The sequence below is a fragment of the Heterocephalus glaber genome, unplaced genomic scaffold (assembly GCF_053883595.1).
Source record: "Heterocephalus glaber isolate CG9 unplaced genomic scaffold, H.glaber_assembly_v1.0 deba00000470, whole genome shotgun sequence".
NCBI lineage: Eukaryota > Metazoa > Chordata > Mammalia > Rodentia > Bathyergidae > Heterocephalus > Heterocephalus glaber.
The window spans coordinates 81,706-203,601 of NW_028258145.1; the positions used below are offsets into that span (position 1 = coordinate 81,706).

A 121,896-nucleotide genomic window follows, 5' to 3' on the forward strand; every position below is an offset into this window, starting at 1 on the left:
TTAATTTCATTAATTTGTCTTCTAAGGTACTTTTTAGAAGTTGTCAAATTTATTTCAAAAAGAATTTTTGTAATATGCTTTCTATATCCTTTTAAATTCTGGAAATCTGTGTTAATGTCCTTTAAATTTTGATATTGTAATTTTCAAACTGTATCACCGATATTGTGTAATAGGAAGAAAAGGTCTAAAGGAGTAGGGGAAGTGGGAAGAATAGGGGAAAGGAAAGGAGGGAAAAGAAAAATTATGAGAAAAGGAAAAAAATGGAAACAAAGTCTTTGCAAATAGAGAAGGGTGGAGGGGATGAAGGGAGGGCAGAGGAAGGGGAAAAAATAAGAACATAAGAAGATACATCATGTAGAGGCACAAGATCCCAATGATGAATGTAACTGTATTTTATATCTAAAATGTATCAATAAGCTTAATGGAAAAAAACCCCATCTTATTACTCAAGGTCCAAGCAGAACCACTAGGAGAGAAGGACATAGATTGATTGATTTATAGAGATTTGGCCTTGTATAGTTATGGGGCTATTTAAGTCTCTGTAAAGCTCTTTTCTGATGCTGCAGCTATGTTCTACAAAGCATGATTTTATAAATGGACATAAAGTTGGGTAGATTGAGCTCAAAATAGAATCCCTCAGGACAAATTGGAACGTATATTAGTTTCTCACCCTGTCTGATTTTTTTTTTATGATTAGATGTTGTATAGGAAAATCTTACATTCTTTACCATGGAGCTAAGCACATACCAGAATATGAAGACTCTGAGGAAGGATCTGGGGTGGTTGACCCTCCTTAAACATACACCAAAGGACAGGAATACTGGAAAACATAGTTTAGCCTAGCCAAGATAACATATTTCAAAATCACCAAGTGTATACTTTTCAACTAGGCACCCATGTGTTCCTCTTTAATTTATACTGAGCTTCCAGATAAAGGTAACAAAATCATAGTTCTGCCTCCCATGATGCAACTATCCTGATTCAAAAAAGTACTAACCTTTTCCCCTAAAAAGAATAAAAGTCTCTTTTCTACCTTTGAATAATATTTATTCCTCTTTTAGTTCTTCTGTGAGGTTAGGCTCATGTCTCCTTTCATAGCATAAACCTTAAATAATAAGATATAAAGTTAGCTACTATAAACTCATCTTGTGCTAGATGGCAAAGGAATGAAAGAAAAGAAAATTTGAATGGATGGATAGGTAAACGCAATCATGCATCACTAATGACAGGATTACATTCTGAGAAGTATAGTATTAGGCAGTTTCATCTTTGGGTGAAGATCATATTATAAATTTCAGAAATTTAAAGAGAGTAACATGAGATGTATGAGGCTTGTATAACATAGTATACTGGTTTAGAGTATTTTTTTTACATAAGCAAGAGCATAAAAATTATAGCATAGTAAATACACAAACCTACTGGTCAGTCATTTGTTATAATTTTCCAGAATTGCCTATTGTATTGTTTCCAGAATTGCATAATTGTATGTGCTATATTTTTATGCAATTGGAAGCACAGTAGCTTTCTTTACATCAGTATTACCATGAACGGTAATAACATTGTGATATGATATTACAACAGCGACAATGTCATTAGGCAATAGGAATTTTTCAGCTTCTTCAATAATCTTATGGAACCACTATCAGTTATGCAACCCAACCCCAAGAAAAGCATTATTATGCAACACGATTCTACTTCCACACATGTATATGTGTATGCAGATTTATATCACATTAAACATGAAATAATCCTATTACAATCATTTTGCTACTGTTCATGTGATTATAATTGGTATTTGTATAATTACCTTCTGCCTTTTCCCATGTTTTCTTTGCCATCAATTGGTTTTGACTCCTTGTGTGGTGAGTAAACCATTTGGGCTACTAGTAGTAACGCCTGTGGTGGGAATGTTTTCTGTTGACTTTAATCATAGAACATGGGATTACTTAGCCCTGTCCTCCCCAAGAAATTTCCTGCTTTCTAGACATATTTTTTCCTTCACTTCATTGTGTAGTCAGGATAACTTATTCACCCCTGCCAGGAGAGTAGATCCTTTATCTACCTGTTGATTCACTGAACTGAGGAGCCCTAAGTGGCCAAATGACAGTCTCAACTTCAAGCTTCACGGAGAGATTGTCAGGCCCCCCGATGGAAGCACTTCTACTTTTGGAATTCAACGACTCCCCACCCCCACCCCCACCCCTAATTCAGCAACGTGTGAAGCCTGGGAAGCAGATGCTACTGACATCTAGTGGTAGAGGCCGGGGATGCTACTAAACGTCCTAACATCCCCTGATGCACGACTCTCCCACGACAGTTAACCGACCCCAAGTGAGACTATTGCTGAGGTTGAAAAAGCTTGCTTTAGGTCAGCAGAGTCCAACGTCCTGGAGATAGGAAGTGAATGTTTTTCTAAGGGGCCACTTGAGGTAATAAGGAGAGAATCTCGTTTCCTTTTGTATCTGGTTCGCATTGCTGTGTGCTGGTTTGTGTGTGTGTGTGTGTGTGTGTGTGTGTGTGTGTGTGTGTGTGTGTGTGTGTGTGTTTATGAAAAACTATGTAGGGCCGGGGATGTAGCTCAGCGGTTCCGGCGCCTGCTGCGCAAGCGCGAGGTCCCGAGTTCGATCCCCGGTACCAAAAAAAGAAAAAGAAAAAAAATATGTAATGATTCGAGTTACATAATACAGTTCTTCCACCTGAAGAGGAGATACTATTGGTTTTTATCACCTTAATTTTTCTTTTAATTTTTAGTAGCGATTCAAGTACAAAGAAAGTGATTGCCTACACTATAAACACAAAAAGTAGAATTTCCCTGGAGGAGACGTGTGGCTGCAAACAATTGCCTTGATTCTTTGGTAGAGTGGACACTGATTCGTGCTAGGACTCAATCTTTTTTTTTTTTTTTTTTGGTACTGGGGATCGAACTCGGGTCCTTGCGCTTGCGCAACAGGCGGCAAAACCACTGAGCTAAACCTCCAGCCCAAGGAATGAATCTTTTAAGCCACAGTAGCAAGTCAGGTTCTGTCTTTGGCACGATCAGCAGTTTCTGTTACGTATTCCCTTTTTCGGCTTCATACTAAGCAAAACTGAACGATTCTGTTTTCCAAACATGCTTTACTTTACTATCTTCTTTCAACTAATGCCTATTTACCTCCCAATTTCATCCATTCCTGTGGAAATTATATCAAGACTGAACTCAAATCCACCCCTTTCAAGTTTTCTCAACCGCATGTGCTCTCCCCCAAACTCTTCTCACTTGATGCTGTTAATTAAACAAATTTTCCTGCCTCAGTTATTTATTTTCTAATTGTAGAGACCCTACAAGTCACATTACTTGTCTACATTTCTGTTTATTCATCTGAAAAATGCGAAATTTTACAGAGCTGTTGCTAGGGTTAAATCAGCTAGATTTTGAAATAGTCCTAAAAAAATGGGGGTGGCGTGCTCAAATCAATGTGAGATGTTGCTACCATTCCTTAGAAATGCTCTGATCGCGATCGAAGAGTTTTCACCAGAAAGAGAAGAATCCTAAGGATTAGATTTAAAAGTTCTACTAAAGAAAAATAGACTACATTGCTGCCATAATAGATAAAAAGGTACGTGGAGAGCTACCCAGCGAAAACTGCGCCTGCGCAGTGCGTACGGTACGCGGAGTAGAGCGGGCGTGGGCGGAGTCGCGGGGCGCGGGGCGGTGCGTGCGCGTGCGCGGGCGGCGCGGGCGGTCCGGCATACTACGTGGATTCCTCTGCACGCGCGCGGCCTCACCCTGAAGCTCCGGACTGGTGAGGGGACGGCCACTCGCTTGGGGCATGGATTTTGAAAATCTTTTCTCAAAACCTCCCAACCCGGCCCTCGGCAAAAGACCGGCCTCGAACGCTGACAAAAGGTGACCATCCCTCATCTTTACTCTTTCAGTGTAGGTCCCCGGCGGGGCCCGCCCCTTCGTCCCGGCGGAAGCCCTGTCGGTCGCGCGGGGCCGGTGTCGCCGTGGTGAGGGCGCGCGAGGCCTGGGCAGAGGAGGCTGGAAGACAGGACCCAGGCTGGGGGCCGCCGCGGCGGGGATGCCGAGAGATCCCGGGGAGTTGGTGTTCGTTCCTGCGCACCTGCCCCTGCAAGCCCTTGGCCCCAAGCTTGCCGGCGTGTCCTACACCATCCCCGGCAGAGGTCGTTCGCGGCTTCTCTGACACGTGCGGGGACCAAACCACGTTTATTAATCGGTAAAGAATAAGGAATGAGAACCCGCAAGTGGTCCATTGATTCTCATGAAAAGATCCCAGAGACCAAAATAAAGTAGCAAATAACAGGGCGTGGTGGCGCCTGCCTGTAATCTAAGCACTCGGGAGGTTGAGGCTGGAGGATCGCCGTGAGTTCGAGGGCAGCCTGGCTACCTAGCGAGCCCCTGTTGTGAGGGGAGCAAAACTCAGCAATCACCATTTGGATTTAATATATCCTTTTATGTTGAAAAAGCAAGTTAAGATTCCTGGATAAATGGTTCTAATCTGTTAATCTCCTTTTTGAAGCCGGGGATTTGGAGATGTGTGTAGTTTACACACAGATGTTCATTCACTTTTTATTCTTTGAGCTCGAAGTGTTGAAGACCTTCTCTCTCAAACCTGTTTCCCTAGTTTTCCCTAAGTTGAAACCCTACAATACATCATTTATTCGTTAATTTCTCACATCCCAGACATACCGCCAATTCAGGTTTGTTTTACCTCTTGATATCACTCTTGTCTGTTCACTTCTTTCTCTGTAACACCTTAATTGAAATTATTACATTAATTCAGGCTGCTATTAAGAGCTTTGCTATGTACTTTATGTGAACTACATTACATAATCCTCACAATAACCTTAACGAGAATGTTGTTTTTACAAATGAAAAAATTGAGGCACAGAGAAGTTAAATAACCTGCAAGATTGTACAGTGTAAGTGGCAAAGAAAGGTTGAATTGCTCAGACAGTGTGATTTTAGGCCCCATGATTCCATCACCTAGCTTCCAAAGCCAAACTGTCGCAGTAAAATAAGACCTGTAAGGGTTTAGAAAGACACAGGTATTACTGTGTGTGGACGATATGAACATCTGAGAAAAACAAGAGAAACTGATAAAACATCAGAGAATTCAACAAAATGAATCTCAAGATAAAAAAAAAATTTTTTTAAAGCTACCAGTTTGAAAATGTATTGGATGAACAATTCCTTCACAAAAGCTTGACTGAAAGTAGCAAAAAGATAACTGGAGGTGGCTGTGATGGTGCATATCTGTAATCCTGGGCCCCTGGGAGGCTGAGATTGCACATTCCAGCCCAGCCTGAGCAGGTTAGCCACCTGGTGAGACTCTGTCTCAAAAAATAAAGAAACAACTGGGACTGTAGCTCGGTGTGAAGGTGCTGGGTTAAATCCTCAGTGCTGGTCAGGGAAATTGGGGGAGAGAACACTTCGAAGAGATAGGTGAAAGATGGTATGGAAATAGGATGAACTGTTTATTCATATCGTTTGCCCTTTTTTCTCTTTGACTGTTGATCTTACTCTTTCAAATTTTATGATCTCTGCAAATATTTTACTCACATTTTGTCTTTTGATTTTGCCTATGGCATTAATTTTCAGTGTGTTAAAAATAGGATTTTTTTTTGCTTTTATTCTGTGCCACTCAAAAGGGTCAATCTTTCATAGTTTCTGGGGCTTTTTTTTTTTTCTATTTTGTGATGAAAATATTAAACTTTTTTTTTCTCAGTTTTATTGAGCACATGCTGCATGGGCAATTCTAGGCCCAGGGGTTATAGCAATAAATGAATGAAAGATATTAAAACCTTGCTGTATAAAATGTATACTATAGGAGAGAGGAGGAGACAGACTATATAAATGTATGGTGTTTTAGATAATAAATGCCATGGAGAAAATGAAAGCAGAGTAGGGGGTTAAGAAGTACTAGTAGGAGGGAGGGAGGGTGTTGATATTTTAAAGAAGATGATTGAGGAAAAGCCTTAGGGATAACTTTAATAAGTAGTATCTTGAGTCAGAACCGAAAGGAAGTGAAGGATGTTAGTGCGTGGGAAGTAGAGTGTTCTGTGTGGGGATAAGGAGGTGGTGGGGTGTGGTGTAATTGAATGCAGTTAAGAGCCCCTGAGGTCTGCAAGATACTGGGGATGGTTTGGGGAGGCAGCTCAGGTAGGGACTTAAAGGTACCACAATGACTTTGGTGTTTACTCTGATTGAGATGAGTCCACTGGAGGGCTTTCAGCAAGGAGCGACACTATCTGATGTTTTAGCAGAGTCACTCTGGCTGTGGTTGAGGGTAGACTGTAGGGGAGCCAGAGCAGCTTGGATCATTTATTAACAAGAACTAGTTAAATATGGGTATATTTTAAAATTAGAACAAACTGAATTTCCTCGCAGATTTGGATGGGAGTTGTGAGAGAGTAGTCTAGATCTACTCAAGGTTTTGATTAGAATCATTAGAAGGATGGGGTTGCTGTTAAAGACACAGCAGGAGGGTTTGGTTTCAGAGAGATAGGGTTCAGTGTTGGGTATGTTAAAATTATGTCTGGTTGAGGTCGAAGAGGATATGTTGGGTAGGAAATGGATATGTTTGTTTTAAGGGGAAGAGTCTGAGTTGGAGACTTGAATGTTGAAATTAATTACGTTAGATTTGATTACAAGCCATGGAATAGAAGATCACTAGCAAGAGTACAAACAGTGACGAGAAGAGGTATGAAGACGTTTAGAGTTGTAAAGATGAGGAACCAACAAAGGAGACTGAGAATTAGCAGCCAGTGAGGGAAGAAGAAACCAGGAGAGCTCAGGAAGCCTGAAGATGGCTTAAAAATGTGTTTTAGGCTCAGTGAAGTACACCTATAACTCCAGGACTCTAGGAGGCTGAGGCAAGAGGATCACAAATTCAAGCCCCGTCTGGGCAATTTAACAGCTTGGTGAGACTGTTTGAAAAAAAGGCTGGGGAATGTAGCTCAGTGTAAAGGCCCTGGGTTAAAGTTCCCTAAAATTGTTTTATAAACAAGAAGGTGGTCAGCTCTGTCCTATCCTACTCATCAGTCAGTTCATATGAGAGCTGAGACTTGTGGCCCTTATTGTAGTGGTAAAAGTGGACACAGATTTGGAGTTGGCAGTGTCAGATAATAGTGTGGTTTCAGGACACACACTTGTTCACCATTATCTTATTTTTCCATCCCTTCGTTTATGTTAGGTTCATTTTTAATATTGTTCGCATGTTCTCAAGTAATTAGCTATACATTTCTATGCATGATAATCACATTCTTGTGAGTCTGAAAACAAATTTTTCACCTTTACACTTGAATATATTTCTCCTAACCTCAGAAGACACCCCATATTCTGCCTGAAATACCCTTCTCTCTCACATTCTTCTTTGCTAACTTCCGATCTTTTAGATTCAGAAACCCTCTGGCCCTCAACTGTAGGTTTATAATATGTACCTCTACTTACCACACTGTATTGAAATTGCTTTATATTTTTTTCCCAAGCAGAAAGCTCAGGAAGCAGAAATAGGTTTGTCTTTTTCATTGTTGTATCCCAGGATATAAAAGCCTAGAGCCTGGTATATGGTGACTATATTTGTATTTGTTGAAAGAATGGAATGCTGGATGGATGAACGATTTATAGCAGCTAATTCTTAGACATTAAGAATGTGTGTGGCTCATGTAATCCAAAATTTTTATTTTACAGGTTATTCGTAAATGTTGACATTTACTACTCATAACTGTATAAATTATATACCTGGAGAATTTCGAGTAGACTTGTAATTTTTAATTTCTTTGAGGGCACATATAAAGACAAACCAAAGCAGTAAATATAATGTAATATGAACCTCTTCTGTGCTGAAGAAATACTTTTGTGTTATTTGATATTTTTGCTGCAGATTCGATGATGAAGTAGATGATACAGAAGTTGAAGAGGCTCAAGAAGAAAAAATAAAATGGGAGGTTAAACTGGAGTACGAGCAAATTCCCAAAAAAGTAAGGTTAAGTTGAATTATTGCAAAGAGCTGGGAATGGATGTGAGAAATTAATGAGGGGTCCTATTTGTCTTAGCACAGTCAGCATTTGAAGCCAGATTAACTTCGATCAAGGAAATTTGGTTACACTTTTTAAAAAAGTTTTCATTCAGTAACTTTACTATCATTTAGCATGGACTTTTTTTTAATAATTGCTTTTATTTTGGTTTTCCCTAATTTTTTTTCCCATATCCCATATTATTATCCCAGATGGATAGTGTGTAAGTTTGATATTCCCTGTTTCTGAAATGGATTGTAAACTGTTAAAAAAAAAATTCCCTTTCAAATTACATTAAAAATTTTAAGTATTTTGGTATGCTGTCTTAACCAGTTTTAGTAATTTGTAGCTTAATTTGTAGGGTTGTCAGTAACAGAGTACCATCAACTGTGTGGCTTAAACAGAAATTCATAGTTGTGTAGGCTGAAAGTCTGAGAACAATACATGGACAGGGTTGGTTCCTTCTGAGGTCAGTGAGGAAGAATCTGTTCCAATCCTTTCCCGTAGATCCTGGTGGGTTGCTGGCAGTCTGCCGTATCCCTTAGTTCTTAAAAGCATTGCTCTGAACTCTGCTTTAATATTTATTTGACATTCTCCCCATGTGTCTGTATCTGACTATCCCTTTTTTGTAAGGACACCAGTCATTGTATTACAGCCTACCCTAGTGACCTCATCATGATTAATTACATGGGCATTGACCTGATTTCCAGATAAGGTCTCATTATGAGTTTGTTTTGTTTTTGTTTTGTTTTTTTGGTACTGGGGATTGAACTCGGGTCCTTGCGCTTGCGGGGCAGGCAGCGGAACCACTGAGCTAAATCCCCAGCCCCCGTTATGAGTTATTGAGTGTTAGGGCTTCCATGTAAGAATCTTAGGAGGACATAGTTCAGCCCATTACAAAGCCAATATCTGCCACTTTTGCTTTTTTCTTTTTGAATTTTTTGTTTTAATTGTGAATTTTAGCACACTACATAAGAATGGGTTTGGATTAGCAGTGAGACTCAATAAGGCACATGCAAGCTTTGACAGTACTTTCACTTAACCTTGTAAAAGGATATAGGACTGAAGGTAGCGCAAGCACAGCACCATCATCTCCTTGGGAAACCTCTCAGCTATCCAAGAAAACTTGTTTTGCCCTTTTAGAACATATATGGCTACCTTAGGCAAGAGCTGAGGTTGACACTGGGAAACTGCAAATTCAGCTTCCCCAGTACTCCCAAATTCATTCCTGGAAGCAAGCATCACCTTGATCCCCAAAGCAGAGAAAGACCCAACTGAAAAAGAGAACTATAGGCCAATCTCACTAATGAACATAGATGCAAAAATCCTTAATAAGATAGTGGCAAACAGAATGCAGAAGATCATCAAGAAGATCATACACCCTGATCAAGTGGGATTCATCCCAGGGATGCAGGGATGGTTCAATATATGAAAATCAATCAGTGTAATACACTATATCAATAGAGCCAAGGACAAAAACCATATGATTATCTCCATAGATGCAGAAAAAGCATTTGACAAAATCCAACATGCATTTATGATAAAAACCCTACAAAAAATTGGAATAGATGGTCTCTGTCTCAAACTGATAGAAGCCATCTATGAAAAACCAACAGCCAATATCATACTACATGGTCAAAACCTGAACTCCTTCACACTAAAATCAGGAACAAGACAAGGATGTCCGCTATCAATCACCACTCTTGTTCAATATAGTTCTGGAAACATTAGCCACGGCAATTAGACAAGAGAAAGAAATAAAAGGAATAGATATAGGTAATGAAGAAGTCAGATTGTCATTATTTGCAGATGACATGATACTCTATATAGAAGACCCCAAGAACTCCACCAAAAGTCTTCTAGACTTAAGAACCAAATTCAGTCAAGTAGCTGGTTACAAGGTCAACACACAAAAATCAGTAACTTACCTCTACACAAACAACAGACTCACTGAGAGAGAAATAGGGCAAATAATTCCTTTCACAGTAGCATCCAAAAAACGGAAATACCTAGGAATCATCCTAACGAAAGAAATCAAAGACCTCTTTGAAAACTATGGCACTCTGAAAACAGAGATTGAAGATGCTATCAGAAAATGGACAGACATCCCCTGCTCCTGGGTAGGAAGGATTAATACAGTGAAAATGGCCATACTTCCAAAACTGCTATATAGATTTAATGCAATTCCAATTGAGATCCCAGCAGCATACTTCATAGACCTTGAGAAAACAATCCAAAAATTCATTTGGAGCAAGAAGAGACCCAGAATAGCAAAAGCAATTCTAGGTTACAGAGACATGGCAGGGGGTATCACAATCCCCAACCTGCAACTCTACTACAAAGCTACTGTGATAAAAACAGCATGGTACTGGCACAGAAACAGACTTGAGGACCAGTGGAACAGAGTAGAAGATGCAGAAACCATGCCAGACACACTCAGCCATCTCATCTTCGATAAAGGAGCCAAACACCCTCACTGGAGGAAAGATAGCCTCTTTAATAAATGGTGCTGGAAAAATTGGGCTTCAACTTGCCAAAGATTAAAACTAGACCTATATCTCTCACCATGCACTAAACTAAAATCAAAATGGATTAAAGATCTGAATATTAAAATAGAAACTCTGAACCCGTTGGAACAGAGGTTAGGTAGAACCCTTGAAGACATTGGTGTAGGAAAAGATTTTATGAACAAAACCTCAGTTGCTCATGAACTAGCACAAATAATCAACAAATGGGATCTCTTCTTATTAAAAAGCTTCTGCACAGCAAGAGAAACCACCAGCAGTGTGAAGAGACAAGCGACAATGTGGGAAAAAATCTTCACCTGCTCTTCCTCAGACAAAGGTCTACTATCTCGAATCTATAAAGAACTTAAAAAGATCAGACCTCCCAAATTTAAAGACCCAATCCCAAAATGGGCATCTGAAATGAACAGACATTTCTCAGACAAAGAAGTAGAAATAGCAATAAATACATGAAAAAATGTTCAACATCACTGGTCATTTGAGAGATGCAAATGAAAGCAATGCTGAGATTCCACTTCACTCCAGAAAGAATGGCTGCTATCATGCAATCAACCAATAACAAATGCTGGCGGGGCTGTGGGGAAAGAGGAACTCTTCTCCACTGCTGGTGGGAGTCTAGACTGGTGCAACCACTGTGGAAATCAGTATAGAGATACCTCAAAGAACTAGGACTGGAAGTCCCATTTGGCTCTGCTATTCCACTGCTGGGGATCTTCCCCAAAGAATTAAAACAATCATACCACAGTGATATATGTGCACCCATGTTCAGAGCAGCACAGTTTGTAATAGCTAAAACTTGGAAACAGCCCAAATGCCCAACAACTGGAGACCGGATAAAGAAAATGTGGTTTTTTATAAAATGGAGTACTACTCAGCCATAAAAAATGAGAAATTAGAGACATTTATAGCTAAGTGGATGCACATTGAGGCAATACTCTTAAGTGAAATAAATAGGACACACGTGAATAAATACCGAATAGCTTGTCTGGTGTGAGAAATTGAAAGTGTAAATAAGGACTAAATGTATGATAGGTAATGTGAAATAGGAAGAAAAGGGGCAAAGGGGAAGGAAGTAGGAGGGCTAGGGGAAAGGATAGAAGCGAATGGGATTAATATGAGAAAATGGAAAAAGGAACAAAATCTTTGTAAATAGGGAGGAATGGAGGGTTTGAAGGGAGGGCTGGGCAAGGGTGAAAAATAAGAACCAAGATGCATTATATAAAGGTACAATTCCCAATGAGAAATGTAATTGTGTTGTATACCTACAATGTACCAATAAAAGAATTTAATACAAAAAAAAAAATTCAGCTTCCCACAGAAATTTTTCATTAGACCAAATTTTTTATTCACATAGGACCCAGTGCTTTAGGCCCTCTTAAGCTTTTCCAATCTGTATATCATAACCTAGAGTAGACCAGCCAATGGAGCATTCTGATATATTAAGTAGTTTCTAAGAAACCGTTCTGTAAGAAGATGATCTTCTAGTTACTCATTTGCACAGAGGCTTCCTTTAGCCCATACGCTTTACTCACAAGACTATAAAATACGCATGTACAGTATCCTCACTAATTTAAAAGACAGCACCCAGTAAGTACTCTTAAGTCAAGGAAGACTATTGCTTCCTCTTTTCTCAGTCTTATCCCATTTTTTCTCGTAGAACTAACTACAACCCTAACCTGTATATGAATCACTTCCTTGCTCTTTACATTTCACTACTTATGTAGTCATTCCTAAGAATACAATTTTTCTTGGCAGTTTTTGTGTTCTGTACAAAATAGTATTGTTTTTGTTCTTTTCTGTCTTGCTGCTTTTACTCAACATTATTTTAAAAACCATAAATATTGTGCTGTACATGATGTGATCAAAATATACTTTGAATGTCTAAATTTTAAAAATGTATTCTAGTAAAAGACACATTGCTGTTAATGCCCTTCAAAATACTCCCCCAGACCTCCAACACACTTATCCTATCATTCTTGGTACTTTCTAAAGCAGTTCTACAAGTCTTCATTTGTGAGTGTTTTTATAAGATGTAATCAGAAATACAGTGAGGGGCCAGGGATTTAGCTCAGTGGGACCATTCCTGCCTCGAAAGTGCAAGGTCCTGAGTTTGATCCCCAGTACAGAAAAAAGAAAAAAAATACAGTGAATGTTGGTGAGGCAGGCTTACAAAAACATGGTGTATCCTTGTGACCATTAGTCATGTTTTGTCACTTTGAATGGATGAAGAAACCCCTAGCAGATTAGTAAAGCACAGATCTAGGTGTTTCTGTGGTTTACTGATGTGTGGGCTAGCAAACTGAGGAGCAAAGATCCTCCCTGGATGGGGGTGGCACTAACCAATAGGCCTGTAGTCTGGATGGAATAAAAAAAAGAAAAAAAGGAAGTGTGCCACTTTCTGAAGAGTTCCAGTCTTCATTGTCACCTTTGGACATCAGTGTCCAGTTTCTAATATATGCTTGCACCAGTGACTCTCTGGTGAGTTTCCAAGCCTTTGGCCTTTGGACTGGTTCTACATCCTTGGTCTCTCTTGTTCTGCAGCTTCCAGCTTCTCGTGTTGAGCAGCTGTTGGATCCTCCATCTCTCCAGCGTATAGACACTCATCAGGTTCTTATGCTTCTGATCCCATAGGTAGGCATTATGGACTTAGCTCTCTCAGATCTTGGGGGTGGCCATTGTGGACTCTCTTGACACTAATCCTGTAGGCCTATTTAATAAATCCTCTTGGATAATTTTGTAGGAGACCACCCTATGAGTTTATTCTAACCAGGGGACCAAACAGGGATTAAAGACAAAAGACAGAATTTGGAAGAGGGAACCAGGGGACTCTTGTCTCTAGTGGACAAAAGAGCCCAACTGGCAGTACTCTTCACTTTTATTAGACTCACACAAAGAACCAAGCAAGCATGTGATCCAGGGTTCGGGGAAAGTTCATTAGGTTGTCATAATTTAGAAAGGGCACCCAAATGTGTATTTTCTTTAATCAGACCAGCTGCGGTTGACTCTGTCCTTGAAACTGGCTGACACTGGCATGCTAACAAACAGACCTGAGGGAGGGATGGCTTGCTATCTCCTCCCCCGTGTTTCAAGGAGAGTTCAACCCAGGCCTCAGCCTTTATACCTGGTTTCCCACATAATTTTACATATATTTTCTCTTGATTCTGTTTCTCTACAGAGCCCTAATGAATACAGTCCTCATCCACCTTATTCACCAGATCTCGCACTTGTGCAATTTCTGGCTCTTCCCAAAAGTCCATATGACTATAAAAGGTAAACATTTTTAATTGATTCAGGGTATTGGGGCAGCCATGACAGTGCAACTAAAGACATTCATGAAGGAAGACTTCCAGAACTGCTTCAGAAAGTGGCAAGAATGCTGGAATAAGTGTGTTCAAAGCAATGGGGAGTATTTGAGGGGGCAATTTGTCTTATTGTAATTTTTCAAAATTAAACATTCACTGTATTTTTTGATCATACTTCATAATTGTTCAACATAGTAGTATTCCATTATTTGAATATATGAAGTTATATTGTTGGTAGATACTGGGCCAGCTGTCATTTTTGGTGTTTATGAGCAATCCTGCTGCATTCTGTTACTTTAATTGTATCCTGCTGCAAATATGTGACAATTAAGCTTCATTGTCTACGTGATTGGCTAGGGAGCTGGCTAGGAGTTTAGTAACACACACTTGAGGGTGTGTCTGGGTGGGTTGAGGAGGTGTGGCCTTGGGTCTGAATCTGGACCCTAGCCCCCTTCCTTTCTGGTCTTTGTAACCTCTGCTTTCCTGCCACCATGAAGTGAGCAGTATTCATCCACCAACCCCTTGGACCATGATATTTCTGTCTTGGAGCCTCTGAAACCATGAGCCAAAGAAACATCTCCTCTAAGTTGTATGTGTCAGGTATTTTTGTCGCAGCAACGAAAAGCTAGCCAAACAGGGCCTGGAAGCTCCCTGAGAGTATAAGTCCACAATGAAAGGCCCTGAGTCTGATATCCACAAGTAATGCCAGTAGCAAAAGATGCACTTGGTTGAGGAGGATAGAGATTTTCAAATGAAACTAACTTCCTCCCTCTTTCATTCCATCCAGGCTACAAACTTTTTGGATGGTGGCACCCACAAGCAGGTCGTTCCCCCTCAGTTCACCAGCCTACATGCCAGTCAAACTCCCCCCAGACAAACCTGGAATCAGGCTTTACTAATCTAGTAGATGTTGCTTATTCCAGCCAAGTTGACAATCATGAGTAATGGTCACAGCAGATATCTGAGAGGGAAAGTGCACGAGTACTTCCCTAATTCCTAACTGTTCTGAAGTGGTTCACCAGATTTTATTCCCGGAAGCAATATATGAGAGGCTTTCTATTGCTCCATAGACTGGCCCCTGCTCAGTATTGTTATCCTTATTTTTGCCCTCTGATGAGAGTACAGTGGTATCTCATTTCTTGTTTAGTTTGCATTTTCTAGATTGCTGTTGATAAGGAGCATCTTTTGATAAGTTTGCCTACTTAGGTTTCCTCTTTTTTGTGCCTGTTCAAGCCTTCTTGTCCTTTCCCCACTCCCATTATATCATCTGTGATTTTTTTTGGGTGGGGGGGATGGATAGTTCTTTAATCTGGATATGATTGGTGTTTTGTTTTGTTTTGTTTTGGTACCAGGGATCGTATTTGGGACCTTGCACTTTTGAGGCAGCCAGCAGAACCACTGAGCTAAATCCCTGGCCCAGTTGGTTTTTATTTTCATTCTTGTGGGTTATGTGTTGTACATCTCTGCCCCTTCTGTGATTTTCTTTCCACCCATTGGCATTTCTTTAAATTTAAAAGTTCATAATTTTACTGTCACTTTAAATCTTTTATTCTTAGTGCTTTCTGTGTTTTATATAAATATCCTAAGGTAATAAAAATATTTTCCTGTATTGCCTTCTGCCTTTCACTTTGAAGTTAATAATCACCATGAAGCAGAGAAGCCTAATTTCATTTTACTTTTTTATTTTTATTATTATACCTAATCATTCTAGCACCATGCATTTGGGGGTCAGGGGCTGTCTTGTACCCCTGGAGGGTCTGCAGTGTCACCTCTTTCAAAGTCGAGTGTTCATGTTCAGTTGAAGCTGTCTCTGAACTCTGTTTTATCCTTTGTCTGTCCCTTCCCAAGACCTCACGAGTTAATTACTGAACCCTTTTAATGAGCTTAAGATTAGGTAAGCAAGTCTTCTCACCTTTATTTTCATCTTTTAAATGTCCTGACTATTCTTAGTCTTTGCATTTTAGAATCAGTCTGTCAAGTTTCACAGAAAATCCTGTTGGGATTTTTATTAAGTATATATTAAATCTATGAACTGTTAGGATTAAAATCTTTTATGTCTTCTTAAGCATTTCTCAAGAGTGTTTTACAATTTTATTTATAGATGTCTTATATCTTACATACTTTTTGTTAATTTATTGCTAGATGTTTCATGAAACTATTGTTAATTTACTTTTTTTCCTTTCTTTTCCTTCCACTGACTGGGATCAGCTCAGGGCCTCATGTGTGTTAGCCAAGTGCTCCACTGCTGAGCTGTGCTGCCAGCCCTGCATCATTATTTTTGAGACAGGGTCTCACTATACAGTTCAGGCTGGCCTTCAACTCACTGTGTAGTCTGGACTGGCCTCAGACTCATGGTGATCCTTGTGCCTTAGCCTCCTGGGTGCTGGGATTACAGGTGTGAGGCACTATGCCCAGCTTCCTACATGTTTTTTTAAAGTATCATTTTCTAAGTGTTGTTTTCTTGTTTGATTGGAAAACATCCATATATAAAAATGTGTGTAGGAAGCTGGGTATGGTGGTCCACACTTATAATCCCAGCACTTTGGGAAGCTGAAGCAGTAAGATCACAAGTTCAAGTCCAGTCTGTGCAAATTAGTGATTTAGTGAGACCTCTTCTCAAAATTAAAAAAAAGACAAGGAGCTGGGGATGTAGCTCAGTGCAAGGGCCAGGTTCAATCCCTAGTACAACAGAAATAAAAAAGATAAATCTTGAGTGTTCGTTAAAACATTTCTGAAAATGATAAAAATGATGTATCCTCATAGTGGATAGCTAGTTTGGCTGAAAGAGAATTGTTTGAGATTATCATCCCATGGGCTCTTACTATTCTATTCATCGCAAATTTGAGGTCTTACCAATTTGATTCTAGTTTCTTGCTAACTATTCTGTTCTCTCTGAAAGTCTTTACATTTTTCTCTTATTTCTTGGTGTTTTGAAACTAACTATAGCTTGTAACAAATTTTGAATATAATATCTTAAATATCTGTAAGTTTGTTTTAAACTTTGAGTTTTGTGAATCATATGTTCTGCTTCTGGAAAAATTTCCGTCTATCCTACTTTTGTTTTAGTCTCAGGTCAGCAGTCATTTTCTGTAGAATAAGACAGCAAATACTTCAGGTTTTTAAATCCATGAAGCAAAATTGAGGCTAATATGTGGGTACTTATATGATGAAAGATGTTTTAAAAACATACTGACAATTTCACATTAACCAGGCACAGTAGTACACACCTATAATGCCAGCACTTGAGAGGCTGAGGCAGTTTTCAAGCCTGTACAATTTGATGACTTCATGAGACCCTGTCTCAAAATAAAAAAATTAAAGGGCTGGGAATGTAGCTCAGCATAGAGGGCCTTAGTTTAACCCGGTACCATTAAAAAAAAAAAAAGCAAAACAACAACAATGAAAAAAAATAGTAATAACTTTTTGTAATTCAGGTCTGCTAACAAGAATAATAAGATTCTGTGGGATAATTATTGCTTAATTGGGGTTCAAAGTTACTGTTCCCTGTCACCAAAATTGATTGATAATATTTACCTGTTATAATGACGTAATTAAATTTTATTTCAACTCCCTGCCAAATGCTGATATGAGTTCACCAGCATATGGTTTTAATTAAGCATATTCATTGCCTGCAGAACTTTATGGAACTGTATTAGAGTCCTCTCTTGATTTGTCTTAGTAGAAGCTCCTCAATAGTACAGTTAAGTGGATTTTGAAATGGCAGCTTCCTTTGAACTTGCATTTAAGTCGGGAAAAACACTGTTGGGACTACAGTTTGAGTGTGGGAAATACATCTGCTGCAAATTTGTGTAGTAATGGAGATGTTGCTCCTGTTTTAACTTGGAGTAACACGACAACACTGGGCAGCATTAGTAACACCCTTCAGCTTATCAAGAACCAGGGAAAAACATTGAAATTCTTTGTCTTTTTAAAAAATTATCTGTTCCCCAGCATGGTGATGGACACCTGTAACCCCAGCAACTGGGGAAGGTAAGGAGAATTGCAAGTTTGAGGCCTGGGCAACTCAGCAAGACCCTGACTCAAAATTTAAGAAGTGCTGAGGATGTAGCTCAGTGGTGGAGCACTTGTCTAGCATCCAAGAGACCCTGGGTTCAATCCCAGTACCCCTTTAAAAAAAAAAAAAAATCTGTTCAAGTTTTTCCTAATTTCTTCATGTTTTTCATGAAGCCATTTGTCTTAAACATCTTAATTTTCTCTGAACACATTTATTCCACTACTGCAATTAAATACTATTTAATTAACTATCAGAGGCCCCCACAGTGGGTTCTGATCTCTTGCTCAGTGCTACAACACAAGGTATCATTTCAAAGAAAGAAATACAGTGTGAAAACTGTAGTCCTGTAATTACCTCTTGTCAATTAAGATTTGAGGGTGTAGACTTTTAATTCAGTAAAATGTGTACAGTTTACAAATTCAGGATCTTCTCTCAAGTTATCCTTAACCATGAGTATGTCATACTGGTCTGTTTGGTGTTAATTCTGGAAATTTTCAAATATATAAGAATGGAGAGAATAGTATATGAAACTCATGGGCCCATCACCCAACTTCAACAGTGATCAATTCATGGCCAATCTTGTTTCTTCTAAAAACCAGGCTGTCTTGAATCTAAGTTTTTTAAATCAGAATTTAATTTTTACTTAGGTTAGACACTTTGGAAACTCTACAACAACACCAAAGAGTTTGCCATATAGAAAATCAAGAAGTAAAGACTATGAGTCATATAGTGATAATGATACGTGCAGTCAGGAACCAGAAAATAATTTTGAGAAAGAACTTCAAAAGTACATACGAGCTAAAGAAATGGCAAATGCTGCTCAGCCCCTGCCATCTTCTAAAGAATCTGTGACGAAAGAGGGAGTAAAAGATACCAAACTGTGTAAGTACCAACCTGTTTTATCATATACAGTGTATTTGGAGAAGCAGTCACAGTTTTAACTCCTATACTTCATCTTCTGATAAGAACATGATTTTCATGATCTTTACACCAGACATGAGCTTGCAGGGGCTGAGACCCCAATGAGACCTGCTCAGTGTTTGTAGGAAGAGCCAGGGGTGTAGGTAGATTATCAAGAGCCCTGACTCCCATCTAGAGAGAATGCTGAATCCATGGCCTCTCCATGAATGAGGGATAGGGTATGTCTGTTTGTCCTGCTGTCATGTAAAGAATTCCCTGGAATGTTTGTATGTCAAACTGTAACTTAGAAATATATTTTAGATCAGTAAAGTGAGATTTAGCCATAGATAGGCCAAATGACAATTGTAAATGAAATGAAATTCTTGTGTGTGTGTGTGTGTGTGTGTGTGTGTATGTGTGTGGTTCTGGGGACTGAACCCAGGCATGCTATACCACTGAGGTACACCTCTACCCTTTTTAAAATTATGAGACACAATTTTACTAAGTTGCCCGATATAGCCTTGAACCTGGGATCCTGCTGCCTCAGCCGTTTATGGCTGGGATTTCAGGTGTACGCAACCGTGCCCAGCAGAAAATAAAATTCATAATGCTTTTACTGGTTTTTTTTTTTCCCCTCTCAAGAATTTCTTCTACTCATAATATACCTGTAGATAAACTTAATCTGTACCAAATATTTTAATTGAAAGGTTTGACCATAATATCATTTTAAACAATTAGGGGGTTTTCTTTTGTAAAGCTGTGGTGATTCCTAATTGGATCCATCATGCCCTAAACACTTAAAAGAGAATCTAGCTTGTAGCTTACAGGATTGATTTTATTCTCTTCCCTTTTTTTTTCCCCCTAACAATATCTTATATATTTTCAAAAACAGTGAATTGGTAATTTAGGATATGTAATAATTTTCTTTGGTCTCTTAAGGGCTTCTAGAAAAACAATTCAGTTACTAGTTTTTCCTCACTGGGCTATAGTACTTCTTAAGAAGGAGCTGATATTATGCTTTTATGTCATTTTAAAAATTCACTTTCTTATTTCTAGCTGCTAAACCAAAAAATAAAAATCTTAAACCTGGTCACAAGAATGGAAAACAAAAGAAAATGAAACAAAAACGGCCTGGCACTGGGAACGAAGGGCCAGATGCCTTATTGCAGAAGAGCAGTCGACAGGAAGAGGTATGGAGTCTACAGGAAGAGGTATGGGAACCTGGGCTTGTAGGCACTCAGGACAAGGCAGTAAATGCCTCTTCTGGACCTGCTTTTCTGCGGGTTTTTAACTGGATGGCAAGCTTTTTATTAGGCTTGATGAGAGGGGACAAGACTAGATGGGGTCAAAGAAATACAGATATTATAGACTGAAACACACAAAATCTGCCCCTATGTCCACATTTTACAAATGAAGAATCCAAAGCTTTGGGGTTCAGGTAATGGCCTCCAGTTACAGGGGACCAGGTAGGTGTGAAGTTTGATTCCTAGACCCTGGTGATTTTCCCTTTTGTTTGGTGGACATCGACTCAGATGACTATTCAACCAAAGCTAATGACTCTGTGATGTGAAGAACAAATTCTGGGGCCGGGGATTTAGCTCAGTGGTTTCGCCACCTGCTGCGCAAGCGCAAGGACCCAAGTTTGATCCCCGGTACAAAAAAAAAAAAAAGAACAAATTCTGTCATATGTTAGAATCTTTTTTTTTTTTTTTTAGTTTAACAGTAAATTATTATTATTTTTTTCCCCATTAACTTTATTGGTACATTTTAGGTATACAATACAGTTCCATTCATCATTGGGGTCTTGTACCATTACATGAGTCTCTTGGTTCTTTTTTTTTTTCCCCTTCCCTTGCCCTCCCTTCACTGCCCCCTTCCCTATTTGCAAAGACCTTGTTTCCATTTTTTTTCCTCTTATATTTTTTCCTTTCCCTTTTTTCCCTTCCCCTACCCCTCCCAATTCCCCTGCTCTTTTAGACCTTTTCTTCCTGTTATGCAATATCAGTTAATACATTTTTTTAAATTACAATATCAAGATCTAGGAGACATTACCACAGATTTTACAGAATTTAAAAGGATGTAGAAAGCATATTACAAAAATCTTTTTGGAAATAAATTTGACAACTTCTAAGAAGTAACTTGGAAGACAAATTAATGAAACTAACTCTGGAGGAAATATAAAATTTGAATAGAACCTGTTAAATAAAGTATATTCCTAGCTTGAAAACCTACCTATATGACAACATCAGGCTCATAAACATTTTAACTGATAAATTGTATCAAACAAAGCAGAAAAAAGAAGGAACACTTCTCCCCTCATTTTAGGAACTCAACATTGTGCTAATCGTAAAATTGGGTAAAGATAATAGAAGAAAAAAGTATGAACATAGATAGAAATTTGTTTAACAAAAACTATTAGAAGTCAGATCTGGCAGGATGTAGAAAGTGGTTTTGTTATAAGGATGGCAGTGTTGGTTCAGCATTGGAAGATCCACCCCCAAAAGTCATCATTTTAACAGAGGAAAGGAAAAAGCCATATGATCCTGTTACTAGTTGGAGAAAACGTATTGGACCAAATTCTGTAGCTGTTCATGGTAAAAGCTATCAGGAGACTAGAAGTAGAACAGAAACTTCTCAACAAATTAAAGACATGTACTCCATACTTCCAGCGAGAACGCCTTGTACGAATGGAGAAGATACAATGCTTTCTCCTTAAGGTGGGGAACAAGGGCAGATATGCTTACTCTTTATCTGTCCATTAAACTTTGAAACCTAGTCCCCACCAAAATAGTCTGGCAATAAAATGACACAACTAGGATAGGATTGGCACGGCAGAAGCAAAATCTTTATATGTAGATGAAATGATCATCTACAGAGAAAATACTAAGAAATCTCTAGGAGCCCCTAGAACTTGTACTTGAATTTAGCAGGATTAGAAAACACAAGGTATATATAAAAATTCAGGTCTGTGTATACTTGCTATAAATGAAGAACTGGATATTGAAATTTAAAAGTTATGTAGGAGTACAAAGGACCCAGAAAAGCCAAAAACAAAAACAAAAACAGTGTTGGAAGACGTTTAGCACCCAATTTTAAGTCTTCTTCTAAAGCTACAGTAATCAAGGCAGTGTTGGTATAAGGAAAGACATATAGATCATTGGAATAAAACAGAGACTCTAGAATAGAACCACACATATATGGTCCACTGAGTTTTGAAAGGTTGTTTAACATTAGCATTTTATAGAATATAAATTCAATTCAAGAGCCGAGGAAGAGATAGTGTCTTCAGCAAACGGCACTAGAACACCTGGTATCTGTATATAAGAAATTAACCTCAACCCTTTTTTTCCGTACATGAAAATAACTTGAAGGGATCTATGAACCTAAATAAGCCTAAAAGTATAAACTTTAAGAAGAAATTATAAGGGAAAATATTTATGAATACAGGGTAGGCAAGAACTACCTAGGATACAAAAAAACATGATGTATAAAAGAAAAAAATTGATAAATGAGATTCCATCAAAATTTAGAACTTTAAATGACATCATTAAAATGAAAAGTAGTCCTTAAACAGACCAAATTTACAATACATATAACCTATGAGCAGAATATATAAAGAATTCTTAGAGCTCATTAATAGACAACCCAATTAAAATGTAGACATAAGAAGATGATAAATAGCCAGTATAGCACAAGGAATAGTGTGCAACTCTAGAATCAGAAAAATACTAATTAGTACAATAATAAGATTGAATTATACACTCATTAGGGAGATGAAATTAAAAGTTTTAAAAGCCTTGTCATGACTTTCTTTTTGTTGGATTCTCCTTCTTTGCATTTAATTTGTCACACCCAATAGATTCATTCTGCTGGGCTTCCTGGGGTTGTGATCCTCATTGTCTTTTCCTAGGGTATTGTCTAAAATTTTTTGGAGTGCCAGTTTGGTATGCATGAAGTTCCTGAGTTGCTCTTTATCATGAAAGTATCTTATTTCTCCATCAATTTTGAAAGATAGTTTTGCAGGGTACATCAGTCTGGGTTGGAGGCTGTTTTCCTTTAGGGCTTGAAATACATCACTCCAAGCTCTTCTTGCCTTGAGGGTTTGCATTGAGAAGTCTGCTGAGATTCTGATGAGCTTTCCTTTGTATGTGATTTGTTTCTTTTCTCTCACTGCTTGTAGAATTTTGTTCTTCTGTTGGATTTCTGGAATCCTAGCTATTATATGCCTATGTGTAGATTTTTTTTGATCAAGGCTAGCTAGAGTCCTATATGCCTCACTTATCTGTATGTCAAGTTCTTTTCCCCTCCTTGGGAATTTTTCTGCCATCACTTCTGTGAAAAGTTTTTTTATGTCATCTGCACTCTCTCCTCTTTCTTCATTGACTCCAATCAGTCTTATGTTATTCTTCTTTGCATGTCTAGCAGCTGCTGGATTGATTTCTCATGTTCCCTTACAATTTTAAAGCAATTTTTCTTTTCCTCCGCACTAATTGCAATCTTATCGTCTGTATGTGAAATTCTATCCTCACATTGGTTCATTCTGCTGCACAGACTTTTGATGGAGTTTTTAATCTCTTGGAAATCTGTTTTTATCTGTTTTATGGATTCCATTTGTTTCTTATGTTGGGATTCCATCCTGCTCCTCAGATCCTCTATTTTTTGTCTGTGTCCTCTCTACATTTATTAATCCTGTCTTGCACCATGAGCAAAATCTTTGCTGTTATCTGAGTAATTATTTCTGATTTCATTTTTCCCAGATCCTCTTTTGTTGCCAGTTCAGAGAGTCCAGGTGGTTGAGTATTCAAGGGTCCAAGGGTTTGGGGATGGTGGAAGGGGAAGGGGAAAGGGAAGAAGGGAAAGAAAAAAATTATGAGAAAAAAATGGAGTCAAACTCTGTGTAAATGGGGAAAGGTGGAGGGGGTGAAGGGTGTACAGGTAATGGGAGAAAAAATAAAAACTAAGCTACATCATGTTCTGGTACAAACACACAATGATAAATGTAAATGTACTTTATGCCTATAATGTACTCATAAATATATATTTTTTTTAAAAAAAGAAAAAACAAGTGTAAATTGCAGCACCATTCAGAAGAGTATGATTGGCTTCTAACATCAAGTTCTTCTTAGCAAAAAGTTTAGGACATTCCAGGACCTGTCATTCACCAGAGTTTAATGGCAGTTTCAAGGCCAAAGTGCTATTCAAGGTACAGGCCTCAAAAAGATATGCTACAGAAATCAGAAATGCTGACAGCCAGATTGTGATGGGAATGATATTGGATGTTACTCCAAGACAGAAGTGTACTGCCACAGTGACAGAGATCTAGCTGTTTCTCTGAGAAGGAACTGCCCTTTATATCATAAGCTTCGATTTACTTGCATGCTAGAGCTGGCGCTAGAAATGTGCTTGACTGAAAACTGAATTGCAAACTGCAACACTAAAGTGTTTCGCTTCTAACACACTATTCTGTGTGTTTGGCTTCTAACATCAAGTTTTTCTTAGCACAATGTGGAGGAATTTCCAGGTCTTGTCTTTCAGCAGAACCTCACGGCATTTTCTAGGCCAAAGAGCTATACACATACAGGCCTCTTAGAGACATGCTACAGAAATCCACAATGCGTAGAGCCAGATTGTGATGTGAGTGGTATTGGATGTAACTCCAAGAATGGAGTGCACTGCCACCATTGCAGAGATCTAGCTGCTTTCTCTGTGAAGGAAAGGCCCTTTATATCATGACCTTCCATTGATTTCCACTGATCAGCTGGCACTAGAATACTTGAATGGAAACAGATGTGTAAACTGTCCCACAATTTTGAAGAGTGTGTTTGTCTTCTAACATCAAGTTCTTACCAAAAAGTTGAGGACTTTCTAGGAGCTGAATTTCAGTAGAACTTCACGGTCCTTTCTAGGCCAAAGTGAAATTCGTGGTACAGGCCTCATAGAGATGTGTTACAAAAATCAGCAATGCAGAGGGCCACATTGTGATGTGAACGGAATTGGATGTAACTCCATGTGTCGAGTGCATTGCCAATGTGACAGAGATCTAGCTGCTTCCTCTGAGAAGCAGCTGCAATTTATACCAACATGTTCCATTGACTTGCAGGGGAGAGCTGGATCTAGAAGTATGCTTGGATGAAAATTGAAGTGCGAACTGCTGAACCATTGTGAAGTGTGTGTTTTTCTTCCAATATCAAGTTTTTCTTAGCACAATTTTGAGGCATTTCCAGGACCTGTCTTTCAGCAGAACTTCATGGGACATTGTAGGCAAAAGTGCTATTCAGGGTACAGGCCTCATAGAGTTATGCTACAAAAATCAGCAGTCCAGAGAGACAAATTGTGATGTGTATGGTATTGGATGGTAACCCCAAGAGAGGAGTGCACTGCCACAGTGAAAGTGATCCAGCTACTTTATCTGAGAAGGAACCGCACTTTATATATAAACTTCTTCAGACATGCATGGGAGAGCTGACGCTGGAAGAATGTGTGAATGAAATCTGAAGTGCAAACTGTCACGTTTCTGAAGAGTTTGTTTAGCTTCTAACATCAAGTTCTTAGCACAAATTTGAGGACTTTCCAAGATATGTCTTTCAGCAGAACTTCATGGCACTTTCTAGGCCAAAGTTCTATTCACGGTAGAGGCCTCTTACAAATGCGCTACAGAATTCCGCAATGCAGAGAGCCAGATTGGGATGTGAAGGGTTTTGGATGTTACTCCAAGACTGGATTGCACTGCCACACCAACATAGATCTAGCTGCTTTCTCTGTGAAAGAACTACACTTCATGTCATAACCTTGAATTTACTTTCATGGCAGAGTTGGGCCTAGAAGAATACTTGAGTGAAAACTGAAGTGCAAACTCCCCTCCATCCTGAAGAGTGTATTTGGGTTCAAACATCATGTTCTCAGAAAAAAGTTTTAGAATTTCCAGAACCTGTCACTCAGCAGAAATTGATGGAGCTTCCTAGGCCAAAGTGCTATTCACGGTACAGGCCTCTTTGAGATAAGCTACAGAAATCCACAATGCAGAGAGCCAGATTGGGATGCAAAGGGTTTCGGATATCACAGAAAGAGTGGAGTCCACTGCCAGAGTGACAGAGACCCAGCTCCTTTCTCTGCGAAGGAACTGCACTTTATATCATAACCTTCCTTTGACTTGCATGGGAGAGCTTGCACTAGAACAATGGTTGAATGAAAACAGAAGTGCAAACTGCCTCACAATTCTGAAAAGTGTCTTTGGCTTCAAACACCAAGTTCTTCTCACAAAGTTGAAGACCTTCCAAGAAGTGTCTTTCAGCAGAACTTTCTTGGGCAATAGCTATTCACGGTACAGGCCTGTTAGAGATGTGCCACAGAGATCCACAATGAAGAGAGCCACATAGGGATGTGAAGGGTTTTGGATGTTACAAAAGGAGTGGCGTGCACTGTCACAGTGACAGAGATCTAGCTGCTTTCTCTGCGAAGGAACTGCACTTTTTATCATAACCTTCGACTTGCATGGGTGACCTGTCATTAGAATACTGCTAAATGAAAACTGAAGTGCCAACTTCTGCACCATTCTGAAGAGTGTTTTTGGCTTCTAACATCAAGTTCTTCTTAGCACAAAATTAAGGAATTTACACTACCTGTTTCTCAGCAGAACTTTATGGCGCTTTCTAGGCAAAAGTGCTATTCATGGTACAGGCCGCATAGAGATATGCTGCAGAAATCAGCAATATAGAGAGTCAGAATGTGATGTGAATGGTATTGGACATAACTAAAAGACTGAAGTGCACTGCCACAGTAACAAAGATCTAGCTTTTTTCTCCGAGAAAGAGCTGCACTTTATATCATAACATTCCATTGACTTTCATAGGAGATACGGTTCTAGAAGAATGCTTGAATGAAGACTGGAGACTGTATAAAGAAAATGTGGTTTTTTAAAATAAAATGGAGTACTACTCAGCCATAAAAAATGAGAAATTAGAGACATTTATAGCTAAGTGGAAGCACATTGAGGCGATACTCTTAAGTGAAATAAATAGGACACACATGAATACCGAATAGTTTCTCTGGTGTGAGAACCTGAAAGTGTAAATAAGGACTAAATATATAATAGGCAATGTGAAATAGAAAGAAAAGGGGCGAAGGGAAAGGAAGTAGGAGGGCTAGGGGAAAGGATAGAAGGAAATGGGATTAATATGAGAAAATGGAAAAATAGGAACAAAATCTTTGTAAATAAGGAGGACTGGAGGGGGTTGAAGGGAGGGCTGGGCAAGGGTGAAAAATAACCAAGAGAGACTATGTAAAGGTGCAAATTTCCAATGATGAATGTCATTATATTGTATACCTAAAATGTAGCAATGATTAGAATGATAATGCAAAATAGGATGAAAAGGTCCAAAGAGGTAAGGGTAGAGGGAGGGGCAGGGGAAAGGAAAGAAGGGAAAGGAAAAATGATGAGAAATGGAAAAAATGGAAATAAAATCTTTGTAAATAGGGAAAAGTGGAGGTTGTGAAGGGAGGGCTAGGAATGAGGAAAAAATAAGAACCAAAATGCATTATGTAAAGGTACAATTCCCAATGAGAAATGTAATTGTGTTGTATACCTACAATGGAATAAAAGAATTTTTTAAAAGAAAGAAAACTGAAGTGCAAACTGCCCCACCATTTTCAAGAATGTGTTTGTCTTCTAACATCAAGTTGTTCTTTTCATAAAGTTGTAGACTTTCCAAGAGCTGAATTTCAGCAGAACTTCATGATACTTTCTAGGCCAAAGTGCTATTCACATTGCAGGCCTCATAGAGATGTGCTACAGAAATCAGCAATGCAGGGAGCCAGATTGTGATGTGTATAGTATTGGATGTTACTCGAAGAGGGGAGTGAATTTCCACAGTGATTGTCATCCAGCTGCTTTCTCTAAGAAGGAACTGCACTTTATATCATAACCTTCCATCAACTTGCATGGGAGAGCTGACGCAAGAAGCATGCTTGAATGAAAAGTAAAGTGCGAACTGCCGCACCATTCAGAAGAGTGTGTTTCTCTTTTAACATCAACTTTTCTTAGCGCAACTTTGAGGAATACTCAAGTCCTTGTTCAGCAGACCGAAAAGGCACTTTCTAGGCCAAAGTGCTATTCAGGGTACAGGTCTCATAGAGTTATGTTACAGATATCAGAAATGCAGAGAGCCAGATAGTGATGTGCATGGTATTGAATGTAATTCCAAGAGTGGAGTTCGCTGTCACAGGGAATGTGATCCAGTTGCTTTCTCTGAGAAGTAACTGCACTTTATACCATAACCTTCCATTGACTTGCATGCTAGAGCTGGCACGAGACATATGCTTGAATGAAAACTGAATTGCAAACTACAGCACTATTCTGAAGAGTGTGTTTGGCTTCTAACATCATGTTTTTCTTTGCACAAAGTGGAGGAAATTCCAGGACCTGTTTTTCAGCAGAACTTCATGGCGTTATCTAGGCAGAGGTGCTATTCACGCTACAGGCCTCATAGAGATGAGAAATAAAAAATTCAGAGAGGCAGATTGTGATGTGAATGGTACTGGATGTAACAACAGGTGGAGTGCACTGCCACAGCAACAGAGATCAAGCTGCTTTCTCTAAGAACTGACCTTAATATCATAAACTTCCATTAACTTGCATGAAAGAGACGGTGCTAGAAGAATGCTGCATGAAAACTGAAGGGCAAATGGTTGCACTATTCTGAAGAGTGTGTTTGGCTTCTAATATCAAGTTCTAAGTACAAAGTTGAGGACTTTCCAGGTCCTGTCTTTCAACATAACTCCTTGGCAAATTCTAGGCCAAAGTGCTCTTCAAGGTACAGGCCTCATAGAGATGTGGTTACAGAAATCAGCAATGCGGAGGGCCAGATTGTGACGTGAACGGTATTGGATGTAACTCCAAGAGTGGAGTGCACTGCCACCGAGACAGAAATCTAGCTGCTTTCTCTGTGAAGCAACTGCAATTTATACCATAACTTTCCATTGACTTCATGGGATAGCAAGATCTAGAAGAATGCTTGAATGAAAACTGCATTGCAAGTTTCCACACCATTCTGAAGAGTTTGTTTGGATTCTAACATCAAGTTCTTCTTAGCACAAAGTTGAGGAATTTCCAGGACCTGCCTTTCAGCAGAATTTTGTGGCACTTTGTAGGCAAAATTCTATCCATGGTACAGGCCTCACATATGCTTCAGAAATCAACACTACAAAGAGCCAGAATGTGATGTGAATGGTATTGGATGTAACTCCAAGACTGGAGTGCATTGTTACAGTGACAGAAATCTAGCTGCTTTCTCTGAGAACCTTCACTTTAGATCATAACCTTCCATTGACTTGCATAGGAGAGCTGTCGCTGGAATGCTTGAATGAAAAGTGAAGTACAAACTGAAGCACCATTTTGAAGAGTTTGTCTTCTAACATCAAGTTCTTACCACAAAGTTGAGGAATTTCCAGGAACTGAATTTCACGACAGCACCATGGCACTTTCTCTGCCAAAGAGCTATTCACGGTACAGGCCTCATAGAGATGTGCTACAGAAATCAGCAATGCAGAGAGGCAGACTGTGATGTAAGTGCTTTTGGATGTAACTCCAAGAGTGGAGTGCACTGCAAAAGTGACAGAGATCTAGCTGCTTTCTCTGGGAAGGAAGTGCCCTTTATATCATAACCTTGGATGACTTGTATGGGAGAGCTTGCACTTGAAAAAATGGTTGCACAGAAGTGCAAACTGCCACACCATTCTGAAAAGTGTGTTTGGTTTCAAACACCGAGGTCTTAGCACAAAGTTGAGGACTTTCCAGGACCTGACTTTCAGCAGAAGTTCATCGCTCTTTCTAAAGTGCTAGTAAATGTACAGGCCTGTTAGAGATGTGCTACAGAAATCAACAAAGTAGATAACTAGATTGTGAAGTCAATGAGATTGGATGTAACTCCAAGAATGAAGAGTGCACTGCCACTGTTACAGAGATCTAGCTGCTTTCTCTGAGAAAGAACGGCCCTTTGTATCATAACCTTCCATTGATTTGCATGGGTGAGCTGGCACTAGAAGAATGCTGGAATGAAAACTGAAGTGCAAACTGCCCCACCATTTTTAAGTGTGTTGTCTGCCATCAAATTCTTCTTACCAAAAAGTTTGAGGACTTTCTTGGAGCCGTATTTCAGTAGAACTTCAGGGTACTTTCTAGGCCAAAATGCAATTCAAGGTACAGGACTCATAGAGATGTGCTACAGAAATCAGCAATGCAGATAGCCAGATTGTGATGTGAATGTTATTGGTTGTAACTTCACTTCTGGTGTGCACTGCAACGGAGACAAAGATCTAGCTGTTTTCTCTGAAAAGTAGCTGCACTTTATATCATAACCTTCCATTGACTTGCATGTGAGAGCTGGCTCTAGAAAAATGCTTAAATGAATACTGAAATGCAAACTGCCGCACCATTTTGAACTGTTTGTCTTCTAATATCAAGTTCTTCTTAGCACAAAGTTGTGGCCTTTCAGGATCTGACTTTCAGCAGAATTTCATGGCACTCTCTGGACCAAAGTGCTATTCATGTACAGGCCTCATAGAGCTGTGCCTCAGAAATCATCAATGCACACAGCCAGATTGTGATGTGAATGCTATTGAATATTACTCCTAGAGTGCACTGCCACTGTGACAGAGATCTAGATGCTTTCTCTGAGAAGGAACTGTCCTTTATATCATAACCTTCCATTAACTCATATGAGGGAGCTGCCTCTAGAAGCATGCTTGAATGAAAACTGAAGTGCGAACTGCTGCACCATTTTGAATAGTGTGTTTGGATTCCAACATCAATTTCTTCTTAGCACAAAGTTGAGGACTTTCCAGGAAATGTCGTTCAATAGAACTTAATGGCAATTTCAAGGCCAAAGTGCTATTCACGGTAAAGGCATCTGATAGTTATGCTACAGAAATCCACAACGCAGAGAGTCAGGTTGAGACCTGAAGGATTTGGATGTTACTTAAAGAGTGGAGTGCACAGCCACAGTGACAGAGATCTATCTGCTTTCTCTGAGGAGGAACTGCACTATATATCATAACTTTCCATTGACTTGCATGGGAGAGCTGGCGCTAGAACAGTGCTTGAATGAAAACTGAACTGCAAACTGCAGCATCATTCTGAAAACTGTGTTTTCTAACACCAAGTTATTAGTACAAAGTTGAGGACTTTCCAGGACTTGTCTTTCGACAGAACTTCATGGCAATTTCTAGGCCAAAGTTGTATTCACAGTACAGGCCTCATAGAGATGTGCCACAGAAATAAGCAAAGCAGAGAGCTAGATTGCGATGTGAACGGTATTGGATGTAACTCCAAGAGTAGAGTGTACTGCCACAGTGACAGAGATCTAGCTCATTTTTCAGAGAAGGAATTGCACTTAATATCATATCCCTCCTTTGACTTGCATGAGAGAGGTGGAGCTTGAATTCTTGAATGAAATCTGAAGTGCAAACAGCTCTAAGATTCTGAAGAGTGTGTTTGGCTTCTAACATCAACTTCTTCTAAGTACAAAGTTGAGGACTTTCCAGAACCTTTCAGCAGAACTACATGGCACTTTCTAGGCCAAAGTGCTTTTCACAGTATAGGCCTCATAGAGATGTACTACAGAAATTCTCAATACAGAGAGCCAGCTTGCAATGTGGATGGTATTGGATGTTACTCCCAGAATGGAGTGCACTACCACTCTGAAAGAGATCTAGCTGTTTTCTCTGAGAAGGACCTGCACTTTATATCATAACCTTCCTTTGACTTGCGTGGGATAGCTGACACTAGAATTATGCTTGAATGAAAACTAAAGTGGAGACTTTCGCACAGTTTTGAAGAGTGTGTTTGGGTTCTAACATCAAGTTCTTTGCAAAAAGTTACAAATTTTCGAGGACCTGTCTTTCAGTAGAATTTCTTGGCACTTTCCAGGCCAAAGTGCTATTCACAGAGATGTGCAACAGAAATCAGCAAAGCAGAGATCCAGATTGTGATGTGAATGGTATTGGATGTAACTCAGAGTAGAGTGCACTGCCAAAGTGACAGATATCCAGCTCCTTTCTCTGTGAAGGTACTGCATTTTATATCATAACCTTCCATTGACTTGCATGGGAGAGCTGGCGCTAGAAAGCTTGAAGGAATAGTGAAGTGCAAACTGCCGCACCATTCTAAAGTGTGTGTTTGGCTTATAACATCAAGTTCTTCTTAGGACAAAGTTGAGGATATTCCAGGACCCGTCTTTCAGCAATACTTCCAGGCACATTCTAGGCTAAAGTGCTATTCACAGTATAGGGCTCACAGGCTACAACAACTAGCAATGCAAAGATATAAATCGTGATGTGAATGGTATTGGATGTAAGTCCAAGAGTGGAGTGTGCTCCCGAACTGACAGAGCTCTAGCTTCTTTTGCTGAGAATGAACTGTGCTTTACATCCTTTCTTTCCAATGACTTTCATGGGAGAACTGGTGCTGGAATAATGCTTGAATGAAAACTGAAGTGTGGGGCACCATCCTTCCCGCAGTTCCCAGCCCAGAGGTAAGGGCTTCTGAGCTGCTGTCCCACTGCTTCTGGTCCAGAGGAAGGTGCTTCTGGACCACCATCCCGCCACCATTCCTGGCCCAGAGGAAAGGGCTTTTAGCCAGCCATCTGTCCTGCTGCTCCCAGCCCAGAGGAAGGGGCTTCTGGGCCAGCATCTCTACCGCTGCTCCCAGCCCGTGTCCGACCTCTCCCACTTCAGAGTAGGTGAGCCGCACAGGCACAAGCAGCACCCTCCCGCCTCCCCCAGTCGAAATGAGAAAACATGTAAATAAGTCTCAAAACCAGACTTCCAGATCACCTACAGCAATCCCAAAGGGAAATGAGATGGAACACTCTGATAACCACCTGGACCCACTGAAATGGCAACAAAAGGGGATCTGGGAAAAATGAAATCAGAAATACTCAGATAACAGCAAGGGTTTTGCTCATGGTGCAAGACATGATTAATAAATCTAGAGAGGACACGGATAAAAAAATAGAGGACCTGAGGAACAGGACGGAATCCCAACATAGGAAACAAATGGAATCCATAAAACAGATACAAACAGATTTCCAAGACATTAAAAACTCCATCGAAAGTCTGTGCAGCAGAATGAACCAACGTGAGGACAGAATTTCACACATAGAAGATAAGATTGCAATTAGGAGGAAAAGAAAAATTCCTTTAAAATTGTAAGGGAACACGAGAAATCAATCCAGCAGCTGCTAGATGATGCAAAGAAGAATAACATAAGACTGATTGGGCTCAATGAAGAAACAGGAGAGAGTGGAGATGACATAAAAAAACTCTTCACAGATATGATGGCAGAAAATTTCCAAGCAGGGGAAAAGAACTTGACATACAGATAAGTGAGGCATATAGAACTCCAAATAGCCTTGATCAAAAAAAAAAATCTACACATAGGCATATAATTGTTAAGATTCCAGAAAACAGAACAAAGTTCTCCAAGCAGTCAGAGAAAAGAAACAAATCACAAAGGAAAACTCATCAGAATCACAGCAGACTTCTCAACACAAATCATCAAGGCAAGAAGAGTTTGGAGTGACATATTCCAAGCCCTAAAAGAAAACAGCCTCCAACCCAGATTGATGTACCCTGCAAAACTATCTTTCAAAATCGATAAAGAAATAAGATACTTTCATGTCAAAGAGCACCTTAGGAACTTCGTGAATACCAAACCAGTACGCCAAAGAATTTTAGACAATATCCTAGGAACAGATATTGAGGATCACAACCCCAGGAAGCAAAGCACAATGAACCCATCTGGCATGACAAGAAATTAAATGTAAAGGGGGAGAACCCGACAAAAAGAAAAAGTCATGGCAATGAGAAGTCAATACGTTTCAGTTATAACTATCAATGTCAATGGTCTCAATTCACCAATCAACAGAAATAGACTGACAGAATGGGTCAAGAAGCAAAATCCAACAATATGCTGCATACAAGAAACACAATTCAAAATGAAATTCATAGACCAAAATTTAAAGGGTGAAAAACAATACTCCAACCGATGGGAACCCCCAAAAAAAAGCACGAGTAGCTATCTTCTTGGCAGATCAAGTAGATTGCAAACCGACACTGATTAAGAGAGATGAAGAAGGACATTGCATCCTTGAAAAGGGAAGAATACAAGAGGAAGAGATGACAATCATAAATATCTATGCACCAAACAGTGCATCCAACTATTTAAAACAAATACTAACGGACATGAAAAGTCATATATGCACTAATACAATTGCAGTGGGGGACCTCAACACCACAGTGTCACAAATAGATCAACTACACAAAAAAATAAATAATGAAATGCTAGAATTCAATCGAGCACTTGAACAAATGAACTTAACAGATTTTTACAGAGTCTTCCACCCATAAAATCAGAACACACATTCTTCTCAGCTACACATGGGTCATTCTCCAAAATAGACCACATACTCACACATAGAACATGTTTAAGTAAGTGGAAAGGAATTGAAGTTATCCCCTGTATATTATCAGACCATAGTGTGATGAAATTGGAGATCAATAGCAAAATAAACCACAAATTAAATGACAATACAACATATCGGAATCTATGGGACACAAAGCAGTCTTACGAGGGAAATTCAGAGCAGTGAATACCCACATTAGGAAAACAGAACGAGCCCAATTAAACAACCTCATGCTGAACCTCAAGCTTCTAGAAAAAGAAGAGCAGGACAACCCCAAAGCTCATACAAGGGAAGAAATTATAAAGATCAGAGGAGAAATCAATGCAATGGAGACTAAGACAATGATACATAAAAATCAATGAAGCCAAGAATTGGATTTTGGAAGAATAAAAAAAATTGACAAACCGTTAGCCAACCTTATCAGATAAAGGAAAGGCCCAAATCTATGCGATTAGTAATGAAAAGGGTGAAATTACAACAGACCCAGCAGAAATCTAGAGGATCATCAATATCTGCTTCCAGAACCTATACACCAATAAGATGGACAACACAGAAGAAATGGACAGATTCCTAGATACATATGAATTACCAAAGTTGAATGAAGACCTAAAAATTATAAACAACCTAATATCAACCAAGGAAATTAAAAATGTAATTAAAAACTTATCAACTAAGAAAAGCCCAGGCCCTGATGGCTTCACTGCTGAATTCTACAAGACATTTAGAGAGGAGCTACTGCCACTACTGTTTAAACTCCAGTGAAATTGAAAGGGAAGCAATACTCCCAAATTCCTTCCTGGAAGCAAGCATCACCTTGACCCCCAAAGCAGAGAAAGACCCAACCGAAAAGGAGAACTATAGGCCAATCTCACTAATGAACATAGATGCAAAAATCCTTAATAAGATACTGGCAAATAGAATGCAGAAGATCATCAAGAAGATGCAAATCAATCAATGTAAGACACTATATCAATAGAGCCAAGGACAAAAACCATATGATTATCTCCATTGATGCAGAAAAGGCATTTGACAAAATCCAACATGCATTTATGAAAAAAAAACCCTACAAAACATTGGAATAGATGGTCTCTACCTCAAACTAATAGAAGCCATCTATGAAAGACCAACAGCCAATATCATACTAAATGGTCAAAAACTGAAATCCTTCACACTAAAATCAGGAAGACAAGGATGTCCACTATCACCACTCTTGTTCAATATTGTTCTGGAAACAGCAACGGCAATTAGACAAGAGAAAGAAATAAAAGGAATAAAGACAGGTAAGAAGTCAGATTGTCATTATTTGCAGATGACATGATACTCTATATAGAAGACCCCAAGAACTCCACCAAAAGTCTTCTAGACTTAAGAACCAAATTCAAGTAGCTGTTTACAAGGTCAACACACAAAAATCAATTGCTTTCCTCCACACAAATGACAGACTCACTGACAGAGAATTAGGGCAAAAATTCCTTTCACAATAGCATCCAAAAACCTAAAATATCTAGGAATCAACCTTATGAAAGAAATCAAAGACCTCTTCTCTGAAAACTATAGCACTCTGAAAAGAGAGATTGAGGATGATATCAGAAAATGGACAGACATCCCCTGCTCCTGGGTAGGATGGATTAATATAGTGAAAATGGCCATACTTCCAAAACTGCTGTATAGAGTCACAACAATTCCAATTGAGATCCCAGCAGCATACTTTACAGACCATGAGAAAAAATCCAAAAATTCATTTGGAACAAGAAGAGACTCAGAATAACAAAAGCAATTCTAGGTAACAGAAACATGGCAGGGGATAGCAGAATCCCCAACTTGCAAAAATACTACAAAGCTACTGTGATAAAAACAGCATGGTACTGGAAAAGAAACAGACCTGAGGACCAGTGGAATGATTAGAAGCACAAACAATGCCACAGTCAGCCATCTATGTCATCTTCGATAAAGGAGCCAAACACCCTCACTGGAGGAAAGATAGCCTCTTTAATAAATGGTGCTGGAAAAATTGGGCTTCAACTGGCCAAAGATTAAAACTAGACCTATATCTCTCGCCATGCATTAAACTAAAATAGAAATGGATTAAAGATCTAAATATTAAAATAGAAACTCTGTACCAGTTGGAACAGAGGTTAGGTAGAACTCTTGAAGACATCTGTGTACGAAAATATTTTATGAACAAAACTTCAGTTGCCTGTGAACAAGCATGAACAATTGACAAGTGGGATCTCTTCTTATTAAAAAGCTTCTGCACAGCAAGAGAAATCACCAGCAGTGTGAAGAGACAACCCACAATGGAAAAAATCTTCACCTGCTCTTCCTCAAAGGGCTACTATCTCGAATCTATAAAGAATTTAAAAAGATCAAAGCTCCCAAATTTAAAGACCCAGTCCAAAAATGGGCATCTGAAATGAACAGACATTTCTCAGGCAAGGAAGTAGAAATAGCAAATAAATACATGAAAAAAATGTTCAACATCATTGGTCATTAGAGAGATGCAAATGAAAACAATGCTGAGATTTCACCTCACTCAAGAAAGAATGGCTGCTATCATGAAATCAACCAATAACAAATGCTGGTGGGGCTGTGGGGAAAGAGGAACCCTGCCCCACTGCTGGTGGGAGTGTAGACTGGTGCAACCACTGTGGAAATCAGTATGGAGATACCTCAAAGAATTAGAACTGGAAGTCCCATTTGACCCTGCTATTCCACTGCTGGGGATCTTCCCCAAAGAATTATAAGAATCATACCACAGTAATATATGTGCACCCGTGTTCATAGCAGCACAGTTTGTGATAGCTTAAACTTGGAAACAGCCCAAATGCCCATCAACTGGAGACTGGATCAAGAAAATGTGGTTTGTTCATAAAATGGAGTACTACTCCGCTATAAAAAATGAGAAATTAGAGACATTTATAGCTGAATGGATACACACTGAGGCCATGCTCTTAAGTGAAATAAATAAGACACACATGTATACATACGAAATAGTTTCTCTAGTGTGTGAAACTGAAAGTGTAAATAAGGACTAAAATGTATAATAGATAATGTGTAATAGGAAGAAAAGGGGCAAAGGGCAAGGGGAAGTGGGAGGGGTACGGGAAAGAAAAGAAAGGAATGGAATTAATATGAGAATATGAAAAAATGGAAACAAAGTCTTTGTAAATAGGGAAGGATAGAGGGGTTAAAGGGAGGACAGGGGAAGGGGGAAAAATAAGAACCAAGAGAGTATATAAAGGTGCATATCTCCAATGATGAATGTGGTTATATTGTACACCTAAAATGTACCAATAAAAGGATATACAAAAAAAATAACCAGGAGAGATTATGTAAAGGTGCAAATTTCCACTGATGAATTTCATTAGATTTTTATCCTAAAATGTACCAATGGTTAAAATGAACAATTATGTGAAATAGGAAGAAAAGGTACAAAGGGGTAGGAGAAGTGGGAGGGGTAGGGTAAAGGAAAGAAGGGAAAGAAAAAATTATGAGAAAGGAAAAAAATGGAAACAAAGTGTGTGTAAATAGGGAAGGGTGGAGGGATGAAGGGAGTGCAGGGAATGGAGAAAAAAGAACCAAGATACATCATGTAAAGGTACATGTTCCCAATGAGAAATGTAAACGTATTGTATACCTAAAATGTACCAATAAAAGGATTTTTTTAAAAAGAATGTGTATTTGGCTGTTGTTAGTTGCAGTACTCTATAGACATCAGATAAATAAAAGTGGATGATGCTGTTGCTCAAGTCTTCTATGTCCTTACTGATTTTCATTCTACTTTTCCTACCAATTACAATTAGAAGTGGGATTTGAAATTTGCGGCTATAATGTGAAATCTAAATTCTATTGTTTCATGTATTTTGAAGTGCTATTTTTAGGTGCATAATGTTTATGTACTCTTGATAAATTCATTCCTGTAACTCTAGGAAATTGCACTCTATTTCTGTTATTTACTCCAAAACCTGCTTTGATATTTGTCTATCCATTCATACGTCTTTTGATTTGTGTTTATACAGCATATCATTTCTATTCAATTGTGTCTTTCAAATTTGTGTGTATTTAAAGTGGATTATTTTAGGGAGCATAGAGTTGGATCTTGATTTTTAAAACCAATTTAACAATCTTTGCATATAAATGTGTTTAGACTGTTCGTATTTGGTGTGATTATGAGTACTACTGAGTTTAAGTCCATCATCTTGCTATGTGTTTCATCTATGTTTTTCCTATTTATCTCATCCCTTCATTTTCTCTTTTTTTCTGCTTAATTTTGATTATTCTAACATTTTAATTCACACTACAAAATCTACAGGTTTAAAGTGTAAAATTAAATGATTTTTGATGTATTCAGAGATTTATGCAACCCTCACAATTTTAGAAACTTCATCACCTCCCCAAAGAAACCTAGTACCCCTTCACTATAATCTCCACCCCTAATCCTAGGCATTATTTACTGTAAATTCTTTATAGATTTGACTATACTGGTCATTTCATATAAATGGAATAATATAATATGTGGTTCTTTGTGACTAGCTTATTTCACAACATAATTTTTTAAATGTTCATCTATATTGTGATGTTATTGTTACTTCATTGCTTTATATTGCCAGATACTCTAATTGTGTGGATGTGCCACATTTTCTTTATTCATTGATTGATAGACATTTGGACTGTTTCCAAATTTTGGCTATTCTGAATATGACTGCTATGAATGTTTGCTTAATTTCAACTTTATTGGCATAATGTTGTTCATAATATAGCTTTATTATTTTTGAATGTATAGACTATGCAATAATGCCACATTTCTCATAGATAATTTATATCTCTTTTTTTTCCTGATTAGTATGACTAGTGGTTCATTAATTTTATTAAACTCCACAAATAACTATATTTTTGTCTCATCAATTTTCTATATTGTTTTTGTATTTTCTATTTCACTGATTTCATATATTTTCCCATCTTCCAGGTGTCTAAGGCAGGAGGATAAGTCCAGTCTCTGTCACTATATGATGACCAGAAACAGAAGTCCTGTTCAGTGTTCTAGTGGAAAGACAAAGACTTGTGCCCAGGTGAAGTTGGTGTGGTACAGAGACTGAAAAGAAAAGTGGTTCCTGGAAAAGAAAATGCTTAGAGAAGGAGGAGGCAAATCAAAATAAGAAAGTGGGAAGTGGGATAGATACCTCTTTATCCGAAATAAAAACAAGAAAAGTAAAAATTGGTGTTAAAAACACAAAAATATGTAGTAAGTCTGAAGATCAGAGAAGACAAAATATCTGGGAGGGGGTTCTTAGAAGGAACAGGCAGGCAGGCAGGCAAGTCTTCCCCTTCTCTGTCCTGACTGTTAGAAGGGTCAGATGAGATAACATCTTGAAACTAGAGTACTCAGAAAACTTGCATGTTGAGAAGAAAAACAATTTTATTCTATATTAACATCATTTTGAGACTAGCAGCCCCCTGAGATGGTTTATACTTAATTTACAAAATGAATACTCTAACTTCCCACATGTAACCCTGAACTGAAATGATAGCTTCACCTTAGTTATCTAGATCCAGAAAGCAACTGGCATCAATACCAAAGCTAAACTAAGCCTTAGTTTATTATGTCCATACAACATGCATGTGCACTAATGTTGGGAGCAATGCTACATAATTCTGGGGAAAAATCATTTGGTTAGCCTAGTTCTCTTGCCTACAGCCCAGCTACAGAATAACTCCAGTGTGGCCTCCGGTCACAACTGAGACTTCAGTGATCCAGTGATGCTGTGATTCTCCAGGACAAGAAACATCCTGGAGAACAAACATCTGCTCAGTTCCTCGTTGTTCTTGGACTGTTAACATCTTGTTTACCCGAGATGTACTGAACTCTCTGCAAGCCTTTTGTTGCACCTTGTTTACCCCAATGTGAACTATTGAACTCTCTGCAAGTCATTTGTTACGAGGTACTGAATAAAAGGTGTGGTAACCTGGGGGCTTTTGTCTTTGCCGCCCAGAGCAGCACTGATCAGACCCAAAGCTCAGCTTCTTCTCAGTCTCATTTTTCTACCTTTCCTGTAATTTGCCATGTGCTGCCATGGCTCACAGGAGACCAGAACTAACTGCAGAGGTTCTGGTAACATCCCCTTCCCCTGTTCCCTACACACTAAAACAGTAAATACATACATGCATACATACATACAGAAACATACATATTTATAATTTTTAATTTGGAACAAGAAATGTCATACCTAAAACTAAAAGTGTTGCCTGGCATGGTGGTGCACACCTGTAATCCCAGCACTCTGAGAGGCTGAGGCAAAAGGATCATGAGTTTGAGCCCAGTCTGGGCAACTTAGTAACCTAGCAAGTACCTATTTCAAAATAAGGAAAGTAAAAAGGGATAGGGATATAGCTCTGTCCAAAAGCCTTTGGATTCAATCCCTAGTACCACAAAAAAACAAACCTCCGCAAAATCCTAAATGGGTTATTTGAGGAGACATTCAAATCCCACAGATGGGGCCTTGATATAATGACTTAAAATTTCCAAACCAGTCTTAGAGCAGTGATGAACCTGAATGCAACCCTTGTGAGGTCACCACACTCGATCAATGATGTCAGCTTCAGTTGTTGCTTGTATTCAGTTTATCAAATAAAATCACAGTTTAGCCTGTATATTTATTTTTCCTCTGGGACTCATTTTACTTAATTTTCTATCTGAACTATCTTACCAGGATGTTTGCTCAGCCCTGCCCCCATCACCCTCTCTTCCTTCTTATATACAGTGTATGGAAGACCCCCTTGAGCAATGCATTCCTGAACTGTTAGTGTCTACCTTTCTAGAAGTGGATGGCAGTGACTAAACTGTCAACATTGCCCCTGGACATCTAAAGGAGATGTTTTCTTAGAAACCCTTGGATTCTATGTAAGAACTGTATGTCCTTCGGGACATTTGATGGACCCTCTCTAGCCAGTGTTCAGTGAAAACAGACCTCAGAGAAATACTTTTGTTGCCCACTCTGATGTGGAACCCCTCAAACTCCAGGAAATAGAGACTCTTCATAAATGTCTATAGGGCTGCAAATTTTAGCCTACATACCTCAAACACAGAAAGAATTTTCCCTGTTCTCTCCCTGACACATGTGGCCTTCCTCCTGAGTTCATATCGAGTGATTAGCAAGAAAATACTAAATGCCCAAAGGTTTGAACTTAGTTGGATTCAATCTTTCATTAAGATGGCATCTGTAGCCAAGGAATGGTGGTACACATCTGTAATCCCAGCACTCAGGAGGCTGAGGCAGGAAGATCACTGTGAGTTTGAGGCCACTCTGGGCTACATAGTGAGTGCAAGGCCAGCCTGAGCTACATAGTGGGATTCTGTTTCAAAAAACAAAAACAAAACAAAACAAAAGATGACATCCTTGTATCGCATCAGGTAGGGGTAGGGAGACCTGTCACTCTGTGCCTGTCCTGAGGTGACCACTGGTTTATATTCTCTGTTAGCCACTAATCACAACACCTGTGGACCTCTCTTCCTGTGTCTACAGCAGAGGAAACTGATTCATTTTTTGGTTTGGAAAATTGGTTCCAGAGTACTGAACAACCTCCCTTACTACCTTGCTTGTCCTTAGTTCTTAATGGCTGAAGACCCTCGGGAGACCCTTCCCCTAGATTCTGCTATGGGGTCACCTCACATTTTCACAGAGGGCGCCCATGCCACAAAGGGACTGAAAGCACCCCAGGATAATCAGGAGATCTGAGCACATAATGTCATGTAAGCCTAGCTGCCTTTTCCCAGCCTGCTCCCAGAATCACAAACAGAACCAAAGCTCTCATTATTCACCATCCCCATTACACAATTCCAGATAAATATCTGATCGGTTCACTCTTACTCTTTTCTGTTCCTCTTTTACTTAGAACGCTCTAAGAAAGAAAATGTCTTTCTGACTCTGTTAGGGAAAACTATATTTTTTGTTATATTTAAGTGTAGATAGTGGAATTCAGACAATCATTTCAAGCTAGGCTATGATATTGTTGCAAAGTTCTATTTTTTAATATTATTGTCATTCTCTTTATATTCCTTATAACAGACTATAAGTCTCTTCCTCTCCTTCCTCCACCATCCAGCTGGATGGTTATAACAAGCCAATGAGGCAAGTTTGCAAGCTCAGAGAGAAAAAAGGTAACATTCATTAATAATTTTGCAAATACACTGAAGCTTACCTAATGTCTGTTTCTGATTCTACCTAGGGGCAAGCAGTGAATGTCACAGATGGAGAAAGGGTTGGCTCAATTTGGGAAAAGTGCTTCAAGGACAGAGACACTTAGGGGGGTCTTCAAGAGACCTGCTATATTTCATGCTTGTAAAATCAATGGAAACACTGCAGTCTTTAGCTACAGCTGATACATACTATGGTGGAATTTTGCTTTGCTTTGTGGGAACATTTTGGGTCTTTTCATTTTCTTGGATTCCTTCAATCTGACAGTGGTGCCCACATTCATTTCTCCAACTGCACCTTCAACAACTGAATGATTTAGTCTTAGAAACCTCAGAAAAAGGCCAATCAACATTCTTTCTTACTCATTAGTTGCTCCATGTAACAATATACAGTAGAAGATAATTGTAAGTTATCAAAAGCTTTTCTATATTGGAATAATGTTTTTCAGTTAATATTTATTGAGCACTTCCTTGATGGAATTTCCAATAATTTATGATAATAAACAAAAGCAATTTGCATGTACATCTCGTAGTGTTAAGTGAATATCTACTGCTGTGCTGTATTTTATTCTGGCTATTCCCCTATTTTAGCTTAAAGTAAAATGTAACATACTGGAAAACAGTATGTAATTGCAGTGAAGAACACTTGTTTGGGTCCCCAGGCAGAGGTGTGAAACTTCAGCTGTCATTCGTAGGGCCTTAGGCCAGCCACCCTCCCTCACTGCAGTTCTTCCTTGAAAGGAAAACAAGGGCCTTTCTCATGGGACTGTCCATGGTCATAGTAAATATGTCCTGAGTACTAGCTATGAATTCAATGAGATGATGCATACAAAATTCCAAACACAATTATCTAATTTTCATTATCAAGGTTTTACTGTAATTATCGACACTTTGGGGTTTAAAAATGCTGAGAAATCATTTTATACTTTCTAAAACATGTCCTCATTTGATACTAACCATGAAGCAGTGTCACTTCACTTTCTGCAGTCAATTGCATTATTTTTGGACTTTTTGCAGTCCATCTTATCTATCATCTCTGTGATCAACAACTAATACCATATGCTAAGTTCTCAAACAGTATTTCTTGAGTGAATGAATCTGCATTTTGTAGATGAGGAACATTATGCTCATTAAGCCCTGGCCTGTCCAGTATTACCACTGCCCAGAAGAAAAGGTATCAGGACTAGGTTATGATGCTCTTTCTCATGGAAGAAGCTTCTGACAATGAGAATGTTTAATTGCTCAACAATGAAATCCAGTAATCTAGTGGGCTTCTTTATGTAAGACAGTATGCTCTGACCACTGAATATACTAGACCAGAAGCCCAAAACCAGCTTTTAATGATGCTTCCTGACCTTGGAGGTAAGCATGACCAGTTAGTTGCCAAGCCTTTCCTGTGATAAGATCCCATTTTGATCCTAATGAGTTCCTGCCCTACTTGAAGTTCATTTACTAGCAATCTCTTAGGCTCAGATCATCCAATAGAAAATTAATTTAAGCTAATGGAAGAGATGCTCCCTGGAATGAAGGCAATGCCAGTAAACAGGCCTTAAATGCCATTAATGTGTGTAATTGTGAAGTATTATCTCTGTATACAAAGGACATACTGAAGCACAAACACTTTAATTCTGTCTCCCTCTTTCGGGACAGTCTTGGATGAATTCCATTTACAACCCCTTATATATGCACATGGCTCCCTCACATTCTCTTTAAATGCTGACGACTTATTAAAGCAAAGGAGCACACTGCTAGACAAATATTATTAGAAATATTTTAATTTAAATGCAGACAATAGAAAGGTTATCACAGAGAAATGTTACAGAAACTTGCAATGACAGAATGCAACTTAGAACTAATTAGTAAATGCAAAGAAAAAAGATAATCCTGATTTTACCAAGCAAATTGTTAGTCTATCGCTGGACAATTGATTAATTCAGCAAAGTATACCCCTTGCTGGTATTTTTTAATGGACAGGTCAACAATTTAGGTAATCTACTAAAATGGTATGAACTGAAATTTTCTGTAGTGAAATAGTTTCACATTAGAAAGTTAAAACAATCATACCAAATAGCTATAACCTAAATGTCAGCCTATAGATGGTGTTCATGGATCTGATAGAAAGCAAGTGATCATAAGTCTGGAAACCTCTCTCACAACACACACATACACACATACACATTCACACACACACACACACACACAAAATATCCTGGAGCACAAGCATCATCAATGCCCTTGCCTTATGCAGGCACACAAGCCCCAGCCTGAAACAAAATGACCTGGGCCCTGGATTGCTGCCCTTTCTGAATTGTAGGTGCAAGGGGCAGCAGGTGTAGCATAAGAAATGTAAAATTTTTAAACTTTGGCAAATAAGTGCACAAATGTCTATTTCTTGATTGTCACTTTTATAAGGAAATATTCTACCTCTTGAAAAAAAATATTCTTATTCGAATTCCTTTTCAAGCAACTGTAGGGCAAATTCATAAAATAAAGGCCGACTAAAATCTCTTACCTATAATAATGGCTAACATCATTTCTTATCTTCTACATTTAAAAAGCATATAAAATGTATAGTTTATCATTGACAAATAACCCCAGTATGTTGCTGTTGTGGAGGTCTGGAAACAAGTTTGTGAATTTATTTGGGCCTCTATAAACTTAATTCCTTAATATTGATCTATAATTTATAGATCAGACCACTAATAAGCAAATGCACTAACAAGCAAATTCACATTTCACTACTCCTCCCAACTTCAATACACTTATGAAGGTACCAACATCAATAGAGGAGGGCAAGGACTTGTAGCTCAGGGAGAGTGATTACCCACCATGCACAAGGCCTGGGCTTCAGTCCCTAGCACTGAAGAAAGATCTTTTATGTTGAAAAAGTATATTTTTAAAAATATTAATAAATAACATTTAAATGATTTTAAGATATTTTATGCCCATAGTGATTTTGCTAATTGTTTATGCCCATAGTGATTTTGCACATTGTTATATTCCAACATGTAATGAAGGATATTTTAAAGAGATATAAGACCTAAAAATTAGATTCCAATCATAATTTGAAAGGATAAATTTCAGTTCATGTCAGAATAAGAGGAATTTTAAATGGTGTTGATAATTTGGGTGATATTTTAGGGGAGTAGGAAGGGAAAAATTAAAGATTTATTTTAAAATAAAAATGTGGAACTCCAGTTATGCACTTTTCTGGTTACAGAAATAATGGATCCAAAAGAATAAATCATTGATCTATCCAAACTTCCACTCTGAGATAGAAAAAGCTATCTTCTAAGCTGGGAGGACTCTTTGAGCTATGAATCATTATAGAAACATTTAGCTCCTCAAACACCTTCACTGGAGGAAAGATAGCCTCTTTAATAAACGGTGCTGAAAAAATTGGGTTTCAACCTGCCAAAGATTAAAACTAGACCTATATCTCTCGCCATGCACTAAACTAAAATTGAAATGGATTAAAGATCTAAATATTAAAATAGAAACGCTGAACTGGCTAGAACAGAGGTTAGGTAGAACTCTTGAAGACATTGGTGTAGGAAAAGATTTTATGAACAAAACCGCAGTTGCACATGAACTAGCACAATCAACAAGTGGGATCTCTTCTTATTAAAAAGCTTCTGCGGGCTGGGGATTTAGTTCAGTGGCTTCGCCACCTGCCTTGCAAGCACAAGGACCCAAGTTCAATCCCCAGTACCAAAAACAAAAACAAAAAAAGCTTCTACACAGCAAGAGAAACCACCAACAGTGTGAAGAGGCAACTCACAATGTGGGAAAAAATTTGCACCTGCTGTTCCTCAGACAAGTCTGCTATCTAGAATCTATAAAGAACTTTAAAAAAATCAGACCTCCCAAATTTAAAGACCCAATCCAAAAGTAGGCATCTGAAATGAACAGACATTTCTCACATGAAGAAGTAGAAATAGCAAATAAACATGTGAAAAAATGTTCAACATCACTGGTCATTCGAGAGATGCAAATGAAAACAACACTGAGATTCCACCTCACTCCAGAAAGAATGGCTGCTATCATGAAATCAACCAGTAACAAATGCTGGAGGGGCTGTGGGGAAAGAGGAACCCTGCCCCACTGCTGGTGGGAGTGTAGACTGGTGCAAGCACTGTGAAAATCAGTAGGGACATATATCAAAGAATTAGGACTGGAAGTCCCATTTAACCCAGGTATTGCCCTGCTGGGTATCTTCCCAAAAGAATTAAAAGAATCATAGCACAGTGATATATGTGCACCCATATTCATAGCAGCACAATCCATGACAGCTAGAACTTGGAAGCAACCCAATTGCCCATCAACTGGAGACTGGATAAAGAAAATCTGTTCTTTTTTATTTTATAAAATGGAGTATTAGCCATAAAGAATGAGAAATTAGAGACATTTATAGCTAAATGGATCCACATTGAAGCAATACTCTTAAGTGAAATAAATAGGACACACGTGTAAATACTGAATAGTTTCTCTAGTGCGAGAAACAAAGTGTAAATAGGGACTAAAAGATATAACAGATAATGTGAAACAGGAAGAAAAGGGGCAAAGGGGAAGAGGAAGCGGGAGGGACAGAGGAAAAGAAAGAAGGGAATGGAATTAATATGAGAAAAAAAATGGAGACAAAGTCCTTGTAGATAGGGAGGGATAGAGGGGTTGAAGGGAGGGCAGGGAAATGGGAAAAAAATAAGAACCAAGATGGATTATGTAAAGGTGCAAATTTCCAATGATGAATGTCATTATATTGTATACCTAAAATGTACCAACAAAATTAATTTTTTTAAAAAGAAACATTTAGCTCCTAAGTAAAGTTGTCATAATCCTGTCTTTGCACTGCTTACAGGTGGGAAGAGGGACAATAAAAGGGTGCAGTTCCATCAACTACTGAAAGGGATATCATTAATAACTTGCATTCTTTCTAAAATGATCAAGGAAGCTCCTGCTACAACTCTTCTCATATTTGACAGCACCTGAAAACTTACACTTGGATGGACATCAGGAAGCAATAAACCAGCAGTTAACAAATCACCCACTGTGTGCCCAGAATTAGACTTGTTGCTATGGGGAAACAAAAATCAGGAGACATAGATGCCTTATTTCTTGCTTAAAAATGTAAAATTCTAAGTACTAAATTGATGTCAACCAAGGTTTTTTCTTAGGTCTGTATCCCTTCCAAAAGAAGCAGGTTAACTTGAGCTTTCTTATAACAGCAGATACTGTTGGTAAGTAATATACTCAAACAGAAAACCTCAGCAATATAGCAAGTGAGCCACTGAAACTGGTTCTACATTAAGCTGCTGGGAAGGTCGGGAGGGGGGCATTACATAAATGCTAAATCCTAACACATAAGTGAGGAAAAGAGCTCTAAACATTTAGACTCTGTTTGGTTACATTTGTCAAAACTTAAACTTTAAATTAAATCTAATTTAAACTATAGCTTTCTAATGCTTATACATTCTACTGTACTTAATTTTGAACATATTATCAAGTACTGCCAAAACCTTTCTGAAAACATACTCTTCATTCTATACATTCACAGAAAGTCCGATTATTTAAGGCTATAGAGTCCCTTTTAGTGTGGGCTGCCTGACTGACAAACAGTCCTCTGAGGTACAGCCTTCACCAAGACCAATCCTGTGAGGTGGAGCACTTGGCACAGAAGAATGAACTCAAGGAAAATATCTCCACCATAAGATTCATGTCATGCAAATGGAGAATTCTGAAAGCTCCTCCAAGACCTCAGATTTCAATCCCTAGGAACTTTCTAACTTCTAATTGCCATTAACTAAAGGAAAACAATACCTTTAACAAGTACGTGGTCACTGAGAAAGACCTTGGTGCCATATCCCTGCAGACATACCAAGGGGCAGGAGTTAATATACCTGTTGTTTCTGAGGACAAATGGCTCTTATATTTAGATGAGTTGGACACTTTGTCCACACAGGATATGATTTAAGCAAACACATCTTGCAACACGGACTTTCATAACATTTTAACCCTCTATCAATATCCAACCTATATAAAATAGGCAGAGAAGTCAGATCTGAAGAGACAAAATAAGTCTATATAACTACAGAGTAGGAAAATCTTGTGTATTTCAGACACACCATTATTTAATGATATTGCTAATTTGATGGGTTAATATTTTCTCAAACTTCTCAGGAAACTTTATTGTTGTGACTTCAGTGCACATCATCTGAAACTTCGTAAAACTGGTAGACCACACACACTTGTGTCATGTCATTTTGCAATTTGTACAATACGTTCCAATGAGAGCATAATAACAACATCTGTGAAAGTTATAATGCAACTTTATATTTACAAGTACTTTACAAATAATTTATTCCTCCCTACATAAAACCTATGATCAATCAAAATTATCCCATTTCACAGATAAACTAGAAACCAAGATAAACTGTGTAGAAATCAATTCAGAGTAAGAATGAGTTTACTGTCTTTAAACTTCCATCTTTTCGATTCAATCCTCAAGCCCCGCCCCTTTTTCCTAATTTAGTCTATAACAAGATCTCTTTACTAATCAACTATTCTTCCACTTTTAAAATAAGTATCACTATCAAGAAATACTACAATTTAAAATCTCATGGAAAATTAAAAAACAAACAGAAACCTAAGCAAACATCATTCCATAATTAGGCTGCTTTGACTTGCAGCCTAATTCTGGGATTTGGAGCATTTAGCTCAGAAAGACAAGAGTCCACTCAGAACTAGATCTACTTGCTTAGACCGAGAATGAAATCATTCCAACATCTGATTTGTCATGAAATCATTCCAACATCTGATGTGTCTTCAAGATTCAGAACGAAGTCCTAACTAAGAAAATGGAAAGCAGTTGCTAAATCTAAATTATTATGATCTTCAGGTATCCCAATTCAATACTATGATATATCCCACTCTATTCAACATCAAAGTAAACAAGTATAAAACCTGTGCTGCAAACAAGAATGAATAGTTAAGAGGTATGTTAACTGATGAGCCCACCCAGATTCTAAGACCCAAGTTATTACTATTATCTCTAAATGTGTAGCTTCCAAGAATAAGGACACTTTTCTGTCTGGTAATGCAAATTACATTCCATAAACATCAATCCACCTTTACAAAAAGCTTATACACTGGGGAAAATAGCTATTTGTTAATTTTCGTGAAAAAGTAGGGAAAAGGAAGAATATTAATCTACATCGACAGGTTCTGACAGGTTTCTAAGCTAATGCTATCTTAATTTAAAAAATGATAAAGAGCAATCATTTTAAACAAAAACTTTCACATAATATACATTATCATATTTGAAAATAAATTCAAACTTTCTCATAAGATAGCCACTATGACCTTAGTTGACACAATAGAGACCCAAGAATACTGAATAAATGAACATTACATAATTTTCCTTAGTGAGTTTTAAACCTTACTTTTTATCATATCGTTACATTTCTTTTAGTAATGAAAAATGAACTTCTGTTAAGAGTTTGGATTATATTTTGGTCTTTAACAAGCCAAATTATCTTCTTTGTATCATATTTGAAATGTAAACAGTATTACTAAAGACAATAGTAAAATACATGAATAAAGTAAATATTTGCTAACATTTTCAATTTACTAAAATTCAACAATTTCACTGATTTCTATCCTGATAAAAGAAATTATGCTACTTTGGAATACATTTTTATATCAGTTTATTCTATTTTGTTGACTTTTCACTTAACATTAAAATTCACTGGAGCAATAAATCAGAAAATACTTAATTTGGTGGCTTTAACTATATATTTTTTAACCCCAAAATGTTAGCCTTAGCCATTTTAAGCAACAAATAGAAACAAAATTATTTTGCTGTGTATTTTTAAAATCACTTCTCAAGGGTAAATGTTTTCATCCAAGGACTGATTTTTTTTTTTTTTTGGTACCGGCGATAAAACTCAGGACCTTGCACTTGGGAGGCAGGCACAGCGACACTGAAGCTAAATCCCCGGCCCACGAGGACTGATTTTATCACCTATTTTGTCTTTTACAATGAAGTGCTCCTTTCCAAATTACTTATTGGACTTGTTACTAGCAAATATTGTCATATACCTGCAGTTCAAGAAATCTGTATACTGTAATACATTCAATTATAAAAGAGTTGTCACTATGTTATACTGTAGTAAGTATACAAGGATGAATACAAGTTATGTTCCATAAAATGCAGGTTCTAATCAATTTAGGCTTCCAAAAGAGGACAGTAAATATTTAAAATACCAATAATTCCCTTTATTATACAACACCACTCAGGTGAGATCTGAAAGAGATTCTTTATTAGTAGCCATAAAATTGACTATATCTGCAATCTCTGTGTTTTCTTGCTAGTTAAGAAAAAATATAGAACCTAGACATTTAAAAATTATCAATGTAATAATCAGTACAGATTCACTGATCTCCTAAAAGTTTTTTAAAAATTGCCAAAGTTAGGATGAACACATCATTTGAAAAAGTAATATAAATTATGTTGCTAAAGACAAAAACACTGAAATACATAAACATCACAATGTAATACAGCAGGAACTCATAACTATTATGAAAAATTAAATTTAAAACAGTATGTTAGAGAAATTGGGAATTTTTCATTTTAGCAAAACATTCTATTTATATACCTCCAACTTCTATGATACAGTATACAATAAAATACTTTAAAAACATATAACATTCAAATGCTTCATTTACACAAATAATATTGCCAATACTAATAAAATTGATGCCCTTAAACATGAACTGCTCTGCTAATTGTGATTTCAAAATGTTTTCTGAACTTCATTTTATATTTTAGTTAGCAACTGGCATTACAGACTAATCAGCTCTGTGCTGACAAAAAGAGGGTCCTAGTCAAAATACTGTTTCTCAAAAGTAATGTGTATCATATTGCTTGAAACTAAACTATAGAAAAGTGATAACTGTTTATCTAAACACTGGTTATGAAAGACAACTGGGATGTATTCAGGCAGAGTGTTGAGTTCATGATGATTTATTTACAATAAAAGTACTTTTACTGAAGCTAACATGATATATAAGTTTCTATGTCAATTACTACAGTCTCAAAGTTATAAAAATATTATATAAAATACCACAGGCTTTACAGGATATAACTTCATGTGGTTCTGATACTAGCAGCTGAAAAGTGTTTATAATTTAAAAATAAATAAACTATAGAGGTAAACCAGTTACAAAACAGTAGAGGACTGCATATTCACAAGAGTGAAAAGAACTGCTTAATTACACAACAGCTAACAAAATGGTGAAGCAGTTGGATCAAAAGTTTTAAAAACCTCTTTCAGAGATTTGTCATCTGTTTCTCTACTGGAATCATTCTCAGGAGTTGGGCTCCCCTGTCCTGGCTGCCTGGCCTGCCTTGGATCACTGTATTGGGGTCTAATTAAGCCTGTTAAGGCCTGAATAGGAAGACTGTGCACTGCTGGGACCTGAACCTTACCAGAACTCCGGAGAATATCTGCCTGTGTGTCTGCTGGCACATCAGCAGTGACTTCCATGCTTGGAGTGGTTTTCTGTGGTAGGACTGCTTCTCCAGAAGGCTCATTTTTATCACTATTTTTTAAAGTACCACTTTTTTTCTGGCTCTCTGTATTTTCTCCTAAAGAAACTGGTGCTAACTCTGATGTAGATGATGAACGCTGCTCCCTGGGGTCATACAAACTAATACCACTAAGAACTGTACTTGGAGTTCCCAGTGGAAGGCCAGTTGAAGATGAGAGTTTAGGAGCGTAAGGAGGCAGAGTCCCAGAACCAGCATTGCTAGTTATTAGCCCTGGGGGCTGCGAAGCAGCAGTGCCTGATTTGGCCAAATGAGGGACACTCTTTGATGTATGTAACTCCTTCGTAACCACTTGATGAGACTCTACATTAGGCAGTCTGTGAAGCCTAGGATCAAAATTCTTTTGCAGCCTAGGATCTCCTAATTTACTTCCTGAACTATGTAAGTCTCCAAATTGATCTAAGTAGCCTTCTCTGTTTGTTGGATTAATTTTGGCTTTGGCTGCTAATTTTGAATCAATGGAAGCTATGTTTTGGTGAAGATCACTTTTCATATTCCATAACCTACTGAGCCTCTGGTCAGCTATAAGAGGGGGCAGAGGTAAATTGATTGAAGATACTGGATCAGGCTTAGGTAAAGGTACTGGAAGTAAGTCTTCTGGAGCCCACACAATGTGTTTTGCAAAGTTGGGTTTGGTTAGGATAATGTCCATTTTAATGTGACTAAACTGTCTCAACTGTGACCTTGGATCCTGGAGCATTATACCAGGTGGAGAATCCAAAGGTATTAAAAAAGCTTTTTCTCTCAGTTCTCTTTCTGTGTCTTCATCTTCATCATCTCCTCTTTTGTGTTTGATGTTAGGGCTAGTATTTGCATGATGTAAGTCAAACTTTCCTCCACCAACAGAAGAGCTTCCATGACTACCATTCCCTCTTACTTTTCTGGGATCCCACACAAGCCTAAGATCCACTGGGACAGACTCAGAAGGTTTTCTACTGACTTGCCTTGAGATAGTCCTAAGTCTAGGGTCAACAACTTGATTTCCTTTAATTTTCTCTTTAGCAAGTCTTGGATCAGTAGGAATGCCGAGTTCTGTAGAAGGTTGCTGCTGATTTCTTAAGGTTTCTGTTTGCTTCTGTAATGTTTTCAGTATTGACTTGACACTGCTTCCTTCTTCCTCTTCACTACTGGAATACCAGTTAACTGTATCATCTAAATGCAGACAAAAACTTATTGTAAAGAATGAAGCATTCATATTTGGCCTTAATTAAGATTTTTAAAAAACATACTGTTTCTGAAATAAGTATAGTCTAACTTCAAGAAAATCAATGATAGAAATGTCAGGTTTCAATATGGAATTAGATAATATGTGGTAAGATAATTATCAATTCAGTCATTATACTCTATATAAGAACTGGTGAGATACTGGAATATGTGTTAACATACTTCCAGTCAGAGAAAAATCAGGACCTTTCATTTCAAATGTCAAAAGGAAACTCAGAAGTGTATGTGTGGTATATACGGCATGGCTGAGGGCAAAAATACTCCTGGAAAGGTATTTTAAAATGTTTAGGTCTCTTAAATTCAAGCAATCATTTAGCTTCATAATTCTGAATTTATCAAGATAATATGCTAAAACATATACTTTTTGCCTTATTTCTATGCCTTATCCCTAAAGTCTATTTACCCCTAGCATGTTAGACACAATTTTAAGAACAACAGTGGTCAGAGATCTTCTCTCTAGTAGGGTTAATGAATTACAAACTGGTGCTTCATGAAGGTGATTTTATTTCTCCATTAAAGCATATACAGGATGGCTCTGAATTGGCCATGAGAATATCTAACCTTCACATTCCAGTGAAGATCACATTACAGTGATCTGTAATCACTCTCCCTTCCCTTTTCTCCCTCCACCTCTCAACTAAAATATCTTGGACCAGTGGCATATATAGTACTAGATATTTTCATTTTTAGCTCATTTTCACTGCTCACCAGTATGTTTCTACTACATGAAACTTTAGTGTCACAGGATTAGTTTTAATACAGCAGTGCTATGTGGTTTAAAACAAACAAAAAGTTTTACTCAGATCTCAGTGTCTGAAAAAACTACTAGATACTAGCTCTTTTTTCCTCTTTTGACATCCAGGAAACCTAGAGCTGGATGTGTAATTCACTTTTACCTCATATTATTTCTCACTTCTATCCTTGCTTTATTTTCATTTTCCTATTAATATATTTTATAAGAAGTCACATCTTTTTTTGAACAAGCAAATATAATAACACAAGCAGAAGAGTAGAGCTAGCTCAATTAAAAAAACATTAGATAGGAAATATAGTTAACAGCTTTTTATCAAAAAAGAAAAACTGCAAGAGCATTAAAATTTATAAAAAATATAAATAAACCTAGCTATTCAAGATTATTTCTGTATCAGAGAAAACAAACTTCATAGATCACTAATTATGTATTGTAGTATATAATTTACATCATCTAGAAGTTTTAAATTTTCTTGTTTATGAAAAAAATAAGATTTTACAGAGATTACCATTAAAATAGTTATTTTTTAAATTAAGTTTTTTATGACTTAAAGAAGTAAATTTAAATTGTATAAGAAATTGACTTAGGGCTGGGGATGTAGCTCAGTGGTGCCACACCTGCCTCACAAGCACAAGGTCCTAAGTTCAAGCACAAGGTACCAAAAAGAAAAAAATGACTAAAGAAATTGACTTATTAGAAATCCTTCAAGCCTGGTGTGGTGACACACACCTGTAATCCCAGCACTTAGGAGGCTGAAGCAGGAGGATCACAAGTTCAAGGCCAGCCTGGGCTACACAGTGAGTTCAGGGCCAGCCTGAACTACAAAGGGAGACCCTGCCTCAACAAAAATCCTTCATTTTTCTGTAATGTTTGGTAAGAGCTAATATTACCTTCTTTGAAAATGTCCACATATAATGTTCATATAATAATGGCAGCTACTTAGACTTATGTAGTTTCACATGGTTATTCATAATTTCATGTTTAAGAGTGGCCAAACACATCAGTTTTGCAATTCATAGAAAGAACTAAATGTTTTTATTGTTTTGTTTTGTGGGTTTTTTTTTTTCTGAGACAGGGTCTTGCTTTGTAGCTCAGGTTCCCCTGAACTTACTATGTAGTCCAGGCTGGCCTCGAACTTACAGCAATCCTCCTGAGTGCTGGGATTACAGGCATGCACACCATGCCCAACAAGAACTAAATGTTTTAAACATTCCTCATCCTTAATTGTTTGCCGTAATTATTAATATTAAAAAACTAGGACAAATTTACTCTTTCCCTGTAATCGTTTTATATTAAAAATAGTATTTCTCAGCTGGGCATGGTGGCATGCCTATAATGCCAGCACTCTGGGAGGCTGAGGCTGGAGGATTGCAACTTCAAGCCCAGAGCGGCAATTTAATTACTTAGTGAGACCTTGTTTCAAAATTTTTAAAAAGAGGGACTGGGATGGCTCAGGGTAAGGCCCTAGGTTCAATCCCCAGGACCCGTCAAAAAAAAGGTATTTATTAATAATATGGCAGAAGTATGCACACTAGGCTCTTATAAATTCAGTCATAACTTCATTATTATGAAGTAGGGCTAGAAGTCAAAATTCCCAAACTAGAATGTGCTTATTTCTTGTCCTATTTCTTTTCTTCCTACAATAGACAAAAGGCTAATTGCTTGCAAGTCTGCCCAGCTAGGCCCTGAACTCTAGCTTCAGATATATTAACTGTTTCAAGTTAAACCTCCTGCAATGAAATTATTAAAGCATTAGTGTCACTGAAGCCAAAAGCGATGCTAAGATGATGGGGGCTATGAGGTAAACTGCAAGAACAGATAGTTTAGATTTTCATATTTTAACCTCTTCAAATAGCTAAGATACAATTAAAGAGCTGACACACCTTCTTCCTTGCTTGGTGCTCTACGAGGTTGGGCGCTGGTTGGTTCTTCATCTTCTTGGTATTTCTGAGTAAGTCGGACAAAAAGAGCTCTCTGCACTGCAGGGAGGAGCCCTGGGGCTGGCACAGAGCTATGGCCTGTCATGTTGCCACTAGTGTCAGGCCCATTGCCCAGGTGAGGTGAGTCCTGCACAATGAGGGGCTGCTGCTGGACATATTCCCCATGCCACAGCCCATCTGCAGACATAGCAAAGGAAAGGAAAGACCTCGTTGAGCACAAACTCCACCAGAGGTGTAAGAAATTCAAACTATAATAGCTATCGCATTGGAGTCTCAAGTTACTACATAATTATAAAGGATTATTTTAAGTTATCTAAAGTTCTACTGTTTCAAAAGTTAAAGTTCTACTATTTCTATTGTTTTGGGGAAACTGAAAACATTTTAAGGTTTCAATTTCACTGATTTTATTTAGCTTTATTTCACACAGTCCTATCATGTTTTTAAACTATCTGTAACTTCTTTCAAAAGGTAAACTTACCATCAGAGTTATTGGATGGCTGAAAATTATGTACAGCAGGCTGTGAATAGTAATTATCATAAAATTCAGCTGGGTCATGCAGGGACTCATAACTGGTGTTGAGCTGCATTTCACCAGGAATTTGCTGGTATGCTGAACCTGGAGAGCAGTGATTCTCTCTAGGTGCTTTCATCACATGTCCTGGAAAGCCTGGGGAATGGTAAGCACCACTCATACATGGTGGTGTCAAAGGTGCATCCTGCTGGACAAGTCCTCCAGCTTGATTGTGAGGGCCTATGATTTCAGGTGGAACAGGTGGCAAAGGTGGGCTCTGTGGCACTGATAGACCAGGAGGGCCTGCACATGGGTGATGTCCAGGGGAGCCTGGATGCACCACAGGACTACTGCACCCCTGAGATACATTAGGTCCAGGACCTGGACTTGACCCAGAACTATACATATGTTGAGGATGTGGGCTGCTTCCCTGAAACTGTGGTCCTGGTGGTGAGGCACTGTTATAAAATGCTGGTGGTCTGTAGACAGAAAGAATGATATTTCTTAGTTCAAAGAGACAAACAAGAATGCCACACTCCTAAAGAGATACTGGTTAATTATGATTTTCTATATCCAACTAGAATATCATGTGTTTAAAAACTATGTATTCCATATCATCAATAGACAAAAATACTGCACATGCCTTTTGCTTTCATTTTAGCTTAGTCTCCTTACTTGATGCTTATAACCAGCTGTTCTAAAACTTACTCATTATAGATATTTTAGAAAAGACATAAAAGTAAAAAGATAAATAAGAATCACCTCTAATCCCACCACCCAGAGATAAATTTTTTGACTGATTCTCTCCTGGTCCTTTTTCTACATGGACTTTAAAAAAAAAATTAGAATCATACTACATAAATATACAACTTTTTAACTTCTAATGGGTTATTGCTGGCATATAAAAAGACTTAGTTGTTGAATGCTGTTTTCCTTTCCTGGTAGGCACCTTGCTAATTCATATTTCTAACAGTTTTGTCAGTTAATTCCTTTAGGTTTATTGAGGGAAATTATGCAAATAACAAGTATCTTTCTCCATTTCTAATCTTTATACGTTTTTCTTACTTCAATCACTAGAATCTGATACATAATACTAGCAAAAATAATGGACATACCTGTCTTAACTTTAATAGAAATACTTTTAATGGTTCACACTGATTGTGATGTTTACTACAGATTTACTGTTCCTCATCTACTGTGACTTCATCTCTGCCCTTAGTGTTCAAGGTTAAAGGAATAACCATGGGACATAGGGCCCAGGCGTACAGACCCTAGGAGATAAAATAGCAGGGCTGGAATAGTATTGTTAGAAAATGACAGTCTGGGTCCAGATTACCCAGAAGTTTTCCTCTAATATCCTAAGGAAATATTTTCACAAAGAACCAAATATGCTGGAGACATATGCAGTATTTGAAGGCATTTTCAGTGAAAATTCAGGCTCATACTCAGGTGGGAGAAATGTCATATCCATCCAACTGCCAGTGTCATTCAGGATTACTATGTTGAGAGGTTTCAGGAAGCAGGGGGTGGAGAGAAGAGCAAGGGGGAAGGAGCAGTCTCAGTACATGACAGACATCTGCTACCTCTATCAGATTAATTTCCACTCGGTTAATTTGGCACATAACTTACAGTATTTTAACACAAATTTTTAAGGAAAATTTGCTGCCATTTTAAAAATTTCAACTTACTTCTTCCCAATTTTATGTGCTAAATCCACAGTAGGTTTCACAACTATTTCAAAAAGAGACGGAATTTTCTTGAAATCATCAGAGAGATCTGCCTGAAAATCATCTTCAGGATCAGAAAAGGGAAAATGTTCTGGTGGGGTTGGCAGAAGCCCAACTCCTGGAGGCGGTTTGGGAAGAGGAGTTATACCACACTTTCTAAGTTCTTCTAATTCTCTTTCATCTTCATTTATAAGCTCTTCATCAGTATTCAACACCTAAAAATAATTGGTAAAGATTACTATTTCAAAGCAAGCTCTTTTCACATTTAAAACTGTGAAGACTTTAGTAAACAAGTTTTGTTAACAGAAAAATATTAAAATTTAAATGGATCAGGGAAAACTAATTCCTTATTTTCAATAAACAGAATGAGGTTTAAAGAAGGAATATTACTCAAAAGTAAATTAGGGTTTCTTAATGGCCGGGCTGGAATAAGAGCAAAATATTCCTAATCCAATAATTCTGTTTTTCCCATACAGTATACAGTATAAAAAGAATAAAACATAAAATAACAGATCTTCTATTTCTTAGCAGAATTTTACAAAATATGCTTTATAAAATATATTCAAGCCAAATGAATCTATGGAAAGACCCAAGAAAAATATTCAAGGTGCAAAACTACTCACTTTCTCCAAAAGTTTCTTTGTTTCTTTAGTCAGATCATCATGAGAAAATTTACAGTTGTCCCCTTGGTAACATTTTGCGCCACTATGATAGAACTTGCATGGAAATTCACGTATACAAAAATTATTAAGGAACAGAGCAAGTAAAATCAAAGACTAATTTTTTAGACCAAAAACCATAAGATTATTAAGTTCTAGAGATCTGATGTACAACATTGTAGCTATGGTCAATATTGTATTGTACCTTTTAAAAATTGTGTTAAGAAAGTAGATCTCATATTAAATGTTCTTACCACAATAAAAAATTGTGCTGGGCCGGGGATTTAGCTCAGTGGTTCCACTGCCTGCCTTGCATGCACAAGATCTCGAGTTCGATCCTTGGTACCAAAATAAATAAATAAAATAACCACATACCTGCTCTTTAAAAAAAAAATTGTGCTAACCAACAGGACTGTATTATCCTATATTGTACTTAAGGTCTTATAATCACAAATCAATTGGACTGTATTATTATGTATTACCCTGTATGTCCTACAATCACAACAGATTATTTTTTAAGGTTAAAGGGAATGGTTTTGATGCCTGCTGCACAAGCACAAGGACCTGAGTTCGATCCCCAGTACCAAAAAACAATGTATAATAGATAATGTGAAACAGGAAGAAAAGGTCTAAAAGGGAAAGGGAAATGGGAGGGGTAGGGGGAAAGGAAAAAAACATGAGAAAAGGAAAAAATGGAAGCAAAGTCTTTGTAAATAGGGAGAGGTGGAGGGGTTGAAGAGAGGGCAGGGGAATGGGGAAAAAAACCCAAGATATATCATGCAAAGGTACAAATTCCCAATGATGAATGTCATCATATTGTATGCCTAAAATGTACCAGTAAACATAATGAATAAAAAAAAGTTCAGTCTTTTCCCTTTCTGCTTCTTGATTTTGAGTCATTCTCCATTCTCTTGAGTTATAAAGAAATTAATTTAACTATACCTGGGCACACATTTTTTTATATTACAACTATGTTGACAGAAAATTCTCACTTCCCATTTTATTCACTTTTTAAATGTTATTTTTTAGGAGAAGACTAAAAATTTACCTAAAAAAATTAATGTGAAAATCTACTAAATATTACAGTGGGAAAAACCAGCAAAGCAACTTTGACATGAAGACAAATGAATCCATGGAACCAGACAGAAAGTCTAGGGGAAAAAAAGGTAATGTATATGTAAATATTCTATTTATGAGAGATTTTCAAACCTATAGGGAAAGCTCCACTAATCATACATGGCAGTAAGCAAACAGCTACATACCTGGAGGGAAATTAACATGGAAAGATGCACAATGTATGTATTTAAAACGTATCACTACTGTATATGATAAAATCCCCATTTTGACAGAGACAAGAGTACAACCTAATGTATATATTTCCAAAGAGAACATATAGTGTTTATCATTGGGTGGTAAGATTTGATGAGATTCATTTTATAATTTTCAATAATGATAATTTACTACTTACAAAGTTAAGTAAAATAAATGTCATAACATTTTTTTCTCAACTACTCTTTCAGAAAGTACAATCACTTGAAGTATTTTAAGCTAATTATATTACATATAAAGGACCTTTATTTCATTGTTTTCTCCCCAAAGCAAAGTAACTTCATTTCCCTATCATAGAGATTTTTTTTTTCCTCAAAAAGAAGTCACTGTATTTCTCTAGAGAATAAAAGTTAGTTTGTCCTTTTGAAGTACAAAGTCTTACTAGACTGGATTTATGTAATTTCTTGTTTTAAATTTGAAACCAACCAAGGAGTATCTAGCTTATATCTATGGTTTTAAAAACAGCAATGATTATTTGTATATTCTCAATATTCTTGTTTATATATATTTTAATAAAGGATATTATGCATATAAATGCAGTTCTCTCCTTTGGTACAATATCCCTGTAAATAAAATTTGCAGATCTCTTTTCTTTTCTCCAACTCTGCATCATGATCAAATTTACACTGATCTCCCTGTTCAAAAGAAAAAAAGAAAGAGGGAGAGAAAAAGAAAGAAAGAGAGAGAGAGAGGAAGGAAGGAGAGGGAGGGAGGGAGAACAAAATAACAATTTCATTTTCTTCATGGTGTTTCTCAGTGGACTTATAATCACTACTTGTCAGTCTTCAAATAATGGGCACAACAATCCCTTAGAATTCCTGCCCAGCAGGAGATGGAGCTGTGTGCAGCAGCCAGGCACCAGAGTGAGCAAGGCCTCAGAGCCACATCCCACCAGCCCTCATTATTTTTAGCTGAGCTACTATGAGAGCTTATTTAACCTTTTGGTGCTGTGTTTTAAATGGGGATAATAACAGTACAGTAACTATTTAATAGGATCACTGTTAAGGATTAAATCATTTCACACTAGTTGTACTTTGACTAGCCATTTGCTATACAAGTCATATTTGCCACAAGTATTAATATATTTGTTAAATAAAATATGATTTCTGAAAATTGTATTACTGTCCTAGAATAATCTGTATCATATAGGGCTAATGTACAGTACTTTCATGCAAGATAATATTAAAGAGCTAGTTTTATTACAAATATGAGAAATGAAAAATAACTCTAACAACTCCCCAAAATCTTTAAATTTGAAAGATTATTTTGCAAGTTAGAGTGACTTAATATACTCCATATACATTTACCTTAATACACCTGCCTTCCAGGAAGTATTTACAGATTTGTTTTCCTTTATGTTCAACTGTGTGCTGATTAATAAATTCCTGAGTCATAACCTTCCATTTTTTCCCTGGTTTACTATACTGCAAGAAAAAACATTTTATTTGAATGCAACATATGAAACAGTAATAGGTATTAAAATATACAGTTAAATGGATCTGGAGAACAGTACAGATTGACTATTAAGAGTAATCAAGTCTAGACATTCTGATACTATTCATTTAATTGAAGAGATATGCTTCCAGCAATCTGCTTATTATTACTGGTGGGTGCAAAAACACCTATTTCTATTTTAATGAAGTGTGCACATTTTTAGACAGGGTTTTGATATGTAGTTCAGGCTGGCCTTGAACTCACTATGTAGTCTAGGCTGGCCTCAAACTCATGGCAATCCTGCTGCCTCAGCCTTCCAAGTGGTGGGATTTCAGGTGAGAATGTATATTTTTAAAATAAATATATAAAAAGCTTGAAATTTCTTAGTAATACTCAATTTTAGCAAAGGTACTATAAAATGCAATTTTATGTACTGTTGATAGGTAAGACTTTAAAATATCCATTGGAACTGTGTTATGCAAGTTAATTTGTTAAGCCAATTTGAGAATATAACTCTCTAATGAGAACATACGATATTAGGTAATCATGTGCACACCAATTCCTGAAAAATGCAACAAACTGTACCTGTGTTAACATGAATAAACTTTCTCTTTCTATTTATATTACTAAGAATGCGTCATTGTTTTAATATTGGATTGCGGAATAGTTTGTTTGACAGATTAGTTCACTTTAAACAAGTATAAAGTTTCTCAGTATCTGTAACTGTAAGAATCTTGACTGTAATAGTATAATCAAGGTACTGTAAAAAATCTAAAGAAACTTTAGCAAATAAATTTTAGACCATCAACTGCAGAAAAAAAAAAAAATTAGAACATCTAGCTTTTAAGTTTGAGCCAACAAAGGAACCACAAATGTTCTCCATGCTTAAGAGCTCTTGTAAGAGACAGAAGAACCACAGAAATAATCTAGTACATCACCTTCACTGGACAAACATGAAAACTAGTGATTAGAAAAGTTACTGACTTGTCCATCACACAGTGAGTTAGTAAAGTCAGGATAGAGCTTAGGAACTGTAACTTCAAATTCCATGTTCTTTGCATTGTATCACATGCCCACTAATAAATACAACAAGAAGGGAGGAGAAAAAGACAGAGGGAGGGAAAGCTGAGCTACCTACCTAGTCATTTAAAATATATTTGCTTTGGAAGCCTTATTATATTTACATAAGGGACAAGAGCATAAACTATACAGAAGGAGAAGAAATGAAAGGCTCTACCAGGAAAAGAAAACGTATTTACAGAATCTTTAATAGCTACTGTAAACATTTTTAAAATTTAAGACTGTTACAGCCAGCAAATAAGTCTTTAAAACCTGGCAAAAGTTTGCTTGTTCTGTAACTGTCCTTGAGTTTTCAAAATAAATTCATGTAGATACGAAGGTATCCCTGAATTTATTTGGCCTTCTGAGAATCTCATAGTCCTTGAAAGGCCAAGGATGGAAATGGATCTATACTGGTTACTGTAGTGCAGGCTACATGTCCCCTCTACTCTGGGAGGGCCTCTCCAGGACCACTCCTGAACATAAGCTGCTTCCTTGGGATCTGGCATTCTCCTGGTCATTTCTGGAATCATAAGGAATATCTCTCATGACAGAAAATAAAATGACATAGTTGATAATGTATTTTAATCTTGATTTTTCTATTATATGATAATAATTATAGCCCAGATTTATAGATATCTAAAATATTAGTGCTTGAAGGAATACTTAAGAGTTGATTTAATACTATGCCTCATTTTAGATTAAAGCTCAAAGACAGGCAGTAACCTGTTCAAAGGCACACCTATTATTTTAAATAAAACTAATATTTTTAGACACAGGGTCTAAGCACTGGGTATGGAACATGCTTACTTAGAAAACATTCATATTTAATTAGAAAAAGCAGTACATTCTAAAGGTCTACAGTTATCTAGAAAAATGAACAGACAGAAATTAATAATCACCTAGAAATTCTAAAACAATAGTGATAATTTTAATAATTCCAAAGCTGTTATTGCATAGAATAGTAGTGGCTCAGTAAATGTTCATAGATGTGTAGGACAATAAAAGAATTTGCAGTCAAGTATGTTTTAAAATGATACACTGAACAAATATAAGCTTCCATAGCAGACACCTCTGCCCAATATTAACAGGCTATAGTGGCATAAGTTTCTTGCCCCTCTATAATTTAGCTGTATATTATATCTTAGGAGTCTGACAGAAGCTTTACGTGACTCAAATGTGCATGATAGCAGAGTTGGACCAGTATTGCTCCTTTGCTAATGGCTGCTACCGAGACTTAAATCCTAGTCCATGAAATAGCAGGGCTTGGCTGAATTCACTTCCAGCCAAGGTCAACTGACTCCAACTAAATTCTTACTTCTAAATCAACCATTTGTTATCTTCTGCAAAAGATATGCTTATGATACTTGTTATCAGCAGGTGTCCCAAGGCCTGCCCAGCTCTATCCTTCCCATACTTGTAATGAATAAACACTGGATGTCCTTGGAGTTCTTTATCTTTGCTGCCCAGAGCAGCTTGGATCACCCAAGACTCAGTTTCTCTCAAATCTCTGTCCTTGTGTCTTTATTTTCTCTTTTCTATCTCGTGGAGGTCGTAGTGGCTCGAAAGACATCAAGACCAATAGCCAAGGTTTTGGATAATGCCTCTTAAAAGCTTCTTTATGCCTAATCTGCTCAGAACCATTAATAGCTGCATGCTGACTAAAAATCCCCAGAAGTAGAGCAACATGTGCAGCATTTCTCATATATATTTGGCCTGAAGTTCTCTTTTAGATCATAGCTATTAACATTCCCTTAAATAGTATACTAATGAGTATCTATTAAGAAATCTCTGCCCAGTATCTTTCAACTCAGGGATCAAACAGCCAAGCACATAAAATTACAACAATTATTTTATACAAAGTTATAGTTGTAAATAACCTACCGTTGATCCTGCATAATTCAATCAAATCTTACTAGAACAGTGGTAGAATATACGAATTGGGTCACTCTAACCCAGAAAGTTTCTACCAGGCTGAAATGTACATGTTCAGAGTTCAACTCAATTCATACACAACTCAATCCAACACACATTTATTACATAGCTATCATGTGCAAGCTATCTAAGTTCATCTTTTCAACAACTTATAGGCCCCTCCCTCCCTTTCAGTGCTTTCAACTCTAGTAAGTAAATTAATTTAACTCTCCCATTTTGGCCTTGCCACATATTGAGTTATTACCATTTTATTATTATTTGCATCTGGGAAAGATAACTGCTAAGAAAAGAAACTATGATCAAAGATTAGTAAGAGGATATCTTTGCTTTAAAACACATTGTTGTTGAGGTTCTGTCACACATATCTATTTATTTCTAGGTCACTAGGTCACCCAAATTTGTACCTCTATATTAGTATCATGACTTATTAAAACAGCAACTCCTTTTTAGAGGTGTTTATTTATACTCAGTTGATGTAAGCTGGAAATTTTTCATTTACTAGGAAAGTAGAATTAAAGTCACAATGTTTTCTTTGCAACCAATGGACTTAAAGATAAAAAAAACTCCTCTTGAAAGAAGGGAAAGGAAAAATTATGAGAAAAGGAAAAAATGGAAACAAAGTCTTTGTAAATAAGGAAGGGTGGAGGGGGTGAAGGGAGCACAGGGAATGGGGAAAAAATAAGAACCAAGATACATCATGTACAGGTGCAAGTACCCAATGATAAATGTAAATGTACTGTATACCTAAAATGTACCAATAAAATAATTTAAGAAAAAAAAAGCTCCTCTCGTCTTCCTATATAAATACTCAGTACCTCTTGAAAGTCATCCATTCCCGAAAAACCACTGGGACCTTTATTGACTCTTCCCCCACGGTCTTTTCGTTTGATTTTCTTCGGCAAACCACGTCCACGACCAATATTAAAACTTTTAATCCTCTGTTCAGTACCTAAAAAATTAAAATGTACCTCAAATATAGAAAAACACCATACGTATCAATTCATTTGTTTACAAGGAAAAGCATATTTTTAGTAGCCTATACCATACTGCATCCTTTCCCCTCTCTCAGATGAACTGAATCTTTGCATTTTACCTCCTGGGTACTGCTCCTTGTTCCTTTGTTTTTTAAGGGATGCTAACAACATAGGAAGTAGGGAACAAGGATATAGATGGTTAGAGAAGCCAACTCTAGTTTTTTTCTTCTAATTTTCCTTAGGCTATGATAATTAATAAGCCTTTCTGTTAAGAAAATGGAACACTATATACACATTTATGAAGACTTCAGAGATACATTAGATATTTATAGCAAACTAGATTATAGTTGATAATTTTGAGATTATATATATGTATACATTTACATATATAATTGGCAACTAAAAAATATAGTGATTTTATGTTTTGAAAAATTTAATATTAAAAGTATCTAAAATGATTCCCCAATTTTTCAAAATCTGCTAGGATCTCATTTCACCAAATTCATAATTAGTAAGTTTTCTAACAACCTTAAAACCTACAAAACAACCAATAAATACATAAAAATGTTTCATTTTCTTAGAAAGAAATGAAAAAATTTAACTATTTTCACCATAAAGCACATTTTTGGGAGGGATGTGGAGAAATTTGCATTTTTAACAAATTACAGGGGCAGGGATATAGCTCAGTAGTGCCGTGCCTGCCTGGCAAGCAAGAGGTCCTAAATTCAATCCCTGATACCAAAAAAATAAAAAATACTAACAGGAGAGATTAATTAATAAGAGAGCTAATATGTTATCAATATAAGAAACAAAATTATATATATATGGGTATAGATATATAGATATATAAATATATCGCTCCCCTGAGTTAGTATATATAACTGAGTATCTCGTAGACATGAGTTTCTACTTGTCAAACACATTAGGGAAGTATAGTTATAAATTGTTACACCTCCTTTATGGATATCTACTTGGTATACGGATCAAAAAAAATCTTCAAATATATGGCTATGTCTTTTGATTCTTCAAATCTACTTTTCATAACTTATTAAGAAAAAAACATCACAATGTTCTGAGATATGTATAAATATGTTTACTGCAGGGTCAGTTACACAGGACTCTAGTACAACTTCGTGCAACTTAAATCCCAATTAATTACTATACTACAAACAAATCTAACATGTAAGAGATTACAATACATTTAACTGATTAGAAAGTAGGTGCTAAAAGTTTTTAGTGCAACTGAGATACAATTTATAAAGGGAAAAATAGTTTTCTGTTGAAAATACGGGTCAGAAAACTTTTTAAATTTTTAGAAAAATGTATGCCCAAAATAGTAATGATTATTATCTGAGTGGTAGGAATTCAAATTATTCTTGTTTTATCTTTGATTACTGCTGGGTTATTTCCTACACAGAAAGAGTTTCCTTCAATAAACCATTTATCACCTTCAAAGGCCAAAAGAATAGAAAATTTAAAAAGTGATCCTCAGTTATTTAAAAGGACAAACAGACCAGCCTCCAGCTTAGCAATGCGTGCCCAGAACAGGCGTGGGCTGAGTATGCCCTGCTCAGTCCAGCTCACTCCACCCACTTGCGACCAGGGAACCTAGCTGGTGAGGAGCCCCCGGGCACGCCCACCAGCCTCTAGCCCCACCACCACCTCTTGGCTGTACAGCTACTTGGATCCACACTTCAGAAGCACAGGGAGGCATAAAGGCCACTGTCCTGAGCTGCAGAAGTGAACAAGAGAGAGAGGGCCTCTCAGGCTCCCTGATGAAAACTGAAGCCCACTGGAAAAGGGAGGAGAATCTCTGCAATAATGGCACACCAGACCACCATGCTTGGTAAGTTGGAGGGAACATCACCTCCCATCCAAACCTGGACTATCTCCAGGGGAAAGGCAGCTGGAACCTGAAGTAGAACCTTGCAGAGTTCAACCCTGCAGGAGGTTGGGAGCTGAACTTGGGGGACTTGCAACCAGAAATCTGGCTGAATCTCACGAGTCTGTGACTGCTATACTGGGACTCATTCACTTACAACTGCACACTGCTGCCCACGTTGTCTATTGTGACAAAAGAGACATACCCTGAAGGAAGCCCTGCATTTATATCTTTTATTTGTTATTTTCAAAATTACCACTATGTTTCTTTTGCTCTTTTTAATTTTTTTCCTTCTTTGTTGCTCTTTTTAAAATTTTTATTTTTCTCTTTTTTTTCTTTACTCTTTTCTTTCTCTCTCTCTCTCTCTCCCTTGCTCCCTTGCTGTCCCCCACATTGTTCTTCATCTCCCTTTGTGTTCCTGTTCTGCCCCTAATTTGCATTTCTTCTTTACCTTTCTTTTCTTCTCTTTCCTTCTCTTGACTGTGCCCTCTGGCCTCACTGATAACCTTCCCCTACTCTTCTACTTACCTATTCCTCCCTCCCCAACGTCTTCTAACTCCCCATTCCCAAGGGTAAAATTGCTATATTGAAGAGTTTATTAACTATAAACATATGTTGGGTTGGTCCTTGATTTTGATTTAATTCACACAGTTCAAGGTGATAGATTAATAACTACCACAAATTATCATTTTCTAAGAGGTACTTCATACTATTGTATTGCTGACTGTATCACTTGAGCTAAGGGGTTGTGATTGATCTCATCAGTTGTCCTTTGTGGTATAATGAAAATGAGACAGCCTCAGAGCCATTAGAGACTCAAAACCCTAACACCAGCTATATCTGGAAGACACCTCTGAGAAGCAATCATTCCATAAGGGTTCTAATTACAAGCAACAAAGATACTTACAATAAGCAACTTCAAAGTATCAACCCAGGAACTAAACCAAGGACAGTACCAAAAACAAAAATGAAAAGACATTTAAGTAAGGCACATACTCAGACTTCCACCATACAAAAGGCAAATTCTGGGGGAAATGAGGTGGAAAAGTCTGATAATCAACCACCTGGACACCCTGAACTGATAGCACAGGAAGTAACAAAACAGATGAATGAGGCTCTAGAAAAACTCAAAGCAGAAGTAATTTCCCAGATATCTACAGAGATGGTGAGCAGAGTGAAAGACATCATTAGAGGCTCTAGAATACAAACAGATAAAAAGAAATAGATGAGCTCAGAAACATGCTGGAAGCCGTGAATGCCTACCATAAGAAAGAAATGGAAAGCATGGTCGCCCAACGTAAGAAAGAAATGGAATCCATGAAACAGATTCAAACAGATATTCAGGAGATGAAAAACTCCACTGAGAGTATGCAGAGCAGATTAAGGAAATCTGAAGACAGACTATCAGATATAGAAGACAGTATTGTGGTTAAGGACCACAAAAACAGAGATCTCTTCAAAAGAGTAAGGGACCACCAGAAATCAATCCAGCAGCTTCTAGATGATGCAAAGAAGAATAACATGAGACTGATAGGAGTCCATGAAAAAACAGGAGAAAGTACAACTGACATAAAAAATGGTTCACAGAAATAATAGTGGAAAACTTCCCAGACAGAGGTGGAGAATTGGACATACAGATAAGTGAGGCATATAGAACTCCAACCAGCCTTGATCAAAAAAATCTACACATAGACACATAATAGTCAAGATCCCAAAAACTCAACAGAAGAACAAAATTCTACAGGCAGTTAGAGAAAAGAAACAAATCACCTACAGCGGAAAGCCCATCAGAATCACGGCAGACTTCTCAACACAAACCCTCAAATCAAGGAGAGACTAGAGTGAAGTATTTCAATCCCTAAAAGAAAATAGCTTCCAACCTAGACTGTTGTATCCAGCAAAATTATCTTTCAGAATTGATGGGGAAATTAGATACTTCCACAACAAAGAACACCTAAGAAATTTCCTGAACACCAAACCAGCACTCCAAACAATTCTAAGCAATATCCTAGAAAAAGACAATGGAGGTCACAATTCCATGAGGCCCCATAGAGGGAAGCCACCAGGCAAGGTAAGAAACTAAAGGGAATGGGGGAAAAAAGAAATAAAAAAGCCAACAACAGTAAAACATCATGACAAGGAAGAGTCAATATCTATCAATTATGACTCTCAATGTTAATGGCCTCAATTCACTGATCAAAAGAAACAGACTGACAGAATGGATTAAGAAGCAAAATCCAGCAATATGCTCTATACAAGAAACACACCTAACTCAAACAGAAATTCATAGATTGAAAGTAAAGGATAGAAAGGAGTTCTCCACATGACAGGAACCCAGAAAAAAAGCAGGGGTAGCAATCTTATTTTCAGACAAAATAGATTTTAAACCAAAACTAATTAAGAGAGACAAAGATGTTCACTGCACCCTTGTTAAGGGAACAATCCAAGAGGAAGAGATGACAATCCTAAATATATATGCACCAAATACGAATGCCCCCAACTGTACAAAACAAATATTAATGGACATGAAAAATCAAATAAGCACTAACACAGTTGTAGTGGGGAACCTCAATATCCCACTATCACAAATAGACAGATCATCTAGACAAAAAGTTAATGACGAATTTCTAGAACTGACCCAAGCTACTGAACAAATGGACTTAATAGATGTTTACAGAGTGTTCCACCCCACAAAATCACAACACACATTCTTTTTGGCTGCACACGGGTCATTCTCCAAAATAGACCACATGCTAGCTCATTGGACATGTCTAAGTAAATGTACAAGAATTGAAGTTATCCCCTGTATATTATCAGACCATAGTGCAATGAAATTGGAGGTCAATAACATAAGAAACCGAAAAATTCCCACAAACACATGGAAATTGAATAACCTAGAGACCTAGAATAGCAAAAGCAATTCTCGGCAACAGAGACATGGCAGGAGGTATCACAATCCCCAACTTGAAACTATACTACAAAGCTACTGTGATAAAAACAGCACAGTACTGGCAAAGAAAGAGACCAGAGGATCAGTGGAATAGATTAGAAGATGCAGAAACAACTCCAGACATACTCAGCCACCTCATCTTTGACAAAGGAGCCAACCACCCTTGTTGGAGGAAAGATGGCCTATTTAATAAATGGTGTTGGAAAAACTGGATTGCAACCTGTCAAAGATTAAAACTAGACCCATACCTATCACCATGCACTAAACTAAAATCAAAGTGGATTAAAGATCTAAATATCAAGACAGACACACTAAAGGTGCTGGAAGATAAGTTAGGTAGAAATCCAGGTCAGCATGCCACAGCTCCTAGCCCAGAGCAGGATTCCGGGTCAGTGTGTCACAGCTCCCAGCCCAGAGGAGGCTTCCGGGTCAATGTGCCTCAGCTCCCAGCACACAGGAGGCTTCCAGGACAACATGCCACAGTTCCTAGAGCAGAGGAGGCTTCCAGGTCAGCATGTCACAGCTCCCAGCCCAGAGCAGGCTTCTGGGTCAGTGTGCCATGGCTCTCCACACAGAGGAGGCTTCCAGGTCAGCATGCCACAGCTCCAGGGCCAGAGGAGGCTTCCAGATAGGCATGCCATCCCAGCACAGGGGAGGCTCCCTGGTCACCGTGCCACAGCTCCCAGCACAGAGGAGGCTTCCAAGTCAGCATGCCACAGCTCACAGCACAGAGAAGGCTTCCAGGTAGGGGTGCCACAGCTACCAGCAAAGAGGAGGCTTCGGAGTAAATGTGCCACAGCTCCCAGTGCAAAGTAGGAGGCTTCCAAGGCCAACCTACCACCACTCCCAGCACAGAGGAGGTGAGCCATGAGCAAACCCCCCCAACCTGTAAAAATGAGAATAAACATAAACAAGCCTCAGAACCAGACTTCCAGATCACCTATAGCAACCCCAAAGGAAAACGAGATGGAACACTGTGATACTCAACCACCTGGACTACCTGAACTAGGAAAGAAAGAGGATCTGGAAAAAATGAAATGAGAAATAATTTCTCACATTAACAGCACAGATTGTGCCCATTGTGCAAGACATGATCAATAAATCTAGAGAGGACACAGAAAAAAAAACTAGAGGAGCTGAGGAACATGATGGACTCTCAACATAGGAAACAAATGGAATGCATAAAGCAGATGCAAACAGATTTCCAGGAGATTAAAAACTCCATTGAAAGTCTATGCAGCAGAATGAGCCAATGTGAGGACAGAATTTCAGATATAGAAGATAAGATTGCAATTAATGACCAGGAAAAGAAAAATTTCTTTACAATTTTAAGGGACCACGAAAAATCAATGCAGCAGCTGCTAGACGATGCAAAGAAGAATGACATAAGACTGCCAGGAGTCAATGAAAAAACGGGAGAGAGTGCAGATGACATAAAAAAACTGTTCACAGAAGTGATGGCAGAAAACTTCCAAAGCAGGGGAAAAGAACTTGACATACAGAAAGGGAGGCATATAGGACTCCAAATAGCCTTGATCAAAAAAAAATATCTACACATAGGCATATAATGGTTAAGATTCCAGAAACTCAACAGAAGAACGAAGTTCTGCAAGCAGTTAGAGAAAAGAAACAAATCACATACAAAGGAAAGCCCATGAGAATCACAGCAGACTTCTCAACACAAACCATCAAGGCAAGAAGAGCTTGGAGTGATGTATTTCAAGCCCTAAAGGAAAACAACCTCCAACCCAGAATGATGTACCCAGCAAAACTATCTTTCAAAATTAATGGTGAAATGATAGTTTCATGATAAAGAGCACCTTAGGAACATCATGAATACCAAACCAGCACTCCAAAAAATTTTAGACAATATCCTAGGAAAAGACAAAGTGGATCACAACCCCAGGAAGCCTAGGAGAATGAATCCACCAGACACAATAAGAAATTAAAAGCAAAGGGGAAGAATCCAACAAAAAGAAAAAGTCATGACAATGAAAAGTCAATACATATCGGTTATAACCATCAATGTTAATGGTCTCACCTCACCAATCAAAAGAAACAGACTGACAGAATGGGTCAAGAAGCAAGATCCAACAATATGCTGCATACAAGAAACACACTTAATTCAAAAAGAAACTCACAGTCTGAAAGTTAAAGGGTGGAAAACAATACTCCATGCAACGGGAACCTGAAAAAAAGCAGGAGTAGCTAATCCTCTTTGCAGATCAAATGGATTTCAATCCCACACTGATTAAGAAAGACATATAAGGACACTACATCCTTGTAAAGGGAAGAATCCAAGAGGAAGAGATGACAATCATAAATATCTATGCACCAAACACTAGTGCACCCAACTATATAAAAAAAATACTAATGAGCAGGAAAAGTCATATACGCACTAATACAATACTACCGGGGGACCTCAATACCCCACTGTCACAAATAGATAGATCAACTAGACAAAAAACAAGCAATGAAATACTAGAGCTCAATCAAACTCTTGAACAAATGAACTTAACATATGTTTACAGAGCATACCACCTCACAAAATCAGAATACACATTCTTTTCAGCTTCACATGGGACATTCTCCAAAATATACCACATACTCGCTCATAGAACATATTTAGGTAAGTGCATAGTAATTGAAGTTATCCCCTGTATATTATCAGACCACACTGCGATGAAATTGGAGATCAATAGCAAAAGAAACCACAAAAATTTCATAAACACATGGAAATTTAACAGCACACTTCTGAATAACGAATGGGTCACAGAGGAAATTAAAGAAGAAATCAGACAGGTCCTTCAATTAAATGACTGTGACAGTACAACATATCGGAATCTAGTAGGGGACACAATGAAAGCAATCTTATGAGGGAAATTCATAACAGTGAATAATCATATTAGGAAAATAGAGCGAGCCCAATTGAAACACCTGATGCTGAACCTCAAGCTTCTAGAAAAAGAAGATCAGGACCAACCCAAAGCTTATACAAGGGAGGAAATTATAAAGATCAGAGGAGAAATCAATGCAATGGAGGCTAAGAGAACGATACAAAAAAATCACTGAAACCAAGAGTTGGTTCTTCGAAAGAATAAGCAAAAGTGACAAACCCTTAGCCAACCTTATCAGAAAAAGGAAAGAAAAGGCCCAAATCCATGCAATTAGCAATGAAAAGGGTAAAATTACAACAGAACCAGCAGAAATCCAGAGGATCATCAATACCTACTTCCAGAACCTATACAGCAATAAGATGGAAAACAGAACAAATGGACAGATCCCTAGACACGTATGAATTACCAAAGTCGAACGAAGAAGACCTAAAAATTCTAAACAACCCAATATCAATCAATGAAATTGAAAACGTAATTAAAAACTTACCAACTAAGAAAAGCCCAGGTCCTGATGGCTTTACTGCTAAATTCTACAAGACATTTAGAGAGGAACTACTGCCACTACTCTTTAAACTCTTCAATGAAATTGAAAGGGAAGCAATACTCCCAAATTCATTCCTGGAAGCAAGCATCACCTTGATCCCCAAAGCAGAGAAAGACACAATCAAAAAAGAGAACTACAGGCCAATCTCAGTAATGAACATAGATGCAAAAATCCTTAATAAGATACTGGCAAATGGAATACAAAGGTCATCAAGAAGATCATACACCCAGATGAAGTGGGATTCATCCCAGGGATGCAGGGATGGTTCAACATATGCAAATCACTCCATGTAATACACTATATCAATAGAGCCAAGGACAAAAACTATATGATCATCTCAATAGATGCAGAAAAAGCATTTGACAAAATCCAACACGCATTTATGATTTTAAAATACCTATAATAAATTGGAATAGACAGTCTCTACCTTAATCTGATAAAAGCCAACTATGAAAAACCAACAGCCAATATCACACTAAATGGTCAAAAACTGAAATCCTTCCCACTAAAATCAGGAAAAAGACAATGATATCCACTATCACCACGCCTGTTCAATATAATTATGGAAACATTAGCCACAGCAATTAGACAAGATAAAGAAATAAAAGGAAAACAGGAAATGAAGAAGTTAAATTGTCATTATTTGCAGATGACATGATACTCTATATAGAAGACCCCAAGGACTCCACCAAAAGTCTTCTAGACTTAATAACCAAATTCAGTCAAGTAGCTGGATACAAGGTCAACACACAAAAATCAGTAACTTACCTCTACACGAACAACAGACTCACTGAGAGAGAAATAGGGCAAACAATTCCTTTCACAATAGCATCCAAAAAACTGAAATACCTAGGAATCAACCTAACAAAAGAAATCAAAGACTTCTTCTCTGAAAACTATAGCACTTTGAAAAGACAGATTGAAGATGATATCAGAAAATGGGAACATATCCCTTGCTCCTGGGTAGGAAGCATCAACATAGTGAAAATGGCCATACTTCCAAAACTGCTATATAGATTCAATGCAATCCGAACTGAAATCACACCAGCCTACTTCGTGGACCTTGAGAAAACAATTGAAAAATTCATTTGGAACAAGAAGAGACCCAGAATATCAAAAGAAATTCTAGGTAATAGAGACATGGCAGGCAGTATTACAACCTACAACTTGAAACTATACTACAAAGATACTGTGATAAAAACAGCATGGTACTGGCAAAGAAACAGACCTGAGGACCAGTGGAACAGATTAGAAGATGCAGAAACAACGCCAGACACACTCAGCCATCTCTTCTTTGACAAAGGAGGCAAACACCCTCACTGGAGGAAAGACAGCCTCTTTAATAAATGGTGCTGGAAAAATTGGGTTTCAACTTGCCAAAGACTAAAACTAGACCTATATCTCTCACCATGCACTAAACTAAAATCAAAATGGATTAAAGATCTAAATATAAAAACAGAAAGGCTGAAGTGGCTGGAACAGAGGTTAGGTAGAACTCTTCAAGACATTGGGGGTAGGAAAAGACTTTATGAACAAAACCTCAGTTGCCCATGAACTAGCACAAACAATCAACAAGTGGGATCTCTTACTAAAAAGCTTCTGCACAGCAAGAGAAACCACCAGCAGTGTGAAGAGACAACCCACACTGTGGGAAAAAATTTTCAACAGCGGTCCCTGAGACAAAGGTCTTCTATCGCAAATCTATAAAGAACTTAAAAAAATCAGAACTCCCAAATTTAAAGACTCAATATGAAAATGGGCATCTGAAATGAGCAGACATTTTTCACACAAAGAAGTAGAAATGGCAAATAAACATATGAAAAAATGTTCAACATCACTGATCATTCAAGAGATGCAAATGAAAACAATGCTGAGATCCACATCACTCTAGAAAGAATGGCTGCTATCATGAAATCAACCATTAAGAAATGCTGGCAGGGCTGCTGAGAAAGAGGAACACTGCTCCACTGCTGGTAGGAGTGTAGACTGGTGCAAACACTATGGAAATCAGGATGGAGATACCTCAAAGAACTAGGACTAGAAGTCCCATTTGACCAAGCTATTCCCCTGCTGGGTATCTTCCCCAAATTAAAAGAATCATACCACAGTGATATATGTGCACCCATGTTCATAGCAGCACAATTTGTAATAGCTAAAACTTGGAAACAGCCCAAATGCCCATCAACTGGAGACTGGATAAAGAAAATGTGGTTTTTTAATAAAATGGAGTACTACTCAGCCATCAAAAATGAGAGCTTAAAGACATTTATTTCTACATGGATGCACATTGAGGCGATACTCTTAAGTGAAATAAATAGGACACACATGTACAAATACCAAATAGTTTCTCTAGTGTGAGAAACTGAAAGTGTAATTAAGGACTAAAAGGTATCATAGATAATGTGAAATAGGAAGAAATGGAGCAAAGGGGAAGGGGAAGTGGGAGGTGTAGGGGAAAGGAAAGAAGGGAATGGAATTAATATGAGAAAATGAAAGAAAGGAAACAAAGTCTTTGTAAATAGGGAGGGATAGAGGGGTTGAAGGGAGGGCAGGGGAAGGGAGAAAAAATAAGAACCAAGAGAGTATATAAAGGTGCATATCTCCAGTGATGAATGTCATTATATTGTACACCTAAAATGTACCAATAAAAGGATTAAAAAAAAACTGAAAGTGTAAATAAGGATTAAAATGATTAAAATGAATAATTGACAATTTGAAATAGGAAAAGGTCCAAAGGGCTACCCAAAGGTAGTGGGAGGGGAAAGGGAAAGGAAAGAAGGGAAAGGAAAAATTATGAGAAAAGAAAAAAAAGGGAAATGAAATCTATGTAAATAGGGAAGGATGGAGGGGGTGAAGGGTGCACAGGTAATGGGGAAAAAAATAAGAACCAAGGTACAGGTACAAGCACCCAATGATAAAATCTAAATGTATTGTATACCTAAAATGTACCAATAAAAGAATTTTAAAAATAAATAAATAAAATTAAAAAAATAAAAGGACAAACAAGGAACAGCTTGAAAGGAAAAATCCTCATGTGAAAGGAATGACCAAGTCCTCTTTACCTTCTCCAGTTGGGATATCACTGATACTACTACCAATAGATCCCATTACAATTTATCCATTACAATTTCACAGGTATAAATTCTTTTCCTTTTAGTTCAGTTAAGCCTAGATTCATATTTTTCAAAGAAATTTTGCTAGAAAATAAAAAATAAAGCCATAGATATTAACCAAATTTACTCATAATTGACTCCTTTTTTCAAAGATAAGGTATGGCAGCTCACTACCTCAAGCTCATCTTGTTCCAGTTTTCTTGAAGCACAAATATCAATTGGCCATTACTTTAGGTTAATTTGAGTTTTATGTGACACATGCTTTCTTCATTGGTGTCACCAGGTGGCAATTTGCAAACTGATCTCTGCAAGGACCATGTGCCTCAACACAACAGGTAAACAGGTGATCCCTGAAGAAATTTTCTTAGATTATGTTCTTACTTTCAACCCTAAAGGATATCCATAGCCCTATGCACATTTGCATAGCAAAAATGACTGGTATTTTAGAGCCTAATAAAAGAATAGCTTCCCAATAATCTGTCTTTATTGGTCTTAAAATATAATGTGATATATAGAGTAACAGAGATAACTGTATACTGACATCATACAGTGGAGAAATTATACAATAAAGTTTTCTTACATTTTATATACTTTTAGAATATTAGAATATCTAATTGAAATATTAAGAATTCATGCATACTGAAACATATGTACATTTGATCCTCAAGGTCTACAAAATAAAGGAAAATGAATTTAGGTACCACAAGAATTAGCTTATCTTGAGAAAGGGCAGAGAACTTTTTAAATTTTTACACTTATATCTACCCATTCTAATAAAGTTTTCATATTAAAAACAGATTACAAGTTCAAACTTACCTTGCTGAGCTTCTTTTATTCTCTGTTTTTTCCCCGATTCTTTAGAAAATGATGAACCTAAAGAACTATTTGAGGTTTCTTTAGCTTGCCTGTAATGTTTCAGGTGATTGGCAAAGTCTTCCTCTGTCTCCTGGCCATAGTTACCGAAGTTGTCATCACTGTAGTTACCAAAGTTATCATCACTGTAGGTACTATACTCATCATGTTCTTTACTTTTAAATTTTTTGTTATGTTGACCCTTCTTTGATGTCATGTAGCTTCCTGATATATGTCCATGCTAAAAGAAAATGGAAAATCATTATTAGGATTTTTCAATTATATACATCAGTTGATAGTAACATAGAATGTCTTTTTCTCCCCAGAAATTTGGGAGAAAAAAAAGAGAAAAGGTAGTTATTAGTTCTGACTTTTCCTTAGTACTTACAAATGATGTGCTTTAACCCTAAGGTCAGAAGGCTAAATGCTACTCTCATGTAATTAAACATTATAGTCATTAACTTTTGTTTTCCATCTTCTCTGTCTCAATGTCCATATGCATAGGAATATTTAAAAATCTACACCATCATGCATAAATTCCTTCTCCAAAAAAATGAAAAGGCCCTTTTCAAAATAAAGAAGAGATAGTAAAACAATTGGGAGGGGTATGAGAAAATATGAATATATTCTCCTAATTTTGAAAAATCCCCCAATAATAATATATTTAATAGAAACTATGTGTGAAAATTTTGTAAAAAGAAAATATTGATATCTAAAGTCTAACAGGAACAAAACAAAGCTTCCGCCAATAGTGAAAAACACTGAGTAAATAAATTACTCATTAGTGTTTATTATGATAAACTATCGATTTTATTGCTTACTTACTAAAGCATGGAACAACAAAAAACACAATTTAGTCCTAAGACTTTATTTAATGATAGCATTCAAGTCTATTTCTTTCACCAAAGTACTTTAGTTTTATCATATCCTGTTAATCTTTTTAACAAAGCAAAAGAAAAATTACACCTAATTGCTATCTGAAGATCTAGAAAAACTCAGACCATGCCTCATCATTAGTTTAAGGCATTTTAAATGTGATATATATTCTAATATTTACCTAACTAGATAAAATTATGGACTAGAGGATAATACTTATCAAATTTTTCAAAATACAATTTAATAATACTTCATTCAGCTTTGCAAACTTGACTATAAAGAAGGCAACAGAGTTAGAATATAGAAAAACTCTAACAATCATAATTATTTGGTTTGTAAACACACAGGAGATTAGTAACATCAAATTAGAAGCAAGAACTGAGCTCTTAAAGACAATAGTGGCATCATTACTATCCTCTAACAAAATAATATTTATATAATTAAGAAATATGTTTTGTTTTGAATTGTTTTCTTCTCCTCTTCTTTTCCCTTTTTGCTGGGGATCAAACCTAGGGCCTGAACATGCTGACTAAGTGCTCTACCACTGACCTAGCCCCTTAAACCCGTTTTCTGTTTAAAACATTTCAAATAATATTTTCACATCGCATATCTGCAAAATTCAATACCACTTCATTTTTTAATCATGCAGGATAGAGTGCTATGATGTATTACAGGTTGACTGTCCCTCTAAAATTCATATTTTACTCTAACCTGAGTACCAAAGAATGTAACTATCTTTAGAGATAGAGCCTTTACTGAGGTGATTAAATTAAATGAAGCTGTCAGAGAAGACTCTAATCCAATTTCACCAGTATCCTTATAAGAAGAGGAAACCTGGACAGAGACACCAGAGGGTCTTATGTGCTGAAGGACAACCATATGAAGACAAAACAGTGAGAACACAACCATCTAGAGAGCAAGGAAAGATGCCTACAAGGGTCCTTCCCTTACAGTCCTCAGAGAAAAACAACCCTGCTGGCACCTCGTCTTGGACTTCTAACCTTCAGCCTGAAAAAATAAATTTCTGTTGTTTAAGCTACCTAGTCTATGGCATATGTGGAAATTAGAGCAAACTAATACATAATGTATTCTTTACTTTCAAAGACTTAGAATTTCTAACACATGTCTGGCAAACACATGCTCCTATGACAAACACAAACACATTTTCAAAATACCAGAAAGCAAAAAGAAAACCATTAAAAGTTTCTCTTTCCCTTTAAAAGTCAATGCCTGAAAACCACAAAAATATATCATTTCATGCCCATTTCCCCACAGAATGGAAAATAACAAGTGTTAGCAAGGAAGTGAAAAAGTTAAAATCCTTATGCACGCCTGTTGGGAGTGTAAGATAGTGCACAACCTCTGCAGAAAATAGCTCTGTGGTTCCACAGAAAGTGAAACACAGAATTAAGATGATCCACCAATTCCACTCCCAGATATATACCTCAATAAATGGAAAGAAGGGTTTAGAAAAGAATCCACACACCCATATAAACAAGCAGCATTATTCACAAGAGCAAAAAGGTGGAAGCAACTTAAGTGTCCATCAACAGATGTATGGATAAACAAAATGTGGTATTTACATAATGAAATATTACATAGCCTTTAAAAAGAGAAATTTTGATATATGCTACAACATGAATGAACCCTGAAAATATATTAAGTGAAATAAGTCAAACATGAAAGAACAAATATAGTACGATTTCAAATATATGTGGTATCTAAAAATAGGTAAATTCAGATACAGAAAGAATAATGGTTACCAGGGACTGGGAGCAAAGCAAAATGAAGTGTTATTGCTGAATGCATACAAAATTTCTATTTAGGATGATCCCATTCTAGTAACGGTTTAACAACATTGTTAATATACTTAATGCCACTAAATTGCACACTTAAAAGGATTAAAATGGTATTTTTGTTATATATGTTTTATCACAATAAAAAAGGCAATACCTGAGAAAATGGAATGTCATAATCCCTGTAGAAACCAGTTCTTTTCTTATGGGAACTTTCTATATGTTCAACATCTGAATCAAGGCTGTAGTCAGAACTATCATCACTAGATGGAGAATTATGCTGAAGGGAGGGAGAAGAAAAAGTTACGTTTGCAAAAAGAAGGAAAATTAACTACTCACTAGGTAAACTTGTTTCACTCAGAAGTGCAAATCAGTAGATTAGATTATTCTAGGAGACTCTTAAGTATACTGAGTAACTCCTGCTCCAAAGGCCACTAACCAACTTCATGAGATTTTCTGGGGAGAAGTATTTCTTCTCCTCTGCTCAAGGACCTTATGTAATATTTTCCTTATCATCCTTCAAAATACTGAAGAAACTACAGTATAGTCTATCTAAAACAAATCCTGTATTGTACAAATAACAACAATTATATATTAGTACCTGCATAAGAGTGGTATCTGGAAGACTGCATACCAGGTATCATCTCTGGAAAATTAGATTAGAAGAGTCTTCTCTTTTATTAATATTTGTCGTTACTGGATTTTTAAATAATTACCTTCATGTCACTTTGGTAACTATAAACAAATAGTACACAAATACATTGTACTTTCTGGCAAATTAAAATGAATGAAAATCCTGTTTCCTGGCCTGTCTGCCTCGTATCTCTCAAACATGTAGGCCAGCGGCACCCTGATGCTACTTCTGGTTAACCTTCTCAAAATGCCACTTAAATAATAAGTCTTATCATCTGAATTGTTTCCCTCAAACTAGCACATCAGACAGCTCTACTGCCTCAAAACTGGGGATTGAACCCAGGGGCTTTGCACTGAGCTACATTCCCAAACCCATCCCACTCTTTTTTTAGACAGGGTCTTACTGTCACTAACTGGGCTTGAATTTGTACTCCTGCTTCAGCTTCCCAGACTGCTGCAATTAAAGGCATGGACCACTACACTTGCCTATTTCTACCTCTTTTACAATGAAAACATGTCTAAACCTAGCTCCATGAGGTCTTTTTCATATATAAAATATGCAGAATCAGTTCTTGATGTTTTTTATCACTAGAAATATTTTCTTCTTTCTCTTCTTCTGAAATCTAATTTTTCTCCACATCAAGTCTAATCCTTATTATTACACGTATATTATTTGAATTGCACAATTAGCACACTGTAAAATGTCTACCTGTATCTCTATACTGTGAGTTAGCACATGGTATTTTGATAATTGTATTATGCTTATGAATTGTTTAACCATCACTTTTTGAGGACAGATCTTCTTCCTTCTTCACTCCTTCTTCCTTCCTTCCCTTCTCCTTCTTCCTCTATCAATGTATTTATCATAACCCTAACCAATGAATTCTTATTGTTACCTACAGACTTCAGGCTGGATGAAGAATCAAAGACAAATAAATTAACAAATCTTAAAAGGAAGAAGTTTAATAAAGTTAACCAGTAGTAAACAGGTCTGAGTTTTAGTGACACTGTCTCTAAGAGGCAGTGGTATCAAGATAGTCTTCTGTGCTTCCTACCTTAACTCTCTAGATAGAAGGAAGGAAAGAAGATGCCTCCAGCAGCAACAAGATGAGAGGTGTACATTGCAAGAAAGAAGTACAATGAACTTAGTACAATGTCCTAATAGGTTTCTGGAAAAAGTTATACATTTTCTAGTGAAATAGATGACCATTAACTACTCTGTAACTGTAATTGCTTTCTTAAGCAAGGTCAAAGAAAAATGGTGGTGAATACTTTGAACTAACATGTACTGTTTGAGAACTCAGAAGAAATGGACCCTCTCTTACTCCTAGTGAAGAATTTGTGCTTCATGCACCTGGGCTGCAGGTTTTGGAGGAAGGAGTACAAATGCCTAATACAAAGTATTTTTTCATTTACATTTGTTATATAGGAAAGTTTATTAATTCCTTAATGTTCTGTAACCTTGGATAAGAAAGTTTAATCATAGTAAGAAAGTTTCTTCACTTCCAGGTAATATAAATTGGATTTTTTTTTTTTGCTGTGTCATCGTTTTGGGGGGGGGGTTCTGTTGTTGTTGTTGTTTTTATTAAATTCTTTTATTGGTACATTGTAGATATACAACACAATTACAACACAATCATTGGGAATTGTACCTTTATATAATGCATCTTGGTTCTTATTTTTTCCCCATTCCTAGCCCTCCCTTCACGCCCTCCACCCTTCCCTATTTACAAAGACTTTATTTCCATGTTTTCCATTTCTCATCATTTCTCCTTTCCCTTTTTTCCTTTCCCCTCCCCCTCCCACTACCCCTAACCCTTTTGGACTTTTTCATCCTATTTTGCATTATCGATTATTCATTCTAATCATTGATACATTTTAGGTATACAATATAATGACATTCATCATTGGAAATTTGCACCTTTACATAGTCTCTCTTGGTTCTTATTTTTCACCCTTGCCCAGCCCTCCCTTCAAACCCTCCATTCCTCCCTATTTACAAAGATTTTGTTCCTATTTTTCCATTTTCTCATATTAATCCCATTCCCTTCTATCCTTTCCCCTAGCCCTCCCACTTCCTTCCCCTTTGCCCCTTTTCTTCCTATTTCACATTACCTATTATACATTTTAGTCCTTATTTACACTTTCAGTTTCTCACACCAGAGAAACTATTCGGTATTTACACGTGTCCTATTTATTTCACTTAAGAGTATCGCCTCAATGTGCTTCCACTTAGCTATAAATGTCTCTAATTTCTCATTTTTTATGGCTGAGTACTACTCCATTTTATTTAAAAAACCACATTTTCTTTATCCAGTCTCCAGTCGATGGGCATTTGGGCTGTTTCCAAGTTTCAGCTATCACAAACTGTGCTGCTATGAACATGGGCACATATATATCACTGTGGTAAGATTCTTTTAATTCTTTGGGGAAGATCCCCAGCAGTGGAATAGTGGGGTCAAATGGGACTTCCAGTCCTAGTTCTTTGAGGTATCTCCATACTGATTTCCACAGTGCTTGCACCAGTCTACACTCCCACCAGCAGTGGAGCAGTGTTCCTCTTTCCCCACAGCCCCGCTAGCATTTGTTATTGGTTGATTTCATGATAGCAGCCATTCTTTCTGGAATGAAGTGGAATCTCAGCGTTGTTTTCATTTGCATTTCTTGAATGACCAGTGATTTTGAACATTTTTTCATGTATTTATTTGCTATTTGTACTTCTCTGAGAAACATGTTTATTTCAGATGCCCATTTTCGGATTGGGTCTTTAAATTTGGGATGTCTGATCTTTTTAAGTTCTTTATAGATTAGAGATAGTAGACCTTTGTCTGAGGAAGAGCAGGTGAAGATTTTTTCCCACATTGTCGCTTGTCTCTTCACACTGCTAGTGGTTTCTCTTGCTGTGCAGAAGCCTTTTAATAAGAAGAGATCCCACTTGTTGATTGTTTGTGCTAGTTCAGGGGCAACTGAGGTTTTGTTCATAAAATCTTTTCCTACACTGATGTCTTCAAGGGTTCTACCTAACCTCTGTTCCAACTGGTTCAGGGTTTCTATTTTAATATTTAGATCTTTAATCCATTTTGATTTCAGTTTAGTGCATGGTGAGAGATCTAGGTCTAGTTTTAATCTTTGGCAAGTTGAAGCTCAATTTTTCCAGCACCATTTATTAAAGAGGCTATCTTTCCTCCAGTGAGGGTGTTTGGCTCCTTTATTGAAGATGAGATGGCTGAGTGTGTCTGGCATTGATTCTGCATCTTCTAATCTGTTCCACTGGTCGTCAGGTCTGTTTTTTTGCCAGTACCATGCTGTTTTTATCACAGTAGCTTTGTAGTATAGTTACAGGTTGGGGATTGTGATACCCCCTGCCATGTCTCTGTTACCTAGAATTGCTTTTGCTATTCTGGGTCTCTTCTTGCTCCAAATGAATTTTTGGACTGTTTTCTCAAGGTCTATGAAATACGTTGCTGGGATCTCAATTGAAATCGCATTAAATCTATATAGCAGTTTTGGAAGTATGGCCATTTTCACTATATTATTCCTTCCTACCCAGGAGCAGGGGATGTCTGTCCATTTTCTGATATCATCTTCAATCTCTGTTTTCAGAGTGCCATAGTTTTCAGAGAAGAGGTCTTTGATTTCTTTCGTTAGGTTGATTCCTAGGTATTTCAGCTTTTTGGATGCTATTGTGAAAGGAATTATTTGCCCTATTTCTCTGTCAGTGAGTCTGTCATTGGTGTAGAGGAAAGCTATTGATTTTTGTGTGTCGACCTTGTAACCAACTACTTGACTGAATTTGGTTATTAAGTCTAGAAGACTTTTGGTGGAGTTCTTGGGGTCTTCTATATACAGTATCATGTCATCTGCAAATAATGACAATTTGACTTCATTTCCTATCTTTATTCCTTTCATTTCTTTCTCTTGTCTAATTGCCATGGCTAATGTTTCCAGAACTATATTGAACAAGAGTGGTGATAGTGGACATAGGATTTGATTTTAATTAGCACTTATACAATTAGATTTTTATATTTAAATCTTTGATCTGGAATTTATCCTGACAAAAGAAGTAACTCCACTTTTATGTCCATATCATTATATGATTCCATTCCCTAGTCACTACCTCAGTCAACCCCGCCTCAGCCCCTACAAATCCCACCCCAGTCTCTATAAAAGACTCTCCCTGCCCCAGCCATATTGCTTTTGTCTCTCCTTTGTTCAGAGACAGCCCGGCAGATCTATTCCCCTAATAAAGGCTTGTTGTGGCCTGGTCTAGTCTTGGTCTTCGGCCCTTTTACCTGACATTTCTGGTGCTGTGACTCGGATGGTAGATGGTCCATTAATGGCAGATAGGTCCGTTGGAGATGGCCAAAAGGTCAATCAACCCCGTCCTGCGGGGATATATCAGTATAGTTCTCTTCTATTATTAATAAGTTTATTTCTTCTTCTAGTCCACAGTTTCTGCTTTATGAAAATTGCTGTCTTGGGGAATATATTAATAATATATATCTCCGTTGTAAATTGTAATATTTACTATTATAAAATGCCCTTCATTGTTTTTAATGGATTTTTATCTAAATTTTACTTTTTCAGATAGCAATTTTGTGATTTTTGCCTTCTTTCTTTGCTTTTGCCTAATATAGCTTTACCATTCTTTGTACCTTTCTTCTATCCACAGCTTAGAGTTGAATTTTGCATTACTGAGGGATACATCTTTTGGTATTTAAAATGGGTTATATTTGACTGCCTTTACATTGCTTTTACCTAATAACCTTAGTGCCTACTTTTGCCTACTCTTTCTTTACTAAAGCAGTAGTACTGAAATTAGGCAGTAACCTCTTGTTCTTTCTCTATTTCATCCCTAGGGTAATTATTTCAAGTAATATCTTTCTACTCTCAGTTAATAATTATAAGGCAATCAGCAAGTTTATCCTGCTTACCACATACTCTTCTATTCTTCCTGACATTCTTTACAGTTGTAATGTTCTGATACATAATATATACATAATATACTACCCCTCTCACAGGCATCATTTTACAATTAAATGTGAATGTGCATATAGATCACTCTCTAACCTCAGTAATTTTGGTTATCCGATCTTGTTCTGTAGTAAGGCACATGTTAACAATATTTCTTCAGCTCTTACGTTGAAATGATATGATAATGATTCTCTCAGCACTTGCTTATTCAATTTATTTATTTTGCAGTGCTGGAGATCAAACCCAGAGCCTTGTGGATGCTAGGCAAATGCTCTACCAATGAGCTATATCCCCAAATATCCACCATTTCATACTGGTTTGAGAAGCTCATAGTGCAGGCTAGTCTCAAACTCACAGTGATCTCAGCCTCCTGAGGGCTAGCACTACAGGCCTGCATCACCACGCCTGGCCCTCCACACACCAATACTAGAAGGGTTGTTCAAAACCAATGACTTTACTGTACTGTCACATGTTAAGGTCACTGCCATTCTTAGGTGGCAATTTTAAAGATAATCCACAAACTCCTTAATACTCCTCCTCTCAAGAAATAGGGACTAGCTCCTCCCCCTTGAGTGTAGGCTAGACTTAATATCTCATTTCTAATAAATAGAATATATTTTTTAAAGTGATGGTATATTATTTTTGAGATTAATTCAGGTTGTCTGAAGACTGTACCTTTGAAAGTCCATATCTGGCTGGATATAAAATAAATAGCTCACATTGAGTATCTTATTTAAATATGTTAATTAATTAATTAATTTGTCACTGCACTATCTTCTGGCATAATATTGCTGATGTCAAATATTTTATATAGGGCTGGGGATTTACCTCAGTGGCACTGTGCCTGCCTCGCAAGGGCAAGGTCCTGAGTTTGATCCCAAAAACCAAAAGAAAAACCAGAAAAAAAAAATTTGTGTAAATCTGTCTTTTTTCCTTAATAAGGAACTTAGGGTTTTGCCCGAATGGCAAAATAATTTTTTTCAAATTCTATTTTTTGCTGTTTGATCACAGCTTGCATTATTTTCCTATTTCTTTATCATTCTGAAATATTAAATTTTGCATATGGTTGTGAGCATTCTTTCTTTTCCATTATTCTCTTTTTTCCTTATAATTTCTCTAGAATGTGACCACAGTCATACCTTCATTCTCACTGGGGGTGGGGTGGAAAGCTTTCCTAATTTCATATCTCTAGGGTTACCTCATCTGCTGTCAGAATGAAGTACTCAAAAACTTGTGTCTGAAAGCTAGGCCTGGTGGTGCCCTCCTATAATCCCAGCACTTGGAAGGCTGAGGCAGGAGGATTGCCACACTATACAGTGAGTTTAAGGCCATACTGAACCACACAGTGAAACTGTCTCAAAAAGAAAACAAACAAAAAGAGAGAAAACAAACAATAACAAAAAGGCTGAGTATCTTCTGAGACATGCCTCTTCTGCTTCCTTCCCCTTTTTATTATCTGATCACTTCTTTTCCTGACCTACTATGAGTGTTTCTCAGTTTAAATTCTACTCCCAGAAGTTACCCCTTCAGTATTTGACTATGTCCTAGAAAAGGGATTTGGTTGATTAGTACAAGTTCATCAGGCCCAGACTATCCCAGCACCATCCAACTTCCTGTAGTTTTCTTACATTCAAGTATGAAGTAGAACTGGTAAAGATCCTTTAGTCTCTGTTGTCATCCATAGACAGGCACCTGAGACTTCCATTTTGGGAGGGCCTCCATTTCAGATTAAGGCCTGTTGATTATTTGTTTTCTGGAAGTGACTTTACCTGCCTTTTGCTTCATCCCACACAGTGGCTGATTCCACCCTTATTGCTGTCTGTTGTTTGATCCTACCCAATTGTATTAAACTTGCTATCCCATTTTTTTGTAGATGTTGCTGATGAGTTTTTGGTTTTGTTATTCTAATTTCCTAATTGCTATGGGGGAAATTCAGGGAATTTCAAAAGCTGCTGACATCTTTTTCCAGTTTTCTCAGCTAGCAGTTTCCCTTTTCTCCTACCTCAAAATCACATTTTTCTCCATCAAACACTCTACTGTTGTGTTGAGAGCATTTGTTTTTCAACTATCTATTGGCTCTCTTTCCTTTCCATTTCCATGTATTTTTTTGTTTGTCTGGCTTTTTTGGTACTGGGGATCGAACTCAGGTCCTTGTGCTTGCGAGGCAGGCAGGAGGCGGAAACACTGAACTAAATCCCAGGGCCCTCCATGTATTTTTTATAAAAGCAAACTGTTTCATTTACCACAATAACCCACAGCATATAGCCAGAGCAGTGATAGCAATCCTGCTGCCACATGGCATACATGCTATAGGTTCGCCACCACTGGCTTAGAGGTTTCTACTGTAAGAATGGGATAATACATATGAATACATAAATAAATACATGGATAATGCCAATGTTGTTATTCTGTATCTGAACAGAATAAAATGTTTTTTGCTTAACTTTCTAATATCCTTGCATAAAATCTTCCATCCATAAAAGATTATTTTAAAAATCTACATTAAGATTTACCTTAATTATTTTTAAGTATTTTAATTCATGAAATCTTTGTATAGAAAATGTGTTAAAAGGGCCAAGGATTTAGCTCAGTGGTGCTGCTGCCTGCCTCGCAAGCACAAGGTCCCAAGTTCGATCCCCAGTACCAAGAAAAAAGAAAATGTGTTAAAAAACAAAAATATCAGTTATATTTTATTAAAAAAATAGGCAATGACATCTTTGATAGGTCTCCCACCACCTCAGCAGCTATTATGTATAGTAGCTGCCCTCTTCCTATGGTGCCTTGCCCCTTCCCCTGTGTGATGTCATGCCAAGATGATTGCTCCCACCAAAGAACAAACTCTTCTTCCCAGCATGCCCGTTCCCACCTAGACAGTAACCTAATACTCGCTCACCTCCTACCACCTAGTGACATCACCAGCTCCTCCATTCCCTAGTCAACCTAGTCAACCTAGTCAACCTAATCAACCCTCAGTCAACCCCGCCTCAGCCCCTACAAATCCCACCCCAGTCTCTATAAAAGACTCTCCCTGCCCCAGCCATATTGCTTTTGTCTCTCCTTTGTTCAGAGACAGCCCGGCAGATCTATTCCCCTAATAAAGGCTTGTTATGGCCTGGTCTAGTCTTGGTCTTCGGCCCTTTTACCTGACATTTCTGGTGCCGTGACTCGGATGGTAGATGGTCCATTAATGGACGATCCCCCGCAGGACGGGGTTGATTGACCTTTTGGCCATCTCCAACGGACCTATCTGCCGTTGCCAGGACCCTCCGGGGCTTTCTACCTTTGCCATTGCTGACGCTACACATCCACACCGGTCACCAATGTCTGGGTGAGTAGGGAGTTCAGCCTCCCTCTCGTTGGGTTCTCTGTCTCATTCTCTCTCCCTCCGGGGACTTCTCAGAAATCCAAGCGCTTGGTCAGAGAAACCCCCACGGCCTCTGGGCCCAGGACCGTGCCCCTGGGAGACGTCCCATCAGCCCGCCTCCTCTCGTTCTCTCCCTCTGGGAGACTCACTCGGAGATTGTCAAAGGAGACAAGGATGCTTCTCCCCTTTGTCTTTCTCCCCAGGGGCTGCCTCCTCCTCACCCGCTCTAATCAGGGGGCCCAACAATCCAAACCCCGCCCCTCAACACCTCCGGGCTGCCTTCTGGCACAACTCAAACCCCTCGGATTGTTGGGACCAGACTTTAAGCCAAAAAGACTTGTTTTCTATTGTAATCAGGTTTGGCCTCAGTATAAATTAGATAATGGGTTTCCATGCCCCAAAAATGGCACTTTCAATTTTAACATACTGTGTTGATTTACACAACTTCGGTCAACGCAATGGCAAATGGTCAGACATCCCCTACATACAAGCCTTTTCTACCTATGCTCTTAACCCTCCCTTTGTCAAACCTGTTCTCCTTCTCAAGTACTCCTAGCCTGAGCCTATCACTCACCGCTCATACCTCCCCCACTTTATAACTCTGTTGATAGGAAAAAGTTTTAAAGTTTAATAGATTAGCTATTAAAGTAGTTGTGGAAACAAACTAGGTAGTGTTTCCCTTTAAAAACTTGCCTTAGCCCATTGCTTCTGCTGTTCAAAGTGAAGGTTATATAGCTTCTTTGATTTGTAGCTCCACTATAGATAACATCCTAACTAAAGAATGAAGTGAAAATCCTTGAACAAACTTGTGATATATGTGCCTTAACTGTCATGTGTTTAGGGCTGTAATCAGTGACAGAAACCACCTGTGTCTAACCATTAAACAGGAATTAGAACTTTATTTACTTAACAAAGACCATAGGGATGAGATAACAACGGACAAAAGTATAAAATGTTTATAGTGAGTCGGAGACAAAATATTTAAAAAGCTATAAGTAAAAGATATATTTTTGATATAAAAGGATTTTATATGTTTGTCTTATTAGCAGGACAAGACCAAAAGGCCTAAGTACATCAAGAAGGTGTGCGAAAGTGATTCATAAAGGAAATATATATGTTTACCTGTTGGTTTCAAGTTTGTTATAAAAGGTTTACAGAAATAGAGGTTTCATTGCTTCTGATTTTAATTCTACAAGAGATCTCTGTTAATTGACTTACAAAAAGTTTTAAATAGTCTTATTTATAATTATAAACCTAAAATTATAAAGAGATTATAATTCCATTGGGCTAAATATATTTGAGTGCACTCTAGTTTTAAAAATTGTCTTATATCTTTGTTTTTTGTCCAATCCTACAGCTGTCTTGTTTATAGATAAAGGTTATTAAGTTCAAGGCATGCTCCCCTTGGTGAACAAAGGAGCGGCCGCATGGAAATATTTTCCAGTCTTTGCTCACTAGGAGGACCTCAACAGTTTTCATCTTACAACAGACTGACCCGATAGTTTTCATAGCCTTATAAAAGACTTACAGGAATAAATATTATTTAAATATATTATTATACTATTTATATCAATTGTCATCAAAGGGATAAATTCTAAATATGTTATTATGGTGTGCTTACACTGGTCATTTTCAAAGGACTAAATATCCTATAAAAAACAATAACAAGGTTTTATTTTTTCTAGTGTACTAAATGTATTTGTACTTTCTGACTGTACAGGTTTTCTAATATTTGTTTATGATAATAACCTCTTTTTGATTCAGGTATTTGCCTTTTCATACATTCTAGCTATTTATGATAACAGATACATATATGGGGTATTTTCTTTAGATGGTATCCTATCAAAAGATTATTTTTTTTTTTAAAGATAATTTAGGTAAAAACTTTTGGTGTTTTTAAAAAATGAGTACATTTAACAATGGCTATTTTATATCAAGATGGACATTTAAATGTGTTACAAAGGTAAAGTCATCATAATTGTCATGTTAAAATATTATTTGTGGCTCTTTCTGTTACTATTCTACAGGAATTCAACTACTAAAAAACAACGACTGATAACAGTAACAGTTCTCTATATTTTAAATTCCAAAATGTTTGTTATTCAGGTAAAATTATAATAGTTAAGTTCATTATTCTTGTTACAATGCTAACGCTATTGACCTTCTCTTCTGGGTGTTCAACAACTAAAGTTTGGAGACCAAAACTAAAAGGTAACTGGGCTATGAGGACAGCCAATATTTTGGCCCTGGCCCCTCAAGGTCAACAAAGTTCCAGGACATGAGAGAACCTTCTCCACAGGGTCCTACATCTTTGGTAAGTCACTCAACCTCCTAAACTGGGAGATTGCTGGACACCAGAGGACAATATACTGTGTGCCAAAGGAGGGTCACCAAGAAAAAAATCTCCAGTGCTTTCACTGAAAGGAACTTGGTCAAACAAGGCCATGACCCATCCAGACGGCTGACACTGACAGAGAAGCAGAGAGGCACTATGCATGGTTCCAAAGTAATGGCCTGGGGAGACTTAACTGACCTTAATAGATAACAAGAGGTTCATATTGATTGACACAGGTCTCACTTTAACTTGGTCTTAAACACCCAGCAGAAAAAATAACCAAAAGAGGCACAAAACAATGACATAATAATAAAGCTAGACTTCAGAAAAATTAAGACATAGCCCACCCATTAAAATCTTTTGGTTCACTCATGACACAGCCATTTCAAAAAGACAAAACTTTGGGTACTAAATAGAAGCAAAAATCATTAATTAGCTACAAGTGTGTACAGATTCTTTTCAAAAAAAAATTAAAAGAAGTTATTTACAGGTAACCAATCCTAGAAACCACTGGTCTCCAGATCTCTCCTTTTAGATAAGTGTTTTTCTGATTCTGTGATAACTAATTAACTATCATGTAGTGATCAAAAAAAAAAAAAAAACCATAAAGTAAGAGTATTGAGAAAAAATCACGTGCTTGTCAGCCACAGTCAGGATAAGTTCTATACCAAGCAGCTACAAGATTTATTCCTTTTAAAATAATGTACATCCCTGTTCTCTGTTTATGATGCCTCTTCTCATTGTGCTCGTATTTCCTGGATACCTACCCTTGTCTAAAAAGATCAAGCCTTTTATGTTACACTTGATCACCTTAAGTTGTCCAGTGTCCTTGTTGAGGTTATCAGTTCTCTTTATTTTTAAATATATCTAGGAGGCTTCCAAAAACTGAGAGATACAGGAATAAAACTGTCCTGGCCTTGAATTTAAAGAAGTCAGGTTCATAGTAACACTACACTCATCGGTATGTTGGCCTCCAAAAGACATTTGCTCAGTTACATACACCTTTTATATTCCCCCCCAAAAAAAAAGGATTATAAAGATTATATAAATTGTGTTTATCACTTTTCCACTCATTCTCGAAGAGCAAGGACATGACACAGGGGCCCTTAGATCAGGAGCTATGATCTCTTCCATAACAGTCTCTTACTTCTATAACAAATGAGCCCCTAAACATCCAGCTGTCTCTGTAAAACCTATGTAAATAATAAATAAAAAATTATATGGCAAATGAAAAAAATTAAAACTCAATGGGCCAGACAGATATGCCCCCCAAGGTACTAATCAATGGTGGGGCACGTTTGGTTCCTGGAGCTCATGGCTCGCCTGGCTATTACTACTCTTGGGACCCCTCAGTATTATCTGTTTAATTCTCTGTTTTGGACCGTGCCTGGTTCGCTGTTTTCAAAATTTCTTGCAGAAACGATTGAGGGCATTCACCAGCCAGACAGTCACAGAGTTCATCATGGCAGGGTATCAGCCAGTACGGCAAAAGGAAGAGGTCCCCACTTGCCATGTGCCTCATCAGATCCAGGTCTAGCCCTGATCTTCACCCCTTGTCAGCAGGAAGCAGCTCCAGAAGAAGAGACCTTCGCCCAACTATCATAAAACAAAAGCCTGGAATGATAGGTCTCCCACCACCTCAGCAGCTATTATGTATAGTAGCTGCCCTCTTCCTATGGTGCCTTGCCCCTTCCCCTGTGTGATGTCATGCCAAGATGATTGCTCCCACCAAAGAACAAACTCTTCTTCCCAGCATGCCCGTTCCCACCTAGACAGTAACCTAATACTCGCTCACCTCCTACCACCTAGTGACATCACCAGCTCCTCCATTCCCTAGTCACTACCTCAGTCAACCCCGCCTCAGCCCCTACAAATCCCACCCCAGTCTCTATAAAAGACTCTCCCTGCCCCAGCCATATTGCTTTTGTCTCTCCTTTGTTCAGAGACAGCCCGGCAGATCCATTCCCCTAATAAAGGCTTGTTGTGGCCTGGTCTGGTCTTGGTCTTTGGGCCTTTTACCTGACAATCTTCCTTCTAGTTTTCAGTATTTTACATCTTATAAAAATGTACCAAAAAAAAGATTCTAACTAACCTTATGTTTCTCACGTTTTCTCCTTTTGGATTTTTTCTTCTCTCTTTCTTTCTTATGTTTTTTCCTTGATTTTCTGTAACCTTTTTCATTTTTATGCTTTTCATCTTCTTTTGTTTGCTGTTCTTGTGTTTCTTCAAATCCTGCATCATCTATTTCACCATCTTCTAATTCACCATCTTCTCTGCAGAAGACAATTAAAGTTTTAATTTTCAAATGTTAGTTCTAAACAAGTGATAGAAACAGTTAAAAAGATAGGCACCAAAATTTAAGTGGTAATTCTATATAGCACATATTTTACATTTGAAGAACTTTTTAAAAATGAAAGAACCAGGACTGGAGATATAATTTAGTGGTAGAGCACTTGATTAGCATGTACAAGACCCTGAGTTTGATCCCCAATATTGGAAAAAAAAACACCCAATTCTCAGCAGTGAAAGTTGTCTACTTCTAATTTGAATGAGTATCTCTGATTCTCCTAAAATGAATGAATAAGTGAACATAATATACTACTATCCCAAAGTATTATTGTAATTACCCTCTACTAAAGCCCTCTACCTTTAAGAAAAAGTTTATATATTTTATATATATGTTAAAAAAAGTTTATATATGTAAAAGTTTTATATATATGTAAAAAAAGTTTATTTGTAAAAACACTAAATATAGGAAAGAATTTTTAACTTAGTAGTCTATAGGCAGCTATAAATAGCTTTAAAATAAAATCAATCTATGTTATTTCTTACCAACAAAGTAAACTTTAATAAGTAGACAAATAAATATGTAGAAAATAAAACCCAACCCACAAAAAAATTTTAAATTCCTTAACCAGAACCTGTAAAAAAATATTCATAGTAAATTATACATCTAATTCTACTTTCCAAATAGTAATATCTTTGTTATTACGGAAGCTGAATCTTAGAAACTGATTTTTATATTGATATGACATTTTTATATTTATAGAATCCAAAGTGTTCATAAGTGTTATTTTTAAATGCAAATAAATCAACTGATAACACACAGGAAGGTGAAAATATAAAACATTTAATCATGCTTCCGTAACACAATTTGAAGAATGCAAACTGCAACAAATAGCACATGGTGGTGCAAAAAGACAAATGTCTGTGTAACTGGCAGCAAATGAGAAGCATCCAAACTATAGTGTGTGCATTGCAAAGTAATTTAGAATTACCAGGAATGTGTAATTTCTAAAATGCAAAATCAACCATGTCACTCTTCTGCTAAAATCTTCAGTAATGATATGATGTCTGAAATTTGCTTCCAAATAATCCACTGGAGCTAGGCATGGTGGCACACACTGGTAATTCCAGCACTTGGGAGGCTGAGGAAGGAGAATCACCACAAGTTCAAGGCCAGCCTTGGGTACACAGTGAGTTCAAGGCCAGCCTTAACTACACAGTGAGACCCTGTCTCAAAAAACAAACAAACAAAATCCACTGGGAATAGAGGAAGTGGCCTCAAGATTGGCTATGAGTTGGTAATCAGTGAAACTGTGAATGTGTATATGAGGATACACCCTACTATTCTTCATATATTTAAAGTTTTCTATAATGAAAAGATAATCTTCAATGATTCCCTTCTGGCCTGAGGATATCAAATTTCCTTGATATTGCCAAAAAGCCCTTTATACTTGAGTCCTTATTTATCTGGCTATTTTCAATTTCTTACTCCACTATTTCAATTTCAGTTTCTCAAATCTCTAAACCTTAAACATTCTAAAATCTCACTGCCCTGCACCACAGTAACATGCCCCCCCGCAATCCTGGCACCTAGATAATTGCAACACAATATTTAGGACCCAGTTTAGGTGTCCTTTTCTCCAGGATGCCTCTCCTTACCACCCAAGTTTAGGTGAGAGGCTCCATCCTAAGTACTCCCCTAACAGCTCTTTATCTTATCCTTGCATTATGCACATTGTATTCAAATATGTTGTCTACTGGTTGGTAAAAATAGGGTTTATGGTTGTTCATAATACACATACAGTATGTCTAGCAACAGGATACATGGCTATGTATTTCTAGTATTTAGCATGGTACCCTCTTGTTTACTGAATGATTAAATGTAAAGTAACCATAACTGCTGCATTATAGAACAGGTACATGGTACACCTTAAATTGGATGCAAAATCAGTCATTTTCCCCCACCTTATATTAAAATCAAAAATTTATACATCACTTAGATGGACTGGAAAATTTCTTGTAAGACAGGCCCAGCATTCTAGCTACTTATATAAAAATATTTTGAACTTTTACAAAACTATAAAACTTTTTGGCCCAAGAAAAATCAGTACATACATTAACCAAAGGACAAGGATAAAATGTTTTTTAGCTGTTTTAGTTAATAGCAAAAAACTTTAAACCCAGATCTCTATCAACATGTAAAAAGACACATAAATGGTGTTTTTATATAATAGAACACTATAAAGAAAAATTAACCGCTGATATATAAAATGAATCTTGCAGACATAAGAATGAATAAAAATGTTAGACATATGATGCTACTATATTTATATGTATTTTAAGAACAGAAAAACTAATCTATAAGGTGACCTCTGTCATTTCTCCCTTAAAACAGATAATCAGGTAAGGAACTGCTCTGTACTGGTGCCCTACAACCCTGCATGTCTCCACATAGGCAAGGTCCTACCATAGACTGACCTAAGCCTTAGCAGAATGCCCTGTGATCCTCCAGAATATAGAATATGGACTACTCTCAGGTCATACTGGGCCATGAAATATAAGAGACATTATCAACCAACCCCCCACCCCCCACCATGGTTCTCAATCTCCTGTGAGCCAGTATGACATCCATGAGATAAGAGGGAAATAAAGACACAGAGAAAGAGATGAGAAGCAGAGTCTTGGGCTAATCTAAGCTGCTCTGGGCAGCAAAGACCAAGATACCAAGGACATTCAGTGTTTTAGTCATTACAAGCATGGGAAAGAGGGAGCTAGTCTGGCCTTGGGACACCTGCTGATCACAAGTATCAAGCAGTCAGGACTACAGAATGAGGCCACTAGCATATCTTTGCTGAAGAGAACAAATGGTTAATTCAGAAGGGAAGAATTTAGTTGCAGTCAGGTGACCCTGGCTGGAAATGAACTCAGCCAAATTATGGAGGCACAAGAGGCTTGTGTCACTATAGATTGCTAATACTGGGCAGAAGTATCTGCTACAATGAAAGACCTATCTGATACGAGTTTTTGTGATTTCATGTTTATCACAAAACTAGGCCTTGTACATTTGCATCCTGGATGAGTTATCTTACTTACTGCAGTCAGTCTTTACAGTTGCATAAACAGCTTCTCTTTACAAATGACCAGAGGTAAAATTTGATGAACACCAGATAACTTTCAAAGTGTTATTGTTCTTATCCTTATCCTTTATCTAATACATTCTTAGGCCCTCTGGAATGTATTTAGTTTACAGGAACTCAGCTAACCCTTTCTTTACTATAACTACAGCCATTTTTACTTGGTTTGTATTGATCCTTAAACCAAACTCAGAATCTGTCAAAGTCTCAAACCAAATATAGATTCTTTCATCAAGAATGGTATTTAGTACATATATATGGGCAATATTATAAGTTTTACCTAACCTAACATCTTCAATAGTCCTAAGACAACCTTTGTAAATTTTATTTAATTCTGTATAAAGTATCCCTACCTCAGAAATAAGTAAGAATTGGCCAAAGTAGCACCCCCTCCCCCAGTGCACAGGAGGTGACTGGAGCAGGTGCCAGCAACCCACCCCAACCCACCCATCAAAATGAGAAGACACGTAAACAAGTCCCAAAACCAGACTTCCAGATCACTGAAAACAACCCCAAAGGGAAATGAGATGGAATGCTCTGATATACAACCACCTGGACTCCCTGAACTGGCAACAAAAGAGGATCCGGAAAAAATGAAATCACAAATAATTTCTCAGATAACAGCAGAGATTGTGCCCGTACTGCAAGACATGATCAATAAATCTAGAGAAAACCCAGATAAAAAAATAGATGAACTGAGGAACATGATGGAATCCCAACATAGGAAACAAATGGAATCCATAAAACAGATACAAACAGATTTCCAAGAGATTAAAAATTCCACTGAAAGCTTATGCAGCAGAATGAGCCAATGTGAGGACAGAATTTCAGATATAGAAGACAAGATTGCAATTAGTGACAAGGAAAAGAAAAATTGCTTTAAAATAGTAAGGGACCATGAGAAATAAATCCAGCAGCTACTAGACAATGCAAAGAAGAATAACATAAGACTGATTAGAGTCAATGAAGAAAGAGGAGAGAGTGCAGATGACATAAAAAAACTGTTCACAGAAGTGATGGCAGAAAACTTCCCAAGCAGGGGAAAACAACTTGATATTCAGATAAGTGAGGCATATAGGACTGCAAATAGCCTTGATCAAAAAAAAAAATCTACACATAGGCATACAATTGTTAAGATTCCAGAAACCCAAAAGAAGAACACAATTCTACAAGCAGTGAGAGAAAAGAAACAAATCACATACAAAGGAAAGCCCATCAGAATCACAGCATACTTCTCAACACAAACCCTCAAGGCTAGAAGAGCTTGGAGCAACGTATTCCAAGCCCTAAAGGAAATTAGCCTCCAACCCAGATTGATGTATCCTGAAAAACTATCTTTCAAAATTGATGGAGAAATAAGATATTTTCATGACAAAAAGCACCTTAGGAATGTCATGAATAACAAACCAGCACTCCAAAAAGTTTTAGACAATATCCTAGGAAAAGGAAACAAGGATCACAACCCCAGGAAGCCCAGCAGAATTAATCCATTGGGCGTGACAAGAAATTAAATACAAAGGAGGTGAATTCAACAAAATGTCATGACAATGATAAGTCAATACATATCTGTACTGGCTATTTATCATCTTCTTAGTCTACTTTTTAATTGGGTTGTCTATAAATGAGCTGTAAGAGTTCTATATATATTCTGGTCTTAGGTTATATGTATTATAAATATGGTCTGTTTAAGGACTACTTTTCATTTTCTTAACAATATCATTTAAAGTTCTAAATTTTGAAGGAATCTCATTTATCAATTTCTTTCTTTTATACATCATGTTTTGTGTATCCTAGGAAATTCATGCCTATCCTAAATTCATGAACATTTTCCCTTTTAATTTCTTCTTAAAGTTTTATAGTTTTAGTCTTTCATATTTAGGTTCATAGATCCTTTCAAGTTATTTTTATGTATGGAAATAAAGGGTTGAGGTTAATTTTTTACATACGGATAGCAGGTGTTCTAGTACCATTTGCTGAAAACACTATCTTTTCCTCTGCTCTTGAGTTGAGTTTATGTTCTATAAAATGTTAATTTAAGGGGCTGGCAATTTAGCTCAGCAGTTCTGTCACCTGCAATCCCTGGTACCAAAAATAAAATGTTAATGTTAAATAATCTTTCAAGCCTCAGTGGACCACATATGTGCAGTTCTATTTCTAGATTCTCTGTTTTATTCCATTGAGCTATATGTCTTTCCTTATGCCAACACTGCCTTGATTACTGCAGCTTTAGAGGAAGTCTTAAAATTAGGTAATAAATATCTTCCAACACTGTTCTTTTTTTCTTTTTACTTTTCTAGGTCCTTTGTACACCTACATAACTTTTAAATTTCCAATTCTTCATTTATAGCAAGTATATATAAACCTGGATTTTTATAAATACTTTGTGTTTTCTAATCCTGCTAAATTCAAATACAAGTTCTAGGGGCTCCTAGAGATTTCTTAGTATTTTCTCTGTAGATGATCATTTCATCTACATATAAAGATCTTACTTCTACATTGCCAATTGTATGCTTATTGCCTCTTTTTATTGCCAGACTATTTTGGTTTGGGCTTATGTTCCAAAGTTTAATGGACAGACAAAGAGTAGGCATATCTGCCCTTGTTCCCCACCTTAGGGAGAAAGCATTGTATCTTCTCCATTCATATTAGGCATTTTTGCTGGAAGTATGGAGTACATGGCTTATCTGTTGAGAAGGTTCTGTTCTACTGCTAGTCTCCTGATAGTTTTTACCATGAACAACTGTAGAATTTAGTCCAATACTTTTTTTGCAACTACTGACGATCATATGGCTTTTTCCTTTCCTCTGTTAAAATGGAGACTTTTGGGGGTGGATCTTCCAATGCTGAACCAACACTGCCATCCCTCTAATAAAACCACTTTCTACTTACTGCCAGATCTGACTTCTAACAGTTTATTTTGTTAAACAAATTTCTATCTGTGTTCATACCTTTTTCTTCTATTATCTTTACCCAGTTTTAGGATTAGCACAATGCTGATTTCCTAAAATGAGGGGAGAAGTGTTCTTTTTTCTTCTGCTTTAAATGTTTGATATAATTATCAGTTAAAATATATATGAGCCTTTTGTTATCATATAGGTAGGTTTTCAACCTAGGAATATACTTTAATACATGCTATTCAAATTTTATATTTCCTCCAGAGTCAGTTTCATTAATTTGTCTTCCAAGGTACTTCTTAGAAGTTGTCAAATTTATTTCCAGAAAGATTATTGTAATATGCTTTCTATATCCTTTTAAATTCTGTAAAATCTGTGGTAATGTAGTCAAATCTTGATATGGTAATTTTTAAAATGTGTAATTGATATTGTGTAACAGGAAGAAAAGATCTAAAGGAGCATGGGAAGGGAGAGGGGTAGGGGAAAGGAAAGAAGGGAAGAGAAAAAATATGAGAAAAGGAAAAAAATGGAAACAAAGTCTTTGCAAATAGGGAAGAGTGGAGGGGGTGAACGGAGGGCAGGGGAAGGGGAAAAAAATAAGAACCAAGATAAATCATGTAAAGGTACAAAATCCCAATGATGAATGTAACTGTATTTTATACCTAAAATGTACCAATAAACTTAATGGGGAAAAAAAAGAAATAACTAAGAATTCATTTTATTGCAAGTAGTATCTCTTTTGTTTTTGAAACTATATGTGAGTCAAAACCATATGTACTCATAAACTTGTAGCTGGGTATAGTGATGCATGCCTATAATCCCAGCTACTCAGCAGGTTGAGGCAGGAGGCTGCAAATTCAAGGCTAGGAGGGCAACTTAGTAAGAGCCTGTAACAAAATAAAATTTTGTAAAAAGGATAGAGATGTAGCTCGATTGTAAAATGCTTACCTAGCAGGTCCAAGGCCCTGGGTTCAATCCCCAGAGCCTGGTGGGGGATTGAGGGGCTCGTATAATAATTTATTACACAGCAATTATGTAACAATATAATAATTTTAGATAGTTTCTTATCAAGTCTTTCAGGAGAACATGCTGTCTTTCTGGGAGTGTCTGAAAAGATACTAATCTTCTTGGGTGGAAAAAAGTTATCAAAACTTATTTGCTAGACATGGTGGGGCATGACTGTAATCCCAGCACTTGGAACGCTGAGGCAGGAGGATCACTATGGGTTCAAGGTCACTGTAGACTACATAGTGAGTTCAAGACCAGCCTGAACTAAACAGCCAGACCCTGTCTCAAACAACAACAACAACAACAACAAAACTTTCTTAATAACACTGACTGCAAAGGTAAATAAAACCATAAGGCCTAGTGATACAATAAATTAATCTAAAATCATTGATCTATGGTGCATGCCTGTAATCCCTGCACTCAGGAGGCTGAGGCAAGAGGATCACTGAGAGTTTGAGGTAGGCCTAGGCTGCACAGTGAGTTCATGGCCAGGCTCAACTAAATAGCGAGACTCTGTCTCACAAAACTAAAAACTAAATAAAATAAAATGACTGATCTAGGTAGTTAAGGTAAAAGGGGAACCAAGAATTCTTGCTGGAAAGACAAGAAAAAAAAAAAAGTACTGCTAATACTTCCTCTGTTTGTGGAGTAATGCCACAGGAAAGGTTGACCATATACAGTCAAGTTGAAAGAAAAGATAACTTGGCTATCAAAAGCAGACTCAGCAAGACTTAATACATGATCTCCTGGTCAAAGTGATGGAATCTTCCTTTTCTGCCTTCTGATGCCTCCTCAGTAATAGTCATGGTTATTTTTACTTGTCACAGTTTTCCAATATCTAGTGTCCAAAGTCACACATACTCCTGTATGGCTGTTATTTCATTGATGATACAAAAATTTACTTTGAAACAGAAAAAAATAAAAAATAAAGGTACTATTGTCTAATCAAGCTAAATGCAAGAACTACATCCAGAACACCTACAACAATAATAATAACACATGGAAGTAAATATGTAACTTGTTCTATACCTTATAGGACTAAGGGAGGATCAAAATCAGGGGCTTGTTAAAATAAAACCAAGTTCCCAGGATGTGTGTACCAAATGCTGACTGTTAAGTCCCTGAGCCTAACACTCATATCCCACCTCACACCTATTTGATAAGCCAAGTCTGTGCTTTTGTGAAAAGCATAAACTGAAAAAAATTTTAAAAAAACTTTCTAGCCCCTAAATGAACCAATTAGAACTTTAATACCTAGGGACCAGGGATTTAGCTCAGTGGTTCCGCCGCCTGCCTTGCAAGTGCAAGTACCTGAGTTCAATCCCTGGTACCAAAAAAAAAAAAAAAAATAGAACTTTAATACCTAGAATCCTTCCCAATGTGTAGTTAACTTTTCTTTGTACCTACTTATATTTTCAGTGTGGAGAGATACACTGAATTTGTTTCTTACTCAGCAAGCAGATTAATTTAGCCCTCCCCCTTAAAGCTCTGGTGGCATCTGTAGTACTCCCAGAAAGCTACTGTAGAGGATCTTATTGAACTTTCAAATATGTAAATAAATTACAACTGAAATTCTAAAGATTAAAACGAGGCAAAGACTGAGATTAGTTTACACAATGATAAACCAGAAACCAATGACTAATTTTTAGATGTGAGCTGCAAATTTGGCTCTGAGCTTCTGGAAACAAGTATTAAACATATGACAGTAGTGCTTTCAAGACAAAAACAGATCAGGTGCTTAAAAGAAGCACTTTGTTTTCTCCCTTAGGAATAATTTCATAGTGAAATCTCTCCTATGAGTCCTGTAACTATTACCTGGTATGATAGACAGTACTTGATACAGTGGACATTGTTCTCAAGAGTATCCAGAAAGCTAATACAACAATTTATCCCTTGTAACATTCTAATCTAGTCACCACTGAACATATGAGGCTTTGGGGAAACATTGTAGATCTAAACCATAACACCTAGCAAGCAGACTAACTTGCCCTTTTTTTAAAAAGCTATGAGCTGCATGGTGGCACATGCCTATAATCCCAGGACTCAGGAGGCTGAGCCAGGAGAATCAACATGCATTTGAGGCCAACCTGGGATACATAGTGAGTTCAAGGCCAGCCTGAATTACAGAGCAAGACCTTGTCTCAAAAAAAAAAAAACAAAAAATAAAAAGCTATGATGACATTTGTATTATCCCAGAAAAGATATTTGTAAGGCTGTTATTGAACTATAAAATAAATCACAATTGAAATTCTAAAGATTAAATGAGGCTAAAGCCTGATGGTACAAGGATATGCCAGAAACCTCTGACTAAATTTTGGATGTGAGCTGCAAATTTGGCCCCAAGCTTCAGGGAAACAAAAATTAGGCATAAGACAACAACACTTTGAAGACAAAAACAGAGTAGGTGTTAAAGAGAAGCATTTTTTTTTCTGGGAATAATATCAGAGAGCAATCTCTCCTCTGAAGCCTCATATCAACCATTACCTGATATAATGGACAGTACTTGATACAAAAGACACTGTCCTCAAAAGTTATCTGTAAAAACAATAACAGTTTACCACTTATAGCATATCTCAATTTGAGCCAAAGGCAAGCTGCCAAAATTCAATTGAGAAAGACAATTATATAATAAAGCAAAGCTGCGTAAATATTGTCTGATGTTCTGACTTAATCCAGCAATGAAATTCATAACATCTAGAACTTTTTTTTTTTGGTACTTAGGATCGAACTCGGGACCTTGCACTTGTGAGGCAGGCAGCGGGCAGCGGAATCACTGAGCTAAATCCCTGGCTAGAGCAATTCTTAAAACTGTATGTATGAAAGAATTTTGTCTCTCCAGTTTAAAAAAAAAAAATTCATTCATTCAACCTATACTTATTCACCATCTTCTCAGTAGGGATAAAATAGTAAGCAGCAACAACAATGAGACATGGTTTCTTCTGGTATGAAGTTTTAAATCTAGAGGGAGGATAGACAGCAATCGACAAATCACACAATAAATATTTTTTAAAAACACAATGACTTGAAGGAGGTTAGGAACTAAGACAAAGTTAATGACATTGGATTACGGAGTAAATATGAATTACTTCAATTCTTCTGGGGTTATTTTAATTTTTAGTGTTTGTCCAGAAATGGTGGCCTCCAAGGCAGACCAGCTAGGTTGTTCATATAGGATTTAGAATTATAAAATCCTATAGAGGGCCAGGGATTTAGCGCAGTGGTTCTGCCACCTGCTTCACAAGTGCAAGGCTCTGAGTTCAATCCCCAATAACAACAACTAAAAAAGCTATAGAGTTTTCTTTTTATAGAATAGGTTTTGTTTTATTTATGGTACTGGGGATTTCTATCCCATAGTCTTTGCATTGAACTACGTCCCCAGCCCCTTTTTCTTTTTCCCTTTCTTTCTTCTTCTTTTTTTACTATATATATATATTTTTTTTTTTCTTTGACAGGTTCTCCCTAAATCAACAAATTACCTAAAATGGGGTTGAATCTTCAATCTTCCTGTCTCAACCTCTCAGACTGCTGGGATTATTGGTGTGTGCCCCCACACCCAACAGAACTGTATTTGTTTAAATGCTCAAAGAACATTGGTCTAGCTGAGTGTGGTGGCATACACCTGTAATCCCAGGGCTAAGGAGGCTGAGGCAGAAGGATCACAGCAAGTTTGAGGCCAGCCTTAGTTGCACAATGAGTTCAAGGCCAGCCTGAACTACAGAGCAAGATCCTGTCTCAAAACAAAACAAAAACAGGGCTGCGGATGTGGCTCAGTAGCGCTATGCCTGCCTGGCAAGTGGAAGGTCCTGAGTTCAATCCCTGGTACCACAATAACAACAAAACATTAGTCCAAACCTTTCATTGTATGGACTTTTCTTAGCCCTATTTCATTTCATGGTCCCAGACAATTTGATACAGTGTGCAATTTAGACAATAGCCTTACCAGGAAAGCCTACACATCAAAGTAGAAGAAATTGACAACTGTTGTTATTACTAGGCTCAAAGTTCAATTAAAACAAAAAAGAGTTAGACAACAATATCAACAGAGAGAGTAAACTATGGTGAGGCAGGTGGTTGCCAGAATAGCAATTTCCAACCAAAGTTAGAGGACCCAAACCAAAAACAAACAAAAAAATCTCTTATTTAATGAATACCCAGGGTTCTAGCAAAGTAGAGTTACATGAGCCTGGAAATTAAAATATGAACATTAAACATGAACAATCCGTTTCTTCAGAAGCATTATTTAATGCATAAAAATGTGGGATGTTAAAGCTGATTACTTAAAAAGACATCACAGTAAGGTAGATGATTAAACAGCTTTAGAACCAGAAAAATCTGTATTCAAATTCTCCTTCCCAAACATGCTACCTATATTAACCTGGACAAATTATCCTATCCTTCTGATATCCAGTTTTCTTCTCTACAAAATGAGATTAACCAATCACCTTTTGCATCACAGAGTTGCTTAAGGATTAAGTAAAATAAAGTTAGGTAATCACTTAGCACTGTGCCTAGAGGTACCCTTCAATTAAAGTTGCCTTTCTCTGCAATTTACCTGAAATGTGGATATTTGAATAGAATGTGCATGCTAGACTTCAGGTACTTTCAAAAAAAAAATTTAGAAAGGTTATAACCCCAAGCAACAGGGATTCTAAGGGGAAAGTTCTTTTATTTTCCTTCAGAGAATAACAAAGAAAAACTATCCGAAACAGGTAAAAGCAGAAAGGAAGCTGGGCAGGCCAAATTTAGAGTCTGTTTTTCCTACAGGTATTTCTACTTCATCCTATAGTCACACAACTTTAGCAGCAGTTTGTGTAAAAGTTTCCAATATTCCCAAAGTCTCCCCAAAGCAACAATAAAATACAAGATGAATTATTCATAGGGATTATGGTGACTATAGATGTTTATGATGGTCCACATAATTAAAAAGGATAGATTAACTGTTTAGTAAAACAGGAAAGGAAGCCATGCATTTTACTTACAAAGAGTTTTTTTTTTCAAAAATGTTTCCAATAAAATTGATTCTGATAACAAACTATCTGTTCCCTGCCTCTAACATTATTGTCCAAAGTGGAAGTGGTAGTGCTATACATTAATCTACAAAATTATGAATTTATTTACATATATAATCTTTTATTTATATATATGCTTTTATGTTTGACATCATGAAGAAAAAACACATTATTCTTCAAATATCATTTATCCGATAAGTAGAGCAATTATAGATGAATAAACCACGTGAATTATCTTGCAAAAGATTTTGAGATTTTAAAAAGTTATTTCTTGGGCTGGGGATTTAGTTCAGTGGTTCCGGTGCTGCCTTGCAAGCACAAAGGTCCCGAGTTTGATCCCTGGTACAAAAAAAAAAATTTATTTCTTATATGTACTCTCTTGGATAGCTAACTAAGCTAGATCTGATTCATTTCCATTCTTTTCCATTTATTCCCTTCATTTAGGCATTCTAGTACAGAATGGAAAAGTCAGAAATTCCACAGAAACAAATCTCAGCATGCAATATTCCTTTACAATGTGAATGTCAGAAAATAACCTAAGCGTCATGCTATAAAACCAAAGTTAAAAAAACCTCAGTACCATCTACATTTTCATATAGTTCATATTTTCATATAGTAGTTCTCTAGAAATTCTCGTTGAGGGCCAGGGATGTAGCTCAGTGGTACAGCACCTGCCTGGCAAGCATGAGACCCTGATTTGATTCCCGGTACCAAAAAAAAAAAAGAAATTCTCGTTGGATGAATCTGCAACAAACCAGGGTAAAAATGTCACCTAGTAATATCCCAAAAGGGTCCTCGGCCGGGAATTTAGCTCAGTGGCTTCGCTGCCTGCCTCACAAGCACAAGGTCCCAAGTTCGATCCCAGGTACCAAATAAATAAATAGATAGATAGATAGATAGATAAATAAATAAATAAATGGTTCCTTGGTTTGTAAGGGCAAGCATCTGGGTTTGGATTAACCATAATTATGAGGTACTGGGACTATAGGATTTTGAGGCATGCAAGGATTAGTTTTGCTTTTTAACAGAGATGTTCCAAGTTAAGACTTTTGTTTAAGTATTCAGCTAAAGTGTACTTCTCCAATTCTGCATTGGTCGATAAGTCATTTCCAGCATCCCTAATGTCACATGATCAGAGATCACTTGATCATTTGATTAACACTGTATTACTCAGAGTAATAAGGTCAAATACGAAAAAGCCATGTCATTTAGATTTACCACTAGTATCTAAATATTCATTTTGCAAATTAGGAAGGTGTTTTAGGTAAAATTTGAAATAAAAATTTATGTGCTTTTATGTTACAATTTTATCAGTTAGATGAAGTATATTAATGCATGAGGTAAATGTCATAATTAATGATTATGAAAGCTTTTTATGTAAAAAAAGTATTTTTAAAGTCAAATGAAATAGTGCCATAAAACTGAAAGTTAGTTTATAAATTATGAGTTAGGAAAAGTATTATATCCTTTTTAGCTGATAAATTATAAAAATTTTAATGAAAAATTCAAAGCAGAATATCAGAAATTTTTGTTGTTGAGACAGGGTCTCCCTATGTAGTTTAGGCTGGCCTTGAATTCACTATGTAGTCCAAGCTGGCCTCAAACTCATGGTGATCCTCCCGCCTCAGTCTCCTGAGCTCTGGTATTACAGGGGTTACCACCATGCCTGGCCTAAAATAATATAGATTATATATCATAATTTTAACTTGTTCAATTGTTATACTAGTTTTCACAATATTAAAATCACTTCTAAAGACTTATCTTTAACTTATTTTATTATATAAATCTTTCAAGAATTCTTCACATCTTTTGAGGCTAAACTAAAAGAAAGATGTTGCTGGGGATTTAGCTCAGTGGTTCCACCACTTGCATCAAAAGCACAAGGACCCAAGTTCAATCCCCGGTACCAAAAAAAATAAAAATAAAAAAGTAAAAGAAAGATGTTAACTTTTTTCTCAGTATTGGGCACTGGGCCCAGGATCCTCCTGCCTCAGCCTTCCAAATATAGTAGCTGGGTTTACAGCCAGGTTAAACCTGGCTGAGAATACTAACTTTGATACTTCAAAATTTCATGAGAAAAACTGCCAACTGCACATATAACATAATCATTTTGTTCCAGAGATATTATGTATTTACACACACACACACACACACACACACACACACACACACACATTACAGGAAAAAAGTTCTTCCCAGTATCTTGTATTCCACTACCTCAAGTGAAAGTAACATTTTAATAACTATAATGTGCATTAAAGCAATCATAGAAACAATTAATAGATGACACTGAGAAATTACTACTATTGAATTATAATGTCCCTCTTTTAAAATGAGACTACTAAACTTTCTAACAATACATTATAAGAACTTCATGGGTAAAAATTCTTATTTCTTCATATAGGTCAGAAGTTTACTCTATAATGATGATGATTTCAGCTCCAGCTTTGGCTAAATATCGGCTTTCACATTTGGCCATATGGGAATTCAAAAAAAGAAAATATTTGATTCAATATATGTACAGTCAAAATATATAAGTATTTCTTATGTCAATGGGTTACTGACTTCCATTTTGATTTGCTTATATAATTTTAAAATATAATCTTACATTCATTATTCAAGGATGTGAAAATCAACCCATAACCTCGCTTAGGGGTCTAATAATAAATGTTATAGAGAGCTCAACCCCACACACAAGCACTCATGATCTAACATTCTGTCAACTGCTGATAATGAAGAAAAAGAACTAAAAGAGATGTTTATGCATTTTCAATGAATTCCCTTAATAAGCTGAAACTTATACACAGTGGAAGAATTTGTTTTCTATGGCTCAAAACTTACAGATCTAAAATCTAGGTTTAAATGATTTCATATTCTCTTAAAATATGTTAAGGCCGGGAATTTAGCTCAGTGGTTTCGCCGCCTGCTGCGCAAGCGCAATGACCCGAGTTCAATCCCCGGCACCAAAAAAAAAAAAAAAAAAAAAATATATATATATATATATATATATATACATATAATGTTAAGATAATTAGTATTCTTTATAAATTCAATTTTCAATATTTTAAGATTTTTTAAGGGTATCATTTTAGGATTTAGACAAAGGTGCTATATAAGATAAATTTATAATAAAATAGGACAAAAGTATTTGTGATTCAGTAATACACCAAATCAACAACAAAATCTTTGTAGGTGTCCAATATCCTGACCTAATTTCTGATACCACGGTAACACTAGGAAGCAATGGAAAAGGTAATGAAGCTGAATGCGATAGGTTACGGTTCTCACATAACTGTTCAATCCTCTTGTACAAAGTTATTTACACTCAGTCTGTTACTTTAACTATGAAATTAAGATACCAATACCTTCTCTATTGTACTAAATAAAGGTATACAAATATAAACTGATACATATACAATATTGAGCATCATGATAGGTGCAAAGCTGTTATTTCTGTAGCAACTTTACAAACAGATTATGACTTTTTTATATAGTTTAATGTTGCACTTTTAACAATAACTTGGGACTTACTGTGGTCTCAAGAGTATGGGTATAATTTATGAAAATTTAAGTATTAGAAGTTACTTGAAATATTAAAAGTTATTTGAAATATTAAAAACACATTAAAAACAAAATCAAAAGAAAATACATGTAAAATCATTTATAATAGAGAAAGTTTGCTCTTTGCCAAGAGTAATAATAATCTTCCAAATTTGTTAAAGTCATTTAATGACTTACAGCCCTGGTTGGTTCTTGGCATCAGTAGTAAAGTAATTGCTCCAGAACACAACCATCTCAAAAAAGAATGTACTCAAAAAATCAACCATAAAGCCAAAAGAAGATAAACCATAAGAGAGATTAAGAATTTAGGCACACAGGACCTAGTGAAAGATGACAACTAAATTTAAGATATTAACACACAAAGAATAGTCTTTACCAAAAAGTGGGGTGTTCAACAGTAATGAAAAAGAAGTGCATAGTGCCACACAAGCACTACCTACGAGAAAAGATATTCTGACAGGCAGTCATTTTTGGTCACTTTCCTATCACTGGGACAAAATACCTGACATTCACAATTTAAAGGAGGAGAGATTTATTTGGCTCCCAGTTTTCAACAGGTTCAATCCATGGTTAGCTGATTCAAAGGCAAAAATAGCCTGGTAGAAAGACATGGCAGAGCAAAGCTGTTCAAATTCTGGTAGCCAGGAATTAGAGGCAGGGATAATACACCCTGCCACTTCATGCTCCCAGTGACCCACCTTTAATCAGCCCCCACCTCTAAGAATACATTCACTGACTAGTACCTACATGGTCCAATCACCATCCAAAAGCCCCACCTCTGAATACCTGGGACTTTGCAGGAACGCTTTGGAGGTAAACCATAACACAGATAGATGCAAGTAACTGCTTGACTAGTACATTGTGGAGATGAGAATTGGATTTCACTACAGCCTGACATCATTTATAACCAAATCCCTTGTTTTAATTCCATACTCTTGTTACTTAGGCAACTCTTGATAATAAGTTTTCCATAGGGGATTTTACATGAAAAGAATACACTCTCTGATGCAAGCATCCAATCATTTTATGTGAATAAACTGGAATTCTCATCCACATACATTCTCTTGTGATGGGAATTTATATCCTTAGATAAACATGTGGGCTCTGGAGTTAAGATTTACTTGAGTTCCTACTGATTTCCTCTGTGAACTTGAGAAATTTATCAGTCTATTCATATCTGTTTCTTCATCTGTAAAAAGATGAAGAAGTAATAATGGGACCTTTCCCTAGGGCTATTATGAGGAATAATTCACATGAAGCAATTGAAATGGTACTTGAAACACAAGTGACAAATAAATGTTGACCATCATTATTAGTTTTGATCATAAATTAACATTTCTGAGTCTGAACAAAACTCTGAGATTGATCAGTTTCTGAATCTGAAAAATAGGACCACTGTATTGCACAACAGGAAATATGCTAACAGCCCTGAACTGAGTGAGGCTTGACATGATGAATTCAGGGTCACCCACCACGTGAGGTTTTTTAGTAGCCAGTCTGTCCAGAAGAAAACTCTCTACATCACAAAGGATAACAAACCCAAATGCCTGCAGGGGTCAGGCAGATCACCTAAATGAGTGAAGCACACCAAGGTTGGTAAGTTTGCAGAGTATATATGACTGATAGGACTGTGGAGCGAAAAGAATATAAATCAAACTTTAAAGGCATTCAAACACCACTATTTTAGAACATCTATTAAAAAGCCTACTTGTCTTCTACTGAACTCCCCCTCTGTAGTCTGTTTCCCCTAATCCCTATTTATCAACATGCAGCTGATGCTTCTGCTGCTTAAAAAATTTATGACAGGATCTCCATATCCCATCAGGGATGGGTCAGGTCCTGAACTTATTTAAACGTTTCCCTACTATAGTAGTAGTAGTAGGTGTATACTCTCCACATACAAATACTTTAATCATCCCTGAACCTACTGCGCCATTTCTCTGTGCTTTTTATATACGTATCTCTGCTTCTACTTGGGCAAACTTATATGCATCCTCCAGGCCTAGCTATTTGAGGCCTAAAGCCCTCATCATCTATATTCCCACTGCACTCACACCACTTACACTAGGACATTTATTTACCAATCTGTTTCTCTGCCTAGATAATAAAGTCTTGGAAAGCAAGTTCATGATAGATACTGTATTCAGATTTGTTTCCTAGTATTTAACACTACCCTTAGCAGAGAGGAAACACTGTAAGTCTGAATGAAAACTTAATGAATGAAAATATTTAAGAATGAAATAATTTGTTTCAGAGATTAGGTAACTTTTTTTCTATGAGTCATAGTGCTTTCAAAAATCAAAGCTGAACCTGATACATAACTCAGGTTTTTTAAATTTGCTAAAGAAAAACTCTTTGATAATTTCAACAAGTTAAATCAGTTAATTAGGAATCAAAAGATAAATTAATGGCTGGACAGAAAAAGCAATTAAATTCCACTAAATGTATTAATTTGCAAACCAATTATTGTATAGAACATAAAGTATACTCTACTCCGACAAAAGGGATCTGCAGTTTTTAAATTAAAATTGACTTTTTAAAGTGAAAAGGGAAATTAAAAATAATCTAGTTCAACTAGTTTTCTACTTCACAAATAAGAAAAATAATCAACACCTGTAATTCCAGCACTCTGGGAGGCTGAGGCAAGAGGATAGCAGGACTGAGAGCAGCCTGCGGAACTGAACAACTTAGTGAGACCCTCTCTGAAAATTTTTAAAAAGGCTGGGAATTTAGTTCAGTGCAAAGACCCTGCATTCAATCCTGGAGGAGGAAGGGGAGAGGAGGAAGAGAGGAGAAATTACTAAAGAAAAAACAATTATGAAAAAAGGCCAGGGATGTAGCTCAGTGGCACTGTGCCTGCCTGGCAAGCACAAGGTCCTGAGTTCGATCCCCAGTACAGGGTAAAAAAGGACTGTGTTAACCAAGTTAGAAGAAAGATCATGACCAGAGCTAGGTTTCATTCAAAATGGTGACCCTCTCAAATGTACCATATTACAATTCCAAACTGTTTAAGAATTAAATGTCAGAATTTATTCCATCACTTCCCTGTGAAAACTTAATGAAGAGTGAAAGTAATAGTTTAAGTAGGAATTTGCATACCTGGGTACTTCCTCAGGCTGTATTTGTGGGATCATGGATGAATAACTGAACACTGTAATACTACTAGATTATCTACTCTCTACATGGTATTAATGCAAGAATCAAATGGAAGCCTTGCCATAAATGGAAAATAGAATCATTTTCATTCTCACCCTCTCAGATTCTCCAGGGCAGTCTCTTGGCAAGATTTTAATTCATTTGGGGGACCATAGGAAGTTGGGAATTTAACAATTTTAACTAGTTGGATTTTTTTGTTTTTTAAAACAGAATCTTGCTGTTATTCAGGTTGACCTCAAACTCATGATCCTTCTACCTCAGCCTTCTGAGTAGCTGGGATTACAGACATTCACCACCACACCCAACTTCTGTTTAACAAGAAGGAAAGCCTGAAGGAGATGAAAACAAAGTGGGTAAATTGTTCATAATGGGCAAGAAATAATCTCCCAAAGCAAGGTGTTATCCCTACCTCCTATCAATTAAAGAATTTTTAATGATAATTATTATAATTTAAATATTTAAACTATCTTTCCCCCAGTACAGGCCCTGAAAAACTTTTTACCATTAGTGTATTTCAGAAAATTCTACAGTAGTTACTTGGGTTATATTTATCTTTTCCTACTCTGTTGCAGATCTGTTCAAAGCAGGGACTCAGTATTTAAACTTCAGGAGTTTGTGGAGCTGGGGTGTAGATGAGTGGCACAGCACTTGCCCAGCACAGGAGACCCTAGGTTGGATCCCCAACACTGCCAAAAAATAAAGAGTTGTTTGCTATTGGTTTATTTGGCTCAACATCCATCTAAAATATAAATCTAGGCTCCTGGAGTTGTGCCTGAGAAAAGTAAGTAAAGAACCAAATGAAAAGAGACAAAGATTATACCTCCCTTTGACTTCTCCCAATTTCTTATTCTGTGTGTGTGTGTGTGTGTGTGTGTGTGGTTTTTTTGAGACAGGGTCTCACTATGTAGTTCAGGCTGGTCTCGAACTCAGTATGTAGTGCAGGCTGGCCTTGAACTCATAGTGGACCTCCTGTCTCAGCCTCCCGAGTGCTGGGATTACAGGCGTGCGCCATCACACCCAGCTTCCATTTCTATTATTTTTAATAAAGAGTTTTAGATACTGGGCTATATTTATGCACAATCATTCCATGTATCTACAAGTTTATTTATAAATACGGTTATATTAGTAACACTTTATAAAAATACAATGTTTTTACTTTAGGCATTAAAATACTTAAAGGGACAAATACCAAATGGATATTTTTTACTCATTTGGCAAACAAATCCTGTACAATATGTTTACCATAGAAAATATGTAAAAGAAAATACTTTTATGAAGTCATTTTTATTTTTGTAACCCCATGTTACCTCCACTTGTAAATTCACTAGCTAGTAAAAAAAATAACTTTTTAAAGAAAAAATATGCATTCTGTGAATTCCATTTACATTTAGAATGTTATACTGTAAATTATAATAGTAATATTTTAATTTGTATAAAATCAAAGCAGTTATAAATATAAATCATAGATTGCACTTTTTCCTGTGTGCAGTTTTCAAGAATGCCAGAAAAAAATCTGAGACAAAACCTAGCTCTATATACCAAATTTTACATAGCCTTCTTCTCCATCTAATAGAACATTTATAATATAAAGTTGTTACAATATGGAAACAGAATATTTTGAGTTCACAGATTAGTCCATTTCCCCCAGAACTTTTTAATAATCATCTAGATGCCTATTAAAAACACAATTACCAGAGCCAAGGATTTAGCTCAGTGGTTCCACCACCTGCCTTGCAAGTGCAAGGACCCAAGTTCGATCCGAAGTACCAAAAAATATATATATATAATTACCACAAAGTTATCCTAGAGATTCTGATTCAATTGTTGTGGACAGGACAAAAATCTTTATTCCATGAGTGAGTTTGATTAGCTAAGATTGGAAAACAATGATCTATCTACTACAGTGGTTCTCAATTTGGCACATATTAGAATTACCTGGGAAATTTTAAAATTTTAAAACCCAGGGTGAGTTCCAGATCAAAGGAAATAGGACCAGTACTTTCTTTTGTTCATTTATTTATTTTTGAGACAGGGTCTCACTTTGTAATTCAGGCTGGCCTTGAGTTCACTATGTAGCCCAGGCTGGCCTCAAACTCAGGACAATCCTCTTGCCTCAGCCTCCCAAGTGCTGGGATTTACAGGCCTGGGCCATGCTTGACGCACCAGTACTGTACTTCTTTAAAGCTCTTCAGAGAGAGTTGAGAACCACTGATTTTGTACAACTTGAAAATTTCTAGCAGAACTCTTATTAACTAGGTTTCCTTAAGTTCTCAAAACTAAGTAGTTACAAAGCTGAAGCTAGAACCATTTCTCCTGAATCCTAATACACTGTCTTTTTATGTAGTTCTTTTATTTTCATGAGTTGAAAAAGGGGAAGGGTGATAACAAAACAAAAATCCCTCTCTAGCCAGCATGCTATCAACACATGCCACAATTCCAACACTCCAGGAGACTGGGGAAGGAGGATCACAAATTCCAGGTCAGCCTGGGCAAACTAGCAACTTACATCCTGTCTCAAAATAAAAAATTTTTTAAAAGGGCTGAAGATGTATAGTTCATTGGGAAGGCCCTGGGTTCAATCTTGAGTACCACAAAATAAAATTTTGCCCCAGAATAACATTGCCATTTAATTGGGCAAGTTAAAACAGGGCTAATTAGAAAGTATCTTCTTGGTCCTAATTTAAAAACAGAAAGACAAAGTAACAGTTGTAGTTGCTCTTTACTTAATAGACTGCCAAAGTGTTACATACATCTCACAAAGAATTCTTTAAAGTGTTTATTTGAACCTCTTAAATCAGTACTTCAAAATTTTAAATTCTTTTGAGTCTGGCCTGACAGTTCCTTACTAATTATTTTGATCCCTACACTTGCTGATTTCATTATGTAGTACACATAATTCTACATATTAATACTACTTTGTCCACTAACAGATGAGAACAGATTTCCTCTTTCCATATAAAATAAATGACTTTTAGGCTGCATTTGCAATTTGCATTGCATTTGTTGGTTTGTTCGGCTATTCACATTAGAAAATTTCTCAAGATATGGCTAACCTATTCCAAACCTTTCTTTTCAATATTATAAAAAAGTAACGGGGAGGAGGGGAGAGGTAACTGAATAGCTGAGTGCTTGCCTAGCACTCAGAAGGCCCTGGGTTTGATCTCCAGCCCTGAAGAGGTGGGAAAAAAAAGAGGCTAAAAAAATCAGAGATTGGGAGGTAGTTCAATAGTAAAGCCCTTGCCTAGCACATATGACGCCAAGTTCAATCCTCAATATGCATTTTTTAAAAAAGAAAAAATGTGTCAAATGCAAGCTTATGCACTGTTTTGTTTTGTTTTGTTTTTTGGTACCAAGGATCGAACTCGGGACCTCGCGCTTGTACCTGAATTTTTGAGAGTGCATTTTCCTTTTTAAATTTTGTTACACATTTGCTTGGATTACTTTTTGGGAATCTACTTTTATTATTACAATATAAAGTTGTTTCACATTTTTATCCCTAAGACTGCCAGACATTTAGATATTTCAAATTTTAGCTTTGTGATCTTTGCTTCTCAATTTAAAAAACAAATAGTGTTTGTCACGCTTTACCAAAAGCAGTCCACATTAATCCACAGGTAAAACTTCAGCAATTATTACATAATCTAATTAGAATACAATGTATACTTCTATTCACAAACACCTAACAGTGAAGGTTCAAATCTTCAAATCGATTTTCTAAATAAGAATCAGAAGATGCAAGGGATTTTGTTCCAGTAATTTTAATGAATGAAACCCCTCCCTTTTAAAATAATTAGATAATGTAAAGTTGAAATCTACCCAAAATAAAGTATACTTTGAAACCCCACCACCACCCCCCACCACCGTTAAATGGAATCAAGACTGCGCTTCTTTAGGCATAGCAAAAGTAAAATAGAAAAAAAAATCAGAAATCTCAGTTTACGTGTTCGGGCTAGACGGCATCATCCATGGAGTTTCTACTTTAGGAGAAAACTGCACTACGCTAAGGTCTGCAAAGTCTTTAAGTCTTTGGTGTTCGTATACTTAACTTGAAATTGGCCATGTTAAACTGTAAGGGGGAAAGACTGTCGCTAACACCTAGCCTTGAGAGAGCGGGCTCCGACCTCTCCCGAAACCCCCCGCTCGGGGATTTTTAGCGGCGTCCTGTGAGGAGTCACGGATACACGCGCTCGAACCGGGCTCCGGCCGTGCTCCCGGCGCGCCCGCTCTCCAGCGCGCTCCGGGCTCCGGGCAAGGGGCTCCGCGAGCCCGGGGGCGGGGCGGCGCAGCGAGCGGACCCCGGTCGGGGAGGGGCGGCCGGCCGGCTCCCCCGCCCGCCGCGGCCGCAGCCCGAGCTCCCGGAAGAGCGCGCGTCAGGGAAGTGATGGAGCCACACAGAGACGGCCAAGTCATGCAGGAGGCGCCCGCCCGGCCCGCTCCCGCCGCCCGACCCCTCCTCTCATTCGACAAAAAGACAGACAAGAAGGCGTCCCGACCTGTCGTGCCCTGCATGTTCAGAGTCTGTCATGTTTGGTCAAGAACGGGGCGGGGCTGGAGGGCAGGTCTGGAGCCCGCGGCGGCGGCGGCGGCGGGGCGCGGGGAGGACCCTGCGCCGCCTGCGGGCTCCTGCTCCCGGCCGCCGCCGACAGGTGACGAGGTGGTAAAAACTCACGGTTACTAGTGAGCGACACAGACACAGACTTTCCAGTCTATTAACAACCACGCCAGAGAGATGGGGCTCTAACTGCAAACACTGAGCAATGGCCCCGCGCTGCCGGCGCTGCCGCTCTAGTCTCTATTCGCCGCCGGTGGCTGAGGCGTGGGAGCGGGCGGGCGGCGTGCAGCGACGCGGGGATTTGGACAGTGGCCGTAACGGTGATTTCTCCTCACCAACATGGCGGCACCCGAGACAAGGCGTCTCGAGAAAATGGCGCCGGCCGCAACACCTGCACGGGACTAACGAGCAAGAGAGATTCCTCCGCGAGCGGTGGCCGTTGCCCAGCCCGCTGGAGCCGAGAGCGTCCGCCATTGGATGAAACTGCCTGTCAATCACATGCAGGGGCGGGTTCCCGGTCCTTCAGTGCCGCGGCGGAGGCGGCAGCCTGGTGCCGTTCACCGACTCAGAGAGACGCGGCCGGATGGCGCTGGAGTCGCGCGGGAGGGGGTCGGTGTGTCTGCGGTTCACCCGGGCCTGTGGGCCCCACTCGCCCGGGCTCCGCGGTGCGCCAGGCCCGTGGCCCCCAAAACCGTCAGCCGGGGTGGGGTGATGCAGAGGTCTTGACTGCACGGAAAACCTTTGTTCCTGAAACAATAGGCCAATGTGTTTTCTTCTTGAGTGTTATGGGATTGTCTTTCTGTAACGTTTAGCGCTCACACTCGCTTTAAGGAGAATAATCGTTTGGCATGCAATAATTTATGATTATTTAATACTAGATTAACCCGGCCATTTCTTGGTAAAATTAGTCATTAACTCCATAAATTTGACATTTCTTAACAAGATTGACTTTTGTGTTTAAGATACTTGCAAACATTTCAGAAATAGAAGCAGTGAAACATTGCATTTCTCTATATTTAGAATGTGACCTTCTGAATTAATACTTAAATGATATGTTTTGGCCTATTGAATGTACCGTATTACTCAGTTCTGAGGGGAAGTTTCTCACTCTATTAAAATAATGGATTTAATGGTTGATCTCCCCAGATATCTGGCTGCCTTTGCTTAATAGTGTGTTCTGCTAATACTTTAAGTGGAATTATTCAGCAGCAACTGAATCAGATTAAATTTGAAGTTAGAAGTTTTGGGTGTATACACTGAAAAGAGAAAAGAAATTGCACTTTTTAAAAAAGTTGAATGTAGCCATTGACACAACCTGTACGCTGATAATTGTGCGAGTGGAAGCCACTTTTGTCCATAATACATTCATAAGAAACTTGCAAAAAGCTGGTCTATTTTGTCTAGAGGAAGAATATTAGTTTTTTCTCTATTATGACTATTTTATTTACTGTAGCTACCCAAAGGCAGAAAACAGTTGCTTATTCATAAATGTGTTTTCTGTCTGATGAGAGGCTTAGAGTTGAATTTGAGGGAGAAATTCCTGTTTCCCGTATAGTGGTACACTTTAAGGTTATATGTGAATATTTGCTTTACTGACCTTCCTTGGAAAGTTTAAATACAGACCCCAAATCCAAGAATCAGTACATAACCCCAGTCATTGAAAAAGTACCTTTAAAATTGTGCTTCCAAACAAGATTAAGGTAGTTGTCAGGCTCCATTTTCAGAAAAGATTAGAGTGTTTCTTCTACCTGTATAGTTCTTGCCGCTAACAACCTCAGAATGGAAAACGGGTAATGGATCTCATGACTATGTTAAACTGTTTACTCTTAAATTTTAATCTATAGTTTAGAAATACCTGTTTAGAATTTAATACAAGTTTTATAGTTACCAAGTTCTATGAACAAATCTTTTTTTTTTTTAATCAACAATGCAAAGGATCTGCATAGTTGATTTGTAAGCTGACAATTGCATAGGGGTAGCTTTTGTTTTATGAATATGTCCTATCTTCATGTCTATATATTCATAACTCATATCTCTTATTTTTCCTCTAGATGCCTTCCGTCTTTTATAGATTTATTCGTAAGAATTTGATATTCTTATTAGTTTTTTATTGCTGCATATCAAGTTGCCATGAATTTGGTGTATTATTTATTGGGGGTTTTTGTTGTTTTTAAGACAGTCTCACTATGTTGTTCAGGGTGGCCTTGAACTCACTGTGTAGCCCAGACTGGCCTCAAACTCATGGCGATCCTCCTGCCTTAACCTCTCAAGTGCTGGCATTATAGGTGTGTGCCTCCACGCCCAGTTTATTTATGTGTTTGGATACTGGAAATTGAACCAGGACCTTGCACGTGCTTAGCACATGTTCAACCACTGAACTACACGGTAAACCCTGACTTTTTTTTTTTCCTTTCCAAACCTTAGATTCCAAGTTCTTTTTCTTCACTCACTAAGATCTCCAGTTCTAAAATACCCAGGACAATTGTTACTTGGTTTTGAATGCTAGAGTCTCCTTCTAGAGGTGTTTTCTAGGTTCTTTCTGCCCTGAACAAAGAATTGGTCAAGACAAGCATAAGTGGTAGCAAAATGTTACTTTTACAGTATTAAAGGCAGGAAAACACCAGATAGGGCCAAGAAAAAGTAGGAAAACAAGCACACCCTACAGGGTGAATGTGGATCAACATGCAAAACCATAAAGTGGCAAAAATCTCAGTGTTGACTGTCCTTTTTTTTTTGGTACCAGGGATCAAACTCGGGACCTTGCGCTTGCATAGCAGGCAGTGAAACCACTGAGCTAAATCCCCAGCCCTTGACTGTCCTTTTTGTTTCTCCCATCCCTAGGCTGACGTCATATCTAGGCCACTCTAGAGAAACTGCTCAAGTTCTCTTAACAAGTCATGCCTTCTTCCCTAGCCAGCTTTGCCATGCCCTAGTCTCCTGCCTCACAAGGTTAAGTAGAAGTGACTTAGAGGACATACTTACTTCCCAGTTTTCAAAGTCTTCCCAGTTAAGATGATGTCTAGGGATTTTATGTATATTCTTTCACGTTGAATATATGTTCTCTTCTAGTTATAATTGTCTTAAGAATTTTGTGGCAGATGGATATTTTATTTCACTAAAAAAATTTTTTTGTCATTATATGTTTTGAGTCTTGAGATTGTACCCAGCTCTCTCCCGCTGTGGGTTCTTGTCTAAGGCTGTACAGAAGGACAGGACAGAATAGCAAACAGTGTGGAGCAGACTGAGGTGTGTGGTTTGTTAGAACAGAGAAAAGCCCTTTCTGGAGGCGGGAGTAAAGTGGATGCCAAGGAAGGGTCTGAATCTAAAACCTTTTATATAGCTCTTTAGGGCAGAAAATATATAAAAATTGTTTTTTAAAAAAGCAGCAGGTTTGTTGCTGCTTCCTGCTGTTTGGCAAAGCTTCCTTTTGCCAAGTGATTCCATCCTTCTTTGTCATTTGCAGCTTCAGTTTCCCTCCAGAGTTATCGCTACCCTTGCCTTTAGTTTATTTAGTTTGTTTAGGCCTTGCCTCTTTGTCCCTTTATTTTCTGGTCTCAAAATGATCATGTTGTTTTCTCTTTTACTCTGTATGCCATTCAGATCTGAACACAGTGTATTTAAAGAAACAACTGAACGGAGTTTAACAGCTGTAAGTAAACTAGAAAGGATAGTAAAGCAACCTTCCAGTAGCAAATATCAACCCTAAGCCTGAAGGGATTGTGGGAGAAAATTATTGTCAAAACTAAGAGACAACTGTAGTTAAGGGAGAGGGGCTATCTGACAAGAGCTGTAGCGTCTAGTAAAAACAAGCAGCCATAACCTGGTCTCAGCTAGGAAGATCCCTCAAGCCCAAGAGAACAAAACCAGCCTGGGAAACATAATGGGACCCCATCTCCAAAAACTAAAAAATTTAGAAAAAACAATTTGGGCTGGAGTTATAGCTCAGTGATAGAGTGCTTACCTAGTGTGCATGAGGCCCTGGTTTGATCCTTAGTAAAACAAAGAACAAAACCAAACAAAAATCAGAAAAAGAAAATGACAAGCCACCAATTGCCAAAGGAAGGCTGTGCAGGGGATGGAAGGTCTAGAAGAAAATCTCTCTCCAACCTCTTTTTTGCCAACCACTGACTGAATCTAACACAAGTCAGAGAGCAAGGAAATACAGATATTCCTAAACAACCTACCAGTTTAACAACTGTTTAGACATATGACCTGCCACTCAGACCTACAACCTATTTTTGTGTACAGTTCTGCACATCTTGTTTATAGAGCCTCAATTTTTTTTGTACAGTACTCCTTGTTTATATAGTACTATACTTTTTGCTGATTGTACTGTGTAGTAGAGTAGTTTAGTTTTATGTTCCATTATACACTATAGTACTGTATATAAGAGTTATGCAAATAAAAGCAAAATCATCAAGTTGGAGTTTTCTTTACCATTTCTTCATTCTGAATATTGTAATGTACATACTATGTACAGTTTCTCATTTAGCAACCAATTATATTAATGACGTAGTTGC

The 121,896-nt window shown here is 37.4% G+C and overlaps 2 protein-coding genes across 11 annotated transcripts; one reads left to right on the plus strand and one right to left on the minus strand.

Moving 5' to 3' along the window:
* Window positions 1–3,681: 3,681 nt before the first annotated feature.
* On the plus strand, window positions 3,682–47,043 carry LOC147829733 (zinc finger CCCH domain-containing protein 8-like). 7 transcript variants are annotated; one of them, XR_015447823.1, is made up of 6 exons: window positions 3,695–3,886; window positions 7,887–7,983; window positions 18,509–18,743; window positions 19,818–19,972; window positions 39,186–39,288; window positions 42,443–47,043. XR_015447823.1 is itself a non-coding variant. In XM_087202576.1 (5 exons), exons 1-5 carry the CDS (start codon window positions 3,810–3,812, stop codon window positions 39,204–39,206), a joined length of 585 nt encoding a protein of 194 aa, XP_087058702.1. In that variant the 5' UTR covers window positions 3,695–3,809; the 3' UTR covers window positions 39,207–40,231. The 7 variants fall into 7 exon arrangements, 3 of the variants coding, with proteins under 3 accessions (XP_087058696.1, XP_087058702.1, XP_087058705.1); XR_015447825.1 differs by having other exon boundaries at window positions 19,818–19,951; window positions 42,443–47,042; XR_015447822.1 differs by lacking the exon at window positions 42,443–47,043 and adding an exon at window positions 39,915–40,231.
* Window positions 47,044–48,718: 1,675 nt separating this feature from the next.
* On the minus strand, window positions 48,719–121,366 carry Zc3h6 (zinc finger CCCH-type containing 6). Of its 4 annotated transcripts, none has more exons than XM_021257963.2 (13): window positions 117,712–117,735; window positions 93,869–94,049; window positions 81,072–81,205; window positions 80,628–80,750; window positions 77,763–78,039; window positions 65,402–65,535; window positions 61,466–61,582; window positions 60,682–60,793; window positions 58,794–58,903; window positions 58,132–58,385; window positions 56,411–56,922; window positions 55,876–56,109; window positions 48,719–53,169 (listed from the first exon to the last, which is right to left on the minus strand). In XM_021257963.2, the coding sequence occupies exons 3-13, from the start codon at window positions 81,075–81,077 to the stop codon at window positions 51,692–51,694; spliced, it is 3,357 nt and encodes a 1,118-aa protein (XP_021113622.1). In that variant the 5' UTR covers window positions 81,078–81,205; window positions 93,869–94,049; window positions 117,712–117,735; the 3' UTR covers window positions 48,719–51,691. The 4 variants fall into 4 exon arrangements, with proteins under 4 accessions (XP_021113622.1, XP_021113623.1, XP_012927554.2 ...); XM_021257964.2 differs by lacking the exon at window positions 117,712–117,735 and adding an exon at window positions 95,055–96,279; XM_013072100.3 differs by lacking the exon at window positions 81,072–81,205 and having other exon boundaries at window positions 93,869–94,044; window positions 117,318–121,366.
* Window positions 121,367–121,896: the final 530 nt, after the last annotated feature.

What these genes read in the sequence shown, in the direction of transcription:
- Zc3h6 (XM_021257962.2), bottom strand. Translation starts at nt 117,349, where the DNA reads ATGACAGACTCTGAACATGCAGGGCACGACAG. An exon ending in GCACATAAAATTGGGAAGAA is followed by an intron (nt 56,923 to 58,131) that starts GTAAGTTGAAAT and finishes TTCTGTCTACAG; the next exon opens with ACCACCAGCATTTTATAACA. An exon ending in AGCACCAAGCAAGGAAGAAG is followed by an intron (nt 53,170 to 55,875) that starts GTGTGTCAGCTC and finishes GTCTGCATTTAG; the next exon opens with ATGATACAGTTAACTGGTAT.
- LOC147829733 (XM_087202570.1), top strand. Translation starts at nt 3,810, where the DNA reads ATGGATTTTGAAAATCTTTTCTCAAAACCTCCCAACCCGGCCCTCGGC. An exon ending in GCCTCGAACGCTGACAAAAG is followed by an intron (nt 3,887 to 7,886) that starts GTGACCATCCCT and finishes TTTTTGCTGCAG; the next exon opens with ATTCGATGATGAAGTAGATG. An exon ending in AGTAAAAGATACCAAACTGT is followed by an intron (nt 18,744 to 19,817) that starts GTAAGTACCAAC and finishes TCTTATTTCTAG; the next exon opens with CTGCTAAACCAAAAAATAAA.